General features: G+C 46.1%; 1 protein-coding gene across 5 annotated transcripts; it reads left to right on the plus strand.

The window, feature by feature from the left end:
- Positions 1-71,825: 71,825 nt before the first annotated feature.
- Positions 71,826-106,790, plus strand: LOC141083864 (WD repeat and coiled-coil-containing protein-like). 5 transcript variants are annotated; one of them, XR_012230847.1, is made up of 5 exons: positions 71,826-72,217; positions 72,995-73,046; positions 90,510-92,409; positions 95,120-95,283; positions 99,140-99,221. XR_012230847.1 is itself a non-coding variant. In XM_073568346.1 (5 exons), the coding sequence occupies exons 3-5, from the start codon at positions 90,529-90,531 to the stop codon at positions 104,550-104,552; spliced, it is 2,160 nt and encodes a 719-aa protein (XP_073424447.1). In that variant the 5' UTR covers positions 71,836-72,217; positions 72,995-73,046; positions 90,510-90,528; the 3' UTR covers positions 104,553-106,790. The 5 variants fall into 5 exon arrangements, 4 of the variants coding, with proteins under 4 accessions (XP_073424447.1, XP_073424448.1, XP_073424449.1 ...); XM_073568346.1 differs by lacking the exon at positions 95,120-95,283 and adding an exon at positions 104,389-106,790 and having other exon boundaries at positions 71,836-72,217; positions 99,140-99,254; XM_073568347.1 differs by lacking the exon at positions 95,120-95,283 and adding an exon at positions 104,389-106,790 and having other exon boundaries at positions 71,836-72,217; positions 72,995-73,042; positions 99,140-99,254.
- The last annotated feature ends 37,389 nt before the right edge of the window (positions 106,791-144,179 follow it).

Consider the following 144,179-nt stretch of genomic DNA (forward strand, 5'->3'; position numbering starts at 1 on the left):
GTAGCATCGCTTGGAAAACTGATTGACAGGTTGGTCACACTCGCCAAACATAGTGTTTGACTAGTGTGACTGACTTTTTACTATTGAGGCTGCCTGTGTGGCATCAGTAGTAAAAAGATATAAAATTTAAAATAATAAAAAAAATTAAAAAATCGTGTTTTTCTTACCTTCCAGCGTCCCGCGCAGCGTTCCCAATCATGGCGATGCTCCCGGCAAGTTCCGCTCCCAGGGATGCCTTGCGACAATGACCTTTGATGACGTCGCTGTCTCGCGAGACCATTACGGTATCGTGAGACTGTGACTTCATCAAAGATCATTGTCGCAAGGCATCCCTGGGAACAGGACTTGCCTGGAACATCGCTGAGGCCTGGGGATGCTGCGAGGACTGCCGGAAGGTAAGAAAAACACGATTTTTTATTTAAATTCTTTTTTTACATAGAGATATGGTACCCAGACCCTGGAGGAGAATCTCTTCTCCTCCAGACCGTGGGTACCATCCGCAAATGTTCCGCTTACTTTTCGCATGGTGGGCACAGCCACATGCAAAGTAAGCAGAACAATGCATTCCTATGTGTGCGGATTTTCCCGCGATTCCGCACAAAGAATGAACATGCTGCGTATTTTTCCGTGATGCAATTCCGCCGTGGAAAAATCCGCAGCATTAGCACAGCATGTAAAAACAGTCTCAAAACAATATATAACACAAGACTAATTCATATGAGGCTCACAGTGTGACGAACTGCCCACGGCCGTTCGTCCAAATACGGGGGCGACTAACGGGGGTCCCGCTGCCACCAAAACGTGACGGACAGCGGACCCTGTGTCACCACTATGTCACAGTCCCACCACTGACACGGGTGTATCAGCGGACGGAGGGACGAGACACAATGCCGGCACACGGCTATCACAGGCGCAGTGGGGCTTATCTTAGTTATCCCAACACTGGCACCATGTGACCAAAAATATCCAGCAAGCTAATCTCGCTCTACAATTTGCCGCAGGGGGAGTTTAATTTGGATGCCCCACCACTGCTATCAATCTTCCAAGTACTGCGGGGATTTATGTATATCCCACTTTCTCAGTTCCACTTTGGAACTTGCAGCTCTCCGGCGCCCCCCTTACCCTCAGGTCAGTCAGGGAACTGCACCTAGGATAATTGGTCGCCGGACGGGCTGCCTGTTGTGAATCGGCAAGTAGGCTTCTGCAGTAAGGGAATTATGAATGCTGGTGCCGCAGACCCTTATTCAGCTATATAAGACCCTTCTAGACTGCCAGCAAGCCGCAATAGCCGTACACAACGCGCTGCCACCAGTCACGGTTACTTAATTCACAGTGTTAAATTAAGAGGGTCCGTGGCCAACCCCTTGAATTAGTAGCGATTATCTAACAAAGGCGTATAGTTCGATTCTTAGAGCATAGAGACAGATCTAAATAATTATTTCATTTATTTTCCGAAAGAGGACAGTGATTACAGATAAAAGTTGCTATAAAATTGAGACATAAAATATGTACAGTACAGGTATAAAATAAAAGTGGAGAAAACAAAGAGAGTACATATCTCTAGGGTATTTGGTTCTTATGGTATAGTCTCTCATAGTTTTATTCATTTCAAACAAAGAAGTTTTTCCCGCTCTGAAGAGGAACCAAATGGTGATAGCAGGAAGTATCCTATTGCTAGCTGGAGAGGTGATAACACTTGGGGGAGGGTAGGCACTGCTATAGCTTCAGTGTGCCATGTAACTCAGAAGGGAAGGGGAGATTTCTACCACATTCCAACAGAAAACATCATATTTTGTGGACAAAACCCCATACCTCACAGACATTGTACATCACACCTCCCCCTTAAGAGGGCGCTAAGGAGGCATTACCTCTCGGTAATCGGCCATGCGCACCTCAGCGGGTTCGCCGCGGCGGGACAACCCATCGGCATTGCCGTTTTCACTGCCCTTCCTGTGTTTTACAGTGAAGTCGTACTGTTGAAGGGCAAGGCTCCAGCGGAGCAACCTTCCATTGGTTCCAGACACTGTGTGCAACCAGCTCAGAGGGTTGTGGTCAGTTACCACCGTGAAGGCGCGCCCGTACAGGTAGGGCTGCAAACGTTGCAGTGCCCACACCATGGCCAGACACTCCTTCTCGATGGTCGAGTATGCCACTTCCCTCGGCAAAAGTTTCCGGCTCAGGTACAACACGGGGTGTTCTTGGTCCCCCGAGTCAACCTGGCTAAGCACAGCACCGAGGCCGAACTCGCTGGTGTCGGTCTGTACCAGAAACAGGCGACTGCTGTCGACTGCTCTCAACACTGGAGAGTTGCACAGGGCTGCTTTCAAAGCTTGGAAAGCCGCCTCACAGTCATCTGTCCAGTTGACTGTTTGGGGTAGCCTCTGCTTGGTGAGGTCAGTCAAGGGTTTGGCAAGGGCGCTATAGTCCTGTACGAACCGCCTATAGTACCCTGCAGTGCCCAAGAAGGACTTCACCTGTTTCTTGGTCCTGGGGGTGGGCCAGGACACGATTGCATCCACTTTTTCTGGCTCCGGACTCATGGAACCCCCGCCTACCCGGTGCCCCAGGTAGTGGACCTCGCGCATGCCTATCTGGCACTTCCCCGGCTTGATGGTCAGGCCTGCCTGGTGAAGATGCTTGAGCACCTCCTGGAGGTGCTGAAGGTGTTCCTCCCAGGTGGAACTGAAGACGGCAATATCGTCTAAGTACGCCACCGCGTACTCCTCCAGTCCCCGAAGCAGGTGGTTGACCATTCGCTGGAAAGTGGCAGGGGCATTCTTCATGCCGAAGGGCATGACCGTGGACTCGTACAGTCCAAAGGGGGTGATAAAGGCGGATTTCTCCTGCGCCTCAGGGCTCAGGGGAATCTGCCAGTATCCCCGACTCAAATCCATGATGGATATGTAGTTGGCGTTTGTCAACCGCTCGAGCAGATCCTCGATGCGCGGCATTGGGTGGGCATCAGAGGTTGTGATGGCGTTGAGCCCCCTGTAGTCCACGCAGAACCGGGTGGTTAGATCCTTTTTAGGCACGAGGACTACAGGTGAAGCCCACGCGCTTTTTGACCGTCGAATCACCCCCAGCCTTAACATCTCATCGATCTCTTGGCGCATGACTTGTTGCACCGTTTCAGAGATCCGATAAGGTGTTCACCGTAATGGGGCGTGATTCCCAGTGTCCACCTCATGAACCGCTAACTCCGTCCTCCCAGGATGGTTGGTGAACATGGGCCGGAAGAGTTCCAGGGTGGCCATCAACTGCAACCGCTGGGATATGGTTAGCGAACCACTTATCTCCCTGTCCTCAATGGACCCATCGGCCTTGGCCTGGGCCAGCATGTCCAGGAGAGGATCTTCCTCCCCATCCTCTGGCAGATTGCAGACCAGTAGGACGCAAGCTTCATGTTCGTAGTGCGCCTTCAGCATGTTGACGTGAAAGGCCTTGCGCCTACCCCGAGCATGGTCAAGCGTGACCACGTAGGTGACCGGGTTGAGCTGTTGGTGGACGACATACGGGCCTTCCCAGGCTGCCTGAAGCTTATCCGTTGGTACAGGGACCAGCACCCACACCTTTTGACCCACCTGGTAGGTCCGCTCCCGAGCGTTCTGGTCGTACCAGCGCTTCTGGTCAGCCTGAGCCTGCGTCATGTTGTCATGCACCAATTGCGTCAAGGTCTGCATCTTGTCACAGAAACGCATGACATAATCCACGATGGACACTTCTGTGGGGTTTGGCTCATCTTCCCAGGATTCTCTTATCAACCCAAGGGGTCCCCGGACTCGCCTGCCATACAGGAGCTCGAAGGGGGAGAACCCGGTCGAGGCCTGCGGAACTTCTCTGTAAGCGAACAGCAGGTGTGGGAGGTACAGCTCCCAGTCGCGCCCTTGGGTCTCAACCAGTATGCGGAGCATCTGTTTGAGGGTACCGTTGAAGCGTTCACACAAACCATTAGTCTGTGGGTGATACGGACTCGATACCAGGTGCGTCACCTGCATTCTCTCACAGAGAGCCTCCATTAGGCGAGACATGAATTGGGGCCCTTGATCGGTAAGCATCTCCCTGGGAAATCCTACCCTTGAAAAGATGGTCACCAGTGCGTCAGCCACCTTATCTGCCCTCGTTGAAGACAGAGCTACTGCCTCTGGGTACCAGGTAGCGTAGTCTACCACGGTGAGAATGTATCGCTTTCTGGAGCTGCTGGGGACGGACAGCGGTCCTACAATGTCCACCGCGATTCTCTGGAAAGGCTCCTCTATCACCGGCAAAGGAATAAGGGGAGCCTTAAGAGCAGGCCGCGCCTTACCCACTTTTTGACAGGTGGCACAGGAGCGGCAGTAGTGTGTTACATCTGTCCCCATCTTGGGCCAGTAGAAGTGTTGAGACAGCCGTGCCTTTGTTTTGCTGATCCCCAAGTGTCCAGCGAGTGGAATCTCATGGGCAATCCGCAACAACTCAGTTCTGAACTGATAGGGGATGACCAGCTGTCTTTCCCTCAACCACTCCTTTTTAGGATCTCCGGGTACTGTCTCCCGGTACAACCTTCCTCGTTCCCAGAACACCCTCTCCTTATCAGACTTGGAGGTGGGCGTCTCGGCGAGACCTCTCAATTTCTCCAGGCTGGCATCTGAGTGCAGAGCAGCCTGGAACTCCATGCTGGAGGCTGCCAGAAGTGACGTCAGGGTCCCCTCTTTACTGGGACCCTCTGGAACCGGCTCTGGGTTCACCTCTGGTTCAGTCTCTCCTGTAGCAGCAGAGGGTCCAGAAGACAGTGCGTTACCTGCGATCTGGGCACTCTGACTGCGTGTGACAGCTGCTATGTATGCTGTCTCCCTGGGGATTTCTACAGACCCACCAGCCGGTGCTGTCTTGGGCTCTACCTCCCCATCCACCCCCAACACTTCAGGAGCAGTGCTACTTATGGGCCAGTTACCTTCCTCGGTGGCACTGGTCAGCTGCATGGCATTACCTTCCTCATGGTCCCCATGCACCTCCCCATTTCCTTGAGCACCGTTGCTTACTCCTGCCAGGGGTTCCTCAGCCGTCTCACTCCGCAGAGTGACGGGGCTGAGCACTTCGGTACCTGTGGACACATCTACCGCTTCAAAGAAAGGGTTAACGGGTTCAGTCGGCACAGATACATCAACATCATCATCATCTTTCCTAGGAGAAGAATGGTTATCAGTTTGCTTTGGTACATTCACATCAGCATCAGCATCATACCTGGGGAAAGAATGGTTGTTAGTTGCATCAATACTCATCAAGGCATTAGCAGGTAACACATTCAGTTTCCCCTCATCATCATCATCATCAGGGTTAACGTTACCCTTATTATCAGTTTGGGGAAGGGGGTCAGGGACGTAGTATGCAACCATCCTCCCCAAGTCAGTCCCCAATAAAACATCAGTGGGCAAATTTTCAGACACTCCCACCTCCCTCAACCCGCTCCCGCCACCCCAATCCAGAAAAACTCGTGCCACTGGCAAGGGACAACGGGTGCCTCCAATCCCGGTGACAGTCAGGGTTTTCCCCTCAACAAACTCTTCAGGGGCCGCCAGTCCAGGACGGATGAGGGTTCGTTCAGCCCCGGTGTCCTTGAGGCCTGTAGCAAGACGGGCCCCCACCTGAACAGGTTGAACGTTGTCGTCAGCCCTCCCAACCACACCTCCCACCAAAAGAACAGAGGCGTTGGGCCCGGGGGCCTTGGCTGGGGGGTTCTTCGGCCTATTCGGACAGGTGTAAAAGAAGTGACCAGGCCGCTGGCAGTGGTGACACAGGCGACTGTCAGTAGCCGGCCTGCTGTTGGCAACAGGGACTGGGCCTCCGGAGGGACGGCTAGCTGGGGCACTGGGGTTGGTTGCTGGCTTACCCCCTTTCCAGCTGGTGGCGACTGGCCTCCGCGTCTCGGGCTTCCGCTTGGCCTCGTAGTTGTCAGCGATCTGCGCCGCTTTGTCCGCGTTCGTTGGTTCGCGGTCCAGGATGAACTGTCGGACCTCAGCTGGGCAGAGATGCAGGAACTGGTCTTTGATCATCAGGTCCCGTAGCTGCTCAAAGGTTTCAGCGGACAGTCCATGGATCCACTGGTCAAGGTGGGTCCTGAGTCCTTGCACCACATCACTGTAGCTATCATGTGGGCCACGTTGGAGGTGTCGGAACTTCTTTCGGTATACCTCAGGTGTCAGCCGATATTTGGCGATCAGCGCCTCTTTTATGGCGCGATAGTCATCATCATGCGCTTGCGGAAGAGAAGCAAACGCCTCCAGAGCTTTGCCTTTTAGCCCTGGGGTCAAGTACCTGGCCCATTGGTCTTCGGGCAGTCGGTACTGTCTGCAGGCTTTCTCAAAGGCTCGCAGAAACGTGTCCAAGTCCCCGTCCTTTTCCATCACGGGAAAATGCTCTGTCCGGGGTTTAGGAGTCTGGACGCTGCTGGGCTCACTGATTCGGGCTGTGGGGGCATTCCACCCCCGCTGGAGCATCTCCAGCTCATGGGCCCTCTGAGCTTCTGCATGGCGCTCATGTTCGGCTTGGGCCTCCTGCCGATATTGCTGGATCAGCCTCACCCGCCCATCCCTGTCTTCGGCGGGGAGTTCGTCCAAGGCCATTTGTAGATAGGGGTCCACCCCGTTCTGGTTGAATGTGGGGCCAGCGCTCAGGAGTGGAGCCTCTGCTGCAGCCCCATTGCAACTTGGGCCAACTTCTGCGCTCGCTGGATTCTGGTCGTTGTCCAGCTGCACTAGAGCTGCGATCATTTGAGCTCTGTTTTTGTTCGTGGCGTCAAGGCCTTGGTACGTGCATAACGCAGCAAGAACTTCCTTTGTCTGCCGGTTGTACCAAGGTTCTCCTTTTGCCGCCATGGTTGCCAAATAAAAGATAGAAAAAGAAAAACGAAGAAACGGGAGGGGGATACTTGCAAGTACACACTAATGTCTCAGGACTAGTAACCACTGAGTCTGTTCTCCAAAACCTATGATGCAGGATTCCCGCAGGAACCGTGCAGGTTTTTAGTGAGAGGAATGATTGCTCAAACCAAATCACTAATGCTCTAGGATTATCCCACCGCTCTGCCACCAATATGTGACGAACTGCCCACGGCCGTTCGTCCAAATACGGGGGCGACTATCGGGGGTCCCGCTGCCACCAAAATGTGACGGACAGCGGACCCTGTGTCACCACTATGTCACAGTCCCACCACTGACACGGGTGTATCAGCGGATGGAGGGACGAGACACAATGCCGGCACACGGCTATCACAGGCGCAGTGGGGCTTATCTTAGTTATCCCAACACTGGCACCATGTGACCAAAAATATCCAGCAAGCTAATCTCGCTCTACAATTTGCCGCAGGGGGAGTTTAATTTGGATGCCCCACCACTGCTATCAATCTTCCAAGTACTGCGGGGATTTATGTATATCCCACTTTCTCAGTTCCACTTTGGAACTTGCAGTTCTCCGGCGCCCCCCTTACCCTCAGGTCAGTCAGGGAACTGCACCTAGGATAATTGGTCGCCGGACGGGCTGCCTGTTGTGAACCGGCAATTAGGCTTCTGCAGTAAGGGAATTATGAATGCTGGTGCCGCAGACCCTTATTCAGCTATATAAGACCCTTCTAGACTGCCAGCAAGCCGCAATAGCCGTACACAACGCGCTGCCACCAGTCACGGTTACTTAATTCACAGTGTTAAATTAAGAGGGTCCGTGGCCAACCCCTTGAATTAGTAGCGATTATCTAACAAAGGCGTATAGTTCGATTCTTAGAGCATAGAGACAGATCTAAATAATTATTTCATTTATTTTCCGAAAGAGGACAGTGATTATAGATAAAAGTTGCTATAAAATTGAGACATAAAATATGTACAGTACAGGTATAAAATAAAAGTGGAGAAAACAAAGAGAGTACACTCACAGTTCCATATTGTTCCTTAGGCAGACCATGCGGCTAAGGTGGGTGGAGGCGGAGCTGCACTTCTCCGCTCATCTGGGTCTTTCTAGCACGACGACTTGAGCTGTTCTGCCCTGGTTTTGTCCAGGAAATGCTTTATAGACTTGCTATGTGACATCACGGAGAGATGCATGCTGGGTTAATCCCACCTCTCCCTTTTGGATTTAGAATTACAGTAGAAAACTTATACTAATCATAACTCCGTGGGGGCAGCCCGCACAGACATATATAGGGCATCATTGGTTGTGATTTGTTGAGTACAATAATTCAAGACCAAATATGCAGTAGTTCTGATACACCGTTTAGCTGGAACACATATCTCAGGTTCTGAAAGGATTAGGCTTCGCAAGAACCACGGCAGCGACGCTGTGACCGCCCGGATTACAAAAATGTGATTTTCATATCTCTAGGGTATTTGGTTCTTATGGTATAGTCTCTCATAGTTTTATTCGTTTCAAACAAAGAAGTTTTTCCCGCTCAGAAGAGGAGCCAAATGGTGATAGCAGGAAGTATCCTATTGCTAGCTGGAGAGGTGATAACACTTGGGGGAGGGTAGGCACTGCTATAGCTTCAGTGTGCCATGTAACTCAGAAGGGAAGGGGAGATTTCTACCACATTCCAACAGAAAACATCATATTTTGTGGACAAAACCCCATACCTCACAGACATTGTACATCACACACAGTTTCTCTTGTAACTCTGTTAAAAATTCAAACTTTATCACAAAAATATACAATACACTTAATACCAAAAATATCCTTGCATCTGTCATGCTCGCCATGTCTGTTATGTCTGTTTTGCCTCATGACTCTGGAGCGGTGTGCACGCGCATCTCATGTCTGCTATCCTGCTTGTTCCCTAGAGAAGTGTGCACACTCACCTCATGTCTGCTGAGCTGCAAGATGCCTGCGTTTCTGCTTTGCCTTCTGTGATCTTCTCATCATGTCTAGAATCCCTGATCATGTGTCTTTCCTAGGATCCTGCACTGTCTGGTTCTGCAATCATCTCGTCATGTCTGAAACCTTGATCATGTGATGTTTCCTAAGATCCTGCACTGTCTGGTTCTGCAATCATCTCATCATGTCTGAAACTCTGATCATGTGACCTTTCCTAGGATCCTGCACTGTCTGGTTCTGCAATCATCTCGTCATGTCTGAAACCCCTGATCATGTGACGTTTCCTAAGATCCTGCACTGTCTGGTTCTGTGATCATCTCGTTATGTCTGAAACCCTGATCATGTGACTGCGCTCTGTGATCCTGGAGCATCTGAACTAGGAAGTTCTCCCCTGGTCCTGACCCGGAAGAGGAGGTGCTATGCCCTATATTAGACCGCCCCTTCCTATGCTCAGGGCCTGAGTATTGTGTGGTGTCCCTGCATGGCTGTTTGGTCTGTGGGGTTGCTCCCTCTATTCTGTGCCCTTGCACCCTGCTCTGTCGTGCGTCTCTGCACACGCTCCGTGCTCGTACTCCATCTCTTGTCCCGTGCCTTGTCTTATGTTTGTCCGTTGTGCCATGTTCGTCCTTGTCCTGCTTGGACTTGTAGTCCTTCTGTTATTCTCTGCCTTGCCTGTTTCTGCCATGTCTTGCCTTCGCTATGCTCTGTCTTGTGTTTTCTCCTCTGTTCTCTGTCTCTGCCTGTTATTCCTGCTCTCTCTGCTATGGTGCTCTGTAGTGCTCCCTGGCACACGCACCATTCCTCCTCTCTTTCCGTTTGTGCTCTTTTCCATGTCTAGTCCCAAGGCTTTGCCTTGGCCCGGCTCTGGGCTTCGACCTACGCTCCGCTGCTAGACTCTTTCCTATTGTGCTCTCTTGCACGTTTCTAGTCTAGTCCCAAGGCTCTCTGGGCTTCGGCCTACGCTCCGCTGCTAGCTCTGTTTTGCTCTGTTCCTGTTCCGTGTTTCTGCCTATGCTTCCGTTCCTGGTTCTGTACTCTGCTTAAGCCCTGCCTGGTTTCTTGTCTTGTCTTGCTGCTTCGTATGCTCTCTGCATGCGCCTGGCCTTCCTAGCCTCCTGTTTGTGCCTCAGCCGTGCCCGCCCTAGCCGTGCCCGCCTACTTGTGCCTCAGCTGTGCTCGTCGGTCAGTGACAGCTGTGTCGCCTGCCATGCCTCAGCCGGGTTCGCTGAAGTCTTGCCTGGCTGTCAGTGCCGCAGCCCGATCAGCTAGCCAGTGCCCCAGCCGTGCTCCCTTGCACCTCATGCTGTTTCTGCACTATGCTCTATGTGCTCTCTATAGCATGCGCAGGCCTCGCCTGCCCATAGCATACCTCCCCGTGCTTCTTTAAAAGTGCGCGCAGGCTTTGCCATGTCCCCTGTCGTGCCCTCTTGCACGCACAGGCCCTAACCCTGTCCTGGAACCCTGACCCTGGCGTGCCTCTCTGCAGGCTCAGGACTCTGCCTCGCCTGACCATGGCGTGCCTCTCTGCACGCGCAGGACTCTGCCTCGCCTGACCCTGGCGTGCCTCTCTGCACGTGCAGGACTCTGCCTCGCCTGACCCTGGCGTGCCTCTTTGCACGCGCAGGACTCTGCTTTGTTACCTTGTGCTTTGGTGTGTCTCTACACATGCACTCTGTCTTACCTTGTGCTTTGGCGTGTCTCTACACACGCACCCTGTCTCGTTTTGTGAACCCTGGCGTGTCCCCTACACACGCACCTTGCCTTGCACCTAGCCTTGGACCTTGGCGTGTTCCCTAACACGCACCATGCCTGGATATCTGATGTGCCTCCTTGCCTGAACCCTGGTTTGCATGCCGGATGCCCGGAACCTGCCAATCGCTGCCAGAGATCGTAAGATGGATGACCGCGGCCTGAAGTCCGGAGCCTGATGCCTTGATCATGTCGATCGTTGCCAGCGGTCCGGAGTCCGATGCTATTGTACCTTTACCTGTACCTAGTGTGTGCCAGGTGGCACCCCTATGCTATGGACCTTGGCATGCCCACGCGCGCACCTTGCACGTTTTGCTTGTTTTCATGTTTGCACTGAATGTGATCCTGAAGATCTTAATGAAGATACCTTGCACTTACCTCTTGTCTTGTCTTGTTTCCTGCCTGTCCCTGGTCATCAGACACTCCCGTAGTGTCCCCCTGAGCCGGCCGTCTGGTCCCAGCAGTCATGGTGGCTCACCCCCTTGGTCTTGCCCCTGACACTCCCTGCACAGGGGGTGGGTCCTCACTAGGTCAGCTCGCCCTAGGTGGGTGGGTGCCACGGCCCAGAGGGTCCACTCTTAAAAGGAAAATGGGCTCAGCAGAAGCTGAGTCCGTCACAGCATCATACCAAACAGAAATAAACACCACTGGGAGGTGCCTTCCCCTGCACTGGCTAATCTCTCCCTACCTATCAGCGGAGGTTGGAGCCCTAGGACCTGCGCAATTGGCCCCCCTGACTCAACGACGGCTCACCATGCTACCACTATAGGGCCCTATAGTGGCAGGGATGTGATAACGAGATGAAAGAGGTAGGTGAGAAAGAAAAGAGGTATAAATTCTGATTCTTGGCTTGAATTGTAGATGGTCAATGTTCTTCTTTCTCCTTCAGATGGCTTATATAATAGCTAAATAGCCCTTTTCTTCAAGGAGATATATAATAAACTCTAGTCACTTAACTTATCTAATTAACTCCTGCAGAACTAGTATATGAAAAATTCCCTTTTGTTATGCGGAGCTTAATAGATAATAAAGAGTATATGTATAATATATCGAATTGTCAAGGAATCAATTTTCAATATATCCATACCCGAAATTATTTCAGCCAAAATAAACAGGCAAAAAAAGCAGAAAAGCATATCACAAATCAACAAGTCCATATACGGTTATGGACCTGAAATCCAGAAAACCCAGAGCATAGATTACATAGAACACTGCAAGCCACACAGTATATATACAAATTGCTGCACCCAATCATGCAACTTGTAGCACCGAAAGTTAGATATCTTTATAGTGTGCATATTGCAATGGCCAATACATAGATCAATAAAGCTTCCTATCTGATAAAGATGGCACCCATTCAAATAAATTGTATAACAAATGGCCAAAATACCCCTATGTTAAATGACTGAAATCAGCCCAAATCTGGCCAATAAAACTCCAATTAGAAAACAGTCCCCCATTGGTATGATGCTTGGAGTCAGTGACGCTAGAACCGCCCTTTATAGAAAATGAACAGCTGACACAGCGTGCGTGTCAGCTGATTGCGTACCATGGCACTTTGGCAGGATATGTCCGGGTTCCACATGGATGTCGTCATACAGAGCAAAGTGCACAGGTCCGGACATAGGTTATTATGCGGCCGTGCCCAATCACCAGACCGCGCATGCCCGATGTCGTCACAGGTTCAATACCAGGTGTGCGCAGGACCGGATATGACCCTGCATGCGACTCATGTACACTGCGCATGCCCAGCATTCCCGTGCACTCCAGGACTTCTTAATAGTGGAATCAGACGCTGGACAACATTTTTTGGACAAAAGAAGCTCTGGGACCCCATACCATCTGAGAGAATGTATCGGAAATCCCAGATATTGAGAAGACAGGTTGATGATAATACGATCATAAATCTGACCTTTCATGTATTGACTGAGTGGGAGAAATTTGTCTTGATAAAAGGCTTTTCTTTTGTCCCTACTAGTAAGCTTGATGACTTCTCTTGGATTAAAGATATTAATCTTTTCAGTAGAAATTTGAAATGGAAAAGATTTTTCAAGGTTCATGATCGAGCCCAATTTTTGGCTCTTGGAATTAATACTGATGAATTGTCTGATGTGAGACTATTGGCTGACCTTTATGAGGAGGGCCAGAGGCCAAAAGGACTGAGACCCTTCACGGACCTTAAGCCAAGAAGTACTAAGATGCCTCCTCCGTCAGATAATAATAGTATTGATATTTTTACTAAATTTGTCACAGCTGATTTGAAGGCCCTTGGAGAAAATAGGCAGAAAAGATGTAGTAATCTATCGACTATGGAAAGGAAAGCCTTGGATAACCTTTCAGTGAATAAGGAATTGATTTTTAAGTCTTCCGATAAAGGGGGCAATATAGGCATTTTGAATCATGACATTTATAAGGAAGGGAATGTACAATAAAATACTTCATGATAAATCTACTTATGGTAAGCTGCGGAAGGATCCCACTGATGAATTCAATGGTCAACTTGAACTATTACTCAATGATGCCCTGGTATCAGGCATAATTTCAAAGAATGAAAAAACATTAATGTTTCAAAAAACTCCTACTGTCCCAATTTTTTATGCCCTACCAAAAGTGCACAAGGGGCTGTCCCCTTTGAAGGGACGTCCGATTGTTTCGGGCAATGATTCCATATCTCAAAACTGCGGAATCTATATAGATAGGGTGCTACAACAATTTGTGACAGCTTTACCATCTTATATTAGAGATACTTCAGAACCAGCTCAGGGACACTGTGATGGGCAGCCCTTGTGCGCCTACGTATGCCAATCTGCTCCTGGGCTGGTGGGAAGAGACTGGCATCTTTGGTGATGACAAGACAGCATGGTGGTGCCCCCAGATCATTTTCTGGGGGCGCAACATTGATGATATTTTGATTTTCTGGTCGGGGGATGCCTCCACTTTTAACAAATTTGTTCAACAACTGAATGTCAATGACATAGGCTTTATGTTCACCTCTGAGGTAAATGTGAAATCTTCCTGGATATTAATATTCAGAAGGGAGCGGATGGCTCTTTGGAAACTAAAATATTCAGGGAGCCATCCTCGACCAATAATTTACTTGATTGGGGGAGTAATCACCCCCTTAGCCAACATGAAGGCATCCCTAAGGGACAATGCTTTAGGGTCAAAAGGAACTGCTCCAAGCCATCTGGCTTTTACAAACAAGCGAAGGAGCTGAAAAACAGGTTTCATGATAGGGGTTACCCAGAGAAAGTTTTTTTCAGGAGGCTGAAGCCTGTACCAGAAGTAGTCTTTTGTATCCTAAAGAGAAAGTAATCAATAAAAATATGCGTATTATTGGAAATAATGATGGGAGTTCTCATGAAGTACGAAATATAATCAAAAACATTGGGACATTTTGAAGGCTGACAGCGAAATCTGTGATTTTCTACCAGATACTCCTGCTATCACCTATAGGAGAGGTAGATCCGTTGGTGATCAATTAGTACACAGCTTCTACACTCCACCACCCAAAAAGAACACGTGGTTGGATAGAAGAGCAATGGGCACCTTCAAATGTGGAGGCTCTTCTTTTTGTGGATTCATTACAGTTGGGAAAGGTTTTCCCAGCGCCTCGACGGGTAAACTGTCCACTATATTATGTTGGCAAAACTAAAAGGGAATTGAGGAGACGGATTGGTGATCATCTGGGTGACATTCGCCATGCCAGAGACACCCCAATCTCCAGGCATATTAGGGAGGTACATCAGGGAGATCTGAATTCCTTCTCTTTTTGTGTTATTGAGGTTATTGCACCATCAGTACGTCGAGGTGACAGGAATAAAAAGATCATACAAAAGGAACTAAAATGGATATATGGATTGGATACAGTATTTCCAAAGGGTTTGAATGAACAAATGTAATTCAACTGTTTTTTATAAAGTCTGTTATATTTTTGTCTGACATTACCCCCTTTTTCCCTTTTCTTTTTGGTGCTCTATGATCTCCCTTTTTGGTGGACCTGAGGCTATCTTTTGCTGCCCCATATCTATCGGCCCAAACGGGCCTCGCATGGTTATATTTGTCTCTATTTAGAGCATTATATCTTTTTATCTCCCCAAATATTTGGCAAGAATATTTTGTGAAGGAGTGCAACCAGTGACTCACGGCCCAGTAGGTTCAATCGGGTTCCCAAAGTGTCTATATACATCAATTGTGCTATATGAACATGGATTGGTGAATGAATACATTTATTATGCCACCTAAATGTGATATATCTACTTGGAGAATCTTAATTATCGTTATATTAATTTGGGGATTCTATTTTGATTATTTTTGTTTCCATGGGTACATGCTGTGCTAGACTATGGACACTTCATAATATGGGAACAGATTTGAATGAGTACATTGGCATATATCAACCAATTTTGGTTATGAGAATACTATTAATGATGCGGGTTTCTATGGTAAAAGAGATCTGTAATATATAATGTCCGGTATGTGTGATATATATATGAATTTGCGTTGATGCATTCTCTCTCAGTGCACCATTATTATATGCATACATACATCTAGTATGCGCTTTCTGCACCATTGTTTTATCAATATACTATTACTAGAGTTGAGCGACTTTTGGTTTTTTAGGGTCGCGTTTCGTTTCGTGAAACCCGACTTTTCCAAAAGTCGGGTCGAGCAAGATCGTCCGATTATAGGGAAAAGTCGGGGTCGTCCCGAAACACGAAACCCAATGTAAGTCAATGGGGAATAAAAGTCGGCAGTGAGAGGAGGACAGGAAACACACCAACAGTCCCCATTTGAATGCCAAAAGCATCAATTCTTCTTACTTAAGCTTGTCAACCTTAATTAACTTCATAATACAAGTTACGCACTGAAAAATGGGGGTTATTTGGCTACAGACTGTGGGGGGGAGGGCTGGCTCCAGGTTTTCATGTGCCCTGGGCGAAAGAGCGCCCCTTTAACACATACCACAACTCATCATGTTCCGATACGGCAGAGAAATAGCGGTATAGTACAATGAAAAATACCTCACTTTTTACATCTCATGACGAGGCCCATCTATTTCTCCATACAGAATCATTGGTCCCATATAATGTTTGAAACAGTATATGATGAGCTCCACATAATGCTACAGTATATGTTGGTCCCCATGGATGAAGCTCTACTGTCTTATGGGCCCAAATAATGCTCCAAACATAATGGGCCCCATTTCTAATGCTCTAGTGTATAATGGGCCCTGTAAATGCTGCTCCAGCGTCTGATGTCCACCTTTGGAATGTTCCAGTGTATGGTGGGCCCCATCTATCATTCTCAGACGGTGTTAGGCCCAGTATGGATTGCACGTGATTGCACAAAGGTTAGAAAGGGTACCGTATCCCCAGATAACATGTATGGATAGCGTACACATTCAAAATATATGTCTCAGGAGGCAGGCTCAGACGGTGTTAGGCCCAGTATAGATTGCATGTGATTGCACAAAGGTTAGAAAGGGTACCGTATCCCCAGATAACATGTATGGATAGCGTACACATTCAAAATATATGTCTCAGGAGGCAGGCTCAGACGGTGTTAGGCCCAGTATGGATTGCACGTGATTGCACAAAGGTTAGAAAGGGTACCGTATCCCCGGATAACATGTATGGATAGCGTACACATTCAAAATATATGTCTCAGGAGGCAGGCTCAGACGGTGTTAGGCCCATTATGGATTGCACGTGATTGCACAAAGGTTAGAAAGGGTACCGTATCCCCAGATAACATGTATGGATAGCGTACACATTCAAAATATATGTCTCAGGAGGCAGGCTCAGATGGTGTTAGGCCCAGTATGGATTGCACGTGATTGCACAAAGGTTAGAAAGGGTACCGTATCACCGGATAACATGTATGGATAGCGTACACATTCAAAATATATGTCTCAGGAGGCAGGCTCAGACGGTGTTAGGCCCAGTATGGATTGCACGTGATTGCACAAAGGTTAGAAAGGGTACCGTATCCCCAGATAACATGTATGGATAGCGTACACATTCAAAATATATGTCTCAGGAGGCAGGCTCAGACGGTGTTAGGCCCAGTATGGATTGCACGTAAATGCACAAAGGTTAGAAAGGGTACCGTATCCCCAGATAACATGTATGGATAGCGTACACATTCAAAATATATGTCTCAGGAGGCAGGCTCAGACGGTGTTAGGCCCAGTATAGATTGCACGTGATTGCACAAAGGTTAGAAAGGGTACCGTATCCCCAGATAACATGTATGGATAGCGTACACATTCAAAATATATGTCTCAGGAGGCAGGCTCAGACGGTGTTAGGCCCAGTATGGATTGCACGTGATTGCACAAAGGTTAGAAAGGGTACCGTATCCCCGGATAACATGTATGGATAGCGTACACATTCAAAATATATGTCTCAGGAGGCAGGCTCAGACGGTGTTAGGCCCAGTATGGATTGCACGTGATTGCACAAAGGTTAGAAAGGGTACCGTATCCCCAGATAACATGTATGGATAGCGTACACATTCAAAATATATGTCTCAGGAGGCAGGCTCAGACGGTGTTAGGCCCAGTATGGATTGCACGTGATTGCACAAAGGTTAGAAAGGGTACCGTATCCCCAGATAACATGTATGGATAGCGTACACATTCAAAATATATGTCTCAGGAGGCAGGCTCAGATGGTGTTAGGCCCAGTATGGATTGCACGTGATTGCACAAAGGTTAGAAAGGGTACCGTATCACCGGATAACATGTATGGATAGCGTACACATTCAAAATATATGTCTCAGGAGGCAGGCTCAGACGGTGTTAGGCCCAGTATGGATTGCACGTGATTGCACAAAGGTTAGAAAGGGTACCGTATCCCCAGATAACATGTATGGATAGCATACACATTCAAAATATATGTCTCAGGAGGCAGGCTCAGACGGTGTTAGGCCCAGTATGGATTGCACGTAAATGCACAAAGGTTAGAAAGGGTACCGTATCCCCAGATAACATGTATGGATAGCGTACACATTCAAAATATATGTCTCAGGAGGCAGGCTCAGACGGTGTTAGGCCCAGTATAGATTGCACGTGATTGCACAAAGGTTAGAAAGGGTACCGTATCCCCAGATAACATGTATGGATAGCGTACACATTCAAAATATATATCTCAGGAGGCAGGCTCAGACGGTGTTAGGCCCAGTATGGATTGCACGTGATTGCACAAAGGTTAGAAAGGGTACCGTATCCCCGGATAACATGTATGGATAGCGTACACATTCAAAATATATGTCTCAGGAGGCAGGCTCAGACGGTGTTAGGCCCAGTATGGATTGCACGTGATTGCACAAAGGTTAGAAAGGGTACCGTATCCCCAGATAACATGTATGGATAGCGTACACATTCAAAATATATGTCTCAGGAGGCAGGCTCAGACGGTGTTAGGCCCAGTATGGATTGCACGTGATTGCACAAAGGTTAGAAAGGGTACCGTATCCCCAGATAACATGTATGGATAGCGTACACATTCAAAATATATGTCTCAGGAGGCAGGCTCAGATGGTGTTAGGCCCAGTATGGATTGCACGTGATTGCACAAAGGTTAGAAAGGGTACCGTATCACCGGATAACATGTATGGATAGCGTACACATTCAAAATATATGTCTCAGGAGGCAGGCTCAGACGGTGTTAGGCCCAGTATGGATTGCACGTGATTGCACAAAGGTTAGAAAGGGTACCGTATCCCCAGATAACATGTATGGATAGCGTACACATTCAAAATATATGTCTCAGGAGGCAGGCTCAGATGGTGTTAGGCCCAGTATGGATTGCACGTGATTGCACAAAGGTTAGAAAGGGTACCGTATCACCGGATAACATGTATGGATAGCGTACACATTCAAAATATATGTCTCAGGAGGCAGGCTCAGACGGTGTTAGGCCCAGTATGGATTGCACGTGATTGCACAAAGGTTAGAAAGGGTACCGTATCCCCAGATAACATGTATGGATAGCGTACACATTCAAAATATATGTCTCAGGAGGCAGGCTCAGACGGTGTTAGGCCCAGTATGGATTGCACGTAAATGCACAAAGGTTAGAAAGGGTACCGTATCCCCAGATAACATGTATGGATAGCGTACACATTCAAAATATATGTCTCAGGAGGCAGGCTCAGACGGTGTTAGGCCCAGTATAGATTGCACGTGATTGCACAAAGGTTAGAAAGGGTACCGTATCCCCAGATAACATGTATGGATAGCGTACACATTCAAAATATATATCTCAGGAGGCAGGCTCAGACGGTGTTAGGCCCAGTATGGATTGCACGTGATTGCACAAAGGTTAGAAAGGGTACCGTATCCCCGGATAACATGTATGGATAGCGTACACATTCAAAATATATGTCTCAGGAGGCAGGCTCAGACGGTGTTAGGCCCAGTATGGATTGCACGTGATTGCACAAAGGTTAGAAAGGGTACCGTATCCCCAGATAACATGTATGGATAGCGTACACATTCAAAATATATGTCTCAGGAGGCAGGCTCAGACGGTGTTAGGCCCAGTATGGATTGCACGTGATTGCACAAAGGTTAGAAAGGGTACCGTATCCCCAGATAACATGTATGGATAGCGTACACATTCAAAATATATGTCTCAGGAGGCAGGCTCAGATGGTGTTAGGCCCAGTATGGATTGCACGTGATTGCACAAAGGTTAGAAAGGGTACCGTATCACCGGATAACATGTATGGATAGCGTACACATTCAAAATATATGTCTCAGGAGGCAGGCTCAGACGGTGTTAGGCCCAGTATGGATTGCACGTGATTGCACAAAGGTTAGAAAGGGTACCGTATCCCCAGACAACATGTATGGATAGCGTACACATTCAAAATATATGTCTCAGGAGGCAGGCTCAGACGGTGTTAGGCCCAGTATGGATTGCACGTAAATGCACAAAGGTTAGAAAGGGTACCGTATCCCCAGATAACATGTATGGATAGCGTACACATTCAAAATATATGTCTCAGGAGGCAGGCTCAGACGGTGTTAGGCCCAGTATGGATTGCACGTGATTGCACAAAGGTTAGAAAGGGTACCGTATCCCCAGATAACATGTATGGATAGCGTACACATTCAAAATATATGTCTCAGGAGGCAGGCTCAGACGGTGTTAGGCCCAGTATGGATTGCACGTGATTGCACAAAGGTTAGAAAGGGTACCGTATCCCCAGATAACATGTATGGATAGCGTACACATTCAAAATATATGTCTCAGGAGGCAGGCTCAGACGGTGTTAGGCCCAGTATGGATTGCACGTGATTGCACAAAGGTTAGAAAGGGTACCGTATCCCCGGATAACATGTATGGATAGCGTACACATTCAAAATATATGTCTCAGGAGGCAGACTCAGACGGTGTTAGGCCCAGTATGGATTGCACGTGATTGCACAAAGGTTAGAAAGGGTACCGTATCCCCAGATAACATGTATGGATAGCGTACACATTCAAAATATATGTCTCAGGAGGCAGGCTCAGACGGTGTTAGGCCCAGTATGGATTGCACGTGATTGCACAAAGGTTAGAAAGGGTACCGTATCCCCGGATAACATGTATGGATAGCGTACACATTCAAAATATATGTCTCAGGAGGCAGGCTCAGACGGTGTTAGGCCCAGTATGGATTGCACGTGATTGCAAAAAGGTTAGAAAGGGTACCGTATCTCCGGATAACATGTATGGATAGCGTACACATTCAAAATATATGTCTATACATCAGGAGGCAGGCTCAGATGGTGTCAGGCACAGTATGGATTTGACGGCCCAGATTACACAGCGGAGGAGCAGGGAGAGGTAAAGATTGCAAATGCTGGGGCCCTGCCCAAGCAAGGGGGGCCCACTCATGGGCGTCGGTACTGGCACTGGGCCCCTCATAGTACAGCGGTGTCTCTGACGGCGGGTGTGCACCACCACCGTCAGAGACACTTGATTGCACTATGAGGGACCCTGTGCCAGTGCCCGCGCCCAAGAGTCGACCTACCCACCTGTCCAGGGCAACGGCACTCGCACGGTGTCGTGCGCTAGGTGGTGACCCCGGCCATGGGGGGGGAGGCAGCACAGTTAGGGAGTTTTAGAAAGTGGCATATGTTGATGTTGGACATTCAGCTGATGCACAAGGCGAAATAGGTGAAGTACCAGGAAGAGGTGGACCAAAGCAAGCCATTTTTCTGTCACCCTATGTGTCATCAGGGGAAGGTGGGACAAAATCCTTGGAAACCCATGCGTGGTTCATTTTAATGAAGGTTAGATCATCCACATTTTGGGTTGACAGACGGGTCCTTTTTTCTGTCAGGATTGATCCAGCTGCACTGAAGACTCTTTCCGATAGCACACTTGCAGCTGGGCAAGCGAGCTCCTGTAAGGCATATTGGGCCAATTCAGGCCAGGTGTCCAGTTTAGCGGCCCAATAGTCAAAGGGGAATGACCTGTGTGGGAGAACATCGATATGGGAGGAAAAGTAGTTTGTAACCATAGTTGACAACTGCTGTCTCCTGTCACTTTCCATCGATGCAGTATTACCAGTTGTGTGAGCGGTATTTGAAAAATCAGTCCACAACATTGTCATGAAACCCCTGTCTCCAATGCCACTTCAGCTGTGTGCACCACGAACACCTCTGCCAAGCTGCCCCCGGCCCGTACGGCTCATGTGAGAACCATCACCGCTGCTGTGTGCTGGGAATGCCTCAAGCAACCGATTTACCAGAGTTGCTTGTTTATTAGCCAATATTAGGTCAAGGTTCTCCTGTGGCATGATGTTTTGTAATTTGCCTTTATAGCGTGGATCCAGGATGCTGGCCAACCAGTAGTCGTCATCGTTCATCATTTTGGCAATGCGGGGGTCCTTTTTAGGATCCGCAAGGCATAATCTGACATGTGGGCCAATGTTCCCGGTGTCAGTGATGCACTGCGAGTGCTGGGTGGAGGAGCACTTTCTGGCAAATCCACATCCCTCCAGTCACGCACAAACCCTGTACCAGACCTTGCCACGCCAACATTTTCACTTGCCCCACGAGATGCATCCTCCTCCCCTAAGTAATCATCCCCATCATCATCCTCCTCCTCCTCTTCTTCCTCCACCTCGTCCAGGAGAGGTCCCTGAGCAGACAATGGCTGAATGTCATCAAGGATTCCCTCCTCCTCTTCCTCCTCATCAACATTGGCTGCAGACGCCTGCTCCTTAAGGTGCGTCAAAGTTTGCATGAGCAGACGCATAAGTGGGATGCTCATGCTTAGGATGGCGTCGTCTGCGCTTACCAGCCGTGTGCATTCCTCAAAACACTGAAGGACTTTACAAAGGTCTTTCAGCTTCGACCACTGCACACCTGTCAACTCCATGTCTGCTCTCAAAGTGCCTGGCCGTGTATCCTCCCACAAATGCATTATGGCCTGCCTCTGCTCGCACAGCCGCTCCACCATGTGCAGGGTGGAGTTCCACCTTGTTGCAATGTCGATAATGAGGCGGTGGTTGGGAAGGTGGAGCAATCGCTGCAGCTTCTGCATACGAACGGAGTGTACAGGCGACAGGCGGATGTGCGCGCACAGTCTTCGCACCTTCTGGAGCAGGGCTGTTAATTCCGGATAATTTTTGAGGAAGCACTGCACCACCAGGTTCAAGGTGTGAGCCAAGCAAGGTATGTGGCTGAGTTTTGAAAGGGCTATGGCTGCCACAAAATTACGCCCGTTATCACTAACTACCTTGCCTGCCTCAAGATGTACACTGCCCAGCCATGACTCAGCTTGTCGCTTCAAGTACTCGGCCAGCACCTCGGCGGTGTGTCTGTCGCCCAAACACATCATCTGCAACACAGCCTGCTGACGCTTTCCACTAGCTGCTCGATAGGGGGACACATCGTGTGCAACAGTGGCAGCTGCAGATGGAGTGCTCGTACGACTGCGCTCTGTGGACGAGCTTTCGCTTCTGGTTGAGGAGGAGGAGGAGGAGGGTCGAATGCCTACAGCCAACTGTTTCCTATACCGTGGGCTAGGCAGCACTGTCCCACCACCGCTGTCCCCTGTGGACCCTGCATCCACCACATTAACCCAGTGCGCAGTGATGGACACGTAACAGCCCTGGCCATGCCGACTGGACCATGCATCAGTTGTGAGGTGCACCTTTCCGCTCACTGACTGCTTGAGTGCATGGACAATGCGGTCTTTCACATGATGGTGGAGGGCTGGGATGGCTTTGCGAGAGAAGAAGTGGTGACTGGGTAGGTCATAGCGTGGTACTGCATAGGCCATGAGTTCGCGGAAAGCTGTGCTTTCCACCAACCGAAAGGGCATCATCTCAAACGAGATTAGTTTGGCAATGTGGGCGTTCAAACCCAGTGTACGCGGATGAGAGATTGAGTACTTTCTTGACCTACTCATAGTGTCTGGGAGGGTGAGCTGGACTTGAGAGCTGCATATGGTGGAAGTAGCGGTGGACAGGGCGGACTGAGAGAGGGTTGATGATGGTGATGGAGTTGGTGTTCTTTCTGATGGCCTAGAATCAGTCTTTCGTTGATATAACAGTGGGATTCCCTGACTGCTGTGGTCTTGCAACGACACCTCAACATTTGCTGCTGTGCTAACCGGTGGGCTTACAGTGGGGGAAACAATGTAGCGTTGCTGACTACCTTCGTTGTGATCAGTTGCACATGTGGCACTTGAGGTTTGGTGTTGTGTCCACGCTTGCAAGTGCATGCTGGTTAAATGTCTAAGCATGCAACTGGTATTCAAAGTTTTCAGATTTTTCCCTCGGCTAAAGGTCTTTGCGCACTTCTTACAAATAACCTTGGCCTGATCATGAGGATTTTGTTCAAAAAACTGCCACACTGCACTCTTCCTACTTTGGCAGACATTTTGCGGCCTAGCACGCTGTGATCTTTTGACCCTCTGGACAAGCTGTCCAGCAACTCTTTTGATGTTTGGAACCTGTCTTTGGAGTGCTCCGGGCCTGCCAGATAACAGCTGTTGCGATGTCGATGTCTGCTGTGGATGCTCCTCATCTGAGCTATTGGAAGCAGCACCCTCTTCCCCCAATGGATGCCAATCTGGGTCAACAACTGGGTCATCCATCACCTCCTCTTCTATGTCATGTGCACCTTCCTCTGTGTCACCGTGTATGGTGGTATAGTGTGCGGGAAGGGGCACCTGAGTCTCATCAGGGTCAGAATCTGGCTCTGTACACTGCGAGGACAATGTAGTGCTCTGAGTGAATGTACCAGCAGAATCATCCATCAGCGGCTGTGCATCAGTGCACTCCATGTCAGATTCATCTTGGCCTGGGTAATTCACCATTTCACTTGATAATCCAGGCATGGTATGTGAAAACAGCTCCATGGAGTAATCAGTAGTATGGCCTGCGTCATCCTTCAATCTTGGTTGGGGTGAAGGACACAAGGAAAGGTGTGGTTCATGAACATGAGCCTCCAATGACGACTCAGTGCTTTTACTTTTTACAACTGAAGAAGAGGAGGCAATAGAGCTGGAGGCTGAGTCAGCAATGTAAGACAAAACTTTTTCCTGATGCTCTGGCTTTAAAAGCGGTTTGCCAACTCCTAGAAAACTAAGCGTTCGAGGCCTTATGTAGCCAGACGATGACGCAGGGTCAGCACCTCCTGCATTCGGTCCTATTTTGCTCTTGCCACTACCATCAGATCCACCACCAACACCATCATTACCAGCTGCCAACCCCCGCCCAATTCCACGGCCTCTTCCACCAGCCTTCCTCATTTTTGGTAGAAATGTAGACAAAATCCAACAAACTATATAGTAATGTAAAACAAGGTACAAGGTGTCTATAGGACAGGGGAGATTTTGAATTTCTGCAGACACTTGTGGACACTGGACACTTTTGGATTGTGTGAGGCCCACTGATATCTGAGCGCTATGTGACAGGCTCGATGGCACAGCTGTGACAAAATTGACTAGAGGATAAGGGAGATTTTGAATCTCTGCACACACTTTTGGACACTGGACACTTTTGGATTGTGTGAGGCCCACTGATATCTGAGCGCTATGTGACAGGCTCGATGGCACAGCTGTGACAAAAGTGACTAGAGGATAAGGGAGATGTTGAATCTCTGCACACACTTTTGGACACTGGATGGACACTTTTGGATTGTGTGAGGCCCACCGATATCTGAGAGCTATGTGACAGGCTCGATGGCACAGCTGTGACCAAAGTGACTAGAGGATAAGGGAGATTTTGAATCTCTGCACACACTTTTGGACACTGGACACTTTTGGATTGTGTGAGGCCCAATGAATATCTGAGCGCTATGTGACAGGCTCGATGGCACAGCTGTGACCAAAGTGACTAGAGGATAAGGGAGATTTTGAATCTCTGCACACACTTTTGGACACTGGATGGACACTTTTGGATTGTGTGAGGCCCACTGATATCTGAGCGCTATGTGACAGGTTCGATGGCACAGCTGTGACCAAAGTGACTAGAGGATAAGGGAGATTTTGAATCTCTGCACACACTTTTGGACACTGGATGGACACTTTTGGATTGTGTGAGGCCCACTGATATCTGAGCACTATGTGACAGGCTCGATGGCACAGCTGTGACCAAAGTGACTAGAGGATAAGGGAGATTTTGAATCTCTGCACACACTTTTGGACACTGGATGGACACTTTTGGATTGTGTGAGGCCCACTGATATCTGAGCGCTATGTGACAGGCTCGATGGCACAGCTGTGACCAAAGTGACTAGAGGATAAGGGAGATTTTGAATCTCTGCACACACTTTTGGACACTGGACACTTTTGGATTGTGTGAGGCCCAATGAATATCTGAGCGCTATGTGACAGGCTCGATGGCACAGCTGTGACAAAAGTGACTAGAGGATAAGGGAGATTTTGAATCTCTGCACACACTTTTGGACACTGGATGGACACTTTTGGATTGTGTGAGGCCCACTGATATCTGAGAGCTATGTGACAGGCTCGATGGCACAGCTGTGACCAAAGTGACTAGAGGATAAGGGAGATTTTGAATCTCTGCACACACTTTTGGACACTGGACACTTTTGGATTGTGTGAGGCCCAATGAATATCTGAGCGCTATGTGACAGGCTCGATGGCACAGCTGTGACCAAAGTGACTAGAGGATAAGGGAGATTTTGAATCTCTGCACACACTTTTGGACACTGGATGGACACTTTTGGATTGTGTGAGGCCCACTGATATCTGAGCGCTATGTGACAGGCTCGATGGCACAGCTGTGACCAAAGTGACTAGAGGATAAGGGAGATTTTGAATCTCTGCACACACTTTTGGACACTGGATGGACACTTTTGGATTGTGTGAGGCCCACTGATATCTGAGCGCTATGTGACAGGCTCGATGGCACAGCTGTGACCAAAGTGACTAGAGGATAAGGGAGATTTTGAATCTCTGCACACACTTTTGGACACTGGATGGACACTTTTGGATTGTGTGAGGCCCACTGATATCTGAGCGCTATGTGACAGGCTCGATGGCACAGCTGTGACCAAAGTGACTAGAGGATAAGGGAGATTTTGAATCTCTGCACACACTTTTGGACACTGGACACTTTTGGATTGTGTGAGGCCCAATGAATATCTGAGCGCTATGTGACAGGCTCGATGGCACAGCTGTGACAAAAGTGACTAGAGGATAAGGGAGATTGGATTGCTTTTAAAATAGCAGTTTGCGGAGCAGTGGGTAAACAGCAATGCAGGAATGTCAGGAAGCCTTAGAAGGCAGCCCAACAACCAACACCACTGATACACCACTATATAGCCTCCCCTTGCACTGCACACACAGTGACTGGTGTGTTGTGCAGGCCAAATTGCTAGCAGCAGAAGCAGTTTTTTTGTCTTCTCAGCAGGACAAAAAAAAAATTGGGATTGCTTTTAAAAAAGCAGTTTGCGGAGCAGTGGGTAAACAGCAATGCAGGAATGTCAGGAAGCCTTAGAAGGCAGCCCAACAACCAACACCACTGATACACCACTATATAGCCTCCCCTTGCACTGCACACACAGTGACTGGTGTGTTGTGCAGGCCAAATCGCTAGCAGCAGAAGCAGTTTTTTTGTCTTCTTCCCTGCCTAACGCTCTCCCTACAGAATCAGCAGCAACCTCTCCCTATACTAAGATCGGCAGAAGTAAGATGGCGGTCGGCGTGCACGCCCTTTTATACCCCCTGTGACGCCCACCAAAGCAAGCCAATCACTTGCATGCCCTTCTGAAAGATGGTGGTGACCCGTGCCTATGTCATCACGTTGCCCACAGTGTCCGTGGATCCTGATTGGCTGAAAAAGAGCGCAAAACAAACTTTTGAAACGCGACTTTGGCGCGTAAGTCGCCGACCTCGTGGCCGACCTCATCCTAGGGTCGGGTTTCGTTTCATGAAACCCGACTTTGCCAAAAGTCGGCGACTTTTGAATTTTTTCGACTCGTTTCGCTCAACTCTAACTATTACTATATGCATAAATACATTGAGCATGCGCGGTCTGCTATATTCGAACCTGTGAATTGCAAAATGGGTTGGCATTGTGTATGACGTTATGTGGAGCGTCTGATTCCACTATTAAGAAGTCCTGGAGCACACGGGGATGCTGGGCATGCGCAGTGTACATGATTCGCATGTAGGGTCATATCCGATCCTGCGCACTCCTGGTATTGAACCTGTGACGACATCGGGCATGCGCGGTCTGGTGATTGGGCACGGCCGCATAATAACCTATGTCTGGACCTGCGCACTTTGCTCTGTATGACGACATCCATGTGGAACCCGGACATATCCTGCCAAAGTGCCATGGTACGCAATCAGCTGACGCGCACGCTGTGTCAGCTGTTCATTATCTATAAAGGGCGTGTCAGGATTCGTACCGGGGTCTAGTCTAGGTTCCACAGCAAGTTTCGCTGCCTTACTGGCTGTGCCACACAGCCAGTTGGAATATTCAGTTTCTGATCAACTAGTTCTTTTTCGTCCATCATTCTTCCCCGTTCTGGTGATTGGCTGCTTCACTGTTTCCTGTTCGTATGTCCCGCCTTCTTCCTATTTAGCACTCCTCAGGGCTTTCACTCCTTGCCGGTGATTCTTTTGTGGTACGGATTCCTGCCTTCTCCACTGCGCTGCCCGGTACAACCTCTGACAGCCTCCCGGTCTCTCTTTCGTCTGAGTACCTCTGGACTCTAGCTTTCCGCTTTGTCTTCGCTGAAAGTTTAGTACTGTTTGGTGTGTTAGTTTTGGGTTTCGTGGATTAACCCTTCAGGTTCGTTCTCTCTTTAGTATCACTCTTGTAGTCCTCCTTGCTGCTGCTTGTCTCCCTTAGGTTGTCCAGCAATAATTCCACCCTCGGTTTACCCTCACTGTAGCTCCCTGCACTTACGCCGAGGAAGGGACCGCCGCCCAGTTGTCGCCCACCGGCTAGGGTGGGACCGGCAAGTAGGTAGGGTCAGCGGGGGGGTGGAGCTCAGTGGCACCTTCCTTCCCCGCCGTGTGGTGGAATCATAACAGGGCGGTTCTAGCGTCACTGACTCCAAGCATCATACCAATGGGAGACTGTACCTGACTATCAAATAGGCATCTTATACAACATATAAGCTAAGTACTCCGTTCCATCTTGTTCCTGATGAACCTCTAAAAGAGGGGAAACGCGTCGAGCTGGTTTTCTAATTGGAGTTTTATTGGCCAGATTTGGGCTGATTTCAATCATTTAACATAGGGGTATTTTGGCCATTTGTTATACAATTTATTTGAATGGGTGCCATCTTTATCAGATAGGAAGCTTTATTGATCTACCGTATATACTCGAATATAAGCCGAGATTTTCAGCCCAAAAAATTGGGCTGAAAGTCCCCCTCTCGTCTTATATTCGAGTCATATACAAAGTGGGTCAGAGGGGGAGGGGGGGCGGGGGTGTCAGGTCATACTTACCCGTCCTGACGCTGTGTCTTGAGCCCCCAGCTTCTCCCCGTTCTCTCTCTTCCTGCCTTCAGCGGTCACGTGGTGCCGCTCATTAAAACTCATGAATATGCGCATATTCATGAGTTTTAATGAGCGGTACCACATGACCGCTGAAGGCAGGAAGAGAGAGAACGGGGAGAAGCTGGGGGCTCAAGACACAGCATCAGGATGGGTAAGTATAGCGATACTCACCTGTCCTGCATCCATGGCTGCTTGCTGCTGTCTATCATCGGTCAGTGACTTCAGACAGCGGTGACGTGGTTAGTGCGCGCCGCGCCCCCTGCAGTCTGAACGTCACTGACTGATGACGTGGCAGATAGTGGTGAGCAGCCATGGACGCAGGACACGTGAGTATCTCAGGTGCCAGCAGTGACACCGACACCTGACACCCAGCGACGGAGAGGTGAGTATGTCGTTTTTTTATTTTTACATGCAGCAGCAGCATGGGGGCAGCATATGGGGGAACAATCTATGGAGCTTCTTATGGGGGCAGCATATGGGGGAACAATCTATGGAGCTTCTTATGGGGGCAGCATATGGGGGAACAATCTATGGAGCTTCTTATGGGGGCAGCATATGGGGGAATAATCTGGAGCTTCTTATGGGGACACCATATGGGGGAATAATCTATGGAGCATTTCCCACCGTAGGCTTATACTCGAGTCAATAAGTTCTCCCAGTTTTTTGTGGCAAAATTAGGGGGGTCGGCTTATACTCGGGTCGGCTTATACTCGACTATATACAGTATGTATTGGCCATTGCATTCTGTACACTATAAAGATATCTAACTTTCTGTGCTACAAGTTGCATGATTGGGTGCAGCAATTTGTATATATACTGTGTGGCTTGCAGAGTTCTATGTAATTTATGCACTGGGTTTTCTGGATTTCAGGTCCATAACCGTATATGGACTTGTTGATTTGTGATATGCTTTTCTGCTTTTCTGCTTTTTTGCCTGAAATAATTTCGGGTATGGATATATTGAAAATCGATTCCTTGACAATTCGATATATTATACATATACTCTTTATTATCTATTAAGCTCCGCATAACAAAAGGGAATTTTTCATATACTAGTTCTGCAGGAGTTAATTAGATAAGTTAAGTGACTAGAGTTTATTATATATCTCCTTGAAGAAAAGGGCTAGTTAGCTATTATATATGCCATCTGAAGAAGAAAGAAGAGCACTGACCATCTACAATTCAAGCCAAGAATCAGAATTTATACCTCTCTTCTTTCTCACCTACCTCTTTCATCTCGTTATCACTCCCCTGCCACTAGAGGGCCCTATAGGGGTAGCAGGGTGAGCCGTCATTGAGTGGGGGGGCCAATTGCGCAGGTCCTAGGGGTCCAACCTCCGCTGATAGGTAGGGAGAGATTGGGCAGGGGAAGGCACCTCCCAGTGGTGTTCATTTCTGTTTGGTATGATGGTGTTTGGTATATTTTTGTAATAAAGTTTGAATTTTTAACAGAGTTACAAGGGAAACTGTGAGCCTCATTAGCACAGCATGTGCGGAAAGCCATAGGATTGCATGGGATGCTTTCTTTTGCGTTTTTGCGGCAACGCCGCGAAAACGCAAAAAGACGCTACGTGTGAACTCAGCCTAAAACTGTCTCACTGGCTAACCTCTTCAGCGACCACCGTAAAAAAAAAAGTGACAAACAAACCAATGCTTTTTAATCATACTGCTGAACAAAAAGTGGAATAAAACGCGATCAAAAAGTCAAATTGAAATAAAAATGGTACTGCTGAAAAATGCATCTTGTCCGGCAAAAAACAAGCTGACTTACAGCTCCATCAGTGGAGAATTAAAAAAAAAAACTAACGTTCTCAGAATAAAGCGATGCAAAAATAATAAATTTTTTCTATAAAATAGTATAAAGAATAAAGTTGCCTGACCAATTTTACAACATGGTGGACAACATAAAAAAAAAAAACACAATTCCTGAACTTCTGGTTTTTGTTCATTTTGCCTCCCAAAAATCGAAAATCAAAAACGATCAAAAAGACGTCATGTGTCTGAAAATGGTACCCTTTCGAAAATGCAAAATTTGGAGCTACATAAAACAATATTTTGGTGGGAAAAAGTAAAATTTTCATTTTTTTCCTTCCACATTGCTTTAATTCCTGGGAAGTCCCTAAAGGGCTAATAAACTTCTTGAATGTGGTTTAGAACACTTTGAGGGGTGCGGTTTTTAAAACAGCGTTCCTTTTGGGTATTTTCTGTCATATAGGCCCCTCAATGTCACTTCAAATGTGATGAGGTCCCTAAAAAAATGGGTTTTGTAAATTTTTATGGAGAAAAATGGTCAACTTTTAACCCTTCTAACGTCCTAACCAAAAAAAAGTTATATTTAAAATATGATGCTGCTGATGTGAAATAGACAGGTGAGAAATATTAACTATTTTGTGTCATATAACTATCTGGTATGAGGGTGCAAAAATTGAAAGTTTTAAAATAGCAAAATTTTCAAATTTTTCGTCAAATTTTTTCAAAAAGGGGTATGGCCCTGAGGAGAGGTCGTGGGTGTCTCATTCCGAGGTTCATGCCCCCAGGTTGTGTAGGAGGTTCCATGTCGATTTTCCTGAGAAGCCTTCCCCGGGTGAAAGGGTGTCTCACAGGAAAAAAAAAAATCTCAGAATCACTGGGCTTTGTCGAAGCTTTCCAGATGTATTGCTACGTAAAGTGACAGAGGTCAGAATTGAAAAAAAAAAATTTCCCGGTCAGGAAGGGGAAAACAGGCTGGGCGATGAAGGGGTTAATGAAAAATATTTTGGAAACTGTAAGTCTGCCCTCTTTTTGTAATTTTACAATTCGAAACTGAACCTAAAAAGAGACCCCCTGCTTTATACTGCGGCCCCCCACTATGCATCTCGGGAAACTTTTAGTTTAAAAGATCTATTTTTACGGTGACAATGAAGAGATCTGAAAACGGGAACGGAATTGTCACTGCAGAATGTGACATTTGGTGAGAAACCATCTGTAAATTAGTTTGAGCCAAGCGCGCCCACGACACGAGCTGTACCAGGACGCGTAACACATGTGCATCCAGATCGTTTCATGCAAAGTTGTTTTGTTGTGACAAGCCTGAATTGTGAGCTGGGTTCTGTATTTTCCCCGAAAAAAAAAAAGCTAGACTATGTACCGTGTCCAAAAATAACACGGCTGTTTTTTCCTAACTAGAGCGATGATTAGGAATCCGTTCTCTGTAATGCTCCAACCCATAAAGAAAAAAAATGAAGCAATAAATATATAAAAAAAATCACTAAGAGCAGCCATCACTTTGCTTACCGCGCAGCTCGCACTGTGTTACTGCAGACTGTGCTCTCCTTCTTGCACTAAATGGACATAAGACACGATTTTCATCGTTGTTTGGTCAGTGTCCATTTTGTGTGGTCCTCACTTTTCTAGTAAAAAATCAAATCAAATAAACAAACCAATACATCTCCATGATTAATTATTAACAATAATAGTCCTTCTTAAATATAGAGCTACCATATGGCGGTACATACTAATATTAGGCTACTTTCACACATCAGTTTTTTTCCGACAGGCAGGATCTGGCTATTTTTAGAAAAACCGGAACCGGCGAAATCTGTGGCCGGAACCGTTTTTTCTCATTGACTTGCATTAGCGCCGGATTACGCCCCATGGCGTCCCGTTTCTTCAAGATTTTGCCGGATCTGGCTAAAATTTTGATTCCGGCGTCTGGGAAAAAACGTCTCAAGTAACGTTTATTGTCTACGGTGAAAAACCGGACAGCGCTTCCGGCTTTTTGCTACAATGCAAGTCTATGGGTGCCAGAATGCGCCGGATACGGAAAAAGAAGAATCTGGCCACTGGATCCGGTTTTTCAAGTCTGAGCATGCTCAGATCCAATTGGCCAGCCCCCAGGAAACAGATATAGTGAGGCCCTCATCGATTACCAGCCAGCTAGATGGATCCGGTGGAAAAACGGATCCATGTAATCAGTTTTCCACAATTTACGCCAGATCCGTCACTCCAGCGCGACGCCAGATCCTGCCTGTCGGAAAAAACCTGAAATGTGAAAGTAGCCTTAGTCAGTTTTAGAACTATAACCACAATTCCCCATTCACTTTCATATATTCTTTACACTAATTTTCGTTCACAATTAGCATTTCATATACCTTCTCAATCCCACTACATGCACTTTCTTTCACATTCCCCACTTTCTCACTGCATCCCAATTTTGGTTTGCTAATAAATTTTGTAAATTGTTACTCATTTAGCAGGAACATTCTTATTGAATTCTCCTTCCTTTTTTCACCTTCCCATCACCGTGTTTAATTATTACACTAAACAAAATCTTCAAGGACCTATATCGACTTATATTTTGTCACTAATTTAACAAATTTCTCTTCATCACGGTGTTTAAATTTATAATAGAAAACTTCCAATAACCTGAGATGCTACACTCACATTTTGTCATGAATTTAACATTGTACTCATTTAGTGTCAGCAATTTCCCACCTCTCCTTGCTGCAGTTGTACTCACCTGGTAAAACCTGTATATTGGTAGTTTCAATTACCATAAAACCACAAACATTGACTTGTCAACATTCATTCCGTGAAGGTCTGACAGCTCACAACATGGAGCACATGAGGAAGCCGCCGGCTAGCTAGTTCTCTGAGCCAAGGTCTACACAGGGAGACTAATTTACGTCATGATCTTAGGGGCAAAGCAGGAGTCTGTCTCACGTGACCAGGGGCTCCATGAACCTCCTTTACTCAGCGAAGGAGAGCGGGCGCATGCATCGATGAAACTTGTGATGCCGCCGAAACTCCTCCCACCCTCCCCTGATTGGCCAATAGGGATATTTAAACCTGGACGCCCCCTGTCCTGACACACCACCGAAAGAAGCAGAGCAAAACGCGCATCGGGGCAGAGGGATGCCATCGTATGCCCATCAGTTCAGCCTGACATGTATAAAACATAGACTTATTAAGCTCATTATCCCTTGCTTAAGCCATAGGACCTATAGATGCATGTGCACTGATGGCACCTTTGCATAGGGGTTTGCTTACCTACAGCCTCCCTTTGTTTGCTTATCTAGCTTCCCATTATTTCTGTGAAGGAGAAAATAGCTAATGAAATCAATTTTTAAACCTTACTAGATGGAGGCCTGATGCTATTGGAGCGCCCTCACTCACCAGGGCCATGGGGTACTCGGTACCGGGCCGGTTGATCTTCTCAACGGGGGGTTGTCACGACAGCAGTGACCCGGTCCATGGCCCTGGGGCTCCATTGCAAAGGGGGTTGTTGTTTCAGTGTGCTTAAGGTGGTGAAAGTGTCAGGAACACCGCACTGCACTTGCTCACTGTGCCAGTGCAGGTGTCCTGAGTACAAAGACAGTACTCACAGATACCTGTGGAGCAGGGCAGCAGAAGTGATTTTGCGAGCTTCAGAGTATCAGGACCTGAAGCACATGACTGCTGGGGGCGTGGCCTAAGCTCCACAGATCTAGGAGCTGCAGGGAAACTCCTAGAAAGGTAACTACGGGGCAATGTTACCAAGGGGCATAGACAGAGACAGAAACCAGACGAAGCCAGGGTCAAAGCACCAGATAGCAATACAGTACCACGGGGTTTAGACAGAAAGGATAGTCAGGACGTAGCAATAGGTCAGAAAACCAGAATGGGCAATAGACGGTACAATAGGGACAAACTGTAATGGAGTAACGATAGCCAAGCCAGGAGGTCAGAACCGGAGAAGACAGTAGTACCAAAGTGAGAGACGGAGTACAGAGTGAGGGAACAGGCCGGGTCATACACGGGAAGCAAACAAGCAACGCAGCATACACGCACACCAGGGGTCAGACACACCAGAACAACAGTATAGCTGACAGAGAACCCTGGTAAAGAGTGAGTATAAATACCCCTCCCAGATCCAGAAAGAGGCCACGAACACTTAACCCTGTGAGTGCAGGGCAAGAACCCTGTTCAAACCATGACAGTACCCCCCTCTTAATGGGGGCCCACTGGACCCCCAGGCTTGTCTGGGTATCTGGCGTGGAAAGCCCGCACCAGACGATCGGCATGCACCGAACTGGCCGGAACCCATGACCGATCCTCCAGAGAGTACCCCTTCCAGTGTATCAGATACTGGAGTCTCCGGCGCACCCACCGGGAGTCAACAATGCGCCCTTCTTCATACTCCAGCTGCCCCTCTACCAGCACTGGCGGAGCATTTGATGAGGGATCCTCTCTCACTGTCCCCACAGGCTTTAACAGGGACCTGTGGAAGACATTAGAAATTTTAAAGGAGGTGGGCAGCTGCAGTCGGTAGGCTACTGGGTTAACAACCTCCACAACTTTGTATGGGCCAATAAACTTGGGGCCCAGCTTTATAGAAGGTATCTTAAGCTTGATATTGCGGGTGGATAGCCACACCTTATCCCCTACTGCAAATGCTGGACCTGGCCCCCTCCTCCTGTCAGCAAACCGCTTATAGTTTTCCTGGGCCTTGGAAATATTCCTCTGAACCTCCCTCCAAAGAATTCTAAGACGTTTTGTCACATCCTCAGCACCAGGACAACCTGAATCCATACGGGAAAACTCTCCAAAATGTGGGTTAAAGCCATAGTTGACCTGAAAAGGAGACTTCCCAGTAGACTGACTCACACGACTGTTGAATGCAAACTCTGCCATGGGCAATACCTCACACCAGTCCTCCTGCCTGGAAGAGGCCAAGCATCTCAGAATCTGCTCCAACGATTGGTTCGTGCGCTCCGTCTGTCCATTAGACTCTGGGTGGTAGGCAGAGGAGAAGGACAACGAAATCCCCAGCTTTTTGCAAAAAGCCCTCCAGAACTTGGCTACAAACTGTACCCCTCTGTCTGACACCACATTCATAGGCACTCCATGTAACCTAATTATATGCTGCATAAATAAGCGGGCCAGGGTTTCAGCAGATGGTAACGCGGGGAGAGGTACAAAGTGAGCTTGTTTTGAAAACCTATCCACCACCACCCATATCACTGAGTTGCCCCTGGAAGGAGGAAGATTTGTGATAAAATCCAAGGACAAATGTGTCCATGGTCTATCCGGAATTGGCAAAGGCACCAATTCCCCGGCCGGCCGGACCTGAGAACTTTTAGAACGAGCGCACACCCCACATGCAGTCACAAACTTTTTAATATCTGTTACCATAGAGGGCCACCAGAAATCCCTTGCAATTGCCCCCCGGGTAGCTGCAATCCCAGGATGAGCACTCAACACAGAATCATGAAATTCCTGCATAAGTCCGAGACGGAAACGTTCCGGTACAAACAATTTACCCGGGGGTTTACCACCAGGAGCCCGAGCCTGGGCCTCCAAAATCCCTCTCTGTAACTCAGATGAGATTTCGGCCATCACTACTCCTGGCTGAAGAATGGAGGAGGGAGGTTCTGGAGGGGACACCGAATCAAAGCTTCGGGATAAGGCATCAGCCTTGATGTTTTTAGATCCCGGGCGGAATGTGATGGTAAACTGAAAACGAGAAAAAAAAAGCGCCCACCGAGCCTGTCTGGGGGTCAATCTCTTGGCAGACTCGATATAGGCCAAATTTTTGTGATCAGTGATGACTGTAATGGGATGAACAGACCCCTCCAGGAATTGCCTCCATTCTTCAAAAGCCAACTCTACCGCCAACAACTCTCTATTGCCGACATCGTAATTTCTCTCGGCAGAGGAAAATTTTTTAGAGAAGAAGGCGCAAGGCCTCAAGTTAGTAAGGGTAGGAGGGCCCTGAGACAAAACTGCCCCCACCCCCACTTCCGAGGCGTCAACCTCCACGACAAAAGGTCTTGACGGGTCGGGTTGTACCAATACAGGGGCTGAAGAAAAGCACTTTTTTAATGTCATGAAAGAGTTTTTTGCAGCTACAGACCAATTTTTTACATCAGCTCCCTTGAGAGTGAGGTCCGTTAGAGGCTTTACCACCTGCGAAAAGCCCTTAATAAATTTCCTATAAAAGTTGGCAAAGCCCAAATATTGTTGCAACCCTTTCAAGTCATGAGGTTGCACCCACTCCGTAACAGCCTGGACTTTCTTAGGATCCATGCGGAACCCCTCCCCTGACACAATCAACCCCAGAAAGGATACTTCTTGCATGAAAAATGAGCATTTTTCCAGCTTGGCATACAAATGATTCTCCCTCAGTCTCATGAGAACCATCCGCAAATGGTGCAAGTGAGATTGACTGTCCACCGAGTACACCAGAATGTCATCCAAATAGATAACCACAAAACGACCAATTAAATCAGAGAAAATTACATTAATAAAATTCTGAAAAACAGCAGGAGCGTTGGTGAGACCAAAGGGCATAACCAAGTTTTCGAACAGCCCTTCAGTCGTCAGGAATGCTGTTTTCCATTCATCCCCTTCACGGACTCTTATAAGGTTATATGCCCCACGTAAATCCAATTTAGAGAACCACTTGGCCCCGGTGAGTTGGTTACATAGATCAGGAATTAGGGGGAGAGGGTATGTTTTTTTCACAGTAATTTTGTTTAATTCCCGAAAGTCGAGGCACGGCCGCAAACCACCATCTTTTTTCTTAACAAAAAAGAAGCCCGCTGCCACAGGTGAAACAGAAGGCCTAATATGCCCTTTGCGGAGACTCTCAGTAATGTACTCCTTCATGGCTAGACGTTCGGGCCCGGACAAATTGAACAGGCGAGCCTTGGGTAACTTGGCTCCAGGGACTAGATTAATGGCACAATCAAAGGGTCTATGTGGTGGTAGTGCCTCAGCCTCACTTTCAGAAAATACGTCTTCAAAATCTTTCAGGCACTCCGGAATACCTTCCAGATCGACAGACGACACTGACACAGATTTTACTGGGGTGACAAGAGTTGTCAAGTTACAACATAGACCGTTAGCCATACAACCCCACTGAATGATCTCCCCTGTGACCCAGTCAATAGTAGGATTGTGACGTTGAAGCCAAGGCATACCCAGTATCAGTCCAGCTGGCAGATTATTTATGACAAAACATCTTAATTTTTCCACGTGAGTGGAACCCACTTTCAGAGAAAAGGTATCAGTCATGAAACAAATTCCCTCCTGTGTGATAGGAGAAGAATCAATTGCCACGATTTTAACAGGATCTTTTAACCTGACTGTCCCTATCTTATGAAAAGTCACAACTTTGGCATCGATCAGATTAATAGAAGAACCACAGTCAACAAAGGCGGTAGTCCCAACCGGACCGCCTGTAAGTTCCAGTTCCACCAGAAGCAGAATTTTAGTAAGCGAGTAAAAGGGTACCTGGGAGTCTGGGCAACCTCCTCGATTGTTACCCAGACTCAGTCGTTTTCCTGATGGCTTCACTTAAGAAGGGCAAGAAGGACAGTTCCTTCTCCAATGTCCAGCAGATCCCCAGTAAAAGCACAATTTGTTGTTTCTTCGGTGTCGCCTCTCTTTTTCCTCCAATGATGTGGCACCAACCTCCATGGGCTCAGGACTAGATGCAGAGTCTCTCAGATTGGAGAATAAAGGGGTCTCCTGCAGCATGACCCCTCTTGCCCGCAGCCTACGGTCCATGCGGACAGCCTGGATCATAGCGTCCTCCAAAGAATCCGGTGGAGGATGAAGGGCTAGGGCATCTTTCAAACGTTCGGACAGACCTCTGCAGAACAAACCCCGGAGGGCAGCGTCATCCCAGGAGACCTCCGCTGCCCAGCGTCTGAACTCAGAGCAGAACCATTCAGCAGAGTTCCTTCCCTGTGTCACATTCATCACCATATCCTCTGCCAGACGCACTCTATCAGGCTCATCATAAATGTGCCTCAGAGCCTCAAAGAACAAATTCACAGACATGCGTTCAGGAGCAGAGGAAGAGAGAGAGAAAGCCCATGCCTGTGGAGCCCCCCGAAGTAGGGAAATGACGACCCCCACCCTCTGGAACTCATCCCCGGAAGAGCGGGGCCTCAGAGAAAAAAAAAGCTTGCATCCTTCTCTGAACGACCTGAACTCCTTTTTATCCCCTGAGAAAAGGTCTGGCAATTTGACCGGAGATTCTGGGAATGCCAATGACACATCTCTATCCCCAGCACAAGAATCCCCTGTAGCGGCAGCCCCCTGTACCGTATCCACCAACTGTTGCTGGGTCTGGGTCATCGTGCGCTGTTCCACATTAAGTTTGTGGAACATTTGGGTCAGGTGCTTGACCTGATCAGCCAAAGCTTGTATGGGATCCATGAGGATAACACACTTTTTTTTTTTTTTTTTTTCCCCAGAGGGGGAAAAAAAACTGAAATGGTCAGCTATAATGTCAGGAACACCGCACTGCACTTGCTCACTGTGCCAGTGCAGGTGTCCTGAGTACAAAGACAGTACCCACAGATACCTGTGGAGCAGGGCAGCAGAGGTGACGATGCGTGCTTCAGAGTATCAGGACCTGAAGCACATGACTGCTGGGGGCGTGGCCTAAGCTCCACAGATCTAGGAGCTGCAGGGAAACTCCTAGAAAGGTAACTACGGGGCAATGTTACCAAGGGGCATAGACAGAGACAGAAACCAGACGAAGCCAGGGTCAAAGCACCAGATAGCAATACAGTACCACGGGGTTTAGACAGAAAGGATAGTCAGGACGTAGCAATAGGTCAGAAAACCAGACTGGGCAATAGACGGTACAATAGGGACAAACTGTAATGGAGTAACGATAGCCAAGCCAGGAGGTCAGAACCGGAGAAGACAGTAGTACCAAAGTGAGAGACGGAGTACAGAGTGAGGGAACAGGCCGGGTCATACACGGGAAGCAAACAAGCAACGCAGCATACACGCACACCAGGGGTCAGACACACCAGAACAACAGTATAGCTGACAGAGAACCCTGGTAAAGAGTGAGTATAAATACCCCTCCCAGATCCAGAAAGAGGCCACGAACACTTAACCCTGTGAGTGCAGGGCAAGAACCCTGTTCAAACCATGACAGAAAGTTTATAAGTGATTCGTGACACCACCTGTGGTGTTCGGCAATAGAGATGTAAGCCGACGCTGCACACAGATCCTCTGGTACAGATGGTGTGGTGCAGCAGTGATGTTATAGCCCTCCACAGGCAGGGCTGTAGTCCCAGGGCAGTGTAGGCGAAGTGACACATAGATGGTGTAGTGTCAGGCGCAAGGGATGTAGCAGTGCTGGGCAGGTTGGCTCCAGAATAAGTGGAGGACACCAGGGCATGTAGTTCCAAAGTTTTACTCATAGTCTGTTGCAGGTACAGGTGCCCGCATCCGTGCCGTGTCCTCCGGGTCAGGAGCTCAGCCAACTTCCAGGCAAGATTAAGTACTCCTTTCCAACACTCCGCCAACATATGTGCCTTTTCTGAACATCTCCTCTTAGAGCGCCTAAGAATGAAGTACTCTCAGTACTGAGTTACACTGGAGTGCCTCCTATCAGATGTTCCTATGAACTCTACTTGTACGGCAGACAGATGTAGCATGCTTCGGGGACTCCTTGCTACTAAGTCCCGGTGTTATGCGTCGGATTCCTGGCACTGCACAGCGGGAATCCAGAGACAGACATCCTGCGGTCTCCCATTCTCCTCTGACCGCTCGGACTCCTGCTCAGCAATCTCGGCGAACCAGGCATTCCCCGCAGACTCATTCTGTGAGCCTGGATGTTGCTGCCACCTCTGGTGCAGCAATGATAGCGCAACCTGCTTTGCAGGGAACTGCTCCTGAGGCTAAGTCCTCGTGCCGTGCTACTGGGCATGTCCGCAACTTGTCCTCTCAGTGGAGAGCAGGGGTCACATGTGCAGGTCCTATGTCGGATCTGATTGGTCCTTCCTATAGTACTGGAAGGTCCCGGAAGCGCATGGCTATAAAAAGCCCGCATGGCGGCTCGGCCATGCGCTAGTGTAGCATACTATGCTGTGTGTGTATGGTGATGGATGCATGGACTGGTGACTGACTTATTATGAAACCCCTTCCCTTGGATATTACGAATGGTGACAGTATGCTGGGTTAGTCAGCTCCAGATTGTGGCAAGCTACACGCCACTGAGCCTTCCTCACCTACACTAGCGTCCGTCGGCGCCCGGCTCCTCCGGCACCGTCGCTTAGCGGCTTCAGTTACGGCTGCGCTGCAGTAGCAGCAGCTTTTGGTGTTCGCGGCTGCGACGCCACACGTCGGCTGACCTGTGCAGCTAACAGGTTCAGCCTTCACGTCTATTGTGTATTCAGGCGTCTCTGTGACTCAACAGAGTCCGCTCTCAGGCTCTCGGGTGACGTTAACCCGAGCGCTGTATCGCACTCCTAGCGTATCTGCCATTGTCCAGCAGCGGTCTTGTCACCTACCGCACGGTGGACCCCGGGCGGCGAACGCGCCTCCTATTATTTATATCTGGTGCGTTCCGCCGACCCTAACACCCGGCTCACTTATATGTTGCTGTTGTGCCCCCAAATCTTGTGTGGGAATAAAGTGGTCACTACTTCTATTCCTCCGGTGTCTGCTACAGGACCATTAGTCTCCGTACAACCTCGGGGACCGGACCCCGGCCTTACGCTTAGAACTTGAAAAGGGTTCTCCTCTAATCCTGGTCCTTGTTCTCTTATTCTCCTTACGTTACTTGCTAATCCTTCTTCCCAATGGAGAATCAAGTTTCCTTTCTCTGTCTCCTTCCTGTGCCAGCAGACCCAGATCACTGTGGCCTGCTGCAGCACTTCCTTCTTCCATCCCTCTCCCGGGGATCTTCTCTATCTCACACTCCGTTCATCTACATCCTCACTCATTGACTGAATGAAAGATTGACTGACTGACTCAACTCTTCCCGCTCTTTTGTGTCAACTAAACTCCACCCACTTCCCAGCACCTTTCGTGTTCCAAGCAGGGAGCCACCAAGGGGTGCTATACTATACTCCAAGCAGGAAGCCGCCGAAGGTGCTTTGCTACACTACTTTGTGGTGTGGGGTGCAGGTGTTTGTGCGTGGTCAGGTGTCTCCACCTTACCTGGCTGGTGGGGTACCACACCTCAGGAGGAGGTGCAGTACCTCGGTGGTGACTGATCCCTCAGGGGTGCCACACTATCGTATCTGGAGGGCGGTAATGTAATGATGGGGGCAGGCTTTGCAGCATTGAGAATCTCTCCCCCATGTGTTCACCCACCTATCCACTCGCTCTTTCTCCATGTGCTGACTTCTCCCATCTGTGCTCTCCTCTTTGACCTGTCTACTCCATGTGCTATCCCCCTTGTCTGCTGTCTCTCTCCTTCCTGTGCTGTGTTCTCCCCTCATGTACTGTCCCATTTGAGATGTCTCCCCCCCTGTGCTCTGTCTCTCTCACCCCTGTGTCTGACCATGTACATAACATACTACAGCTCCTGGGCAGGGGAGGAAGCAAAAGACAAATTGACATTACAGCAGGAGATTGCAGAGGATACATTTTGTGAGGTAAAATATTGTTTAAAAACAGTCAGAAAAATATGTTACCTCACAAAATGAATCCTCTGTGATCCACTGCTGTAATGTCAGTATTGTCTTTTGCTTCCTCCCCTGCCCAGGAGATGTGGTATGCTCCGTGCATGGTCAGACACAGACAATTTTTAAAATGAACTTTTGTTCATGGGAAAACCCCTTTAATGTGACCGGCTTCCTCTGCCTGTAGAAACGTCGCACATCTGCCACCGGGATCAGCCGAATGATTCGCTGCGCCTGTGCGGAACTTGCGCAGGCGCTGTGCGACGGTGTTCCGCTGGTGTTACCGCGCAAGAGGCTGCGTGAGTGTGAGTGTGTGAGGTGTGTATGGCGTATAGAGTGTGTGTGTGCGTGGTGCGACGGTGTTCCGCTGGTGGTACCGCGCAATAGGTTGGTACCAGCAGCAGTTTCCATATTGAGACACCCATCACCCACCTTTCTCCATTTGGAATTCTGGGATACGGTGACATCTGGACAGAACAGGAAATTAAAACATTACATGGCAATTTTATAAATAGATAAGCCAGTTCAGATATGGTGTAGCAATATGGCGTCTATTTCCTGGAGCAGCACCCTGGAAGGAGTATTTGGAAAGTCAAAGTAAAGATACACTGAAATACACCAAGAGATCATATATGGAAGTGGAGTTGGCATCGACCTATCATAGACTGAAACTGGCTGCTCAGAAGATTTTGTGACGCCCTTTTCCTGTCTGTTATACCGTTCTTTGTCCCTGAGAATAAATTTCAGTTGTGGGCCAGCCTTTGCTGAGAAAGCAGTATACATCTAACTCTGTGTTCGGTGTCTCTTTATGCACGCACTCGGCTCATATTTATTCGGTCAGGGACAGGCAATCATTTAGATCTCACTTTAAGATATCACCCTCACATTCTAAGCTGATCATTCATCCTGAGTTTGTAACACAGGACTACAGATGCACCTTATTACAGAGACCCATTTAGGCAATATCTACTATTGAATCTTTTTGCTTTTTGGTATTAATCTCAGAACTGATACCTCATGTTTTCTTAAACACTTTGGAATATGTTCCCTTTTTTTCTTTCCTAGCACCTTTTTATTTTTTAATACATTTTATCTATTGCTGTTAAATAAATTACATTTTAATACTGATTTTTGTACTTCACTTTTTTACCTTGAGAACACTCATTTATGGTAAATACTGGGTTTAAAGTTCCATGATTAAATAGTATAAATGGACAGTACCCAGGTGACAGATGGATTGCACCAGATTGCTGTTTTTATCATGGACCCATCGACTTTCATTGACACGTTTAATCAGTGACTCTGATAAAAAAAAGGGAAGTTTCCGGTCAGCAAAAACACATGGACATGTGACCTAGACTATAATGGGTATGTAATCTGTGAAAATCACAGATAAAACGTGCATGAAACACGAATATTTCAATGAGGCCTTAATCATTGAATTGAGGGTAATACAGTCCCATCACCTACAATGTAAGACAGCTGCCTCTCTTCTCCACTGGCAACAGTGTGTAACAACTGCCCCTTTTCTCGCCCCCGATGTATAACATCATGCCCCATTGACCCCGGTGTATAACATCCGGCCCCATCACCCCCCCCGGTGTGTAGCATCCTCTCCATTTCCCTGTTGTATAACAACTGTCCCCTCGCCCCTGGTGGAAGACATCCGGCCCCAACGGTCCCCAGCGTATAACATCTGTCAAATTGTCCCCAATGTATAACATCCTCCGGCCACTCGTCCCCGTGTATAACATCCAGCCCCATTAACCCCAGTGTACAGCATCTCGCCTCATCACCCCTAGATTATAACATCTGGGCTCATCATCCTTGGTGAAGACATCCGGCCTCAACAACCCCAGTATATAACATCTGACTCTATTGCCCCCTGTGTATAACATCCATCCCCATCACCCCCAGTGTATAAGATCTGGCCCCATTTCCCCCGATATATAACATTCGGCGCCTTACATTTGGCCCCCCACCTTGCCATCTGCCTTTACTAACATTTGACACAATGGCTGGTGGTTCAAAGCCCTGTAATAGGAGCCCCCAGGGGAACAAGTCCATCCATGACATTTCTTCCTCCTGAATCTTCCCCATCCCCTGTGAGTGATATTGTTGAGAAGTTGGAGGAACCGCAGCAACTCAGCCATGAAATGGAGACCCCGTAATGTGCCGAGTGCAGAGGAGCAGAGGGCAGATAATTTGCCAATGTTCTCCTGACTCAGCTTCAATAGTTTGAAAAAAGAAACTGGTCCATCAAGTTCAACCAAATATTCTCTATCTCTAGATTATAACCCACAATGCAATTAAATATGACAAAAGCATTCAGCCCTTTTATAAATGCTGTCATATCATCTACCATTACTACTTCTTGTGGTTAGCATCCCACAGTCTGACTGCTCTAACTGTAAAGAACCCTTTCCTATTTAGGTAGCAGAATCGCATTTCCTTCACACGTAATGAATGTTCCCTGATCCTTTGCAAGGTCTTCTGCAGGAATAAGTCATGTTCCAGTCCTATGTATTGACCACATACTGTATGTATTTATTCATATTGTGGTAGATCGGCTCACTCGGCTGCACACGGAGGTAGACACGGGTACACTGCGGCTTTAAGAACTTCCTTTTGTTTATTGCAGGCAGCATAAACCAAGGTGTGGTAAAGAAAATACAGCCCTCTGGGCAAATAGGGAAAGAAAAACAAAATGGTGGCAGAACAGACACAGTTCCTCAGTGATCGGGGTTCCTCCCGCTCACAGCTGTCAGAACACATACTGTTCAGTTTCTCAAGTCCATGCCTCCAGGAAAACACACTGACTACTGAAAGTTCTTTCCTTCAGCCATTTAACCCCAGACCATGCGACTCCTCAACCACGTGACTGATCACATGACTGTGACCTCACCAAGGTCCTGTCAGCCGGGCTGTGGAGTCGGAGTCGTGGAGTCGGTGCTCATTTTGATGGAGTCGGAGTTGGTATAAAATGGACCGACTCCTAAAATATATAATAAATTGGGTACAGTAATTCAATGCAGGATGTGCTGAATATTTTTTCATAGGAATTTGGGAAAGTTATGAAATGTCCTTTAAATGACTGTTCTATTCCTGATCTAAGGCTACATTCACACACAGCGTATTTGCTGCGTTTTTTGAGGATACGTTTTTCAGCTGCAAAAGCAGATCAGCTTTTTAAAAAACTGCATCACCTGAAAGGCTTTTGAGCTCGTAGATAATGTTTTCAATAGCAAAAGCAGATTAGAAAAACGCCGCACAAACTGACATGCTCATTCAGCCCAAAAACGGATCCTCAGGAAACAATGTGCCTGAATGTCATATCTTGAAACCCATTAACTGTGCTGGGATGCCCAGAGTCACTGCATTTTACTGCAAAAAACGGATCCGCAATAACGCTGTGTGTGAATCATGGCCGTAGCCAGCGAGGGGCAGGGGGGGCGCGCACCTATCAAAACTCGTATGCTGGAGTGCTCCCGTCCTGCACCGACTCCAGGCTGCAGGGGGCAATCTCCTCTGTCCTGTCTTCTGCCGTCTTCACTAGAGGAGGGGTGCCTGCCAATGCACAGGATCTGATTCCTGGGCCCCGAGCTGGAGAAAGTGAGAAAGTTGTGCACACGCTGCAGCTGGCAATAAAAGATAGTCTGCACGAGGGACATGCTGGAAATCTGATTGGAAAAGTGAGGAAATTGGTTATTGCCGCCAGAACTCCTAAAATTGATTCCATCTTGAAGCGACGTGCTGGGAAAGGGGCAATTGTCGATCAAGCCACTCTGTGGGGCAGCACTTATTTAATGATTGAGCGATTGCTTGAACTAAAACCGTTTCTTATAGATATGGCGAACCCTCAGGTAACCCTAAATGAAGGTCAATGGACACAGGTGGCTGAATTGAAGGAATTGCTTAATCACCCATTTACCATGACTAAAAAATTACAAGCTGAGGATTTAACTCCTGGCATTTTCATAAGGGAGTGGAAGAACTTGCTATTTTGCCTGTCCCAAAGAGGAGGTTTAATCGCAGATGGCATTTCAGCTTCAATGAAATGGAGAGAGACACAGCTATTGGAAAATAAAATGTTTCTGGCAGCTGTTTATGTGGACCCAAGTCATCGTACACTGCTTGATGATCAACAGCTTACTAAAGGAAAAGAAGCTCTGACTGAGGTAGCAGTTAGGATGAGTGGCCTACAGGAGGACTGCCAGCCGCAAGAGGACTTGGATCCTGACAGTGCTACTGCTGCCATATCTTCATCCTCATCAGATGAGGAGTTTGACTTTGGCAAGTATTTGGATGACATGGAGCAGGCAAAGCGTTGCCGCAAGGAAAAAAATTTCACTCCGTCTCCTATAGCAAGCAGATTGACCATATTTCAGCAAAATGTTTCACTTGCTCTCAAAGAAATAGAAAAATTCAACCGTTCATCAAAACTGACTGTGCATGAGGCAATTCCTTTATACCCGGAAATTGTTAGAGATGTTCCCATTTGGTTACGGCTTTGCCTCCAACCCAAGTTAGTGTAGAGAGGTTGTTCTCTGGCCTTAAAATTATAAGGTCAGATTTGAGGTCATCTATGAAGGAGGATCTGATGGAGGCAATCCTATTTCTTAGAACAAATTCATAGATTGCACAAATGTTATTTAGTATGTTTTTGTTGAAAACTGTTTTTTTGCCACTTACATAGTTTATTACATAGTGTTTATATATATATCTATATATAAGAGGCATTGTGATTACTCGCTAATCCCGCCCCCTGCACAGTAGCTCCGCCCCCACCCCATTACCACACACAAACCCACCCCCCACCCCATTACCACACACAATCCCGCCCCCCCACATTACCACACACAATCCCGCCCCCCACCACATTACCACACACAATCCGGCCCCCCCACCACATCACCATACACAATCCGGCCCCCCACCACATCACCACACATAATCCCGCCCCCTCACATCATCACACAAAATCCCGCCCCCACCACATCACCACACATAATCCCGCCTCCCCACCACATCACCACACATAATCCCGCCCCCCCACCACATCACCACATATAATCCCGCCCCCCCACCACACATAGTCCCGCCCTCCACCACATCACCACACATAATCCCGCCCCCCACCACATCACCACACATAATCCCGGCCCCCCACCACATCACTACACATAATCACGCCCCCCCACCACATCACTACACATAATCACGCCCCCCACCACATCACCACACATAATCCTGCCCCCCCACATCACCACACATAATCCCGCCCCCCACCACATCAACACACATAATCCCACCCCCCACATTACCACACATAATCCCGGCCCCCCACATCACTACACATAATCACACCCCCCCACCACATCACTACACATAATCACGCCCCCCCACCACATCACTACACATAATCACGCCCCCCCACCACATCACCACACATAATCCCGCCCCCCACCACATCAATACACATAATCACGCCCCCCCACCACATCACCACACATAATCCCGCCCCGCCACCACATCACCACAAATAATCCCGCCCCCCACCACATCACCACACATAATCCTGCCCCCCACCACATCACCACACATAATCCTGCCCCCCACCACATCACACATAATCCCGCCCCCCACCACATTACCACACATAATCCCGCCCCACCACCACATTACCACACATAATCCCGCCCCCCCACCTCATCACCACACATAATCGCGCCCCCCCACCTCATCACCACACATAATCCCGCCCCCCACCACATCACCACACATAATCCCGCCCCCCACTACATCACCACACATAATCCCGCACCCCCACCACATCACACATAATCCCGCCCCCCACCACATTACCACACATAATCCCGCCCCACCACCACATTACCACACATAATCCCGCCCCCCCACCTCATCACCACACATAATCGCGCCCCCCCACCTCATCACCACACATAATCCCGCCCCCCACCACATCACCACACATAATCCCGCCCCCCACCACATCACCACACATAATCCCGCACCCCCACCACATCACCACATAATCCCGCCCCCCACGACATTACCACACATAATCCCGCCCCCCACGACATTACCACACATAATCCTGCCCCCCACCACATCACCACACATAATCCCGCACCACATTACCACACACAATTCCGCCCCCCACGACATTACCACACATAATCCCGCCGCCCCACCACACCACCACACATAATCCTGCCCCCTACCACATCACCACACATAATCCCGCCCCCTCACGACATTACCACACATAATCCTGCCGCCCCACCACATCACCACACATAATCCCACCCCCTCACCACATTACCACACATAATCCCTCCCCCCACCATATCACCACACATAATCCCGCCCCCCACCTCATCACCACACATAATCCCGCACCCCCACCACATCACCACACATAATCCTGCCCCCCCACCACATCACCACACATAATCCTGCCCCCTCACGACATTACCACACATAATCCCGCCGCCCCACCACATCACCACGCATAATCCCGCCCTCTCACCACATTACCACACATAATCCTGCCGCCCCACCACATCACCACACATAATCCCACCCCCTCACCACATTACCACACATAATCCCGCCCCCCACCTCATCACCACACATAATCCCGCACCCCCACCACATCACCACACATAATCCTGCCCCCCACCACATCACCACACATAATCCTGCCTCCTCACGACATTACCACACATAATCCTGCCGCCCCACCACATCACCACACATAATCCCGCCCGCACCACATTACCACACACAACCCCTCCCCCCACGACATTACCACACATAATCCCGCCACCCCACCACATCACCACACATAATCCCGCCCCCTCACCACATTACCACACATAATTCCTCCCCACCACCACATCACCACACATAATCCTCCCACCACATTACGGCACATAATGCCGCCTCCCACCACATTACCACACACAATTCCACCCCCCACCACATTACCATACATAATCTGGCCCCCCACGACATCACCACACATAATCCCGCCCCCCCACCACATCACCACACATAATCCCACCCCCACCACATCACCACACATAATCCAACCCCCCACCACATATAATCCCGCCCCCCCACCACATTACCACACACAATCACGCCCCCCCACAAAGCGCACATCTTACTGAATCCAGGTGTTTTTGATTTTACACTGTGAATAAAATGTATCATTAGTATTATTCAGATTTTTAATGATTATTATTGTTATTAACTTCATTTTAATTTAATTTACCACCTGCGTAAGCGCTATTGAATGTTGTCATTATTTACTTTAGTTTAATCACCAGCAGCGTTAATTAGATAGCAATGAGGGTGCCGAGCGTTAGCTGGCTGGAAACAGCTAGTATATATATATATATATATACACACACGCACACAATATATATATGTAATCAATATTACATAGTGTATTACATATATACAATTTATTACAGTATTTTGTGTTCTAAAGTTGTATTCCAATAAATAGATATTATGTTCTATCTAAATATCTTGATTACTGTATCATAAAAATGATTAAATGTCTGATGTTCACATTGTACTACAATACATTTTTCACTTAAATATAAGCAATATATGTCGTAGTCAGAGTTGTGGAGTCAGAGTCGGTGTAAGGGAAATTGAGGAGTTGGAGTCGCAGGTTTGGCTTACCGACTCCACAGCCCTGCCTGTTAGAACACAGTGATGCCGGTCTGTAGGTGGAGATATGGGGGCACTCTCCCACCTACTCTATGAATGCCCCCCCTAAAAACAAGCCCATGACATACATTAACTTATCCCTCGCAATACTTACTGTGCTGGAGGAAATACAACTCTGGATTTTATATCACTGACGTTATTAGGTACACTAAAACATAGCTCTCTATTACATTACCAGTGACTCTCACAATATAAATGAGATATCCTTTAAAGCATCCTTTTTCTAGGCTACAAACGACCAATTTTCAAACCTATATATGACGGGCCTCAAGCCCGTGTACTTATCGACTTGCTGCCTTTGAAATGATTATAACTTCTCAATATCTGTTTTAAAATGTGGATCCCAAAACTGGATTTCATATTCTAGAAGTACGAGTATATTTATATAACTTTTTTATACACCCTACAATCTTGTTTGCTTTTGCAGCTGTTTCCTGACAATGAGTACTGCTGCTCAGCTTACTTGTAACCAGAATACGCACGTCCTTCTGCTCTGTAGTCCCAAGAATATTTCCATTTGATGTCTATGTAGCAATACGATTAGGCTAGGGTCACATTGCTTCATCTGCGCTAGCGGTGATGGAGCCTCAGACGCTGCAGACCGCGTCCGAGGATCTGTCACTGAATGACGGCACATCGTTAGCGCATGCCGATTATGGCATGTGTTGGCGATGCGCCCGATAATGGGGGGTAATGGCAGCGTTAACGGACTGCCATAACACAGTGTAACCCCAGCCTTACTCTACATTTATCAACATTAAACCTCATCTGCCATGTGTTTGCCCATTCAGACATCTTATCCAGATCATTTTGTAAAATTATGCTGTCAAGTTGTTTATATTATCCAAGAAAGTTTTTTGTCATCAGAAAAGACTGACACGTTACTCTCAATCACATCAACAAAGTCACTAATAAAGAGATTAAAAAGAATTGTTTTTAACACAAATCACTGTGGTCGCCACTCCTCCCAGTAAAGATCCTTGTGGTCCCCACTGCTTCTGATGGGCGGTAAAATCATCACCACCGGTCAAACAGCCGCGGTTCTCACGCTGTCAAATGACAGCGTGAACGTGTAGCTGTGATCGGAGGTATAAAGTTTACCTCCGGACACTGGCATCGGCTGATGGGACTACTGCTCCCATCAGCCGATGCCTGCTACCACTAATAACAGTGAGAGCAGGTGCGGTGGATGGGAGTATTCATAGGCCGCTGTAAATAAATAATTATAAAAAAACTACGTGGGTTCCCCTGTATTTTTGATCACCAGCCAGGACAAACTCAAAGCTGGAGATGCAACCCTCAGCTGTCAGCTTCAGCAAGGCTGATAATCAAGAATAGAAGGGTCCCTACACCGTATTTTTTAATTATTTGAATAAGTTTAAAAAATGAAGTGGGTCCCCCCCCATTTTTGACAACCAGCCAAGTTAAAGCCGACGGACTATAAGACGCACTTTATTCCCAAAATTTTTTTGGGGAAAATGGGGGTGTGTCTTATAGTCGGAATATACTTACAAATACTGTGGCAGCAGCAGTAGTCGGGCGATTCTGCGGCAGTCCCGGTCCGACGCTGCCGGGTGATGATCACACTCCCCTCCAAGGCTGGTGTGGCTGCTGCAGCAGGTGCAGTGGTGGTGCTCTGTGGTGTGGGGGGCTCTGCCGGCATTTTGTGAATGCCTGGAGGCCCCGCACATCTATTGATGCTGTGCAGTGGCATCTGGGAAAATGGCCCCGCATGCTCAGATTGAGATCTCAGCAATGAGATCTCGTCTCCCAAGATCTCAGGACGAGATCTCGTTGAAGAGATCTCAATCTGCTGCAATGCAGTCGCCTCCATGAAAATGGCCGCCGGGGCGGCGCAAGCTCAGATTGAGATCTCGGCAACGAGATCTCAATCTGAGCATGCTCCGCACCCGGTGGTCATTTTCCTGGAGGTCACCGCATCTCAGCAATGGATATGCGGGGCCTCTGGGCTTTCACAAGATGCCGGCGGAGCCCCCCGCACCACAGAGCACCATTGCCGAACTTGCCGCACCAGCCTGGGATGGGATTTCCCAGAGGCCACAGCACCTGCCGCACCAGCCTGGGATGGGAGTCATATCGCCGGACCACTGAACACCCCCTGTGACCCAGCTTCACCAGCGCTGCTGATCCCCCTGGGTAAGCTGAATTCGGACTGTAAGATGGACACTCATTAGACACATTGGTCAGACCTCATCTGGAATATTGTGTCCAGTTTTGGGCACCACATTTTAAAAAAGACATCAACAAACTGGAGCAAGTTCAGAGAAGAGCGACCAGAATGGTGACTGGTCTGCAAACCCTGTCTTATGAGGAAAGGTTGCAGGATTTGGGAATGTTTAGTTTGCAAAAGAGAAGACTGAGAGGAGACTTAATAGCTGTCTACAAATATCTAAAGGGCTGTCACATTGTAGAAGGATCAACTTTATTCTCATTTGCACAAGGAAAGACTAGAAGCAATGGGATGAAACTGAATGGGAGGAGACACAGATTAGATATTAGAAAAAACTTTTTGACAGTTAGAGTGATCAATGAGTGGAACAGGCTGCCACGAGAAGTGGTGAGTTCTCCTTCAATGGAAGTCTTCAAACTCAGAGGCTGGACAGACATCTGACTGGGATGATTTAGCGAATCCTGCTTTGAGCAGGGGGTTGGACCAGATGGCGCAGGAGGTCCCTTCCAACTCTACGATTCTATGATTCTATGATTAATTTTTTTTCCCCCTATTTTCCTTCTGAAAATTTGGGGTGCGTCTTATGGTTCGGTGCATCTTATAGTCCGAAAAATACAGTACATTTTCGTCATAGGTCAAAAAGGGATATATGAGGCCAACTCAGGGGCTATGCCAAACTTCATACCAGGCAGACACTGCTGTGTCATATAGCTAAAGGCAGATCAATAGGAGAACTGTGATTTCTCTAGACACTGCTATACTGTTGTACTGCAGTATATACAGCAGTGTAAGCGATCAAATTATAGCAGGTTCAAGTCCCCTATGATAACTAAAAAAATAGAAATTTGAATTGCTTCTATTTGGTTCCAAAAAGTCTGGTTTATCGAAATATAAAATTATTGAAACATTATGTTAAATGCAGAAAAGAAGAAAAAATTGAAAAAACAAAACTGTGGTTTCAAAACACCAATCAAAATCAAAACAACTGATCAAAATCAAAACAACTGATCAAAACACCTTACGTATCCAAAAATGGTATCATTAAAAACATCGGCTCAGCCCACGAAATAGAAGCTCTGATACAGCACTATGGGATGAAAAGTAAAAAAGTTACAGGTCTCAGAAAATGACTATTTTTTTTACAAATTTTAGAATCGCTTGCCTAATGACCAGTTGGCTCCATAGTTAACCCCAGGGCTACAAGGTGTTCACTGCTCTTCCTTGAGACCATGTTGGAGACTATGATGCCATCAAACAGGCCCTGATAAGGAAATAATAGATGACCTCTTATGTGTACAGCAAAAAGCTCCAACGTGGACCTCACGACAGCTATGGTGAAGTGGTGGATGGACGGGTACCACCTTCAAGGTGTTGAATGACCTGAGGTGCGACAGTTCGTGATGGACAAGGAACCAAAGGAGTCAGCCAAGACCACACAGATTTTGTTAAATATGAGGCCAACCAGCCATCGTGAGCTCGAAAGGGGGTCGCTTCATCTTGCAGTACCCGGCCTGCATCTAACGCCCGCCTGTACTTTACCTGGAGCCTTACTGAACATATTAGCACTGCCTGTCCAGATAGGCAGAAGAAAAATCCCACTTCCAAGGCCCATTGGCCAAATTCATCAGTTTTTCTAGTGAGAACGGTGGTTGGGAGGGCCTGTGACAACTTGAAGTCAGTTATAGTGGGACTTGATGGGTATGATGTCGCTTAGGCTGGTTTCACATTAGCGCTTTTTAAGCGCACGCACGGCCGGGGGTAGCTCCGCCCCCGAGCCGGCTCTCTGCCCGGCGTGCCCGCCCCTTGCTTGTAGCGCCGCCTCCTAGCGGACAGCGGCGCCTGCGATCGGCGCACCCTATCTTTAGCATAGGGTGCGCAGATCGTGCGCAGGCCGTGCGCTAGTTGCGCTTTGACCTGCGCTGCGCACTTTTGACGGTGCGCCGTGCGCGCCAAAATCAAACTTTTCGGATTTTGGCGCACACGGCGCACTGTCAAAAGTGCGCAGCGCAGGTCAAAGCGCAACTAGCGCACGTCCTGCGCACGATCTGCGCACCCTATGCTAAAGATAGGGTGCGCCGATCGCAGGCGCCGCTGTCCGCTAGGAGGCGGCGCTACAAGCAAGGGGCGGGCACGCCGGGCAGAGAGCCGGCTCGGGGGCGGAGCTACCCCCGGCCGTGCGTGCGCTTAAAAAGCGCTAATGTGAAACCAGCCTTACCTGGATGACAATGCTGTCTTCTGTCCCACCTGGGAGGAACACCTAAGAAAGCTGCTCAGTGCATCCAGGCATTTATTTGACTATAAATTTATGAAAATGTCACAGAGGTTCAGTACCTCGGTCACCGTGTGGGTGGCAGAATCCTGGAGCCAGAGCCAGGAAAGGTATATGCTATCGCCTCCTGGCCTATCCTCAAGTCCATCGAAGCAGGTAATACCCTTCTTGGGTACCGAAGGGTAGTATAGAGCGGTAGTCATGGTCGAGGGGCCTGTTTGTTGGGCTCTCCATGCATTTGTTGTGACTGTTACACAGCCGTGACACAGGCAGCTGCGGCTCCGAACAGCTGATTATCGAGAGCGCTCCAGGTATCTGGGTTACCGATGCAGCTATTCGGTAAGCGCTATAGCTATTCGGATAAGCATTTATCCGAAGCAATTCGATCAACCCTAATCATAACAATCACAAAAATGCAATAAAAACACACTTTGTACAAACGATGTCTTAAGAGGGAGAGACATACGGCAGCCCCCTTACACTTGCCTGAGGGAACTTTTTAAAGTTCCTATGTCAGTAGAGTACAAGGTTGTTGGAAAAGATAATTCCTGTTATTCACCTCTCATAGTTCCATCACCGAGTGCTCTGTCCTCTGTCTGCAGTCATGGGTCTCTTTCTGCTCCTCAGGTTGCAAAGGCAACCCGATGTACTCCTGTCACATCAATTTCCAGTGCCATTTAGCCTGACTCAGGTGGTGAGACCTAAGAATTCAGGTAGTTAGTGTCCGCCACTACTACTGACCAGCATCCTTCAGTGCTCCAGTTATTTCCAACTTTGCTCTGCTGCCTCATTGAGGCACCCAACGAATCGAGCTCTGATATTCTGCCACAATGAGCTGCATAAGAAATCCAGCTGTACTATTCCACCAGCGTGAGCTACCCAACCAAACCAGCTCTGCTATACCATCACACCGCGTAACCAAAAAAACAGGTTGCCCAGCTTCTACAAGTCTCCAACTCCACCATGTCCTCACTCTGAGTCTTGTACACCGCCTGCTCTTTCAGGATTCATCTCGTCGTGAAACACAGAGCAATTCTACAGGTGAGATAAAGTGATTTAGACTTTTTTTGGAACCAATTTTTATGCAATAGGGAAGAACTCTGCTTTCTTACCAGGTTACTAATTGGTGTGAGAATCATTAATAGTTAGTACTGAAGTTCTTTTGTGAGCTTCATAGTAGGTATTTACCATGGAGGTCGGCAACCTTGCAGACCGTGGGGTGTAGTCTTTTTTCCTAAAAAGAGGTCGAAAGGTTTTGAACACCGACGTGCAATACTGGCGAAACCCCTGTATCCACAGCGAGTGTGACCTCCGGGATCATTTTGCTTACAGTACCGGCCATAATGTAGGTCAATATTTGTTCAATTTAGCATTCTGAGCTTCTGAAAAAATGGAGCACACAGTATCTGACAAATGTGTCGTGTTTTAGACACTTTTTGTGCCTATGAGGAAGGGAGGCCACTACTGAACTTACAGTATGTATCACAGTTTTCTGTGCGGAGGTCCCCATGATGCTCAAGTTTTATTAAGGGCCAGTACCACGCTCATGTCAACTCCAGACATATAGAGTGCCTTGAAAAACTATTCATAACCTGTGAACTTTTTCACTTTTTTTGATGTTGCACCACAAACTTAAATGTATTTTATGTGATACCAACGCAACGTAGAAAGTATCGGTGGCATGTAAAGGAAATGATACAGGGTTTTAAAATTATAAATTTGAAAACTGTGACGTGCATTTGTATTCAGCCCCCCATGAGTTAATACTTTGTAGGACCCTTTTTGCTCCAGTTACTGTTGCAGTCTTTTGGGGTCTGTCTCTACCGGCTTTGCACATCTAGAGGTGATATTTTTGCCCCTTCTTCTTTGCACACTCGCTCAGTGAGATTGGATGGAGACATCTGTGATCAGCAATTTTCACATCTTGTCACAGATTCTTAATGGGATTTCGGTCTGGACTGTGACTGAGCCGCTCACACACATGAATATGCTGTGATCTAAACCATTTATTGTAGTTCTGGCAGAATGTTTAGGGTCGTTGTTCTGGGGGAAAGTGAACCTACGCCCCAGTAGCTAGTCTTGTGCAGCCTCTAACAGGTTTTCCTCCAGGAACACCCTGTATTTAGGTCCATCCATCTTCCCACAAACTCTGACCAGATTCCCTGTCTCAGCTGTAGAAAAGCCTCCTCACATCATGTTGCTGCCACCACTATGTTTGATGATGGGGGTTGTGTTTTTAGGGTGATGTGCAGTATTAGTCTTCCGTCACACATAGCGTTTTGAATTTAGCCCAAAAAGTTCTACTTTGGCATCATCTGACCAGAGCACCTTCTTCCAGATGCTCGCTGTGTCCATACATAGCTTTTTGCAAACTTCAAATGGGACTTTTCATGGCTCGTTTTCCAAAATGGCTTTCTTCTTGCCACTCTCTCATAAAGGCCAGATCTGTTGAGTAAATGACTAAGGCTAGCTTCAGACTAGCGCATTTTACACGCAGCGCACAGCGCCGCTAAGCCCTGCCCCCTGCCCGCCCCATTCGGTCATTTCATCCTACTATCGCACACGGCTGCATGCGATCTGCGCACCCTATCTTTAGCATAGGGTGCGCAGACCGTGCGCTGGCCGCACGCTAGTAGGATTTTTGCGTGCGCAGCGCACTTTTGAAGGTGCGCCGAGCACACCAAAATGCAACATGGTGCGTTCGGCGCACACCCGTGCACCTTCAAAAGTGCGCAGCGAACGCAAAATCCTACTAGCGCACGGTCTGTGCACCCTATGCTAAAGATAGGGTGCGCAGATCGCATGCAGCCGTGTGCGATAGTAGGAAATGACCGGATGGGGCTGGCAGGCTTAGCGGTGCCGTGTGCTGCATGTAAAATGCGCTAGTCTGAAGCTAGCCTAATAGTTGTCCTGTGGGCAGATTCTCCAACCTGAGCTGTGGATCTGTTCAGCTCCTCCAGAGTGACCATGGGCTTCTCGGCTGTTTCTCTAATTAGTGCTCTCCTTGCTTTGCATGTCATTTTAGATGAACGGCCATGTATTGGAAGGTTTGCAGTTGTGTCATATTCCTTCTAGATTTGGATGATGGATTAAACAGTGTTTCTGTCATGATCTGCTGACTTCACGGGATCAGATAGTTTAGAGGTTAATCTGGACAGCCTCACTCTGAGATTCTGGGAGGCTTTTTATAGCCTCATTGTGGGCTCACTCCTTGTCGGTTATACTCAGACCCTTGGCCGAGTGTGTGACCCTAGTGTGCTTTGTGACTGTGATACTTTGTGCTTGCTTGGTTTTGATCCGGTTCTGTCCCTGTTACGAGTTCTGCCTGTTCCTTTTGTACTGCTCTACTATCCCCGTGTATGACTCTTTTGCCTTGGACCTGACTACTCTCTGACTGCCTCCCTTGTACTGCGTTGCTATCTCTGTGTATAATTCATTGCTTACGCTTTGACTATTCTCTGCTTGTCCCTCTGGTACCGCGCCGCCCTCTCCGTGTATGAACCCCATTTGTCTGACCTGAGTTTCCCTAGCCTTTACTCCAGGATTCCTGTAATAGAACCCTACAGCCCTCTCCTGCAGCAGGACGCTAAGCCACGCCCCTGTGGTCACATGATCATAGGTCCTTGTACTGCTAACTACTTTCACTGTCGCAGGTCCTGTTGTCTGAACTTTCCCTGCAGTATCGGACCCCGGGTCCTCCCGTAGTCTGGGTGAGTTTCCCTGTTCAGCCGTGGCAGTCCGCCGGCGCTGACAGGATCCTGATAGTTTCATGAGATTATCAGAGCTTAGGCAGTTTTCTTTTATAACCTAATCCTGCTTCACTCTTCTCCACAACTTTATCCCTGACCTGTCTGGTGTGTTCCTTGGTTTCCATGATGCTGTTTGATCACTACTAATGTTGTCACACAAACCTCTGATGTCTTCACAGAACAGCTGTAGTTATACAGAGAATAAATTATACACAGGTGGACTCAATTTACTAATTGTGTGACTTTTGTAGGCAATTGGTCACTCCGGATTTCATTTAGACGTACCTGATTACTGGGGGATGAATAGAAAAGCATGTCTCAATTTTCAAATTTATATTTTTTTAATTAATTAGAAAATGTGTATAATTTCTTTCACACTTCACAAATACTTGACACTATGTGTTGTTATATCACATAAAATCCATTTAAGTTTGTGGGTGTTGCGCATGGCAGTCCCATAGATGATCAATTGTGTGCATGTGCGGCCATTGGTCCATTGAATTTTCAGGGTCAGCAGTGGTCCCAGTAATGGAACCCTGAAAGGTCAGCAAGTTATCAGCTATACTGGGAATAAAGTTCCTGAAATGTGTACTGTCTGTTATTTTTGCCTATTTTGAGGATATCGGAGGTTGTTGTGGTACAAAAAAAGGGCTAGACTGTATTAGTGTCATGTCCTTTTGGATACTATTGAGACCCCTTTCAGATATGTCACGTATCTTCTGATTGCCAGGGGTCCACTGTACATCCCCAAAAAGGTTGATTTTGCTGGTGATGGCAATGCCAAATCGGAAATTTATAAATGTAGTACTCAATGGACACCATTGAGACGGATGGCTGTATATGTATTACATAGTCCAGCCACAGATTACTGTGTCAGCTCATCATCAGGGCAGTGTGAAAAGTAGGCTGGTTGACTGATTTATTTTAATAGCCAAGCCCACCCCCTTCTCGCAAAGACCAAAAAGCTTAGCGATTGAAACAGTCAGCCTGCCTCCTTCACACACAGCGGTGGTCATGGGGCGACAAAGGAAACTCCAATGTTTAGCACCAGACCCAAAATGGACCTACCGAGCCCGGAATAAGTGGGGCTACCTGCTGATCAGGGTAGCGTGCCGAATTAAAGTACCGTACATTAGAAACTGGTAGAACTTATTATTTTAGAGCATTTTTGCACACATTAAAGTGTCAAACTTGTCCTTGTGCCTCAAAGCCGAGGATAAAAGTAGAACGCCGGATTTCTGAATTTTTTTTTTGATGTTGGAGGTTTGAGCCTTGTCTGAATAGGAACGTCCATAAAACGTGACATTTCGAGGGTTTGACTTCTAAAAGGCGATGTTTTAATGCTTCAATTAACACTTGAAAACAGCAAATTAAGCTCAGCGGGCGGCATTGCACAGAAGGCAGGAATAAATGATTCCAAGGGAGCATATGACTGCAGCAAGCGGGAACGCGGGGCTCGTCCTACTCCTTAACGATGAATTAGAACCTCCAGTGAAATCATGTTTAATAATTGTAGCACTTTACTGAGAAAGTCACCGTGACACGAGGCAGGAGCCGCTGTTAGATGGGGTTATTCCATCTCGTACTGGGGCTTTCTCCCTTTGTCTTCAAGGAGTATTTCTTATGGCACATCGTTAGCAGAAGCCATAACGCGGGGGCGGCCGGTCTACTGGACTGATCAGCGAGTGGTAATGTTATGGGGACACTGGATGTCACTGGGAGGCTGTCAGTGCTATAGGAACACTGTGGCTGGCACTTTTATGGGGGACATTGGCTGTTAGTATTTGGGGGCACTATGTTTGTCACTTCCATGAGTTCTCTGGCGAGCACGATTATGGGGGGCTATAGTATTTATGGTTATGTGGAGACTCGCTGTCACTGTTATGAGGTTATTGCGGTTGCCAGTATTATGGAGGTAATGTGGCTGTCACTATTATAGGGGTACAGCGGTTTTCACTATTATGGGGGCACTGTAGCTGTCACTGCAATTGCGGTATGTGGCTGTTTTGAAGAGACTGGATGGCACTGTTATGGTAGGTACTGTGGCTGTAACTATTATGGGGGTACAGTGATGGTTACTCTTATGGGGGTACAGTGATGGTCACTCTTATGGGGGTACAGTGATGGTCACTCTTATGGGGGTACAGTGATGGTCACTCTTATTGGGGTATAGTGACGTTCACTATTATGGGGGTACTGTGGCTGTCACTATTATGGGGGTACTGAGGCTGTCCATTATGGAGGTATTCAGGCTATTATGGGGCACAGTGGCAGGCACCATTATGGGGATTCTGTAGCTGTTACTATTATGGGGCTACTGTGTCGATCACTATTATGGGCGTACTGAGGCGATCACTATTATGAGGGTACTGTGGTTGTTACTATTATGGGGGGTACTGTCACTATCATGGGGTACAGTGATTGTCAATAATATGGGGCACAGTGGTGATAATTTTTATGGGCTTACAGTGGCTGTCAATATTATGGGGGCACAGTGATGATCACTATTATGGGGGCACAGTGATAGTAATTATTATGGGGCACAGTGACAGTCATTACTATGGAGGTACTGAGGCTTTCTATTAAGGGGCATAGTGTCGGTTACCCTTATGGTGGTTCTGTAGTCACTAATATGGGGGGACAGTGACAGTCATTATTATGGGACTACTGTTGCGATCACTAATATACTAGTATTTATGGTTATTTATATACTAGTACTTATGGTTATGTTTTTTTTTGATGTTGTATTTTTTTTGTATGTTTGTTTGATGTTGATAAATACTAGTAAATAAAAACCAGGGGAAGAGTCCTGAGGAGAGAACTTGCATATTCCCAGTGCCTTCTGGGACAAGTGAAGAGTCTCCGCGAGCTCAACGATCACTGGATTTTGGCCGTTGCAGCTGAAAAGAGGAAATCGGTAAACCGCGCGCCGAATCTTGGCTCATTTTTTATTGCTTTGAAATCTCTTTGACAATAACAATATGGAAGAGGCCAGGAGCCATTTGGTGAGCTGCATTTCTTGCTACATGTTCACAGACTTACCAGTGGAAAAGCCAAACTTCACATGCCACAAATGCAAGCTTGTGTCCCTGTTGGAGGAAAAGTTGCAAAATCTCGAAGAGAGGTTAGCTACGTTGAAGATCATTAAGGAAGGTGAAGAGTTCTTGGACAGAGCAGAATTATCTCTTCATGTTACAGAAAGAGAAGAAATTCGAAGTGCACCTGAAGAAACAGAGGAATGGAGACATGTGACCCAGAGAAGCAGGAGGATCAGGAGGCAGTCAGCACCCATACTGCTCAGAAACCAGTACCAGGCTCTCACGCAGGAAAACGATGAAGAAATACATCAGGATAAGGCCGGGGTCACACTAACCGACGCAAAATGCTGTCAGTATTTTACATGCGTAATACGGATGAATGGCCCCTAAACAGTGCTCCGTATGTCATCCGTAATCAAGGTGTGGTCGCGTATTTTGCGCATATCAGCATCCGTATGTAATCCGTATGTAATCCGTATGGTGAGATTTTCTCGCAGGCTTGCAAAATGGACATATAATGGAGCCCTATGACAGGGTTTCTAACAAACGAAAGAATAGATATAGACACATAGAAGGTATATATATATATGTGTGTATTCTATGTGTATATATCTATTCTTTCGTTTCTTTATTAAACCTGTCAGTGTGAGTTTACTGTATCGCGCACTGAATTGCCGGCTTTGGTAAAAGACACCTGGTGCGTATTTCTCGCAAGTCACATGTCTGGTCCGTGTGTAATCCGTATTTTTTGCGCACCCATAGACTTGCATTGGTGTACTACGGGCGTAGTACGCTGACAGTCGCAGCATGCTGCGAGTGGCACGGAGCGTAGAATACGGATGAGAAATATACGGCTGGTGCGAGGGACCCCATAGAGAATCATTGGTCCGTGTCTAATGCGTGCTTTTAGCGCCTCTCACTCGGCCGTATTCCTCGCCAGTGTGACCCTGACCTAAGACTTTACCCACAAACAGCAACCTTGTACGCCCTCAGAGTCGTCCTGGATGGAGAAGGAGAGTGGTGGTCATGGGGGATTCCCTGTTGAGAGGAACAGAGGCCGCTATCTGCAGACCGGATATAACTTCAAGAGAAATGTGCTGTCTTCCAGGTGCAAAAATTAAAGATGTGACTGACAGGATATCAGGACTCTTCAGACCTACAGATGACTACCCATTCCTGCTACTACATGTGGGGACAAATGACACAGCAAGAAATGACCTGGAAACCATCTGCAGAGACTTTGAAAACTTAGATAAGAAAGTGAAAGAACTGGGAGCGCAGGTGGTCTTCTCTTCCATCCTCCCAGTGGATGGCCATGGAACAAGGAGGTGGAATAAGATTCTGCAGGTGAACAACTGGCTACGTCGATGGTGCCGTCAGCAAAGGTTTGGATTTCTGCATCACGGAGTGAATTATACGATGGACTACTTGCTAGAGATGGGGTGCACCTTACAAAGACTGGAAAACATGTATTTGGAAGTCGCCTTGATACACTTGTAAGGAGAGCTTTAAACTAGAACAACATGGGAAGGGAAGCAAAAGACCAGAAAAAGCCATACACCTGACAAATGCTATTGAGAACTCTGCTATTAGAAGTGGAAAGGAAGAACAAAGACGAAAGAATCTAATTAATATCAATATTGGAGAAAGAGAAACCAATCACAAACTAAAATGTTTCTATACTAATGCACAAAGCATGGGCAACAAACAAGGAGAATTGGAACTACTAACACAGGAAAAGAAATATGATGTCATTGGAATCACTGAAACTTGGTGGGACAATACACATGATTGGAATACAAGACTAGAAGGATACAACTTATTTGCAAGAAACAGACTTGATAAACGAGGAGGGGGTGTCGCATTGTATGTTAGAAACACGTATATCTGCACAGAGATTGAAGCTTCAGAGACTGGGAGTTCTGTGGAAACTGTTTGGGTAAGAATACAAGGACAGAACAATGGAAAGGACACCATTGTAGGCATTTACTACAGGCCGCCTGTGCAAGCTGAAGATATGGATGAACTCTTTATGCATCAAATGGCCAAGTTCTCCAAAAAATATGACATAGTTGTCATGGGAGATTTCAACTATCCAGACATTTGTTGGGAATCTCTCTCAGGCAAAACTAACAGGTCAAGGAAATTCTTATCCTCTCTTGCTGACAACTTTATCTTCCAAAAGGTAAGGGAGAAAACAAGGGGAACTGCTACCTTGGATCTAATCCTTATAAACAGGGAGGAAATGGTTGAGGAGGTAAAAGTGGCTGGGACCCTAGGAGGTAGCGACCATGCTATTTTTGTTAGGGACGGCGGAACACACCAAATATAAATAATAGGAAGTGCGTTCGCTGCCCGGGGTCCACCGTACGGTAGATGTAAGGACCGCTGCTGGGTAGTGGCAGACTCGCTAGGTGGCGGAGTACTGCGCTCGGGTTAACGTCACCCGAGGTGATTAGGACAGACTCTGTTAAAGACACAGAGACAACCTAATGAAAATAAAGCGTAGACGCTGGGCCTGTTAACTTTCACAGGGCCAGCCGGCATGTGGCGTCGCAGCCGCGAACGCCAATAGGTGCTGCTGACTGCCACGCGGCTGTAACTACAGCCGCTAAACGACAGTGTCGGGGAACCGGACACTGACGGACGATAGTATAAGGTGCGGTGAGCACAGTGGCGCATAGCTTGCCACTACCTGGCGCTAACACAAACACTCTGTCCACATTCGTAATATTAGAGGGTAGGGGTTTCAAATGAGTCAGTCACCAGACACATGCATCCGTCACTATTCATACATAGCAGGTATAGTCTACACTAGCGCATGGCCGAGCCACCATGCGGACTTTTTATAGCCATGCGCTTCCGGGACCTTCCAGTTCTCTGAGAAGGGCCAATCAGATCCAAAGCAGGACCTGAGCATGTGACCCCCGATCTCCACTGAGAGATCGTCTTGCGGGCATGCCCAGTAGCACGGCGAGAGGACTTAGCCTCTGGAGTGGTTCCCTGCAAAGCAGGTTGAGCTACCATTGCTGGACCAGAGGTGGCAGCAACATCAAGACCCAGGAAGCGAGTCTGAGCAGGGCGCCTGGATCGCCGAGATTGCTGTGCAGGTCCCTGAGCGGTCGGAGAGGAATGGGAGATCGCTGGATGTACGGCTCTGGATTCCTGTTGTGCAGTCTCAGAAATCCGACGCCTAACAATTTAAGAATTTTGGAAAACTAGAGGAGGAAGACCTGTGAAGACTCAGGGTATGTGCACACGGTGCGGATTTTGCTGTGGTTCCGCAGCATTTCTGCACCTGCGGGTCCGCAGCAGATTCTGCTGTGTTGTACAGTACCTTTATTTCCTATGGAAATTAAAAAACGCTGTGCACATGCTGCGTTTTTTTCCGCGCGGTTTGGCTGCGGTTTACAATCCGCAGCATGTCAATTGTTTGGTGCAGAAACACTGCAGTTTTACACCTCATCCATTATGAGGTGTAAAACCGCAGGCAAAATCGCAGGACTTTTGTCCTGCGGATTTACCTGCGGTTTTCTCTACAAAATCCGCACACCCAAAAAACTACGTGTGCACATAGCCTCAGACGTCAAGGTTAGATTTCAGAAAGGCAGATTTTAAGGGATTCAGAAAGAGAATTGGAGGGATCCAATGGCTGGATATCCTTAAAGACAAAAATGTCCAGGAAGGATGGGAAATCTTGAAAAATGAAATTCTCACAGCACAATTGTTAACAATTCTGAAAGAGGGAAGAATAGGAAGCATTTAAGGAAACCAGGATGGATGAACACAGAACTTAAGCACATGCTAAAAAGGAAGAAAGAAATGTTTATAAAATGGAAAGAGGGAGGCATATCTAAAGAAGAATATAATGCTGTCTGCAGAACCCGCAGGGCACAAATCAGATTAGTAAAGCTGACAATGAATTGAGGCTTGCAAGAGATGTCAAAAGCAATAATAAAGGATTTTGGGGATATGTCAAAAGTAAAAGTCAAAGATGCTATAGGATTTTTACAGGATGAAAATGATGAAATGGTAAGACAAGATGTTGAGAAGGCCGAACTTTTAAATTCCTATTTTGCATCTGTTTTCTCTCAGAAAGGAAATGTAACATCAACTGTTCTTCACTGTCCTATTAAGGGAATAGAAGAATTCAAGATATCTATAAACAGAAAGATAGTGAGGAAACACTTAGCTAACCTAAATGAATTCAAGTCTCCAGGTCCAGATGAATTACACCCCAGAGTTCTGAAGGAGATAGCAGAAGAAATTTTTGAACCCCTCTCCATAATCTTTGAAAATTCTTGGAGAGCAGGAGAAGTCCCAGAAGACTGGAGAAGAGCAAATGTTGTTCCTATCTTCAAAAAGGGGAAGAAGGTGGACCCAGGCAACTATATGCTGGTGAGTCTGACTTCTATACCAGGAAAGATCTTTGAACAAATTATTAAACAACATGTATGTCAGTACCTGGATAAGAATGAAGTGATTAAACAGAGTCAGCATGGGTTTGTAGCTAATAAGTCATGTCAGACTAACTTAATTTCCTTCTATGATGGAATCACTGATTGGGTGGATCAAGGAAATGCTGTAGATATAGTATATCTTGACTTCAGCAAAGCATTTGACAAAGTATCTCATACAATCCTTACTGAAAAAATGACTAAGTGTGGAATGGACAAGGCAACTGTTAGGTGGATTCATAACTGGCTTAGTGATCGGACCCAGAGAGTGGTCGTAAATGGCTGCACATCCAGTTGGAAGAATGTCTCAAGTGGGGTACCACAGGGCTCTGTCCTGGGCCCTGTATTGTTCAACATCTTTATCAATGATTTAAATGAAGGAATTGAGGGTAAACTGATTAAATTTGCAGATGACACAAAGCTAGGAGGGATAGCTAATACTAGAGAAGAGAGAGAAAGGATTCAAAAAGATATAAATAAACTGGAGCAGTGGGCAGCAACTATCAGAATGGTTTTTAACAGGGAAAAATGCAAAGTACTACATCTGTGCAATAAAAAATGAAAAAAGCATATACAGAATGGGAGGAATAGGGCTAAGCAACAGCACATGTGAAAAAGACTTGGGTATACTAATAAATCACAGACTGAATATGAGTCAACAGTGTGATGCAGCAGCAAAAAAGGCAACTGCAATTCTAGGATGTATTAACAGAAGCATACAGTCTAGATCACGTGAAGTCATTATTTCCCTCTACTCCTCTTTGGTCAGACCTCATCTGGAATACTGTGTCCAGTTTTGGGCGCCACATTTTAAAAAAAAGGATGGAATCTCCAGCGCTGGACTTCAGTTAAAAATACATCATTTATTGTAAATTCTTAAAATCGAACAGAAAAAAGTATGGATAAGGACATACAGGCAGATGGGGTCTCTGGTGGTCTCCAACCAACGCGTTTCGACCTAGAGGGTCTATGGAGTAAGACCCTCTAGGTCGAAACGCGTTGGTTGGAGACCACCAGAGACCCCATCTGCCTGTATGTCCTTATCCATACTTTTTTCTGTTCGATTTTAAGAATTTACAATAAATGATGTATTTTTAACTGAAGTCCAGCGCTGGAGATTCCATCCTTTATTTTGCTTCAGTCAACACCCCTGATCAAGGTGACTCCGTGCGCAGGAGGATTATGGATCGCAACCGAGACTGGTGAGCTGACCTCCCTTCATTTTCCCTATCCTTCTATAATTACATTTTAAAAAAGACATCAACAAACTGGAGCAAGTTCAGAAAAGAGCGACCAGAATGGTGACCGGTCTGCAAACCCTGTCTTATGAGGAAAGGTTGCAGGATTTGGGAATGTTTAGCTTGCAGATGAGAAGACTGAGAGGAGACTTAATAGCTGTCTACAAATATCTAAAGGGCTGTCACATTGTAGAAGGATCATCTTTATTCTCATTTGCACAAGGAAAGACTAGAAGCAATGGGATGAAATTGAATGGGAGGAGACACAGATTAGGCTGGTTTCACATTAGCGCTTTTGTGCGCACCCATGCGCATGCGCACCTATGTTTAACATGACGTGCGCATGGTCTTGCGCACACGTGCGTTTTCGTGCGCATGGGTTTTTTTGTCTTTCGCGCCAGACGCAACATGTTGCATTTTTTGGTCCGCCCTGTCTTGTGAATAAAACGCATGTGCACGCTTGCGCACGGAATGCGCAAAAACAACACATTGAAGTCTATGTGAACGCATGCGTGCGCATGGTCTTGCGCACGCTTGCGTTTTTTTGCGCATGTGCTTTTGAGGTAAACAAGTCTAGAATGTTCTCTAGACAATGGAAAAATTGTCACACCTAAAAACGCATGTGCATAAAAAACGCAAACGCATGCAAAAACGCATGTAAAACGCAAGCAACGCTGCGTTTTTTTTACGCATCAGAGTGTGCATGACGCTAAAAAAATGAGCGTTTGTTTTGCGGTTTTCTTTGCGTTTTTTATGCGCCGGATGCGCTGCGCAAAAAAACGCTAATGTGAAACTAGCTTTAGACATTAGAAAAAACTTTTTGACAGTTAAAGTGATCAATGAGTGGAACAGACTGCCACGAGAAGTGGTGAGTTCTCCTTCAATAGAAGTCTTCAAACAGAGGCTGGACAGACATTATTATTATTATTATTATGGGGGCACGGTGTGGGTCATTATTATGGGGGCACTCTGTTGGTCACTATTATGAGGGTACGGTGTGGGTCACTATTATGGGGGCACGGTGTCGGTCACTGTTATGGGGGCACAGTGTCGGTCATTATTATGGGGGTTCGGTGTCGGTCATTATTATGGGGGCACGGTGTCGGTCACTATTATGGGGGCACAGTGTCGGTCATTATTATGAGGGTGCGGTGTCGGTCATTATTATGGGGGCACGGTGTCGGTCACTATTATGGGGGCACAGTGTTGGTCACTATTATGGGGGCACACTGTCGGTCATTATTATGGGGTACAGTGTCGGTCACTATTTTGGGGGCACAGTGTGGGTCATTATTATGGGGGCACTCTGTTGGTCACTATTATGAGGGTACGGTGTGGGTCACTATTATGGGGGCACGGTGTCGGTCACTATTATGGGGGCACAGTGTTGGTCACTATTATGGGGGCATGGTGTCAGTTATTATTATGGGGGCACGGTGTCAGTCACTATTATGGGGGCACAGTGTCGGTCACTATTATGGGGGCGCGGTGTCAGTCACTATTATGGGGGCACGGTGTCGGTCACTATTATGGGGGTGCGGTGTCGGTCACTATTATGGGGGCGCGGTGTCGGTCACTATTATGGGGGCGCGGTGTCGGTCACTATTATGGGGGCGTGGTGTCGGTCACTATTATGGGGGCGCGGTGTCGGTCACTATTATGGGGGTGAGGTGTCGGTCACTATTATGGGGGCGCGGTGTCGGTCACTATTATGGGGGCACGGTGTCGGTCACTATTATAGGGGCACGGTGTCGGTCAGTATTATAGGGGCACGGTGTCGGTCATTATTATGGGGGCGCGGTGTCAGTCACAATTATGGGGGCACGGTGTCGGTCACTACTATGGGGGCACAGTGTGGGTCATTATTATGGGGGCGCGGTGTCAGTCACTATTATGGGGGCGCGGTGTCAGTCACTATTATTGGGGGAACGGTGTCAGTTATTATTATGGGGACACGGTGACGGTCACTATTATGGGGGCACGGTGTCAGTTATTATTATGGGGGCGCGATGTCAGTCACTATTATGGGGGCGCGGTGTGGGTCACTATTATGGGGGCACGGTGTTGGTCACTATTATGTGGGCACGGTGTGGGTCACTATTATGCGGGTGCGGTGTCGGTCACTATTATGGGGGCGCGGTGTGAGTCACTATTATGGGGGCACGGTGTCGGTCACCATTATGGGGGCATGGTGTCGGTCACTATTATAGGGGCACGGTGTCAGTCACTATTATAGGGGCGCAGTGTTGGTCACTAGTATAGGGGCACGGTGTCGGTCATTATTATGGGGGCACGGTGTCGGTCACTATTATAGGGGCACGGTGTCGGTCACTATTATAGGGGCACGGTGTCTGTCACTAGTATAGGGGCACGGTGTCAGTCATTATTATAGGGGCACGGTGTCAGTCACTAGTATAGGGGCACGGTGTCAGTCACTATTATAGAGGCACACGGTGTCGGTCACTATTATGGGGACACACGTGTCGGTCACTATTATGGGGGCACGGTGTCTGTCACTAGTATAGGGGCACGGTGTGTCACTAGAATAGGGGCACGGTGTCTGTCACTAGTATAGGGGCACGGTGTCGGTCACTGTTATAGGGGCACGGTGTCGGTCACTGTTATAGGGGCACGGTATCGGTCACTATTATGGGGACACACGGTGTCGGTCACTATTATGGGGGCACGGTGTCGGTCACTATTATGGGGACACACGGTGTCGGTCACTATTATGGGGGCACGGTGTCGGGCACTATTATGGGGGCACGGTGTCGGTCACTATTATGGGGGCACGGTGTCGGTCACTATTATGGGGGCACGGTGTCGGTCACTATTATGGGGACACACGGTGTCGGTCACTATTATGGGGGCACGGTGTCGGTCACTATTATGGGGACACACGGTGTCGGTCACTATTATGGGGGCACGGTGTCGGTCACTATTATGGGGACACACGGTGTCGGTCACTATTATGGGGGCACGGTGTCGGTCACTATTATAGGGGCACGGTGTCGGTCACTATTATGGGGACACACGGTGTCAGTCACTATTATGGGGGCACGGTGTCGGTCACTATTATGGGGACACACGGTGTCGGTCACTATTATGGGGGCACGGTGTCGGTCACTATTATGGGGACACACGGTGTCGGTCACTATTATAGGGGCACGGTGTCGGTCACTATTATGGGGGCACGGTGTCGGTCACTATTATGGGGGTACGGTGTCTGTCACTAGTATAGGGGCACGGTGTCGGTCACTATTATAGGGGCACGGTGTCGGTCACTATTATAGGGGCACGGTGTCAGTCACTATTATAGGGGCACGGTGTCAGTCACTATTATAGGGGCACGGTGTCTGTCACTAGTATAGGGGCACGGTGTCAGTCACTATTATAGGGGCACATGGTGTCGGTCACTATTATGGGGGCACGGTGTCGGTCACTATTATGGGGGCACGGTGTCGGTTACTATTATGGGGGCACGGTGTCGGTCACTATTATGGGGGCACGGTGTCGGTCACTATTATGGGGGCACGGTGTCGGTCACTATTATAGGGGCACGGTGTCGGTCACTATTATGGGGACACACGGTGTCGGTCACTATTATGGGGCACGGTGTCGGTCACTATTATGGGGACACACGGTGTCGGTCACTATTATGGGGGAACGGTGTCGGTCGACGGTCACTATTATGGGGACACACGGTGTCGGTCACTATTATGGGGGCACGGTGTCGGTCACTATTATGGGGGCAAGGTGTCGGTCACTATTATGGGGGCACGGTGTCTGTCACTAGTATAGGGGCACGGTGTCGGTCACTATTATAGGGGCACGGTGTCGGTCACTATTATGGGGGCACGGTGTCGGTCACTATTATGGGGGCACGGTGTCGGTCACTATTATGGGGGCACGGTGTCGGTCACTATTATGGGGGCACGGTGTCGGTCACTATTATGGGGGCACGGTGTCGGTCACTATTATGGGGGCACGGTGTCTGTCACTAGTATAGGGGCACGGTGTCGGTCACTATTATAGGGGCACGGTGTCAGTCACTATTATAGGGGCACGGTGTCAGTCACTATTATAGGGGCACGGTGTCTGTCACTAGTATAGGGGCACGGTGTCAGTCACTATTATAGGGGCACATGGTGTCGGTCACTATTATGGGGGCACGGTGTCGGTCACTATTATGGGGGCACGGTGTCGGTCACTATTATGGGGGCACGTGTCGGTCACTATTATGGGGGCACGGTGTCGGTCACTATTATGGGGGCACGGTGTCGGTCACTTTTATAGGGGCACGGTGTCGGTCACTATTATGGGGACACACGGTGTCGGTCACTATTATGGGGACACACGGTGTCGGTCACTATTATGGGGGCACGGTGTCGGTCACTATTATGGGGACACACGGTGTCGGTCACTATTATGGGGGCACGGTGTCGGTCACTATTATGGGGGCAAGGTGTCGGTCACTATTATGGGGGCACGGTGTCTGTCACTAGTATAGGGGCACGGTGTCGGTCACTATTATAGGGGAACGGTGTCGGTCACTATTATGGGGGCACGGTGTCGGTCACTATTATGGGGGCACGGTGTCGGTCACTATTATGGGGGCACGGTGTCGGTCACTATTATGGGGGCACGGTGTCGGTCACTATTATGGGGGCACGGTGTCGGTCACTATTATGGGGACACACGGTGTCGGTCACTATTATGGGGGCACGGTGTCGGTCACTATTATGGGGGCAAGGTGTCGGTCACTATTATGGGGGCACGGTGTCTGTCACTAGTATAGGGGCACGGTGTCGGTCACTATTATGGGGGCACGGTGTCGGTCACTATTATGGGGGCACGGTGTCGGTCACTATTATGGGGGCACGGTGTCGGTCACTATTATGGGGGCACGGTGTCGGTCACTATTATGGGGGCACGGTGTCGGTCACTATTATGGGGGCACGGTGTCGGTCACTATTATGGGGGCACGGTGTCGGTCACTATTATGGGGGCACGGTGTCGGTCACTATTATGGGGGCACGGTGTCGGTCACTATTATGGGGACACACGGTGTCTGTCACTAGTATATGGGCACGGTGTCGGTCACTATTATAGGGGCACGGTGTCGGTCACTATTATGGGGGCACGGTGTCGGTCACCATTATGAGGGTATGCATAAATCCAGAACATGAGACCATTTCCTCCATCTGAGCCCTGCTTCCCCCGGAGCCTCCGGCATTATTTCTGGCGCTGACCTCCCACTTGCAGCAGGTACGGCCGCACTCCCGACTCTGCGACTTCCCCTCCCCCGACATCGAGCTCGGCCGCTGTTTGTTAATCTCACATCGGGTCGCAATAAAGTTGAGTGAAGACGTCGCCCGTTGCTAGGACGCAGGGTTGAGGACGCCTCTGTACGGAAGATGAGTGGGCGACGGTCCAAGCAGCCAATCAGGAAGCTCCTAGGGCCTGGTGACGTCACTGCCCGGGAAGCAGTTGTACGGACGGTGGAGGTGTCCGGAGAGCAGGTGAGGTGGGCGCTGGGGGCTTCACTCGCCTGTAGTGGCTGCTGTGTAGGGAGGGGGCGTTCTGCGGGGGTGACATTAGCACTACAACACTCAGCATGCCTCCCAGCGGTCTGGCTAGATGGCGACAACCCCTCTGCTTCTGTGTGGGGACCTGTGGTCTGTGTACAGGAGGGTCCCTGACCTTCCATCACTGCTCCCGGCCTCCAGAGGATGTGCTGATGTCACACTGACAGCTGTGGACCCCAGGGGCCGGTGCGACCCCCTTCTTGTAGACCCTTAGGCAATTGGCTCCATCCCTGTTCGCTACCCCCCCTTCTTGTTAGCAAAGCCACCAGGCCTGGTGGTCCCCCATTGATTGCAGACCCCCCTGGGGCATGTGATCCCCCATTATGCGGATTCCCCTCTGGTTTGCAGGTCCCGGGGCAGCCGATTCCCTCCCTTCATGTTTGCTGATCCCCCTATTTGTAGATGCCCCCCCAGTTCAGCCAGTCTTTGCTCCTGTTTGCAGACCCCTTGGAGGCAGCTGGTCCCCCCCTATGAACAGGACATTTTCCACTTTTTCTCCAGGTTTTCCCCAGTGGGGGTAGCTGGTAAGTTTGTCCTAGATGCCTGTAAGAATGTTACGTCGCAGCAGCCGTGGGCCCCCGGTGCCAGCATTGTTCTCCTCATCTCCCCTCCCCGAGAGGACAATCCACAGATGGCTTAAAGAGCTTAGTGTCTCCTCCTAGAGCAGACTAATCGCCGGCCGTAATGACCGACCTGTGTCTCTATCCGCAGGAGCCGGCAGACAACAGCGCTCTCCGACACCGGCCACAGTCCTAAGTGGTAGGTAAGTGGTGCCCTGTGCACAGGGGCGGTCTGCTGTGATAGTAGTGGGGTAGATCCCCGGCTATGTGCTGCGTGAGGGGCAGCAGCCTGTGCCTGAGAAGGTAGCAGAGGAATGAACGCTGTCAGCACTTGCAGCAGCACAATTAACTCCTTACATGCTACAGTGATTGGTGACTGCTACATATAAGGAGCTTGACTGAGGGAGATTGCTCCCTCTGTCACTCCGTCGCCTCCCCGCAGTGCGATCACTGGGAGCTGATGGTTCTTACGGCAACTCTAGGCCTAACAGTGGCCTCTGGGTCAGCCTAGGATATTGTGCAGGAGGCCTGGTCTATTAGGCGGTATACGACTGCCAGGATGGATAATGTGCTGCTCTGTACAAGTAGTGTAGACAATGCTGGAGTCGGCTTCTTATTCAGCAATTTCTTTTTTTTTTTCTGTTTTTTACAGGTTTATCGACAAAAATACAAAAATTACAATAATAAAATACAAAGTAGCGAGGGGCCTCGAGGTGAATACACTTAAAAGCGCCCACCAAAATGTTAAACCGGGCACTGATGGGTGTTAGTGAAAGGGTTAAATAGCTTTGGGCCACTGATTTCTCGCCACCATTCCATAGACAGTGATGGGCCTGTGATAAAACACTCCGGGATCGCCTTTGCTGGGGTCAAAGGTCACGTGCGTTCAGCATGAAACTCAGGCGCACAGCCGGGGTCCGGGTTTTGGCAAGACTAATAGTTGCACCGTGTCTTCCCCCTTTTTCTCTATCTGATAGAGTAAATCATTCTCCAGAACCATGTAAGGATATGCCAGCCTAGAGCCAGGTGCTATGGGTACAACATTTATCACTTTTACATTTGTCCTAGCCTCAGAAGGGGTAGGATCCTTTATTTGCTCGCTTTGGAAGTCATCTTTCTGAACTTCTAAATCCGGCAAACAGGGAGGTGGACGGCTGTCGGCCTCCTCCTCTTCCCCGGTCTCCTCCGTATCACCCGCCATGACTGAAAACGGGAATTGCAGGTCATTTCCAGCAGATTCTTCCCCCGAGTCTTCCAGGGAGACCTCTTCCAGGGGTTCGGGACCCACACGCGCCCTGGGAGAAGAATCATGTACATTATTACCCTGGGGTATCAACTGATTCTCCCACAATTGCCAGAAGTGGGGAAAATCCCGGCCCAAGATAACATCATGCAATAACGCCAGGACGAGTCCCACTTTATGTTGCACAGACCCATAGGAAGTAGTAATGCATATGATCGTGGTGAGGTACGAACAGGTGTCTCCATGCACACACGTTACAGAAAATTTGTCTGATGGTCCAGTTGGGGCTGACACCAGACTGGCCTTCACCAGAGTCACCACACTTCCCGAGTCTAACAATGCCACCACATTTTTTCCATCAACAGTTAAATTACACAAGTGTTTTTCCACATCCTTCTGACCAGCATTCACACTCACTACCCGTGCAACCATAGACATGCGGTTTTTAGAGTCTGTGACGTCGCACTGCATGGGTTCAGTAGTGACCGGACATTTCGGAGCGATGTGGCCCATCTCTTGGCAGCGGAAACACCTAACGGGCCCCTTGCTTAGACCATAGTTCGTTACTCTCGGTCTCGCCGTGCGGGCAGTCCCGTTTTCCTCCCCCACTGTCTTAGGGATTTTTCCATCTCCCCTACTCCCTGGAACAGTCTTACCGGTTCCACGTGGAGATGATGAAGAACGAGGTGGGGTAGCGTCGTCTCGGAGTCCTTCCGCCACGGAGTAACGTTCAACCAGATCCACCAGTTGATCTGCCGTCGTAGGATTTCCATGGCTTACCCACTTCCTCCGGGCTGGTGGTAGAGCTCTCAGGTACAGTCATGGCCAAAAGTATTGACACCCCTGCAATTCTGTCAGATAATATTCAGTTTCTTCCTGAAAATGATTGCAAACACAAATTCTTTGGTATTATTATCTTCATTTAATTTGTCTTAAATGAAAAAACACAAAAGAGAATGACGCAAAAAGCAAAACATTGATCATTTCACACAAAACTCCAAAAATGGGCCGGACAAAAGTATTGGCACCCTCAGCCTAATACTTGGTTGCACAACCTTTAGCCAAAATAACTGCGACCAACCGCTTCCGGTAACCATCAATGAGTTTCTTACAATGCTCTGCTGGAATTTTAGACCATTCTTCTTTGGCAAACTACTCCAGGTCCCTGATATTTGAAGGGTGCCTTCTCCAAACTGCCATTTTTAGATCTCTTCTATGGGATTCAGGTCTGGACTCATTGCTGGCCACCTTAGAAGTCTCCAGTGCTTTCTCTCAAACCATTTTCTAGTGCTTTTTGAAGTGTGTTTTGGGTTATTGTCCTGCTGGAAGACCCATGACCTCTGAGGTAGACCCAGCTTTCTCACACTGGGCCCTAAATTATGCTGCAAAATTTGTTGGTAGTCTTCTGACTTCATAATGCCATGCACACGGTCAAGCAGTCCAGTGCCAGAGGCAACAAAGCAACCCCAAAACATCAGGGAACCTCCGCCATGTTTGACTGTAGGGACCGTGTACTTTTCTTTGAATGCCTCTTTTTTTCTCCTGTAAACTCTATGTTGATGCCTTTGCCCAAAAAGCTCTACTTTTGTCTCATCTGACCAAAGAACATTCTTCCAAAATGTTTTGGGCTTTTTCAGGTAAGTTTTGGCAAACTCCAGCCTGGCTTTTTTATGTCTCGGGGTAAGAAGTGGAGTCTTCCTGGGTCTCCTACCATACAGTCCCTCTTCATTCAGATGCCGACGGATAGTATGAGTTGACACTGTTGTACCCTCGGACTGCAGGGCAGCTTGAACTTGTTTGGATGTTAGTGGAGGTTCTTTATCCAACATCCGCACAATCTTGCGTTGAAATCTCATGTCAATTTTTCTTTTCCGTCCACATCTAGGGAGGTTAGCCACAGTGCCATGGGCTTTAAACTTCTTGATGACACTGCGCACGGTAGACACAGGAACATTCAGGTCTTTGGAGATGGACTTGTAGCCTTGAGATTGCTCATGCTTCCTCACAATTTGGTTTCTCAAGTCCTCAGACAGCTCTTTGGTCTTCTTTCTTTTCTCCATGCTCAATGTGGTACACACAAGGACACAGGACAGAGGTTGAGTCAGCTTTAATCCATGTCAGCTGGCTGAAAGTGTGATTTAGTTATTGCCAACACCTGTTAGGTGCCACATTTAAGTTACAGGTGCTGTTAATTACACAAATTAGAGAAGCATCACATGATTTTTCGCACAGTGCCAATACTTTTGTCCACCCTCTTTTTTATGTTTGGTGTGGAATTATATCCAATTTGACTTTAAGACAATTCTTTTTGTGTTTTTTCATTTAAGACAAATTAAATGAAGATAATAATACCAAAGAATTTGTGTTTGCAATCATTTTCAGGAAGAAACTGAGTATTATCTGACAGAATTGCAGGGGTGTCAATACTTTTGGCCATGACTGTATTTGTCCATGACGACTCTCTGGATTATCTCTGGCGCTGTCAGCACCTCGGGTTGTAGCCACTTCTTCGTCACGTGGATCAGGTCGAACATCTTTGACCGCGGTGGTTTATCCGGCTGATAAGTCCATTGATGCACTCTCTGTGCACGGACAGCGGTCGTCACTCCCAGCCGGGCCAAGATCTCGGCTTTCAGTTTGTCAAAGTCCTGCGCAGCTTCAGGCTCTAAGTCATAATAAGCCTTTTGGGCTTCACCGGAAAGAAACGGGGCAATCAGGCCGGCCCATCGTGCCTTCGGCCATTTTTCTCGCACCGCCGTCCGTTCAAACGTGGTCAGGTATGCCTCGACGTCATCTTCGGTCGTCATCTTCTGCCAGTACCGACTCACGTGAATCACTCTCGACTCGGCTTCCAGGTTAACCTCAGGTAAGCTTGCCAGGCGCTGTGCCACCTGCTGGAGAAGCGAACGATCGGTAGCTGTCATGTCCACCATCAACTCCATCAGCTGGACCATCATCACCCGATTAGCTTCTTGCTGGACGGCGGTGGACTGTACTAGCGCCTTCACCACGTCCTCCATGCTCATGCTTCCCACGTGATGCCCGCATTCTCCACCACAATGTGATAAAACACTCCGGGATCGCCTTTGCTGGGGTCAAAGGTCACATGCGTTCAGCATGAAACTCAGGCGCACAGCCGGGGTCCGGGTATAACTGACACTGGGTCAGGTTTATTAATGGTGAAAGCAATGCATAAAGAAATAAAACATAAAACAAATCCTTGCCTGTCCGGCACTAACTAAGCAAGGTACGACCTAACTACCAACTGGCGGGCTTCTCCCATCCAGCCAAACCACAGTTACAGTGGGCACTGCTTCCACTCCCGTGTGTCTCTCACACAGACAGGCTCTCTGTGTCCCCAGGCTGAGACACTCACACAACCACCTGGCATCCTTTTATATCCGCCTCCCATTACTCAATAGTAACCAGGTGAGATACTGACCAGACTAGGCCACATAGGAAAGGTATCTGGGCGAGATATACCTGCCCTCATCCACTACTCCCACATGATTCTCACAGCCGCATCAAATTCACGTCACTCCAGCCCGGTGAGAATTGCCTCTTTGCCCAATTTGCTGCCCAGGACACATTTGGGCTGGGCTGGAGTCACCTGAATTTGATGCGGGGGGCCGTCACTATTGCTGGTGTGAGATCAGTGGCCCAAAGTCCTTTATCCCTTTCAATGACACCCTTCGGTGCCCACCTTGATGCCCATTTCTCTTGCTGGTTCTATGACTTGTAGCTGCTTTTTAAGTGTATTCACATCAGGGCTCCTCGCTGCATTTAATTTTATTCTATTTTTTTTTTTTATTTTTGTTGTTACGCCTGTAAAAAAATACAGAAAAAAAGAACCTGCCGAATAAGAAATCCACTCCAGCCTCGTGTAGTGTAGGGTATTATCTGTACGATCAAAGGATCACGTAGTGGGGCCAGTAAATATTGTGTGTGTGTCTATATAATATATAATTATTTTTTGCAGACAAAAAAAATCCAATTTTTCAGGAAGTCAATTTAATCCAATAAAAACAAGCGCCTCAAATTAGATCAACGCCTTCACGACATGCGCCGTATATGCACTGCGCTCCCACAAAGCGAAATATACGTGCGGTGCCGCAGTGACCGGGTTAAGATCGCTGCTGTTTCTGACAGCGGGCTGTCCCTGCACGTCACACCCCCCCACGTCGACGAACGCTGTGATTGGCTGATCAATTCTGACCAGCCAATCACAGCAATGTCACAATACAGTTGTAAAAAAAATAAATAAAAACACGTGTGACATTTGTCTCGGACAGCACCGATCACCGAAGTCACAATGGATGGGGTGACCGCGACATCACCTAGGCTGAGTAACCCTTTTTGGCACTGATTGGCACTGACCAATCAGCATCAAAAGAGTTATCCTAAAATAGCGATCACTGCTCTGCCCGCCATCTTTACCTGCGAGCTGGCGTGCAGAGTGGTTTTATTTCCCCTTTGTTACCCGAAAGAGAGAAATTCATTGGTGGCCAGTGCGGTCCTCCTGCGATCTGTGCTGTGTAGCCGATCTGTGATTGCAGCAGTTCCCCAATCCCTGTTCCAGCCCTAACCATTGTATTTCTGCACACTTCTTTGTGCTTTTTCCGTGTGTGCGGCGTCCTGCTCAGAGCATTCGTGCTATTTCCGTGGTCACAACGCTCTGATCAGCAGAAGTGCAACAGGGAACTTTTGCATTTTTTAGATATTGTTAGAGTAGCAAAAAAAAAAAAAAAATAATAGTAATTATTGCTGTGTAGCTTTATAGGTAGGGAGGTAGCGCATTAGTGGAGCGTGCATCAATGTGTTAGTGACATCAATTTTTCTTTTACACAAAAAAAATTGTTAGCGCCGAGTAACTTTATAGGTAGGGCATTATACAAACCTTTCTTCTCTACTCATTTTTCTTTTCTTTGTTTCTTCTAAAAAAAATTTTTTTTTTTTTTTTTTTTTTTTTTACGGTACTTTTTTCTCCTTCACTTTTTTTTTTTCTCCTCTACTTTTTATTTTTCTCCTCTACTTTTTATTTTTCTCCTCTACTTTTTATTTTTCTCCTCTACTTTTTATTTTTCTCCTCCTACTTTTTATTTTTCTCCTCCTACTTTTTATTTTTCTCCTCCTACTTTTTATTTTTCTCCTCCTACTTTTTATTTTTCTCCTCCTACTTTTTTTTATACGAACACCACCTACACACACATCTCCAGTGTTTTGAAGAATAAAATAAAAATTTCCCATTTGTCAAGAAGACGCCATGCACCAGGAGGCATACGCTTTCGTTGCCTCTGACAGGAGACAGGCAGTGAGGAAGATCCTACATTCTTCTATTTCTCCTCCTCATCTAACAGGGCTGTGGAGTCGGAAAGCCAAACCTCTGACTCCTCAATTTCCATGACACCGACTCCACCAAAATGGGCTCCGACTCCACAGCCGTGTCATGTAGTAAGGAAGGACCTCCAGCAAGGCGCCCTCTTCAACCCCTACAGCAATCCATCACATAAGGACTCCAGCCCCCGAAAATTATCGGCCCGTTATTCCAGATTTCATGGGTTGCTCATGAATCCAGTTTGATGTCACAGGACTCACTGAAATTGACTTTTTCAAATTCTTTTTCAGCGAGGAAATAATTAGTTTTATGGCGGCCCAGACAAATTTGTAGGCCCGTCAGTTTTTCACCCAAAATCCCACGTCATCATACGCCAGACGGACGCCTGTAAATGCAGCACAGATGATGACATTTTGGGGCATACGTCAGAAAACTTTAAGGTGACCCCTGGTAGAGGTAATATGTCCCAAAAGGCATTAATAAATATGCATGAACCCAAACACCAAAAATGTCGGGAGTGAAGTCATCATTATAAAGTTTAAAAAATGTTAAGCTTTATTAGGTATAAGTTCTAAAATTCTGTAAAACCCAAGATAGACACAAAAACACATCCATAGGTGGGTGAGTAACTAAAGGAGCCTCAAGGTAAAATTTCAAATAAAATGGTAAAGGGATATATACAATCTGAGATTATAAATAAGTTGCTACTGATAACACACTCATCTGGCATAAACAGATACGGGTGTATACCTAGAGAATGTATCCCACAGTTAGAAACCATGACATTAGTAATCCTATAAATAGTATTGTTAGTCACTAACTCACTCACCAAGGACCCGACGCGCATTTCGCAAATTCTTTGTCTGGGGTAGTTGGTGGGGAGGTCAATCACCGATTTAAACTATAATCGACCAAATCAGACACACACAATTAAAATAATAACAGGTGAGGCATATAAAGGACGGCACAGCATGTATATTTACTCCCGATATTCTTACCAAGCATGGTATGTACGCCAACGCATGCGCAATGACGGCACAATCTAAAGCAACGTGTGCGCCATACTTGTGACCACCACACCGTATGGTGGTCACCTGATTAGAGTGTCAGACGGATTTCGTGCCTGGGGAGTTTCGTACATGTGTGGTCGATGAGTCGTCTGGCTCGATCAGGTGATGAGGCATCATCATCATGACGCGTCTGGGGCATTCTGCGCATGCGTGCACGCAATTAAGTAAAGCACACAAGGGACCACACGTACAGCATCTAGTCAGGTGATTCTCACATAACAGTGGCATGAAAAAAGACAAAGATTTGTTTCAGGGGTTCTGATTTGCCTCTAGCAATCTTACGAGCAGCTCTCTCTGAAATTTTGCTTGGTCTTCTAGACCTTCTCTTGACCTCCACTGTTCCAGGTAACTGCCATTTTTTAATTACATTTCGAATCGAGGAAACAGCAACTTGAAAATGCTTTGCTATCTACTTATAGCCTTCTCCTGCTTTGTGGGCTTCCACCATTTTCATTTTCAGGCTATGTGCCCAGGATCAGGAAGCTGCAGTGTTTTGGACGTAGCGTATTTTCATTGAGTCCAAAACGCTGCTTTGTATTGAACACAGGTAAATCCGCATGTGTTCACTGAACCGTGAAGATTTATTGCATCCAATACATTCTATTGTGAAAATTATGGAAATTGTGGAAATTTCTGTTGCAGAGACTAGCATGTCCACAAGAGAAATTGACACGCTGCAGATCTGAAAGACGCACCACATGTCAGTGTCCGCGGGTGATCTGCAGAGGCACATAGACGCACAGTGGACATGGGATTTCTAGAAATCCCATCCACTATGCTGGAACCTCTGGCGGCTGCGTATTTGATGCTACATAAATACGCAGCGTGAAACTGGCTGCAAATCCTGAACAGGGGAACGTACCCTTAGACTGCTAGGCAGCTGCTTAGAACCCATGGCTGCTATTTCTTGACACAAGATTGGAGGGGTTGGGTTTTTATAAAGCTGGGAAATTTGCATCGCCTGGCCTTTTCTAAAGATGGTGAATAAGCCATAACCCTAACAGGCCAATTAAGGGCTGAACCCTTGGTCAACACACATCTCCAAAGGGGCCCAAACTTTTGCATCTGCCCATTTTCCTTTTTGCCATTTTTAAAGTGTAAAAAATGCCTTTTTTTGCCTAAAATACAAGGGAAATGTGTCATCTGTACTGTATTTTTCAGACTATAAAATGCACCTAGGTTTTAGAGGAGGAAATTAGGAAAAAAAATGGAAGCAAAAAGTGTTGTCAATTCTATACTTAATATCACCTATCCTGGTATATATGGCCCCCATCATCCCTATCCTGGTAGGAATGGCCCCATCCCTGTCCTGGTATGATTGGCCCCATCCCTGTCCTGTTATGCATTGTCCCATCATCCTCCTTATCCTGGTATACATGGCCCCAGAAAAAAAAAAAAAAAAAAAAATTACACTTACCTTCCCAGCGCTCCCTCGCAGCGTCCTTCTCCGCTGCCAGCAGTTGCGTTATGCTTGTAAGCAGCGCATGGAAGGGACTTCATGCTCTGCCTGCAAGCCAAAGGGCAGCTGCCAGAATATTCAGTGCTCTGCACGCCGGGACTGTGCGCGCAAAGCCGTGAGAATTCATTGCTGCTACCGGCAGTCACGTGTGCCGCTACTTAGGAGAAATGAATATTCCTGAAATGGGGTGAATATTCATTTCTCTTAACCCCTTCACTACCAAGGGTGGTTTGCACGTTAACTCCCGGGCCAATTTTTACAATTCTGACCACTGTCCCTTTATGAGGTAATAACTCTGGAACGCTTCCATGGATCCCGGTGATTCTGACATTGTTTTCTCGTGACATATTGTACTTCATGTTAGTGGTAAAATTGCATTCAAATAACTTGCGTTTGTTTGTGAAAAAAACGGAAATTTGGCGAAAATTTTGAAAATTTCGCAATTTTTATGCCCTTAAATCACAGAGATACGGCACACACAAAAAACTTAATACATAACATTTCCCACATGTTTACTTTACATCAGCACAATTTTGGAACCAAAATTTTTTTTTTGTTAGGAAGTTATAAGGGTTAAAAATTGACCAGCGATTTCTCATTTTTGCAACACCATTTTATTTTTAGGGACCACTTCACATTTGAAGCCACTTTGAGGGGTCTATATGATAGAAAATACCCAAAAGTGACACCATTCTAAAAACTGCACCCCTTAAGATGCTTAAAACCACATTCAAGAAGTTTATTAACCCTTTAGGTGCGTCACAGGAATTTTTTGAATATTAAAAAAAAAATGAACATTTAACTTTTTTTCACAAAAAAAATACTTCAGGTTCAATTTTCTTTATTTTACCAAGGGTAACAGGAGAAATTGGACTGCAAAAGTTATTGTGCAATTTGTCCTGAGTACGCTGATACCTGATATGTGGGGGGGAACCACTGTTTCGGCGCATGGCAGACCTCAGTAGGGAAGGAGCGCCGTTTGACTTTTTCAATGCAAAACTGGCTGGAATTCAGATCGGACGCCATGTCGCGTTTGGAGAGCCCCTGATGTACCTAAACAGTGGAAACCCCCCAAGTGACCCCATTTTGGAAACTAGACCCCCAAAGGAACTTATCTAGATATGTGGTGAGAACTTTGAACCCACAAGGGCTTCACAGAAGTTTATAACGTACAGCGGTACAATTAAAAAAAATCATATTTTTTCCACAAAAATGATCTTTTCACCCCCAATTTTTATTTTTCCAAGGGTAACCGGACCCTAAAAGTTATTGTGCAATTTGTCCTGAGTATGCTGATACCCCATATGTGGGGTAAATGACTATTTGGGCGCATAGCAGAGCTCGGAAGGGAAGCAGCGCCATTTGACGTTTTTGGCTAGATTTGAGATCGGACACCATGTCGCGATTGGAAAACCCCTGATGTACCAAAACAGTGGAAACCCCCCACAAATGACACCATTTTGGAATCTAGACCCCCCAAGGAACTTATCTAGATATGTGGTGAGAACTTTGAACCCCCCCAGGGCTTCACAGAAGTTTATAATATACAGCAGTACAATTAAAAAATCATATTTTTTCCACAAAAATGATCTTTTCACCCTCAATTCTTATTTTTCCAAAAGTAACAGGACCCTAAAAGATATTGTGCAATTTATCCTGAGTACGCTGATACCCCACATGTGGGTGTAAACCACTATTTGGGCGCATGGCAGAGCTTGGAAGGGAAGCAGCGCCATTTGACGTTTTTGGCTGGAATTGAGATTGGACACCATGTCGCGTTAGGAAAGCCCCTGATGTACCAAAACAGTAGAAACCCCCCACAAATGACACCATTTTGGAAACTAGACCCCCCAAGGAACTTATCTAGATGTGTGGTGAGCACTTTGAACCCCCCAGTGCTTCACTGAAGTTTATAACGTCCGGGCGTGAAAATAAAAAAATCGTATTTTTTCCACAAACGTCATCTTTTAGTCCCCAATTTTTTTATTTTCCCAAGGGTAACAGGAGAAATTGGACCCCAAAAGTTGTTGTCCAATTTGTCCTGAGTACGCTGATACCTCATATGTGGGAGAAAACTACTGTATGGGCACACGTCGGGGCTCGGAAGGGAAGTAGTGACGTTTTGGAATGCAGACTTTGATGGATTGGTCTGCGGGTGTCATGTGCGTTTGGAGAGCCCCTGATGTACCTAAACTATTGAAACTCCCCACAAGTGACCCCATTTTGGAAACTAGACCCCCCACGGAGCTTATCTAGATGTGTGGAGAGCACTTTGAACCCCCAAGTGCTTCACAGAAGTTTATAACGCCTGGGCGTGAAAATAAAAAAAACATTTTTTTCCTCAAAATTATATTTTTGCCCCCAATTTTTTATTTTCCTAAGGGTAACAGGAGAAATTGGACCCCAAAAGTTGTTTTGTAATTTGTCCTGAGTAGGCTGATACCCTACATGTGGGGGTAAAACACTGTTTGGGCGCATGGCAGAGCTTGGAAGGGAAGGAGCACCATTTGACTTTTTCAACGCAGAATTGGCTGGAATTGAGATCAGACGCCATGTTGCCTTTGGAGAGCACCTGATGTGCCCAAACAGTGGAAACCCCCCAATTATAACTCCAACCCAAACCCCAACACACCCCTAACCCTAATCTGAGCCCTAGCCCTAACCCTAGCCTAACCCTAGCGGGAAAATGGAAATAAATACATTTTCTTTTAGTGTTATTATTTTTCCCTAACTAAGGGGGTGATAACGGGGGGTTTGATTTACTATTTATGGCGGTTTTTATGTTTGGCGGCTGTCGCACCTTAAAAGACGCTTTTTATTGTAAAAATAGTTTTTGCATCACCACATATTGAGAGCTATAATTTTTCCGTATTTTGACCCACTGAGTCATGTGAGGTCTTATTTTTTGCGGGACGAGTTGACGTTTTTATCGGTATCATTTTCGGGCACGTGACATTTTTTGATCGCTTTTTATTTCGATTTTTGGGACGCAGAATGAACAAAAACCAGCGTTTCATGAATTTCTTTTGGGGGGTGCGTTTACACCATTCCGCATGCGGTAAAATTGATAAAGCGGTTTTATTCTTCGGGTCAGTACGGTTACAGCGATACCTCATGTATGTGTTTTTTTTATGTTTTGTCGGTTTCTTGCAATGAAAACAATTTTATGTAAAAAATAATTATTTTTGTATCGCTTTATTCTGCGAGCTATAACTTTTTTATTTTTTTGCGGATGATGCTGTATGGCGGATCGTTTTTTGCGGGACAAGATGACGTTTTCAGCGGTACCATGGATATTTATATGCGTCTTTTTGATCGCGCGTTATTGCACTTTTTGTTCGGTGGTATGATAATAAATCATTATTTTTTGCTTCGTTTTTTATTTTTATTTTTTAAGGGGTTCGCTAAAGGGGTTAACTAATGGGACAGTTTTATAGGGCAGGTCATTACGGACGCGGCGATACCAAATATGTGCACTTTTATTGTTTTTGGTTTTTTTTATTTTGAAAAAATGGATTTATTGGGGAATATTTTTTTTTTTTACTAATTTATTTAGCGATTATTATTTTTAACACTTTTATTTTTTTTTTTTTTTTTTACTTTATTACCTTGTCCCAGGTGGGACATCACTGTCCTGTGACAGATCGCTGATCTGTCACATCACAGATCACTGTGACAGATCAGCGATCTGTCACAGGCACTTCTGCAGACTTCCTCATGCCTGCGCTTTGCAGGCAGTGAGGAAGTCAGCTCCCTGCAGGACCCCGTCGCCATCTTGGATCCGGGGGCCTGTAGGGAAAGAGCCCTCCGCAGCAGCGCTGCACATTGCACTGCCATGGGGGGCTCAGGGAAGCACGGAGGGAGCCCCCTCCCTGCCGATGCTTCCCTTTAACCCCCGGTACACCGCGATCGGGTTTGATCGCCGTGTGCAAGGGGTTAACGTGTCGGGGGCGGTCCGTGACCGCCCCTGACACATTGTGCCGGGTGTCAGCTATGATAATTAGCTGACACCCGGCCGCGATCAGCGGCGCTCACCACGTGATCGCTGGGACGTAATATTCCGTCCATGGTAGTTAGGTTCAGGGTCACATGGACGGAATATTACGTCCTTTGTAGGTAAGGGGTTAAAGGGAAGGTGCCGCAATTTTATATAATTTGCAAAAAAAGAGTAAGTAACAAAACATGTTGTTTCAGCAAATGTTGCACTAACCAGGATTTATTGTTTGTTTGTAATAATGTTTTAATGTAGCCACTGGGTGCTGCCATCTTGATTTGCAGATCTGTGGAGGACTCATACAGTCTGCAAATATGGCCGTTCCTGGACATAGGAGACTGCGGTCGGCTCCCGACCGCACATTGCAGCCTCAGTAGCAGAGAACTGGGCACGCCCCTGTGGGCTGCACCATTCACTGCTGTAGGTGTGGCTGGGCGCCATTTTACTGTAGCCCAGTGCTACAGTCTGAGGAGGACGGTGACACAACCCATAGTCTAGTGTATAATTGGGGGGGCTGGAAGTTTCACCAGTGTGGGCATATCTCTCTAATACTGTCTCCTGTGATACTGCCTGCTGAGCCGTGTATCTAATCCTATCCTGTGTGATACTGACTGCTGAGCCTTGTATCTAATCCTATCCTGTGTGATACTGACTGCTGAACCGTGTATCTAATCCTCTCTTGTGTGATACTGACTGCTGAGCCGTGTATCTAATCCTCTCCTGTGTGATACTGACTGCTGAGCCGTGTATCTAATCCTCTCCTGTGTGATACTGACTGCTGAGCCGTGTATCTAATCCTCTCCTGTGTGATACTGACTGCTGAACCGTGTATCTAATCCTCTCCTGTGTGATACTGACTGCTGAGCCGTGTATCTAATCCTCTCCTGTGTGATACTGACTGCTGAGCGTGTATCTAATCCTCTCCTGTGTGATACTGACTGCTGAGCGTGTATCTAATCCTCTCCTGTGATACTGTCTGCTGAACCGTGTATCTAATCCTCACTTGTGTGATACTGACTGCTGAACCGTGTATCTAATCCTCTCCTGTGTGATACTGTCTGCTGAACCGTGTATCTAATCCTCACTTGTGTGATACTGACTGCTGAGCCGTGTATCTAATCCTCTCTTGTGTGATACTGACTGCTGAACCGTGTATCTAATCCTCTCCTGTGTGATACTGTCTGCTGAGCCGTGTATCTAATCCTCTCCTGTGTGATACTGACTGCTGAACCGTGTATCTAATCCTCTCCTGTGTGATACTGTCTGCTGAGCCGTGTATCTAATCCTCTCCTGTGTGATACTGACTGCTGAGCTGTGTATCTAATCCTCACTTGTGTGATACTGACTGCTGAACCGTGTATCTAATCCTCTCCTGTGTGATACTGTCTGCTGAGCCGTGTATCTAATCCTCTCCTGTGTGATACTGACTGCTGAACCGTGTATCTAATCCTCTCCTGTGTGATACTGTCTGCTGAGCCGTGTATCTAATCCTCTCCTGTGTGATACTGTCTGCTGAGCCGTGTATCTAATCCTCTCCTGTGTGATACTGTCTGCTGAGCCGTGTATCTAATCCTCTCCTGTGTGATACTGTCTGCTGAGCCGTGTATCTAATCCTCTCCTGTGTGATACTGTCTGCTGAGCCGTGTATCTAATCCTATCCTGTGTGATACTGTCTGCTGAGCCGTGTATCTAATCCTATCCTGTGTGATACTGTCTGCTGAGCCGTGTATCTAATCCTATCCGGTGTGATACTGCTCTCCTGAAATACTCTGTGCTGCTGTCACCCTGCTGGTTTTATGTGTGATCTACATGGTGGTATTGTGTATGATCTATATGGCGGCATTGTGTGTGAAGTATATGGCGGTATTATTTGTGATCTGCTAAAAGGGGACCCATTCTAGGGTGGTTCTGGCTGAGCACCTGCACACGGGTCAGGGGTAATAGGTGCAGTCAGGGGAGGGCTGGTGAGGCAGCTGAAGAGAGGGGTCTCATTTTTATCGTTACTGTATGGCTCCATTCCCCCCCAGCCTGCTTCCCAGCGTCACCCCGGACTGCGCCTGTCGCCTCGCTTTCACACATCGCCAGGACAGGATCTGAGGAGGGGAAATGGGGTCTTTGCCTGCAAAGTCTGGATCAGAATAGGCCATCAATCAGCAGAAATGTTTCCTGGATTTCTGTGCTGCTGTCTCCCTGCTCCTCACCCATGTATCTCCCTCTGTGCCCCACATAGACCAGCGCACTGCTCTCCTGAAATAATGTGTGCTGCTGTCACTCTGCTCCCTCTACCATATATCTCCCTCTGTGCCCCCCATAGACCAGCGCACTGCTCTCCTGAAATACTCTGTGCCCCCCCATAGACAAGCACACTGCAATCCTGAAATACTCTGTCCTGCTGTCACCCTGCTCCTCCCCCATACATCTCCCTCTGTGCCCCCCATAGACCAGCGCACTGCTCTCCTGAAATACTGTGTGCTGCTGTCACTCTGCTCCCTCTACCATATATCTGTGTGCCCCCCCCATAGACCAGCACACTGCTCTCCTGAAATACTCTGTGCTGCTGTCACCCTGCTCCCAGAATCCTTGCCTGCCATGCTCAGTGACCAAAGACCCCATTCCTCTCCTCAGATCCTGTCCTGGCGATGTGTGAAAGCGAGGCGACAGGGGCCTGATATATGGGGGAAGGAGCAGGGTGACAGCATTACAGAGTATTTCAGGAGAGCAGTGTGCTGGTCTATGGGGGGGCGCCCTGTTCGGTGCCAGGGATTGTACATAGAGCGCTGTGTTTTATACACATGGATGGACCGTCTGCTTGTCTGCTCCACAGAAATCCAGGAAACATTTCTGCTGATTGATGACCTGTTCTGATCCAGACTTTACATGAAAAGACAGTCAGTAACTTTGCAAGCCCCATCAAAATGGCTGCTCACTGTGTTCCTAGATGTCATCCTCTCTTTTCCCTTAGCAAACACCCAGTAGGGGAGGAGAGTAGTGACATCACACCCATGTCAGCAGATTCCGCCCATACAGTGTCCAATTTAGGGCATGATCATATATCAAAATCAAACATCATGGACACTGTACGCCCATAATTACTGCAGGACAGTAATGTGAGCTAGTTGTAGTGGAAATGCCAAACTTTTTAAAATTATTTTTCATATTTTACAAAATTAAAAACAAATGATAATATTTTTTAAGAAAACGTAAACATTAATTCTTTACATTTTTTTTCAATTGCTGAAAAATTTTTTGGGGGATGGCACCTTCCCTTTAAGTATCAGCACACGTGACCACAGGCAGCAGCAGGAAGGCTCCGACTGACACTGTGCTGGCTAGAGAGCAATGAATACACACGCCTTTGCACGCACACAATCCTAGCGTGCAGAGCATTGAGTATACCTGCAGCGGGACCAATCATACCAGAATGCCATTAGAGTAAATGAATATTCATTATTCATTGGGTGCAGTGAATATTCATTTCTCTTTAGCGGCAGGCACAGGAGTTAGCTGCAGCAGCCGGCTCCTGCATCTGTGACTCATTGCTCTGCCGAAACCGCTCCCCCCACAGCCAGAGCCGGTACACCCAGACTATAAGACGCACCCGACATTTTCCTCCACATTTTTTGGAGGAAAAAAATGTGTCTGAAAATCCGGTAACTTTAGGGCTTTTAGAGATCATTTAATCTTCAACTTGCTTAATTGTTCACAATAACAGTAATTCTGACCAGGGCCAGGGGTGCCCAGACTTTTACATGCCAGTGTACACACAGCTTTGCTACATGCACAGATACATACAGCTCTGCTACATGCAAACATAGACAAACACCCCCACACCCTATACATTACCACATGCTGTAGTTCTGAATGGGACCTATAGGGAAGCTACAGCTCAAGCCCCTTTCAAGTCATGTGATCAGTCGTGGAGTTACAACCATGCAGAAGGTCCTGCAGCCTCCATTCAGTCCCGGAGGCTCCCTCTCCCGCTCTGCACCGGTCACATAGATCTGTGTCGGACAGGAGGAGTGACGGCAGCTCTCTGATGAGGAGGGACGCGGTGTCTGCGTTCTCCTACATCCCAGGAACCTGTCTCCAGACTATAAGATGCACACACTTTTTAATGAGTTTTTCTTGCTAAGAAATGTCTTATAGTCTGAAAAATACAGTGTTTTATTTTTTGTGCGTTGGCAAAAATGGGGTTTTAATATTATTGTTTATTATATTATTTAAAATTAGTGTTATCATTTTTAGCAAAACTTAATATTTTCAAAAGCGTTTCTTTTTATTTAGTTTTGACATTTTTTGCACTAAGACCGCTCCATATATGCGCTGTACAAGTACGTTAGATGTCAGGAAGGGCCTGCATATTGTAGTCTCTCACCGCTAATGCGTCATCCGCTGTTATCTACTGCATAGTGACGCCACGTCACAAGACCGTGACCGTGATGTCTTGGCTCATATGACTGTCATTCAGCTGAGCTGCATATCACAAATTATCTACGATTTATTACATGCGTCAAATACATCATGTTCTAACCAGGATATTCTGTGTCTCTTATTTGTGTCTGCAGATGTTTTGCGTGAAAAGCAATGGAGTTAGGAAAGGGTAAACTCCTGAGAAGCGGCCTCAATGCCTTGTACCAGGCCATACATCCGGTGCACGGCTTAGCCTGGACAGATGGCAAACAAGTCATTCTGACCGCCTTGCACCTTCACAATGAAGACCCCAAGTTTGGCAGCTCCGTGGTGATCGGACAATTTGAACATGTCCACGGCCTCTACTGGGGTGCGGCTCATGCCAGTGACATCCCCGCTCTCCTGGCCGTCCAACACAAGAAACATGTGACCGTCTGGCAGCTGTATTACAATAATTCAGAGAAGAACAAGTTGGTTGTTTCTCAGACCTGTGAAGTCGGGGACCCCCTGCCTGTTCTCCCGCAGGGCTGCGTGTGGCACCCAAGCAGAGACATCTTGGTTATTTTAACCAAACGGGACGTTTCTCTCTTGTATTCTGTGCGCTCGGAAAACGCTAGCGTTAAGGCGGACATCAAAAGCACGGGGGTTGTTCATTGCGCTTGCTGGACTAAAGATGGAAGCCGTTTGGTGGTCGCCATCAGTAGCGCTCTCTACTCTTACATTTGGGACGGCAAGCACAAAATGTTAAATCCCTGCACTTTTTGCCCCATATTTGATGTCGGAGGGTACATTTGCGCTATCGAATCTACGGTTGACTCTCAGGTGGCTGTTGCTACAGAGCTTCCTTTAGATAGGTTATGTGCATTAAATTCTGGCATTGCATTCGACATGCCCGCAACCTCCGAAACGACTCCCTCCGCCCAACCTGCCCTGCTGCTCATGGACGAAGAGTTCTCCTTAGACGTGGGGCGAAAATCAACCGATTCTGGAACTTCCCTATCCACAGATTCGCCGGTTACTTCACCCGGTACTGTGGACCTAACCCATATCTTGATCAACCACTCGAAATCTGACCTGAGTCCACTTCTTAACTTGAAACCTAAGGACTATATAACGGGAAGCGGACAAGATTCTTCACATCTGATCCTTGTAAATTTCGAGAAAAAAGTGACATCCACAAGGAAGGTCAGCATCCCTGGGATTCTGGTCCCGGACATCTTGGCATTTGATCCTGGTGCGCATATCGTAGCAGTTGCTTCAAACACGTGTAGCCATGTTCTAGTTTACTCACTGACATCTACTAACATGCCAAACATCCAGCAAATCCAACTAGAGAAGAATGAGCGGCCTAAAGGTTTGTACTTCCTGACTGATAAGATGCTCTTAGTGCTGGTGGGGAGGCAGAAGACGTGCGACCCGGCTTTCCTTCCATCTTCCAGCTCCGATAAGTATATCATCCGTCTGATGGTGAAGGAGGTTATGTTTGACGACGACTCTGAGATCCCGAGCGCACACTCGAGCTTTGACTCCTCCGCTTTATTACACCGTAGGAAGAAGTATGTGGACTCTTTATACAAAGATGAGCCGTCTCCCGCTTGCCGCGAGCTTTTAATCCCGGGAAGTTCCTCCGGACGTCAGTCTTTAAGTAAAAAGCAGCTCATAGAAGAGATTCGTGGTTACAACTGTGATCAAAGCCCGTCGTCCAGCGCCAGCGACTTCGATGATAAAAAGACCTCGATCACTTTGCACAACTTAGACACCGAGCCAAAAAATCGGTCTGTACTGCTAGGTCTAGAGACACATCGGAAGCCTTCCAGCAGACCGGCATCTCCAAAACTGCAATCCCAAGTGTGCAAGAACCTAACTAAGAACGCCACCACAGTCCCTGACCATGATATTCTACATGTGTCCCGAAATCTGGAGCGACTTTGCTGCAACATGTCTAATCTCCAGCAGCGCCTATCAGATCTGACGGACCTGGCGCAGAACGGAAGGAAGTCCTATCTGTCCTACCCATCCTTTAGAGAGGCTCCGTTTGTTACCATCATATGCCAGGTATTTCCCTTGTTTTACTCATGGGTTCTATTGCTAAAAATGTAGTTCCATCCAAAACTTAAAAATGATTGACATTGTCCCCCACCCTTCCGCAATCTCAATCATGATGTGCCGAAGGGTTGGCATGGCAGCTGATGGCTATGCGTGCACTGAGGCCCGCGGCTCACCCGCAGAGACGGACATGTGGCACATCTTTCCAGACCCCAGCATGTCAATTTATGTAGTGGAGACCCTCAGTCTCTGCTGCGTAAATTCCCCATACACTGCATTATCTTCCTAGTCACATGTGTATTAAGTGCGGGAACGCAGCTCACTACACATGTGCGCTAATTTACATAATGGTAAATCTTGTGCACAGCCTGAAGTACATGACACAGGAATTGGAGGAAAGCACAGAGAGAGGTCCTCTCCTTTTTAATAAATAAATAATAATTAAAAAAAAATGGCATGGGTCCCCCTATGTTTTTTAACCAGCCAGCGTAAAGCAGACTACTGGCACTGGTATTTCAGGCAGGTAAGGATCCAATATCCATGAATCTTATCATCCTGATAATACCAGAACCCAGCAGTCTGCTTACCTTGGATGTTAGCAAACATAGTGGGATCCCCTCCAAAACAAATAGTGTTGGGTCCCCCTATTTTTGTTAACCAGCCAAAGAAAAAGCAGACAGCTGTAGCCTGGTATTCTCAGGCTGGTGAGGCCCATGGATTTTGGCCCCCACCAGCCTAAAAATAGCGTCCTGCAGCCACCCCACAATTGTCTCACCCAAAGATGCACGTTACCTGGCTCTTCCCACTGCCCTGTAGCAGTGGCAAGTTGGGTAATATTTGTGGGGTTTATGTCACCTTTGTATTGTCCTGTGACATCAAGCCCACGGCTTAGTAATGGAGAAGTGTCTATAAGAGATCTATCCATTACTAATCCTATAGTTGTATTGTAAATAAAGACATAGCCAGAATAAAGTCTTTTATTAAACTTAATTAAACTATACTTACTGCATTGCCTAATTCCACCGAAGCCTGCATTTTCCTGTAAGAGAAGTAAAATAAAAAATCAACAGTATACCTTACCTGTCCGCCAAGAAGATATACTTCCTGTCCCACCACGAGTCCAGCTCTGCTACATCTCAATGCCTTTGGCTGAACGGTGGCATTATGCCACCATCCAGCCTGACATCCAGACATAGCGGAGCTTGTATATGACCACCGGAAATAACTTGGTCTCCGGTGATTACCTTCACTGCAGTCCAGTGACCGGAGATAACCCCATCCCCAGCGGTCACGTGCACGGCAGTTCTCGCGGTCAGCTCAGTCATTGCGAGAACTGCTGTGGACGCAAACTTCCAGCTGCGTTCACATGCATAGAAGCTGTGTTCCTGCACTTAATACGCATGTGACTAGAAAGATAATGCGGTTTTACCTCATCTAATGATAGTCCATGGAAAATTTACGCTCCTGTGACTGAGCGTCTCTGCAACATAAATAGAAATGCTGCGGTCTGGAAAGATGCAGGGCTGCGACTGGCATCTCTAAAGGCAGAGTGGAGATGACATTTCTTGAAATCCCATCCACTATGCTGTAATATCTGGACGCTGAGGGTTTGACGCTGCGAATGGACGCAGCGTCCATCCTGCAGCGTTTACTGACCGTGGGACCATACCCTTAGTTGCCTAGCTGCCCCCCAGCTCCTTCTCCTGTGGTTGGGTTCTTGGTCCTCTTTCCTTGTGGATGCACATGCTCTGTAGCTTCCCTGCCCATGATGTCAGTGATCCGGAAGTGAAGCGGAGAAATGGCGCATGTGCAGTAGATGTAACAAGCGAGACGTTTCCCTCTCTACCTGCGAGAGTGCGTGTTTTTGAGAAACGCCCATCTTGACATCTAAATACTTGAATATTTTAGGCTGAGTGAGCCTTTTCACTGACTGGCACCATTTTATGCCCTCTCCCTCTAAATCCCCCCCCCATGTGGCCCCGTCATGGCAATATCTGAGGGACTAAAGAGCAAAAATCGGAGTTAACTTTTGTTTCTGGCCTTTGCGACAGGGGGTCAGTTGGATGTTGTTGACACAACCGCTTGGCGCCTTTTCACAGATTTGTAGCCATGTTGGCCCCCTGGCTCCTCACATTTGTCTAGACGAGCTGTACCCATTTCCTTTTTATATCCGTATAAGGCCACGTTCACACCTTCAGTATTTGGTGAGCGGTTTACATCAGTAATTTGGCTGATTTTGACTTACAAATGCTGATGTGAAATACTGAACGTGTGAACATGGCCTAAAAGTGAGAGCGCCCTTCTAGCCACAAATTGGGAATCCCAGTAATCTCCAATTCCAGCTCTTCTGTCCCCAGTATCCTAAAAGTAAAAGTTTTAGGATAAATGTTTTTTAGGAAGGCAGGGAAGGTAATGGCTGATTCCCAGGAGGCTGCGGCTTCGGCTTCCTGCAAGGATTACTGACTAACAAGATTACCGGAGACTGCTCCATTATCTCTGCAATTACCAAGATGCTAGCATTTAAAGGGCACTCATTAAAGGGAACGTTTTGGTAAAAATTATCATTGTTTTGTAAACTTTTTTTTTTTTTTATGGATTTTTGGCGATTTTTCTATTTTTTTTCGGTTTCTTTACATATATTAAAATTATCCAGAAATGTTGTAGTTTTTTTTCTCTGAATACTGAGCCTTATAATAATTACCCTTTCTGTTCTGTATAGAAGAATTTTCAGCACTTTATCATCACAAAGAAGACTACAATGACTGATAGCACCTCTATATACAGTAGATAACACGGGATCCACCATTCACAATAGGTGATGTCACAGCTCACCTCCTCCTCCTGTACAATGACTGATAATTCAGGATTCACCATTCTCAATAGGTAATGTCACAGCTCACCTCCTCCTCCTTTACAATGACTGATAACACCTCTATATACAGTAGATAACGCAGGACCCACCATTCACAGTAAGAGATGTCACAGCTCACCTCCTCCTCCTGAACAATGACTGATAACACCTCTATATACAGTAGATAACACAGGATCCACCATTCACAATAAGTGATGTCACAGCTCTCCTCCTCCTCCTCCTCCCGTACAATGACTGATAATTCAGGATTCACCATTCTCAATAGGCGGTGTCACAGCTCACCTCCTCCTCCTGTACAATGACTGATAACACCTCTACATACAGTAGATAACACCGGATCCACCATTCACAGTAGGTGTTGTCACAGCTCACCTCCTCCCTCTACTGTACAATGACTGATAACACCTCTTTATACAGTAGATAACACAAGATCCACCATTCACAATAGATGATGCCACAGCTCACCTCCTCCTGTACTATGACCTCTGCACAGGTCACAGAGCATACCCCCACACTCTCCCATAGAATTCAGTCACTTCCAGACTATTGCTTTATATGGCTCCTATGATTGCTGTAAATCTCTGAATGCTTTGAAACAGTATCTCGGGCAAGATGGCTTCCCCCATAATTATGCACAGAAAATAGGCAAAAAATCTAAATTCAGAATAAAAGCGATAAAAAGAATATTTATTGCTGCAAAAAATGTAAATTAAGCATTCCTTTAAAGTTATCAGTTTATAGAGGTGCGAGACCAGCAAATGTCACGTAAAGGGTAAAGTTGCCTTCTTGGGCATTTGTATTTCTATAAACAAGTTGAAATCTGCTCATCAGATCCAGGTAATTGGCTAATGTTGGTGGGCACAGTGCGCGGACAAAGACCATGGGCCGGATCCCAGCCAGGAACAAATGTGTACTGTGAAACAATCGTGATGAAAAACACGTTATTTAAACCTTAATTTATCGATTAGATCTTTACAATTAGAAAAAAAGGGAGGATTAACATAGAAACTGCGCGTTTAGAGCCCTTAATCGTAGCACTGTAGCTGTGTCAGTAATAGGTATGTGGATGAATGACGTACATAGTTACTACCCACAATGCAACCCATTTTTTTTAACCAATCCCTGTCTATGAATATCTCAAAATCATAAAGTAAAAGATAAGAAAGTGTGTACGATCAGATTTCCCTAATCCAATCCTTACATTTAACTTTAATAAGAATATAATAGATCTGTTTTGTAATTTAGACCCCGCATCTGCATACGTAAGATCCAACAGGCTTGACTGGTTAGCCAAAAACTAGACAAATCCCCTCCCCGAGGAGGACAGAACTCCAACTTCCTGCTACAGGTCCTTCAGAGATCGGGGTAGAGATTTGCAGCCTGTGCTTCCTCAGGCTCAGCCGGCAGATCTGCAGTTAGCGCTGATTGGTGATGTCATGGTGGGTGTGGCCTGGGATTCTCTGCAAGCTTACAGTAACTGGGGATGTGCACAGGGAGTGAGAACTCAGACATGGCAGCCTCCACACAAAACCAGTAACTTGTGGCTTAGACTAAAAGGGGATTGCTCTGGGCATTCCAGAGAGTGCCTGATTACATTTACATAATGGCTTTAATACATAACAGGACTCGCTGCTCCCCTGCAGTATACCCCGATCCTTTGTGGTGCCAGTGTCAGCACCTGTAACATTATTGACTGCAGGAGAGGAGCGCATACTGAAGTGAGAGGAATGTTGGGAAGGAAAGACTGCATATGCAGCAATTTATCCATCTTGAGACTGTGTAGGAGTCTCAAGATGGTTCTTTGTAGGTGCAGTAGACTGGTAATAAAGAAATTGACTCTGTGACAAATACAGCTCGTCCTCATCCCCCCAAGGTATTTTTGGAGGTTTTTGCAGCTGGAGATATGAGAAATAAAGTAATAATCATGGAGACATGGACTTCTGTGGCCTTCAATGTGAAGACTGCAGTCAACCGCTCCATGACTTAAAATGCCTAATATTCAGCAATTGACCATACGTCCAACTAACAAGAGGGAGTTGTAGAGTCAGTATAACCAGATATACAGCCACTTCATAGACTGAAAAGGGGGCGGTGAGAACTGTGCAGTCAGCCAGCCCCCTTCACACAGCGCCGGTTACTCACCGATACAAGAAGCGTTGCATTCAGAGACCCTGCACGTTTTTAGCTGCAACTTCCCAAATGCTGATTTCCAGACCCCAGCGAAGTACCGGCAGATATTGGATAAAGTTCTCTATCCTAGAAAATGCACTTTACAACCTTTTTTTCTTTTTGCCCGGGTATCGGCCCTAATATTCTTTCCAATAATCGGGTTGGATTGGCCGATTCCGGGGATTGTTCTCCGTTGTCGTCCTTTTCATATAATATCTAAACCTTTTTCCCTTCCTTTTGCCGCGAGCAGCTCTGTCCCCGCTGAGCACATACATTAGGCAGAAGTCATCCAATTATCGCTCTACAACGACCAGCAACTTTGGAAGACCTGGCGGTAACAAAGCCGTCCCCACCATCGCAGGAAAGAAGGCGCAGTGCCATCTGGCCGAGTATTGATTTAGCCCTGCAGTAATTGGATTTGGCAGCTCAGGCTATTATGTCCGGCTGATAATGGTTCAGTTGCTGCTTGATGACGAGTCAGAGAAATAGAGCGGGGGGTGCACTGTAGGGTGCAGCGTTCTGGCCACGCAACACATTTTGATATTTCCTTTCCTTTTTTCCTAGAAACGTCTTCTATTCGAATACCTAACCTTAGCTGTATAGTTGTGCTTTGTAAAGGAAACTTGTCATCACAAAATGAGCTATTGTTTAAATCAGGTTTTAAGTTAAATGCTTTTTTTTAACTTTTGATTAAAAAAAAGTTTTGTTTTTGTTTATTTACATATTACTTTGTTAAATTAAAAAAAAAAACAGTCTTGGAATCTTTACTGTGGCCAATAGCCACAGGATCCACCATTCACAATAGGTGATGTCACAGCTCACCTCCTCCTCCTGTATAATGACTGATAACACCTCTATATACAGTACATGACACATGATCCACCATTCACAATAGGTGATGTCACAGCTCACCTCCTCCTCCTGTACAATGACTGATAACACCTCTATATACAGTACATAACACAGGATTCACCATTCACAATAGGTGAAGTCACAGCTCACCTCCTGTACAATGACTGATAACACCTCTATATACAGTACATGACACCTGATCCAACATTCACAATAGGCGATGTCACAGCTCACCTCCTCCTGTACAATGACTGATAACACCTCTATATACAGCATATAACACAGGATTCACCATTTACAATAGGTGATGCCACAGCTCACCTCCTTCTCCTCCTGTACAATTTACTGATAACTCGGGATCCACCATTCACAATAGGTGATGTCACAGCTCACATCCTCCTCCTGTACAATGAATGATAACACCTATATACAGCAGATAACACAGGATCCACCATTTACAATAGGTGATGTCACAGCTCCCCTCCTGTACAATGACTGAGAACACCTCTATATACAGTACATGACACATGATTCATCATTCACAATAGGTGATGTCACAGCTTACCACCTCCTCCTGTACAATGACTGATAACACCTCTGTATACAGTAGATAACACGGGATTCACCATTTACAATAGGTGGTGTCACAGCTTACCTCCTCCTCCCCAGTGATTTCTGCACAAATTGCTGAATGTGAAGTCTTCAGGGTTCTGTGATGTATATAGCATGAGATAATAGGTTAATCGGAGATTTGCATTGCTGTTTGCCCTGTTTCTTTGCTCTTCATCACATTAGTTTACATCCAAGTCTTAATATTATCTATAAATTCTCCCCTTATGTCTCTAGCGGAATCACTCTGACATTTTACCCATGAAAAAGTCTGTTTTGCTGTGTGATAACAAGCTGCGCCTCGGCACCATCCAGGAGCTGTTCTGTCTGTCACTGGTGGAAATGCTGCTGGGTGAGTTAAGATCTAGCCCTGTCCGTTATCAGTAGCGGGATCTTGGACATCCCTGGCCATTTTTCAGTGTTTTCTTATCATTTTAAAATAGTGCTCTTCAGTCTTTTTTTTTTTTTTTCCTCCTCCTGACTTGTGGGGCCAAATGTGTATGTCATTCTTATTTGTTTTATATTTTGGGGCTGAAGTGAATGTAAAAAAAATAAATAAAAATACGCTAAGTGTCTTTCACATTTTTTCTTTAATTCCTAAGGACCACTAAAATATGTTCCCCATTTTGTAACAATTATTTTTTACATGTGAAAAAAAAAAACTGTTGATCGAAGTGCAATATCTGGGTGCACATTCACACTGTCCATTAACAAGACAAAGCGGGAATTAAAAGCAATGAGCAGATACCCAGTATGTAAATTACACAGGATACTTGGTTGATGCTATTTTGATCAAGACAGTGTAAAATCCATCCCACCACCACAAGGTGACCAAGTCAGGACAGTCACTAAAGGTCCCGTTACATTTAGCAATGCACCAGTGATCCCGACAACGATACGACCCGGTCAGGATCGCTGGTACATCGCTAAATGGTCGCTAGTGAGCTGCCAAACAGGCAGCTTCACCAGCGATGCAGCAGCGGTCGGGGGTAGCTACTTACCTGTCAGACGGCAGCTCTGGTGACGACTTCCTCCCACGTCCATGCGTCGCTCGTCGGCGCCAGCAGGAAGCTGACGACGAGAAATGGACCAGGACAATCTTGCGCGATCAACGATAGCTGGGGGGGGGCAGTCGGAGGTGAGTGTCACATGTAGTGATATCGCTAGGTGTAAAAGGCCCCTAACTCTAGTGTTAGTTACAGGTACTATTACTTTTTATTTACTTAATGCAGGGTATTTGCTCATTGTTTGTATCCTAGGTTTTAATTATTTTTTTCTTATAAATTAGATACTTGTTTTTCTTTTCTTTTACTCAACAAGGTCGGTGCTAGATCAGCGATTGTTACTGGCAGCAGCTGTATCTTTGTATTTTTATTGCTTTGTTCTTTTTTTTTTTTTTTTTACTTTATTTCACACATTGTTTCCCCCAGAAGGTCATATAAGATCTTTGGAGGACATTATAACATTTAAATATATATATTCTGTAAAAGGGTTGTCCACGACTCTGACAACCCCTTCTCATCCCCCATGTTTGCACCCGTTAAAATAAAAGTGCCTATACTCGCCTCCCATTCCGGCACCATTCCATTCCATTCCGTGTCGGTACGTGAGAGCTACGGCGGCCGCTAACCTCCTCTTGATTACTTATACAGTGGGGAAAAAAAGTATTTAGTCAGTCAGCAATAGTGCAAGTTCCACCACTTAAAAGATGAGAGGCGTCTGTAATTTACATCATAGGTAGACCTCAACTATGGGAGACAAACTGAGAAAAAAAAATCCAGAAAATCACATTGTCTGTTTTTTTTTCATTTTATTTGCATATTATGGTGGAAAATAAGTATTTGGTCAGAAACAAGCAATCAAGATTTCTGGCTCTCACAGACCTGTAACTTCTTCTTTAAGAGTCTCCTCTTTCCTCCACTCATTACCTGTAGTAATGGCACCTGTTTAAACTTGTTATCAGTATAAAAAGACACCTGTGCACACCCTCAAACAGTCTGACTCCAAACTCCACTATGGTGAAGACCAAAGAGCTGTCAAAGGACACCAGAAACAAAATTGTAGCCCTGCACCAGGCTGGGAAGACTGAATCTGCAATAGGCAACCAGCTTGGAGTGAAGAAATCAACTGTGGGAGCAATAATTAGAAAATGGAAGACATACAAGACCACTGATAATCTCCCTCGATCTGGTGCTCCACGCAAAATCCCACCCCGTGGGGTCAGAATGATCACAAGAACGGTGAGCAAAAATCCCAGAACCACGCGGGGGGACCTAGTGAATGAACTGCAGAGAGTTGGGACCAATGTAACAAGGCCTACCATAAGTAACACACTACGCCTCCATGGACTCAGATCCTGCAGTGCCAGACGTGTCCCACTGCTTAAGCCTGTACATGTCCGGGCCCGTCTGAAGTTTGCTAGAGCATTTGGATGATCCAGAGGAGTTTTGGGAGAATGTCCTATGGTCTGATGAAACCAAACTGGAACTGTTTGGTAGAAACACAACTTGTCGTGTTTGGAGGAAAAAGAATACTGAGTTGCATCCATCAAACACCATACCTACTGTAAAGCATGGTGGTGGAAACATCATGCTTTGGGGCTGTTTCTCTGCAAAGGGGCCAGGAAGACTGATCCGGGTACATGAAAGAATGAATGGGGCCATGTATCGTGAGATTTTGAGTGCAAACCTCCTTCCATCAGCAAGGGCATTGAATATGAAACGTGGCTGGGTCTTTCAACATGACAATGATCCAAAGCACACCGCCAGGGCCACGAAGGAGTGGCTTCGTAAGAAGCATTTCAAGGTCCTGGAGTGGCCTAGCCAGTCTCCAGATCTCAACCCTATAGAAAACCTTTGGAGGGAGTTGAAAGTCCGTGTTGCCAAGCGAAAAGCCAAAAACATCACTGCTCTAGAGGAGATCTGCATGGAGGAATGGGCCAACATACCAACAACAGTGTGTGGCAACCTTGTGAAGACTTACAGAAAACGTTTGACCTCTGTCATTGCCAACAAAGGATATATCACAAAGTATTGAGATGAAATTTTGTTTCTGACCAAATACTTATTTTCCACCATAATATGCAAATAAAATGAAAAAAAACAGACAATGTGATTTTCTGGATTTTTTTTTCTCAGTTTGTCTCCCATAGTTGAGGTCTACCTATGATGTAAATTACAGACGCCTCTCATCTTTTTAAGTGGTGGAACTTGCACTATTGCTGACTGACTAAATACTTTTTTTCCCCACTGTATGTCTGAAGATGACAACACTGACACGGATGCTGATTGGGCACAGGTCCCACGTGAGCTCAGGGATTGCGAGTGCCGAGACCACTGGAATTGGATCTTTATTTTAATGGAGGTAAACATGGGTAATGGAAAAGGGTTGTCCTACTAGTGGATAACCCCCTTTAATTTCTGATTTCCACTGTAAATGGTGCCGGCATATTAGCCCCAGTTACAGGGAAAATTCAGCCTCCTGCCTGCACTGCAAAACTGATCTGAGTCTCCTAAGACCTATTAAATCAGAAGAAAAAACAACTGTATACGCAAAAAAAATGTCCTGCATAAAATCCTCCTAATAAAAATTTATTTAAAATTATTATTTTAGTGTTTTTTTATGCACTTAGTATTTAGAAAATATATAATTAATAGAATTGTTGAAAATAGTATATATACAGATGAAATTAGAGCACATAATATTGTACAGAAACCCAGATAGAGATAGAGAGAGATATATATATATATATATATATATATATATATATATATATATATATATATATATATATATATATCTCAATATACCATGCTAGCAAAGGAAAACCGCTCAAATATTAATACCAAAAAAAACCCCATAAATAATATATTAGATATATGTTAACACAACAGGGAAACCACACAATCAATATTCCAAAAGAAATCGTGCTAAATATGCAATGTGTGATATAATAAATATAAACAAGTGAAATAATCCACTAAAATTGGTCTACAAAAAAGTGCTGATGTGCTTAAAACATGTTGCAAAAATTGCTACAGTTATTATATTAAATCAATCCCATTACATTGAAGTTCTTAAAAAGTGCTGCTGTGCTATGAAAAAAAAGTGCAGTAGTGCTGGTACTATATTGAGTCAGTCCCAATGTATGGCTCTTTAAGAAATATAATACAGAGCGCTGCAGCGCAATATGTGTAATGAAAGTGCCGCAGTGCTTGGGAAAACAGATGAAAGCAGGTATATGATAAAATAAACAAACTCAAGGGCTTGTCATACCTAGAGATAGATGTGCTCAGGTCCCTACGCGCGTTTCGGCGCTAGCCTTCTTGACATGCCCCCCGGAAGACAATTTTAGTGGATTATTTCACTTGTTTATATTTATTATATCACACATTGCATATGTTGCACGATTTCTTTTGGAATTAATATTTATTGTGTGGTTTCCTTGTTGTGTTAAATAATATATATATATATATTAGATATATGTTATGTGTTTTCTTGGCATTAATATTTGAGCAGTTTTCATTTGCTAGCGTGGTATAGTGATATTTTATATAGATAGGGATATATATATATATTTGGATCTCTCTCTGTACAATATTATGTGCTCTAATTTCAGCTGTATATATACTATTTTTAACAATTCTATTATATGGTATTTTCTAAATAAAATGTATTTAATATTATTTTAGTCTCTTTTTGCACTTATTATTAGGAGGATTCTCCTAAGGCCTAGCAGCTCTTGCTTGCTTCTGGCACCCGGTGTTCACATGATCACTAGGGCAGAGGAGGGAGCGCTGGTAATGCTTACTAACATGTTTATGTAGTAACTGTACAGCAATGTGCATTCAGCGATCAGGAAGGCAGAGATGTAATAAACCATCTCTGCCTTTTCCTTGGGGAATCTGGCTGTGTCTGACAGCGGCCGTCCGCTCCTAGAGCTGCACGATCCTAACATTTTAGAACATTATTGCAGACCGCCCAGACATTTAAAGTCAGTGGATGATCTGGAAGCTGATAAAGAAATCGTGTCTAGATGGCCATGTAATCTGTGAAGACTGGCATCCTCCATGCTCATAGCGGCCTTCATGTGACTTACTCAAGGGCTGTTCCTTTTTCCCACCACTTCAGCATGTGCAGGGACAGATGCTTCTACTCCCTGTACCTGTGCAGGCACTAGACGCAGTTACTGTTCAGCGTCTGCGCCACCACGGTGACAGAATCATTAATTGATGCACTGCTGCTGCCATCTTGGGTCCTATGGACATGGAGGATGATAATACTTTTTCAGACCTGGGCTAGAGGTATAAGGATGGAGACTGTTCAAAATCCAAGTCCAGAAACCTTCATAAGCATTAGATGGCTGACCAATCCTTCCTTAATCGTCCGGCGGGATCTTGCATATCTTGTAGTCCTCAGAAGCGCAGCATATTGTATCTGGCTCTCCATTATAATCCTAACTCTGTTTCCCTGCCTCTTCTTTTCAGGCTCCTCGTGTTGGATTACTCTGACCGCCGATAACGAAGGCTTCATCCCTTTAACATTTTCAGCCAATCAGGAACTATTTATCAGAGACGCCAAGTGGCCACCTGTATCCCCGATAAGCTCGGCTAGCTTCCGTCCAGCAGAGCCTCCCAGTAGCATAACATAATGTGCAGCAGAGCCATTTCGCTCATCGGCTTTACCGTATGCACTGGGGTTGAGGCTTCATCACCCCCTTTTTTTTTCCATAACGTTCATTTCCAATCAGACTGTTGTAAGTAATCCTTACCGCTCTCCGGTGCTGTCAGGACACTATCCTGGTATTTTGTGCAATACATGCCCTAAATCTGGGGCTCCCATCACCCATACGAGGGCGCCCAGCATCAGGTCCATAAGGTTGGAGGAAGCATGGGCGTTCAGGAGAAGACGCTGGCATGGGAGCAGGGACTTCTGTATTCTCATAGTGAATTGTGTCTCTGGTGATTGTACCGGCGCCTGTCAGTATTTGCAGTATTTATTGCTAGGTGTCGAAGTCCTGGTTGACATGCATGAGGAATGTATATTTTGTTAATGCATGTTCCGGCTCTGATCGTACCTATAGTGTGTGCGTGGCATATTAGATACCATGGGGGACGGTCTGTCTTACGGCTCGATGTATAAAGCGGAGGCCGCCATCGTGTAGGCGCAGCCGGCGCTATATGGAATGGTGTGATGACAGTTGTGCATTTTATTTGCATTGATGTAGATATTCAACAGCTAAAATTTTTATTATTTTTTTTTTTAGATCTGATAAATGAGATGGGAAATGACATGATGTGGCTGCTGCCAGGCGGCTGACAGTAGTCACAAGGCACTGGCCAAACTCCATGGCCCTAGTAACCAGCATTTTTCGCAAACTAGATTTTTGTATAAATATCTTGGTCACCTTTGCATATTGGATTGCAGAAGGCGGATCTCGTCTTTTAGGCAGTGATCCAATACATAGAAGGCTGCTCATTTATAAAGACCTCCACGAACCGCCAGTTTTTAGCAGAAATTAAAGAAGCCTTCATCCAATCCAAAATTTTTATCCTCTTAATATTAATATATTATCATATTATATAGCACTCTTTACTTACAATTGCTCATTTTGCCTTTCTACCCAGATAGTTATTCTCTTTTCTTTGCTCTATGTAGAAACAGGAAGTCTCTTTTTCCTGATTTATCATCCCCCTCTTCAATTCCTTCTCCCACCTGCCAGGGACTTTTGCAGTGATGACGCATGCAGAAAAAATTGACCTCCTGTTTCTACATAGAGCTTAGAAGGATTCAGCTCATCAGTTTTTAATCTCGTGATGTCGTAGACCGAATGGAAAAGAAAAGAATTATCTGGGTAGAAAGGCAAAATGAGCAATTGTAAGTGCACAGTGCTATGTAATATGAGGATTGCAATATATTAAGAGGATAAACATTTTGATGGGAGGAGGGCTTCTCTAAAAGGGGTCATTTAAAAAAAAAAAAAAATATAGACTCCATGGGTTTTCCCCTCAAAGTTCAGTGGCAGAGAAGTAACCAGCTGATGCCCTTTTTTTTCCATATTTTTATTGGTAATTATCGCTAATTAAAGGGAGAACAGAAAAATGAAAAAGAGAAGGTTGGAAAAGAATGGTAGGAAGTGGGGGAATAAAGTGAAAGGGATGTATAGAAAAAATTGTAACATTTGCGCTATTTTATTTATTTTTTTTTACCTTTCTGATTTATTTTCTTTGTGCTGTTCTAATATTATATCCTAATGAATAAGGAGAAAAGAGAAAAAAAATTCCCTTTAGGTAAAAAAAAAAAAAAAAAATGTCCATATTCTTTCGGCTGAAAATCCATTAGAGTAATGTAAGGGAATGCGGTCGTAGCTGACCTGGTCGTCTAACCGACATTTACAACATTACATCAATAAACCACCCATCTGCCCTAAAACGGCAAGAAAAAAATGTATGTTTATTAATGTCGGCCTGATCTCCTCCTGGCATCGCTTCTTCCACCCCAGCTCCCGCTAGGCATGGTTTTAGGACGAGGTCCTTTACGCTTAGATTAGTAGGGTGCAGTGTCCTGTATCTGGTTAGGCCACAAAATTGCTGCTTTTCCTACAGGTAGACTTCGGGGAATGTCCAGAAATGTGACTCCTAGCATAGTACACAAGGTTATAGGACTGCCGTGCATTAGAGGGGTTGTCTCCGACACATTTGGAGACTTCCAACTATTGTCCATAACAACTAAACGAAAAGCAGTGAAAGAATTCTAATATCGCATGGTAAAGTGCAAAATAGGTTTTATTGAAGGGTGAAAAAAGCAGAACATGGCTAAAAAGTGACATTGGCAAGAAACGACAGGCCGGGTGACAATGGCTGCTCCAAATAAATAATCATGAAAAATACATCATCATTGTAAAGTGCCTCATTATCTAGACATAGGTAGTGTTCACCCATGGACGTGACCATGTAATAAAGAGAAAAGTCCCTAACAAAATAATGTCAAACCGAAGCGTAAAAACAGTAATCTGGGGAACACTTACACAATGAAGGAGCAGCAAAAGGGACCACGGCCGTACCCCAACGCGCGTTTTGGCAATTGTGCCTTCCTCAGGGGGCATGTGTTAATGCTGGTATGGGCCCATTATATAGGGGAAGTGGAAATAAAAGCACCAATCACGCCCAGGACCACTAGACACACCCACCCATCCCAGCGTGGCAGTCACCGCTGGCGCTGGCAAATCACGGGGGGGAAATGAAAATGAAAGCACCAATCACGCCCGGGAGCACTAGACACACCCACCCATCCCAGCATGGCAAACACCGCTGACGCTGACAAATCACGGGGCCCCGCGTAGTCAAACGTCAGACGGTGGGCGGGAGGGAGGAGGGGAAATGTCACGTGGTCCGTGACGCAATCAGCGCATGTGCAATGCAAGCGGAAGTGACCGCGGCCATTTTTGAAAGGGGTGCGCTGTAAGGGCAATAATGGAATCGGCGCCTGCACAAAGCATAGAGAAATGTGCAAGCAGCCATTTCAGTGCTGGGGAATGAGAGGGGCAGAGACAGGGTAAATGCCATCCAATACAAATAAATGGAATTATAGAGAAAAAAAGAATTAAAAAAATGGACAATGGATAATAAATGCAGACCAACAAAAGAACAATAACATGAACAAGATGGACAATGAATAATTAATATACATATCAGTATATAATCCATATAGATAAATAGCTAATATATATAAAAATAGGGATAAGAAATGTCCATATATCAATATTGGATCCTAGCTCCACATAGAACAAATATACATAAAAGAGAAATGTGCCAACATAAGAAAAAAAGAACATATATAAGAGACATATTTGATGGCCCAAGTATAGAGCCAGAAAAAAGAAGTAGTCCAATGAAAATATCCAGTAAATAAAGGTGGGGTGTATAGAAAGGGTCCTTAAGCGCCGCATCCCCATATCAAAAGAGCTGGAGTATTCATTCACATGAAGGGCCGAAGAACAGCAAAAACACGAAGTCACTATAATGAAAATAAAAAACAAATTAAAAACATGCTAAAACCACAGACCAATATCACATAACTGGATTAAAGGAAAGGAGCAAAAGAAAGGCTCTCATTGAGGCCATGTGGATGAACAGTCTTAAGTTGCCAGATCCACCTGGTTTCAAGCTGGCTGAGTCTTTTTGATAGACCCCCGCCTCGAATATCGATTTTAAGCGCATCGATGCCTTTAACCTTCAATGAGGTAGCATCACAATCATGGTGATCTAAAAAATGACGTGGTATAGTTCTAAGGGTGGCAGGGTCCTCGTGTGTGCGTGCCGCTTGAATCCCCAGCACATGCTCCCTCACTCTTACCTTAAGCTGACGTGTTGTAAGGCCAATATAGATCAGGCCACAAGGACAGGTAGCATGGTATATGACATATCTAGTGGTACAGGTTATTCTCTGACGAATGTCATACATATTGGTCCCACTAGAGTCACAGAAAGAATTACCGCGTATTATGTTGGGACATGCCACACAGCCACCACACGGGACACAGCCACCCCCAGAAACAAAATTATCCAAAAAAGTCAATGGTTTACGGGCAATATAATGACTGGAAACCAAATAATCTCTAAGATTCTTAGAGCGCCTGAAGGACATGGATGGTCTTTGTGATAAAAACTGGTTGATTACTGGGTCAACCCGAAGAATCGGCCAAGCTCTCTGTAATGCCATACGTACCTGGTTAGACCTAGAACTAAATGTGGTAACAAACCTAATAGTCCCGTCTGTTTTTTGATGCTGGACAGACTCTGGACGATATAGAAGGTCATGACGGGAAGCATACTTAGCCCTATTAAAGGCCCGCTTAATGGACCTGTGGCTATAGCCACGTACCAGAAACCGTTGACGCAAGATTTCGGCTTGCCGAAAGAAGTCATCGTCCGTGGAGCAGATCCTACGAAGCCGCAGGAACTGCCCCACGGGGACGGCACGGATGATATGCTTGGGGTGACTAGAACTGGCATGTAACAAAGAGTTAGTGGCGGTTACCTTCCTGAAAATGTCCGTCTGCAGGACCCCAGCATGGTCCCTCTTAATAGTGACATCTAAAAAGTCCAGAGATTCCCCACTATAGGAGAACGTTAGATGAATATTCAGATCGTTGCCATTCAAGAGAGTAATGAGTTGTTCAAGGTCGACGGGTGTGCCATGCCAGACGAAGAAAATGTCATCAATGTACCGTGTCCAAAAGGGGACACGGCACATTGAGAGACCCTCGTCTGACATAGAGGTCCCTCTCCCACAGCCCCAGGAACAGACCCGCATAGGAGGGTGCATAGGCCGCACCCATCGCGGTCCCCTGGAGCTGCAGGTAGAAGGACCCCTTAAACACAAAGAAATTGTGTGTGAGGGTGAACTCAAGTAGTCTCAGCAGGAGGTCCCTTATGCCTAAACATAGGCTGGAAGTACTTAAAAAGTATTTGACAGCCCTAAGGCCATCAATATGTTTGATGTTAGTATACAGGGACTCCACATCTGCCGAGACCAAAAGAGTATCACCCCCAAGGCACAGCCCGTCGACCCTGCGCAACAAATCACCTGTGTCCCGAAGAAAAGAGGGAAGACTGGTGACAAGGGGTTGTAGGTGGAAATCGATCCATTTATTAATATTTTCCAAGAAGTTCCCCCGTCCCGAGACAATGGGCCGTCCGGGTGGCACAGAGGAGCTCTTGTGTATTTTGGGGAGAAGATATAGGGTAGAGACTTTGGGTTCAGGGACAATTAGTGCATTATATAGCTCTTTGGTGATAATGCCGTCCTGTGTGGCATCTTTGAGAATGGTCTCCAGCATAGCGGAGTATGCAGAGAGAGGGTTATACGTTAATTTTTTATAGCAGACAGTGTTGTTAAGTTGTCTAAATGCCTCCTCATACATATCTACCGGCCACAGGACGACATTACCACCCTTGTCAGCTGGTTTAATAAGAACCCCAGGTATATTTTGAAGTGATCTCAGCCTACATCTCTCCTCATGAGAAATGTTGTCATTGGTGACAAACCGAGGGATATTATAGAACTCCTCTGTGACCACCCGTACGAACATGTCAATGGTGGCACAAGAGGATAATGGGGGGAACTTCTTGGATTTTGGTCGAATAGACGGGGGAATCTTACCTCCATCGTTCTCATTTCCAGATGCCAACTCCTCCAGTATGGTTAACGCCGCCTGTTCCTCCTCTGTGGGAAACAGGGATTGCATGTTATTGGAATGAAAATATCTCTTAAATAGCAATGATCGCGCAAATATGTGGAGATCCTTTATGGTATCAAATAGATCGAATCCAGAAGCTGGAGAGAAAGAGAGTCCCCTACTGAGGAGCCGCAGATCGGCCGCAGAAAGCAAAACGCCACTAAGGTTAATCACCTTGTTGTCATGTCCGGAGGAGACCAGATTCCGCTTATAGGGATGGAACGTGTGGTCCCGTAATCTCGCCATCTCATTGTTGGAAGCAGATACTCAAGAGGTAGAGGATAAATCGGACCGCCCACTCATGGAGGAAATGGATAAAGCAGATGAAGCCTTACGTGAGGAAGGCTGAATGACACTCTGTCTCCATAAGTAAACCCTCTTGGATGAATAGTCTTTAGAATCCCTGTTAAATTTGGAAACTTGGGAATCCTGAATCTTTTTAACAAGGGAGTCCATAGTCTTATCTAAATCTGTCTCAAATTTGAGCATTTTATCAGATGGACATAAGATACGGAATTCATTTAAAGACGTATCAATTGTGGTATCAAGACTGTTAATCACTGATGTATTATGTTCAATAAGTAACCTCATCAGAGATACCGAACATGCATTACATGTTTCCTCCCATTTGGTGATGAGATTCTCATCATCTATGGGGAAGGACGGAATAATTTTGACCCTCAGGCCTCTGGGGATCATTTTATTGGTTACATATTTGTCCAAAAAAATCCTATTCCACCAAAGTTTAGACCTCTTGAGGAGCATGTTTTTAATCACAGAAAATTTGTCCTCCAATCCTAAATCCGGAGTCTGTAATGAATCAGCCGTGTTGCCGCTGAACACCCGATCCATTTGGGACAGCCAGGTTTGTTCTCTCGCTCGAAAATCCATGTTGCTGACCAAGAAACCTGTGCATAACACAGTAAGAATAAATCGTAAAAGCGAAAGACAGCAAAATGTGCTGGAGTGGTTTATCAAAATCATAATGATCTAGATGTGCTGGTAATCACAACCAAGATTCCAGCACATAAATGGACAGTGCAGAACACACTGCATATTAAATATAACAACTAAACGAAAAGCAGTGAAAGAATTCTAATATCGCATGGTAAAGTGCAAAATAGGTTTTATTGAAGGGTGAAAAAAGCAGAACATGGCTAAAAAGTGACATTGGCAAGAAACGACAGGCCGGGTGACAATGGCTGCTCCAAATAAATAATCATGAAAAATATATCATCATTGTAAAGTGCCTCATTATCTAGACATAGGTAGTGTTCACCCATGGACGTGACCATGTAATAAAGGGAAAAGTCCCTAACAAAATAATGTCAAACCGAAGCGTAAAAACAGTAATCTGGGGAACACTTACACAATGAAGGAGCAGCAAAAGGGACCACGGCCGTACCCCAACGCGCGGTTCGGCAATTGTGCCTTCCTCAGGGGGCATGTGTTAATGCTGGTATGGGCCCATTATATAGGGGAAGTGGAAATAAAAGCACCAATCACGCCCAGGACCACTAGATGTGGGTGTGTCTAGTGGTCCTGGGCGTGATTGGTGCTTTTATTTCCACTTCCCCTATATAATGGGCCCATACCAGCATTAACACATGCCCCCTGAGGAAGGCACAATTGCCGAAACGTGCGTTGGGGTACGGCCGTGGTCCCTTTTGCTGCTCCTTCATTGTGTAATTGTTCCCCAGATTACTGTTTTTACTCTTCGGTTTGACATTATTTTGTTAGGGACTTTTCCCTTTATTACATGGTCACGTCCATGGGTGAACACTACCTATGTCTAGATCATGAGGCACTTTACAATGATGATGTATTTTTCATGATTATTTATTTGGAGCAGCCATTGTCACCCGGCCTGTCGTTTCTTGCCAATGTCACTTTTTAGCCATGTTCTGCTTTTTTCACCCTTCAATAAAACCTATTTTGCACTTTACCATGCGATATTAGAATTCTTTCACTGCTTTTCGTTTAGTTGTTATATTTAATATGCAGTGTGTTCTGCACTGTCCATTTATGTGCTGGAATCTTGGTTGTGATTACCAGCACATCTAGATCATTATGATTTTGATAAACCACTCCAGCACATTTTGCTGTCTTTCGCTTTTACAACTATTGTCCATGTAGGAGAATAGCTCGAAAGATCATTTCTCGCACTGGAGGACTTGGCATGTACATTACATGGCCTGTTATTGTCACTTGTCATGCCTCATTTCACCAACGGTGGTGCTGCATGGGAATTATACACTTGCTGCATGGTTTCCCAGTAGCAAGCAGATGATTGGGGGTCGGCAGCCTTCTACCTAGTGATCAGCTTTTAGGTTGAGGGTGTTGTCAAAACTTGACAAGGTTGTTTTATAATAGATTGTTGGAAACCTGAATGTAATTTCTGATTTAAGTGGCCCTGGTACCTTCATCTCCGTTATTGGAGGCTGTAACGCTTGCCATTTAGATCCACCAGCAAAGGAGTATGAGGGTCAGAAGACACTTGCATGCTGGGTTTTATGTCAAGAAGAACCAACAGGATGGATTTATTTTGTAAAGTATTCTCCCCACTCCTGAGATCTGCTATGTCAGAAGGGTCTGGAAGTTTCTCATGTCTCCCTCTCCTTTATGTTAAAGTGTATCTAGCAGCAGGTTTTTGCTATGTAATCTGACCCCAGTATGATGTAGGGACAGAGACCCTGATTCCAGCGATGTATCAATTAGTTTACTGGGTGCAGCAGTTGTGATAGAAAAACAATTTTCTCTGGTGCAGTGCACGGAATGCTGAGCTGTGTTTAACTCCTCCCACATCACTTATTGGCCACTTTCTGTCAATGTACATTATACACAGCTGCCAATCAGTGGTGGGGGTATGGTTGGACTCGAACGCATGAAACGCCTAGTCCTGTAGTCTGATGGAAAAAACTTGATTGTATTGGAACATCAAAACACAGCCTAGTAAGCAACACATTGCTGGAATCGGGGTCTCCGTCCGTACAGTATGGTGCTCTCAGATTACTTGGCAAAATCCTGCTCACTGATTCCCTTCAAACAAGCAAATTCGGGATTTTGGCTTTTTTTTTTTTTCTTCCTGCGAAAAAGTCTTATGACCGACAGTTACTGGATGTAAATAAGCTTGGGGTGGTGGAGTTTTAGTGGCAATACTTCATAGGAAAAATGTGCAAAAAAGCGCTCAACAGGAAGAAAGGACTCTAACATCTAGAAGTGGCTACCCTGTAAGTCAGGGATCCTTTAGAGAGCTTTGCAACATGACTAAGGCTAGAAGCCAGCTACTGACAGATATCCTGGGGTACCTGCCCCTGGGTTTGGAGGGGGAAATCTGCCTCTTCTTAGGAAGAATATTTAAGTATGGCCATGCTCCACAGGAAAAACTTGCAAATTAGCTCCCTCCTGGAAGGAAATGACTTGTTTGTGCCTCCTAGTGTTGGACATTGACTTACAGAGAAGATACCACTACGAGGTCGCACTAGCGAGATAGATGTCTTTTTTTTCCAGGAGAAACCTATTTTGCCGGATGTAAAGAACTAACTTTTTATCCTCGTCATGGTCCTTCAGCTGCAGAGGTTTTATGACGAGCGCTCACCGCCAGGACTGGGATTATGAAATTGATTGTAATGCTGGATACGGAAACATAGATTTACCAGCCAGTCTGACAGATGATCATTTTTGCTAATAATCATAAACAGAGCCGGACTCATATCAACAAGTGAGGACTTGGTGCACCAAAACTGCCGATGATCTTCTTGCATCTACAGTAACATGTCGAAGACTTGGTGCACCAAAACTGCCGATGGTCTTCTCTCACCTACAGTAATATGTCGAAGACTCGGGGCATCAAAACTGCCGATGGGCTTCTCGCACATACAGTAATATATCAAGGACTCTGTCCACCAAAAGTTCTGATGGGCTTCTCACATCTACAGTAGCATGTCGAAGACTCGGTGCACCAAAACTGGGCTTCTCACATCTACAGTAATATGTCGAAGACTCGGTGCACCAAAACTGCCGATGGGCTTCTCGCACATACAGTAATATATCAAGGACTCTGTCCACCAAAACTTCTGATGGGCTTCTCGCATCTACAGTAACATGACGAAGACTTGGTGCACCAAAACTGGGCTTCTCACATCTACAGTAATATGTCGAAGACTCGGTGCACCAAAACTTCCGATCGGCTTCTCACATCTTCAGTAATATGTCGAAGACTCGGTGCACCAAAACTTCTGATGGGCTTCTCACATCTACAGTAGCATGTCGAAGACTCGGTGCACCAAAACTTCTGATGGGCTTCTCACATCTACAGTAATATGTCGAAGACTCGGTGCACCAAAACTTCTGATGGGCTTCGCACATCTACAGTAACATGTCGAAGACTTGGTGCACTTAAACTGCCAATGGTCTTCTCACATCTTCAGTAATATGTCGAAGACTTGGTGCACCAAAACTTCCAATGGGCTTCTCACATCTACAGTAACATGTCGAAGACTTGGTGCACTTAAACTGCCAATGGTCTTCTCACATCTTCAGTAATATGTCGAAGACTTGGTGCACCAAAACGTCCGATGGGCTTCTCACATCTACAGTAACATGTCGAAGACTTGGTGCACTTAAACTGCCAATGGTCTTCTCACATCTTCAGTAATATGTCGAAGACTTGGTGCACCAAAACTTCTGATGGGCTTCTCACATCTACAGTAACATGTCGAAGACTTGGTGCACTTAAACTGCCAATGGTCTTCTCACATCTTCAGTAATATGTCGAAGACTTGGTGCACCAAAACGTCCGATGGGCTTCTCACATCTACAGTAACATGTCGAAGACTTGGTGCACTTAAACTGCCAATGGTCTTCTCACATCTTCAGTAATATGTCGAAGACTTGGTGCACCAAAACGTCCGATGGGCTTCTCACATCTACAGTAACATGTCGAAGACTTGGTGCACTTAAACTGCCAATGGTCTTCTCACATCTTCAGTAATATGTCGAAGACTTGGTGCACCAAAACTTCTGATGGGCTTCTCACATCTACTGTAACATGTCGAAGACTTGGTGCACTTAAACTGCCAATGGTCTTCTCACATCTTCAGTAATATGTCGAAGACTTGGTGCACCAAAACGTCCGATGGGCTTCTCACATCTACAGTAACATGTCGAAGACTTGGTGCACTTAAACTGCCAATGGTCTTCTCACATCTTCAGTAATATGTCGAAGACTTGGTGCACCAAAACTTCTGATGGGCTTCTCACATCTACAGTAACATGTCGAAGACTTGGTGCACTTAAACTGCCAATGGTCTTCTCACATCTTCAGTAATATGTCGAAGACTTGGTGCACCAAAACGTCCGATGGGCTTCTCACATCTACAGTAACATGTCGAAGACTTGGTGCACGTAAACTGCCAATGGTCTTCTCACATCTTCAGTAATATGTCGAAGACTTGGTGCACCAAAACGTCCGATGGGCTTCTCACATCTACAGTAACATGTCGAAGACTTGGTGCACTTAAACTGCCAATGGTCTTCTCACATCTTCAGTAATATGTCGAAGACTTGGTGCACCAAAACTTCTGATGGGCTTCTCACATCTACAGTAACATGTCGAAGACTTGGTGCACTTAAACTGCCAATGGTCTTCTCACATCTTCAGTAATATGTCGAAGACTTGGTGCACCAAAACGTCCGATGGGCTTCTCACATCTACAGTAACATGTCGAAGACTTGGTGCACTTAAACTGCCAATGGTCTTCTCACATCTACAATAATATGTCTACTTCTGGTTGTTAAGGTTTATTATTAGGAGAAAATTGAAGAAAATCTGCATTGCCCGTCTATTCTACTGTGTCCAGCGGAAGAACCCAAATGTAAACTTTTTTATTCTTGGGTTGGAAACTGTGTATAAGAATGTCAGTGAATGTAGCAGTCGTGTGACGCTCTTACAATTGTGTATTTCTTGTCTTCCATTGTAACATATCTCTTCACCCCTGAACTTGTCCAAGAAATAAATACCCTATAATGGGGCAAATATTAATGCCATATTGTCATTATTACTTTTGAGACAGCGCAATAACCCCTGCAAAAGAAAGTAAAACTTGGCACCGTGTTATTTTTCTAACAGTGATATATACCTTAATGGAGATGCAGATACTTTTCCTTTTTCAATCATAGGATATGGACACTTTCGCAGTCTTTTTTTTTTTTTGTGTTAAATGCATGTAGAATGTCAATTACAAAAAGAGTTGGGACACAAACCAGAATGAAATGATTTGTAAATCTCTTTATAGGATGCATATCAGAAAGTGAACGTTGGACATTTTTCCATTGGATTTGGAAAAATTAACTCCTTAAGAAATTGATAGCAACGACACATCTAAAAAACATTGGAGGAGGTCATGTCCACCATTGTGTAGCATTTCTTCTTTGCACAATCTGTTAATGTCTGAAAGTGAGGAGACAATTGTTGGGTTTTTGGGAGGGGAACGTTGTCCCGTTCTTGTCTGATGTCGGTTTCTCGCTGCTCCACAGTCTGGCAACATTGCCGTATTTTTCATTTAATAATGTGCCAAATGTTTTGGTGAAAGGTCTAGACTGCAGGTGACCAGTTCATCCCCAGAACTTTCCTTCTGTGAAGCCATGGTCCTGTGATGGATGTAGTATGTGATTTAGCATTGTCTTGCTGAACTATGCAAGGTCTTCTCTGAAACAGATGTTGTCTGGATGGAGCATATGTTGTTCTAAAACCTCTATATAATGCTCAGCTTTGATCGCGCTTTTCATGTGTGAGCTGTCCATGCCATAGGCACTAATGCAGCCCCAACCATCAGAGATGTAGGAAAAGTGTGCTGATAACACGTTGGATGGTCCCTCTCCTCGATAACTAGTTTGGATGGTCCCTCTCCTCGATAACAAGCTGGATGGTCCCGCTCCTCGATAAGCTGGATGGTCCCTCTTCTTGATAACTAGTTTGGATGGTCCCTCTCCTCGATAACAAGCTGGATGGTCCCGCTCCTCGATAGCAAGCTGGATGGTCCCGCTCCTCGATAGCAAGCTGTATGGTCCCTCTCTTTGATAACAAGCTGGATGGTCCCTCCCCTTAATGACAAGCTGGATAATCCCGCTACTCGATAACAAGCTGGAAGGTCTCTGCCCTCGATAACAAGCTGGATGGTCCCTTTCTTCCTGAGGCCGCAAGACAAGGCATCTGATTTTTTTTTTTTTTTTTCCATAAAAAAATTAGCATTTTGATTCATCTGACGTTAAAACCATTTTGCCTCAGTCCATTAAAAATGAACTTTGACCCAGAGAAGACGACAGCATTTTTGGGTTCTGATATATGGCTTCTTCTTTGCATGAAAGCGCTGTCACTTGCATTTGTGCGTTACACAACGAATTGTGTTCATGTCAAACAATTTCTGGAAGTATCCCTGAGCCCATGCAGTGATTTGCATTACCGAATTCTGCCTACTTTGATGCAGTGGCACCTGAGGTCCCTAAATTACTAACATCCAATATTTACACTCGGCTTGTCCCTTGTGCACATGGGTTTCTCTAGAATCTCTGAATCTTTTGATAATCTGTGCTGTAGATGGTGGGATATCCAATGTATTTGCAATTTTACTCTGAGGAACATTTTTCTGAAATTATTTCACAATTTTTATATGCAGCTGTTCACGGAGTGGTGACCTCCGACCATCTTTGCTTCTAAGAGACTCTGCCTCTCTAATATGCTCTATTTATATTGTCATGTGTCTTAGTTGAAAATCAACCCTCCAGTGTTTTTTCTTTAATACCAGGCAATTATGTTTTCAGCCTCCTGTAAACCCTGTCCCACCTTTTCTGAGCTGTCACTGCCACCAATTTCTAAATGAGTTACCGTAATTTTTTTCAAATGAAATGGGGAAAAATATTCAACGATCAACTTCTGATCTGTGTTCTATGTTCTTTGTGAATAAAACATAGCTTTATAAGAGATTTCCAAATTATTATCTCCTTGTTTTCGTTGCTTTTTACACAGCATTCCAACATTTCGGGAATTGGAGTATTTTGGGCTAAAAAATATATATGGTACTTTGCAGTTGGTATTTCATTAAACAATTTTGCATCGTTTGGCTTTTACACGCTGCACTTTGGTAACTGCAGAATGAGTTAACCTAGAATCCATCAGTGAGCTTACTCTGATTTTAGAGTTTGTAACTTATCTGGCAATTTCTGAGCACCTCTCTGCTGGTGTACGACCACATCAAAGTTCAGCTTAACCTCAATGCGGTTTGTGGTCATAAATCAGCACAGAGGATTAATTAAAAAAAAAAAAAAAAAAAACAAGTTACAAACTGCCTGTCAAAACAAGCTTACTGGTTTCACATTAGCGCCTTTTACATGCAGCGCACGGCGCCGCTAAGCCCCGCCCCATCCGGTCATCGCCTCCTACTATCGCACACGGCTGCACGCGATTTGCGCACCCTATCATTAGCATAGAGTGCGCTAGCCGTGCGCTAGTAGGATTTCGGCGTGCGCTGCGCACTTTTGAAGTATGATGCTTTTTGGCGCGCTCGGCGCACCTTCAAAAGTGCGCAGCGCACGCCAAAATCCTACTAGCGCACGGCCAGCGCACCCTATGCTAAAGATAGGGTGCGCAGATCGCGTGCAGCCGTGTGCGATAGTAGGAGGCGATGACCGGATGGGGCGGGCAGGGGGCGGGGCTTAGCGGTGCCGTGCGCTGCATGTAAAATGCGCTAATGTGAAACCAGCCTAACCGATAAACAGTTTACTCATTCTCCAATACGCAATTTGCAGGAAATCAAAGAGCCCGTAAAAGTTAAAACTTTTAATAGAACTCATTTGCAAAACATTTGTTTTTTTCCAAAACTACAATTTAAAAATTAAAAAAAAAAAAAAAAAAAAAAACTGTTGCCAAAAGTCTATATAGTTTGTCTCTCTGGTCTAGGATGGATATGGCAAAGAAATTGGGTCATACAATGACAGAAGAAGAATCCTTACACAGCAGCTAAAACCGATAAGGAAGTCACCGCCATGTTAAGGCCCCGTCTCACATAGCGAGATCGCTGATGTGTCACTGATTTTGCGATCTCGCTACATGTCACATGCAGCAGCGACCGGCCCCCCTGCTGGATATCGCTGATCACGCTCGAATGTCCTGGGCCATTTTTTCATCAGCGGCGTCCCGCTGGCCAGCGTGCATCACTGTGTTTGACGCCGACGAGCGACCTCGTTGGCGACGCAGAACTCGGGGACGCAGGCGTGAGTCGTCAGAATAGCTTCTGTGTGACAACGCACCAGCGATCCTTACCAGGTTGCATCATTGTCGGGGTCGCTGGTGCGTCGCTGAAGAGATCTGCCTGTTTGGCAGCTTACTAGCGACCATGTAGGGATGCACCAGCAATCCTTACCAGGTCGTATCGTTGGTGCGTCGCTATGTGAAACGTGGCCCATGGCCTTGAAATATTCTCTTGTCTAATCCTATTGTTAACACTAGGCCTATGGGACCAGGAAGAGGATCAGCCAATAGCTCCACCCACATGACTCCTTACAGGTGCTTTAAGCAAGCGACACCATTGGATCACCAGTCTCCACAATGCCGTGTCCCCAGTATTTCTCCCGAGAAGAGGGCAGCCTTTCCACAATGCAGAAAACAGGAACACAACCTTAGATTAATGTTTGATTCCTTTATCAATAAAAGGAGGACGAGCGTGGATGATATCACATTCTCTGCTCTTCGTACAAAGAAATCAGCAGTCTCTTCTCTCCTTTTTGTACAATTGGATTTGAGTCAGGAGACAGGCGAGATCCCATTAGTGCGCTATCTTAAGAGTGGAAAGGGGCTTGTTAGGAAGTATATAACGGGATCAATAACTACATGGTGATGTGGAGGGCCTGGGGAAAGTGACCGGTTCACTAATGTCCCTCCCGTACGGCCTCCGGACAGACATCAGTTTCTCTTTCCGATTATGTTTACACTGAGATTCTGTAGATTTTGGAGCAGATTCTGAGGGTCTGTGCACTCCATGTCTTTTTCAGGTGGAATCTGCCTGGAACCCTCCTGAAAAAGCGCTGCACTAATTGAACATAATGCACAGCAATGTAATAAACGACTATCGTGCACATGTTTTTTTTTTTTTACAGGATTCGGACACTGAAGCAGTTAAAAGACATTGCACGATCATTTTAGGGTGGTTCCCGCCAGGAAGCCGCTGCTTAGTTATAGCTGAAGGCCATGTTCAGACATTCAGTATTTGGTCAGTATATTATATCAGCATTTGTAAGCTAAAACCAGGAGTGGAACAATCAGAGGGAACGTAGAATAGAAACTCCTCACCGCTTCTGTATTTATCACCCACTCCTGATTTTGGCTTACAAATACTGATGTGAAATACTATCCAAATACTGAATGTGAACCAGAGTGTGCAAAACTAAAGTGACATAATACAAAAATGATCTAAGAAGGGACCTAAACAGGAGCAAGAGACAAGGAGACAGATCCCAACAAATAGGTGAAAAAACGATTGAGCTGTGTTTCATGCAGCTTCTTCTGGGGCCTCCTACTGGGCACAATAAGATTTTATTTGGTTCTCATTCCCAAGCTTGGTTTCCACAATGTGACACTTGAGTCCATTTTCAAACTGGAGTGAAAAAGTCCCACCAGTAATATTTATTCTGCTGCCCATGCTACTGCTACATGCTACACACACACATGAATTGTAGACAGTCTGTCTAGGACTTGCAGCAAGCAAATAGTTAAAAACAGAGTTGTATGTTAATAGCAAACAGATGGTCCTTGGCAAAGATGAAGGCAGCAGTGATGGCAAACAATACTTGCTTGTAGTGAAAACTCGCACTGTTGTTGCTGGGTTTGTAGTGTGAAAAATATCAGAGAAGAGGTTTTTTTATGATTACAATAGATGAAGGCTTAATCGTCAGATCTGAGCCCGAACAAAATTGCAGAAAGTAGAGAAACAACCAAGAGTTTTATTAAGAGATGATTGCCAGCAGAGAGAGAGAACTGGATGGTGGCAAACTCCAAAGCACATGGTAACTGAACAAAAAACATGTTAGACTCACCAGGTGAGGTGGCTCATCTAATCCCAAGGTCCAGGTGGGCACATGGGCCAGGGGCGTCGGTGCAGCAAGTTTGTCAGTAGAGGGACTAAAAACTAGGAGGGGGATGATGTCAGGCAAGTGGAGAATGTCAGGAAACTTCAGGCAAGCAGAGAATGTCAGAAAGCCGCAGGCAAGCAGGTGTAGTGCAGGATACTGGAGACAGGCAGATGACTTCAGGAAACCAAAGGCAAGCGATGGACATCAGGAAACCACAGGCAAGCGATGGACATCAGGAAACCACAGGCAAGCGATGGACATCAGGAAACTAATTGCAGTATTTAACATTCTGGGGTAATGGGAAAGTCAGCAACTAAGGAAGTTGCACACACCTGTAGTGCAGTGGTAGCACCCTATGCAATGATGAGGCAGTGACCCAGCAAAGTTCAAAGCAAAAGCTTCTCTTTAATGTTCAACTCCGCAAAACACAGCACACGATATCCTCCGGATCGCAGCCGGGCACATATCGTCTGGATTACAGTCACAAAACATGCCAGTCCCCTGACCTGTTGCCGTGGGCGACTGCACCACCGTGTTAATGTTCTACTCACAGCGTTACGCAATATCCTCCGGATCACAGCCTGGAACCATATCCCCCAGTTTAACCCCTTTCTGACATTGGACGTACTATCCCGTCCACGTGACCCGGGCCCGTATGTCCGTGGATGGGATAGTACGTCATCGCGATCAGCTGCGCTCACGGGGGGAGCACAGCTGATCGCGGCTGTGTGTCAGCTGATTATCACACCTGACATCCGGAACTTTGTGCCAGGAGCGGTCACGGACCTATCTAAATTTCTTGGACAAATGAAACAACGCTTTGGTTTTCTTTCTCCTCACCCTGGAGCAGCTCTAATCTTTTATACTTTCTTTTAGGTGGGCTACAATTCTCTGGATTTTTGTGACTTATAGAAACAAATCACAGGTCCTTCAGCAATTAGTTCACAGTGTAGACTGTCCCGTTACTCTCTACACAGCTCATTACTGTGTTCAGAAGAACCTGAGATGATGTCATGGCCTTATCTCTCCCTCCCAAAATCATGTGACCTCCTCACATGGCATGATCCACCCCCTGACCCCTTCACCAGCAACCCTGACTACAAATAAAGTAACTTGAGACACAAACACTGCTGAGTACATGATAAAAAAAGCAGGGGCCTAAACCCCCCCCCCCCCTGTTCCTTACAGATGTGTTTTTTATAGAAAAAAAAACTTTGTTGTACCAAAATGCCTATCAAAAAAATTATATGAACGACTGGATATTACCAACAACGACATACTTGAGGATTGCCTAGGGTTTCAAAATTCTGACTAAAGTAATTTTGCAGATAATGGCAAAAAAGTAAGCTAAAAGGCCCCGATCCGCATTCTAGGGTTAAGCAAGCTAGCTTCTTCACTCTGTCACTCGTGCACTTGCTGTTGCCTGTGTAAGTCTGATCACTCTGTGCTCTGCGCCTGACCCAGGCTGGTTTTATTCCCTTCCTGGACTTAGACTATTTCCTTGTGACCTGACTTCTCTTTTGCCTGCTCCCTGTAAACTGTATTGCCTTACTGGTTTTCCTGATCTCCGCTCGTGAATTGGATTTCATCTCTGACTACCCCTTGTTGTACTGCGCCATTTCCTGGACCTGACCTCGGATCATTTGACCTCCCTTTACTTCTCCAATAAGTAGTATTACATTACTATCTGTTATAGTCGTCTTTCTCTCCATTTTTGGGACTTATTATTACTATAGTGATTCGCGTCACATGGTTTTTTTTTTTCATTTTGCCTCCCAAAAATCACAATAGAAAGCAATCAAAATATGCTGCGTGCCCTCCAAATGGTAGCAATAAAAACGTTAACTCCTCCTGCAAAAAAACAAGCACTCACAGGATTCTGTCAGCAGAAATGTAGAAAAATTCTAGCTCTCAAACTATGGCGATGCAAAACCTAGTTTTTGCAATAAAAAGCGTCTTTTAGTGTGTGACAGCAGTCAAACATAATAATCCGATATAAATCTGGTATTGCTGTAATCGCTCCGACCCGAAGAATGAAGTAGTCTAATCAGTACTTATACAGCATGGGGAATGGCAAAAAAAATGAATAAAACCAATTCTTCACCTGCTGTTGATTTGTTCATTCTGATTTCCAAAGATCGCAGTAAGGCGCACATTTATCCTGCACTATGTGCTGAGCGCTTACTCCAGGGTTTCCATGTAAATCTTTGAGATTCGTGATTCAGACGGATGTCCCGGTGTAAGATTCCCTATAATGAGGCAGATGGGGGCACTGTGGACAACATCTGGCTGCCTATGATCTGGCGGTGTCCGTCTTTTTAATAGTGCATCAAAGCGTAGTCGACCACAGTTTTATGGACTTCTGACATGAACGACAATGCTGACAGAAGCCAGACGGAGTCCAGAGCGGTGGAGCGGGGTTACAGGAGGCAGGGTAGCTGCTGCAGGAAGCCGTCGGTGACAGCAAACCATTTTCCTGAATCAAACTGCTAGGAAATCAATGGATTCCGCTGCTGCCTTGGACATTGTCTTGAAGCCCAGGGCCACCAGCCTTGCACTGCCATGACACCCCCCCTCCCAGCCAAGGGCTTATGCATTGTTATATATACAGTAAGTACACACAGGTGCAATAAATACCCCTATATAAGCCATAAACTTACAGTATACAGGAAGTACATATGTGTACATTAAGTGGTCATGGATCCTACTGGTACACTTGATGGGTGTCCTTATATAGTGCTGAGCAGGATCTACTAGTATGGGCGTCACTTAAATTGAAAAATGAAATTGGATCACAATTGCTGTATATATTTCAGAAGGACAACAAAATCCTGACACTTTTTTCAGCACCGTATGGCGGTGTTATCCAGTCATTGCTGAGTGGTGTTATCAAGTTGCTGCTTGGTGGTATTAGTCAATCACTATATGATGGTCTTATTCAATCTCTTTATGCTGATGTTATCCTGTCATGGCATGGTGGTTTTATCCCATTATGGTATGATGGCATTATCCAGTCACTATATGGCGGTGTTATTCAATCACTGTATGATGGTCTTATCCACTCTTTGTATGGTGGTGTTATCCTGTCACGGTATGGTGGTGACATCCATTCACTCTATGTTGGTGCAAGGGCTTAGACAAGGTATTTTGGTGCCCTAGGCAGATGAGGATTGTGGTTCCTTCACCTACACACACCGCAGTGCCCTCCCTCTCTTCCTCTTCAATTACAGATGCCTTCTACTACTGCTGCCTGCATTCTTATGGTCTCCTACCAGTTTGTGGACTGACATTGGCAGCCCTTCAGCAAAACAATGGAGACAAAGGTTTCTCATGGCTCTGAGACAAAATTAGTATAGAGAATAGATCATGTGTCAGCGCTGCTGCCTATTGCTAGGGATAAGTGTACCCAGGGGCTGGTTTTCAAATTTTAACCATGTGGGCAAGCTAAAGCAGTGGTCCATGATTAGGAGACTATACTTATTGGCTATAATTCATTAACCCCTTCACGATATGCGCAGTACATGTATGTCGCATGTCGGATATCCCCCTTTGATGTGTGCCCCGGTGCTGAGGCCACATCTTTTCCGGCACATGTCAGCTGATTTCAAAGTCTTATATGTGCCCCTAACAGCTGCGGCTGGAATCGCGATCCACCCACAGCTGTTAACCTGTTAAATGCCGCTGTCAATCTCTGACAGCGGAATTTAACATGATCGCGCCGGAAGCGCTTCATTAATCCTGCCTATCGACGCACGTGTCACACGACCGCGGGTCGCCGATGAGTTGGCATGACAACCTGGGGTCTGCAAGAGACCCCTGTGGTTGTCACAGCCAGATATCTATGAGCGCCGCTCAGTGAGCATTTCTGCTTCACAGAGCAGGGCTGATTGCAGCTTCTAGTCTCCCATGGAGACTATTGAAGCAAGTGTTAAAAAAAAAAAAAAAAAAAAAAAAATTTCAAAAATGTATATAAAAAAAATATAAAAGTTTTAATCACCCCTCCACTCAAAATAAAACAATTAAACTAAAAAATACACATATTTGGCATCAATATCTAAAAATAATTAATCCAATCCGTAAACGACGCAATGAGAAAAAAAGTCAAAACGACAGAATTACGGGGTTTTTTGGTCGCCGCAACATTGCATTAAAATGCAATCATGGCTAATCAAAACATTGTATCTACACCAACGTGGTATCAATAAAAACGCCAGCTCGACGCGCAAAAAATAAGCCCTCACCCTGCCCCAGATCTTGAAAAATGGAGACGCCTCAGTTTTTTTTTTAAAGAAACTGGATTTTTTTTCACTACTACTTAAATAAAAAAAGACCCCAGACATGTTTGGTGTCTATGAACTCGTAATGACCTGGAGAATCATAATGGCAGGTCAGGTTTAGCATTTGGTGAATAGGATAAAATAAATTGTGAAATTGCATTTTTTTCTTCAGTTTCAACACACTTGAAATGTTTTTCCTGTTTCCAGTACATTAGATGGTAAAACAAATGGTGTTGTTCAAAATTACAACTTGTTCCGCAAAAAAACAAGCCCTCACATGGCCACATTGATGCAAAAACAAAAAAGTTATGGCTCAGGGAAGAAGAGGAGCAAAACACAGAAATACAAAAACAGAAAATGGCCCTGGGGTGAAGGGGTTAAAGGCGTGGTCTGAAACTAAATTTTGTCTTACTCCTAAATCTCTAGCTATTCAATGTCATAATCTGATCTTTTTTTTATATATACTTTGATTTCAAATTTCCTATCCTTCTCTCACTTCGCTATCTGCTTTATTTTTTTTTCTACTACTTCCTCTTTGATGATACTTTGAGAATCCCAGCACATATTGGGATACTGAAATGAAGCGTCACCAGTGACCGATTAGAGGCTGGGCTAATCACTAGTCCACTGAGCTTGTGTCGGTTGTCAATTCTGGGGAATGCTCAGTATATTCTTGTCCCTCTCAGTGTACACTGACAGTGCACTCTGTCACCAGCTCTGATTAGAAGTGATGAGCCAGCAACAGAGCGCACTGTCATTACACAGTGTAAGTAAAGAGTATGCAGAGACCAGTGCCGCTCCCGCAAGTGACATCAGGATTAGAGATTCGCAGGCCTCCTGTCTAGTTACCAGATACCACTGCTGCAAATTCTGAGTTTGTGCACATAACCTAACACACTGGTTAGAAATTTCTGCACCCAAAAAAACAAATTTTTTTTATGCGGTTTTTCCCCACTCTTTGGAATACATGAAATGCTGAAAGAATGGACATGCTGCAGATATGAAACTGCTTTAAAACTGCAATTAAAAAATAAGCAGCGTGTGCATGAGATTTCAGAGCTCTCATTCACTTTGCTGGCGTTAGGAATCCCTTCAGGTTTTGTGACAATCTGCAACGTGTGCACAGACACACACAGGATAACATATGACTGGCATCAAATACACAGTCATACAGTATACACATTGTTGTATGTATATACAGGTATATGACAGTGTGTATACTGTATTACAGCTGATGTCTGTATTGTTCTCTGTACTATAGTGGTATTCTATGTGCACAGACATACAATGATATATACTGGACTGATCAATCCTGCACCTGGCCCATCAAAAAGTTAATTTATTTCAGTTCTTCCATACAAAAAGTGAAACTGATATATTCTATAGTCATTACACACAGAGTGATCTATTTCACGTGTTTATTTCTGTTAGGCTACTTTCACACTTGCTTTTTTTTGCAGCGCGTTTTTCACGCAAAAAAAGCGTGGAAAAAACGCATACAAATGCGTTTTTTTCAAGCATTTTTATGCGCATGCATGAAAAAGTCGCAGCGTTTTTATGCGTTTGTATGCGTTTTTAGTGCGTTTTTACAGCGTTTGCGTTTTTTTCCAACATTATTTGGCCTCACCAAAAAAATCAAGATAGGGTTAGGATTAACACTAACCCAAACCATGACTTTACTAACCCTAACCCCTAACTAACCCTAACCCCTAACCCTAAACCCTAACTAACCCTAACCCTTAACCAAACCCTACTAACCCTAACCCTAACCCTTAACCAAACCATACTAGCCCTAACCTTAACCCTAGACCTCCTTAACTAACGCTAACCCTAACCCCTAATTCCCATTGTCTAACCAATGGTCAACAAAAAACGCATGCGCAAAAAAACGCATACATGCGCATGCCAATGCGTACGTATGCACACCCATAGACTTACAATGGGTGTCTTGCTGTAAAAAAACGCATTGCGCGCGCATGCTTTTTTTGAGGCAAGTCGGACGCCCAAAAAATGCAACAGGATGCATTTTGTGTGCCCGAGCGCACACCACAAAAAAAGCATGCACATAAAAACGCATACAAACGCATGTGTATGCGCACATAAGCGCATCCCATGCAAAATATAGGAAAAAAACGCATGCATTTTTTAGCGCTAAAATACAGCGCAAAAAAAACGCAAGTGTGAAACCAGCCTTAATGTTGAGGATTAAGGCTTACAGCCAATGAAAACCCAAGAGTCATTATCTCAGTAAATTGGAATACTTTATAACACCAGCTTGAAAAATGACTTTAAAATCTGAAATGTTGGCCTACTGAAATGTATGTTCAGTAAATGCACTCAGTACTTGGTTGGGGCTCCTTTACCATCAATTACTGCATCAATGCAGTGTGGCATGGAGGCGATCAGCCTGTGGCACTGCTGAGGGGTTATGGAAGCCCAGGTTGCTTTGATAGCAGCCTTAAGATCGTCTGCATTGTTGGGTCTGGTGTCTCTCATCTTCCTCTTGACAATACTCTATAGATTCTCTATGGGGTTAAGGTCAGGCGATTTTGCTGGCCAATCAAGCACAGTGATATCATTGTTTGTAAACCAGGTATTGGTACTTTTAGCTGTGTGGACAGGAGCCAAGTCCTGCTGGAAAATGAAATTTACATCCCCAAAAAGCTTGTCGGCAGAGGGAAGCATGAAGTGCTCTAAAATTTCCTGGCAGACGGCTGCGTTGACTTTGGTCTTAATACAACACAGTGGACCTACACCAGCAGATGACATGGCTCCCCAAACCATCACTGATTGTGGAAACTTCACACTAGACCTCAAGCAGCTTGGATTGTGGCCTCTCTACTCTTCCTCCAGACTCTGGACCTTGATTTCCAAATGAAATGCAAAATTTACTTTCATCTGAAAACAACACCTTGGACCACTGAGCAACAGTCCAGTTCTTTTTCTCCTTGGCCCAGTAAGTCGCTTCTGGCGTTGTCTATTGGTCATGAGTGGCTTCACACAAGAAATGTGACACTTGTAGCCCATGTCCTTGATACATCTGTGTGTGGTGGCTCTTGAAGGAATGACTCCAGCAGCAGTCCACTCCTTGTGAATCTCCCCCAAATTTTTGACTGGCCTTTTCTGAACAATCCTTTCAAGGCTGCAGTTATCCCGGTTGCTTGTACACCTTTTTCTACCACACTTTTTCCTTCCACTCAACTTTCCATTAATCTGCTTGGATACCGCACTCTGTGAACAGCCAGCTTCTTTAGCAATGACCTTTTGTGGCTTCCCCTCCTTGTGGAGTGTGTCAGTGACTGCCTTCTGGACATCTGTCAAGTCAGCAGTCTTCCCCATGATTGTGGAGCCTACTGAAACAGACTAAGGGACCTTTTAGGAAGCCTTTGCAGGTGTTTTTGTTAATGATTCTAATTTACTGAGATAATGACTTTTGGGTTTTCATTGGCTGTAAGCCATAATCATCAACAATAACACAAATAAACACATGAAATACATCACTCTGTAATGACTGTATATAATATAGGAGTTTCACTTTTAGTATTGAAAAACTGAAATAAATTAACTTTTTTATTCTAATTTAGTAAGAAGCACTTGTACATATTATATACAGTACTAGATGTACAGGGCCGTATATATAACATGTGATGTCCTGTATCCAGTATTGTGTTTCTGTTCACTCTGTGTTATATGGACGGAGATTTATTGCAGCAGACTGAACTTTCCTGCGGATCTGGTGACGCTGGAGCTGATGACCTGGCACGGACAGAGCAGCCCTGAAAGTTCAGACTCCTGCAATAAATCTCACTGAAAATCAGCAGAGCGGCTGCAAACACAATAAAGGACTCGGCCCTGGACTTATCAGGAGGTGAGCAACGTCATGCCACCTCCTCACTGCACAGAGAGCAGACACTTGTAACCACTGAGCCTCCTGTCTGATCTACCAACAAGCTCCTCTCCGGCAGGAAGAAGGTGCAGCCTGTTCCCTCTACCTAATCATAAGTGGGCCCCTGTGCAAGAACACTAAATGGGCCCTTTACCATCCAATAGTTCATCATAATGCACATTCCCACCTGCTTTGGAGGTAGAAGTGGGCCCCTTACCTTTTAGGACCCTGTGCAGCTGCACAGGTTGCCCCAATGTTATTACTAGCCCCGAGCTGAATGTAATGAAGTAGCCATTGTGTAATGGAGCATCACCACCACTTACATAGGACATAACATTGGGTAAAGTTGTCTTGTTGTGGTTAATTTGTTAAAGCTTTAGCAAACTTATAGACGGAAGTCCCTTTAAGTGATAATATCAGCTCCACTCATATTGGAATTCTTGTAATTCATGTTTTTTTCCCCTTTTTGTTAGGATCTGTGTGAGGATTGGTTGGTCCCATCCTTTTGGGTGGGTGTATATATGGCATTCTTTACAGGTGTCTCAGTAGTGACTAAGTACAGAGTAGAAGACTATGGAGGGGATGCGGTTGGCGTTGTTGCTGTGTTTGGTCGGCCAAGTACTGCCCAGACCGGTAAGTCATGATCCACTCGCTTTAGTTTCTTGTACATTTCCCTATGACTTTGGGGTGCTAGGACTTATACAATGTTTGTACATACCATATTGTAATACATGGATCTATGCCAAGATCATTTTCAGGAATATCTTCAACTTTATTCTAAGACCTAATGGTCCCTTTTTTTCATCTTCTGACAGATAATTGAGCCTCATATTCTAGGTAAGTTCTCCGTATTTTTTGAGTATTAATGTTAGCATATAGTATTATCCCTAACAGATGTCATAGAGATGAAATTATGTGTACCCTTCCCTAATAAAATTCTATTGAGCCCACCTCTTTGTGATATTGTAAATGAGGAGACTTTTAGACGATACATCGTGATCTCCAGGATCACTGTGAAGGAAAATGGGACCCTAAGTAACAGGCAACATAGGGTGGCCTTATCATAATTTCTTTGCACTCCCAGGATGGCGGCCACCAATCGATGGCACTAGAGTTCCTGTCCGCTTCCTCTGTGAAGAGGATACATGCATATTGAAATTTTTAGGGGAACATTTCATGGCCTACAAGTCTCCCTACACCAATTTGGCACTCCTTACCCCTTAGACCTCCTGTTAGAGGCCTCTCACCTGGCCAACTAATTCCCCTGCTTTGCAATGATAAAGGACAAACATGGGAAAAAACATTTCTAGCTTCTTATCCGAAGTATTATGGCAAAGCACTTTAAAGGGTCGATATTAACTTTTAGGATTGGTACCTACAACGTGTGGCAAAAATAGTTCCTGTCCTCTTCCTCTTCGAAGAGGATATTTACATATACCTAAGGTAATGGCATTATTAATGATCTATTCCTTGGTGGTCTAGGCCAGTAAGGGCCTTAGTTTTACATTTTCTTTGACAATCCTTAGGGATCGGGCTCCTTAACACTTTATGCTAGTTTACCCAGCTTGCCATCCCTGGATGACACAACTCTAATATGTGCCAATGACCTGTTCAGCTCTTCAAAATGTGACCACTGAATATGACCAACTCAGCTTTGATTCTTAATATGTGTCCAATTCAGATGTGGTACATCTCTGTACATCAAGAAATATCCTACAAATATAATCCAACAAATCTGTATTGGCTCATCACATCCTGTATTCATAGCTATGGTGCCTTGTCCTCATGTATTTTATCTCTACAGATGACAAGACTGCTGGCATGGGCCCCACTGTTTTTGAAGTCATCCAGGATGCAAACAAAGGTAAAGATGTGAAAATGACTTCCAAAAGTTGACTTTCTGTCCTTGTTGTCTGTTGAGTTCCTTAAATATGTAACAAGTCCTTGGTGGACTGATAGACTACATTGAGGATAATTTATTGCACAGTATTAAAGCAGGATTCTAATCAAATCATCCTTTTTCAGAGACCCCACAAATTGAGGGGGACTGTGGCTGATCTTGGATTTCCCCTGCAGCACCTACTGAAGGTGAAATGTAGTATCATCCAATAGTGCATCAAATGCATGGACAGAATGGCTCTGAAAGAGTGACATAATCTTTGCAAATTCAAGGGTCTTATATCCAGCACCAGGAGTATGGTTAAAATCCAAAAACGTTATATAATACATAGTTTAAAAATATTATTGTCAGCAGCACCAAGGCCAACGGGTTTAGAACAGTGCTACTCTTAGCCATGGCTGTAGCGCTATGGCTGGCGCCTCTGCATGGTGTTCACTTCCCCCTCCTGGCAGGGACACCGGTATCCTCACCGCCTTTAGCGCAGCGTGATTTCCCGACACGCTCCCGCCTCCTGCTGGCGTGCGTGCCACCTGGAATTTGACCACACTCTCTTACTGTTAAAGAGGAAGCACAAACATATTGCTAAATGCCCTCAGCCTGTTGCTGAGAGGCATTTAGCATATTGTGTACAGCTGCTGGATGGCTCTCAGCCAATTGCTGGGAGTCATCCTGAATAAAAAAGTCTCCCTATCCCTTAGGGAGTCGCCAAGCAGCAAGTTTAGTCATTAGCTAGTGTGGTGTTATACCAGTGCAATTGTGAGGTTCCCTGGCGCCAATTCCTCCAGTGTTCACAACCCAAATCCCTGCTCCCGGTGCGGCCAGTGTCCTCAATCCAAATTCCTGATCCCGATGTGGCTAGTGTCCTGAACCTGAATCGATGGTCCCAGTGCAGTCAGTGTCCTGAACCCGAATTCCTGGTCCCAGAGCGGCCAGTGTCCAGAACCCGAATCCCTGGTCTCAATGCGGCTGGTGTCCTAAACCTGAATCCCTGGTCCCAATGCGGCTGGTGTCCTACACCCGAATCACTTTTCCCCTTGCAGCCAGTGTCCTTTACCCTAATCACTGCTCCTAGTGCAGCCAGAGCCTGAATTTTGTTCCCTGGTCCCAGTGCGGCCAGTATCTGAATGTTGTACGTTGGTCCATGTGCAGCCAGTCCCTGATTCAGTATCCTAGACCGGTGTGTCTGAATATAACCCTTGTCTGTGTTAGCGAACCTGACCCCTGGGGTTATCAGATGCAATACCGGGATCTGCCCAGGAGTGGTACCTGGCCGCTACCTGGAGTCCTGTCTGCCTCAACCATTAGGAGCTCCAGTGACCACCAGGTAGCCACTTAGCTACGCCCCTTCCTAGGCAGGCCTGGTTCTGTGGCACAGTGGGCCCGCAAATCCACTTATGCCATTGATGGGCATAACAATGGCTACTGCATATGTGATGCAAACAATATTTTTATTCAATAGGAAACCAATCAGAATGCAAAGATGAGTCACATGGTAACTAGTGATGAGCGAATTTTTTCGGAAAATGATCGCCAAACATAAATTCGGCACGAATATGGCACATTTGGATTCGTGATCGGAAACACAAGCAAAGTTTTATAAAATCGGTAACATTCGGTAAAAGTGCGTGAAAATATTTGCGTTGCCAGAAAAGTATTTTCAGCACTTTAGCAACGATAATGGTTGTGTATCATGAGCGTTTGGCATGTGTTTGATGAGAGGAGGGAGTTTAAAGAGCTCAGAGGCGTGGCATTCTTGTAAACAGTCATTTTTTCCCCTAACTTTATCTGTGCACATTGCGGCTAGCCAATCAGGGCGCAGGAAACACCCACAATGTCCTGACACAACGGCTTGTGTCATTGGCTGCTGAAATCACATGTCCCTCTCCATATAAATAGCGGACATCTTGTTTTAGTGACATTTTGACACTGTAACAGTGCAGAGAGGCTGCTCCTGATGCTGCCACTGTTAACAGCAAGTTTTTAGCTAGTTAGTTAGGTGATTGTATATCAGTCAGATAGTGTAGCTCCAGTGTGGCTGTTACATTGACCTTCCAGCACTTTTTTTTGGCCATTACTGAGGTCCACTGACAGAGCCACCAGGGCACCACTCCTTCAAGTGAGTTGTGCACTGCTTCTATTGTCCTCCATGCACGAGTATAGCATTCTAATTAATATTTTTTTCACTAGCTAAATGTGAAACAGCCTGCTGTACTCCACCTTGTCATTTAGTGCTGTGGTGATATAAAACTATCTGCAGCCTTAGGCACATTAAAAGAATATTTAGATTTTTTATGTTGCTAAATGTGAAACAGCCTGCTGTTTCCTACATTGTCATTTTGTGGCGGGGATATGAACCTGTCTGCAGACCTAAGGCACATTACATTTTTTTATAATTTTTCAGTTGCAAAAAGTTAGACAACCTGCCGTATCACACTTTGTCATTTAGTTGGGTTGAAATTAAGCTGTAGAGGCCTGATCCTGACGCCTAGTGTCATACAGTATTGGACCTGACTTAGTTTGCAGCATCTAGTGCGTTATAGAGGCCTGATCCAGAGGCCACAAAAAAATTCTTCTGTTCATAGTGTCTACAGAAGGGGAACTGACTTTCAAATTGTTTGTAGCATAACTTTTGTCATACAGGCCTGATCCACACTCAAACAATTCGTTTTTTCTGTGACTAACACGATACAGCACGCTGTTGTGAGTTCATTTTCCCCTTCACCATTGAGGTCTGATGAACTCCCTATTCTGGTGAAGGAAGGTAGTGAGGCTGATTACAAAGCACCTGAGCAGAATGAGGATGACTGGGTGACTGGGATTGCGGACTGGATATAAGGCAGCCGACACCCTTCTGCCTTGCGGGTGATTACTCTGAGGGATTCTTGGAGACCAGTCTGATTCCTGCTCCTCAAAAGCTAAGTTTTCTGCTCTACTTTTTGCATTTGTGTTTTGGTTTTGTTTTGCCTTGTTTTTCTGGATTTCTGCCTTTCCCTGCTGGGTGAGCTGAATTCCTTTTTGCTCTGTCTTCAGATAATACCGGAGTACTGATATAGTCTTTTTGAAGCCTAGCGTCTTCAGGGCTTTTTTCCCTATCAGTCTGTTGGCTCTTGTTTTTGAGAGGGTTTTGGCGGATTGCAGACAGCAGCTTTTCTATTCTGTCCTATTTAGTTAGCTTGGGCCCCATCATTTGCTCAGCCTATCTTTCTATCAGTGTGAGTGTTTTTTCACCTTGCTTCACTGTCATTATATGTTGGGGGCTGCCTGTTGCTTTGGGGTCTGCTCTGGGGCAGATTAGATTTCCCTTTCTGTCTTTAGGCTATGTAGTTCTCCGGCTGTGATCGAGGGGTCTAGGGCACCGTAGGAACCCCCCACGGCTACTGCTAGTTGTTGTTAGGTTCAGGGGTCTGCAATCCGATAGCTGCCAACTTCTCTGGTTTTCTGGACTTAGGTAGTATTTCTGTTTTTGCCTCCTACGGTGACTCATTCATAACAGAATCACCCGCCATACCGCAGATCCTAGGGTACTCAATAGCAGGAAAGAATTGTAAAAAAAAAAAAAGTGTGTATATTTTTTCCTCTATATCTCTGAGGCCGTAGGGGGAATTTCTTTTTCTCTCAATGGAGATAAAGCAATTGTCTGATCGTGTGGAGCAGCTCGCTGCGGAAGTGCGGGGAATTTCCGCCTACCTTGCTCATTCACATGCTGCTGAACCAAAGATTCCTACACCTGATGTATTTTTTGGGGATCGGTCTAAATTTTTGAATTTCAAAAATAATTGTAAATTATTTTTTGCCTTGAAGCCTAACTCAGGGAGCTCCGCGCAGCAAGTTAAAATTGTCATCTCTTTGCTGCGTGGCGATCCCCAGGATTGGGCGTTTTCTTTGAAACCAGATGATCCTATTCTGACTAATGTGAACGCATTTTTTCAAGCCTTGGGGTTGTTGTATGACGAACCTAATGCTATTGATCAGGCTGAAAAGACCCTGTTGGCATTGAGCCAGGGTCGAGATTCTGCAGAATTGTACTGTCAAAAATTCCGAAAGTGGGCGGTCCTTACTACCTGGAATGATAATGCCTTGGCAGCTCTTTCGGAAGGGTTTGTCAGAAGCCGTAAAAGATACTATGGTGGGATTTCCTGTTCCCTCTGGTCTTGACGATTCTATGTCATTAGCCATTCAGGTTGATCGGCGTTTACGTGAACGCAGGACTGCACGAGAGGTGTTGCCACCTGTTGAACAAGTGTCTGAACCTATGCAATGTGATAGAGTTTTGTCCAGGGAGCAACGTCAGGAGTTCAGAAGGCGTAATAAGCTGTGTTTTTTTTGTGGAGATGCCGCGCATATTATTTCTGTCTGTCCTAAACGAGAGAAACGTTTTGCACACACGTTTTCTGTGGGTGGTGTTCAACCAAAGTTTCTTCTGGCAATTACTCTGATCTGCTCCCTGTCCACATTTTCCGCCAAGGCTTTTGTGGATTCGGGAGCAGCACTGAATCGAATGGACTTGGATTTTGCTAAACGTTGTGGATTTCCGATGACACCTCTGCGGACACCTATCCCTTTGAGGGGGATTGATGCTACTCCTTTGGCGAAAAATAAACCTGAGTTTTGGACCCAGGTGGTAATGCGGGTTGCCCCAGACCATCAAGAAAATTGCAGATTTTTGGTGTTGCATAATTTGCATGATACCATTGTTCTGGGGTTTCTCTGGTTGCAAATTCATAATCCAGTTTTGGATTGGAAATCTGTGTCTGTGGTGAGTTGGGGTTGTCGGTGTGCCCTTAGTGAGGCTCCGGTTTTTTCAACCTCTCCTCAGTCACATGATGTTCCTGACTAGTTGGTGGACTTTTATGATGTATTTAGTGAGAATGAGTCTGCGTTTTTGCCTCCTCATAGGAGTTATGACTGTGCAATTGAACTGAGCCCGGGGTGTAAATTTCCTAAGGGTCAGCTCTTCAATTTATCTGTACCCGAGCACGAGGCTATGCGATCCTATATTAAGGAGGCGTTGGAGAAGGGTCATATTAGACCATCCTCTTCACCCTTAGGTGTCGGTTTTTTTTTCGTGGCCAAAAAGGATGGTTCATTAAGGCCTTGTATTGATTATCGTGCCCTCAACAAAATTACTATTAAATATCAGTATCCGTTACCCCTGATTTCGGATCTATTCTCCAGAGTTAAAGGTGCTTGCTGGTTTACCAAGCTTGACCTCAGGGGCGCGTATAATCTTATCTGCATTAAGCATGGGGATGAATGGAAGATGGCGTTTAATACTCCGGAGGGACATTTTGGGTACCTGGTGATGCCTTTTGGGCTCACTAATGCCCCTTCTGTCTTCCAGTGCTTCATGAACGACATTTTACGAGACTTTGTGGATAAATTTTTGATTATCTATCTGGATGATATTTTGATCTTCTCCAAGGATTGGGATTCTCATGTGGAACATGTTTGGACTGTGTTCCGGATTTTGAGGGAGAATTCCCTGTATGTCAAGGGATCAAAATGCCTTTTTGGGGTACAGAGGATTTCATTTTTGGGATTTATTTTGTCTCCGTCAACTATTGAAATGGACCCGGCCAAGGTACAGGCCATTTATGATTGGGTTCAGCTCACTTCTTTGAAGGCCCTCCAGAAGTTTTTGGGTTTTGCTAATTTTTATCGGAAATTTATAGCAAAATTTTCTAGTATTGCCAAGCCATTGACTGATCTGACTAAAAAGGGTGCTGATGTGTTGAATTGGTCTCCGGAGGCTGTTTCTTCCTTTCAGGAGCTGAAGCGAAGATTCACTTCTGCCCCGGTTTTGCGGCAACCTGATGTCTCACTCCCGTTCCAGGTAGAGGTGGACGCTTCTGAGATTGGAGCAGGAGCTGTTTTGTCCCAAAAGGATCCTGTAACATCTAAAATGAATCCCTGTGCTTTCTTTTCCCGAAAGTTCTCTCCATCTGAACGTAACTAAGATGTGGGGAATCGGGAACTGTTAGCCATGAAATGGGCATTTGAGGAGTGGAGACATTGGTTGGAGGGAGCTAAACACCAAGTCGTGGTCCTCACTGACCACAAGAATTTGATTTACCTGGAGTCGGCCAAATGCTTGAACCCTAGACAGGCTAGGTGGGCCTTGTTTTTTACACGTTTTGATTTTGTGGTCTCTTTTCTTCCTGGCACTAAGAATGTCAAGGCAGACGCCCTCTCTAGGAGCTTCTTTGCTGATTCTCCTGTGGTGACCAAGCCTGCTACCATCTTAGGCGAAGGGGTAGTTCTTTCTGCCATCTCGCCCGATTTGAGACGTGCTCTGGAAGAGTTTCAGGAGGACAAACCTGAGCGTTGTCCCTGTGGAAAGTTGTATGTTCCTGACCAGTGGAAGAAGAGAGTGATGTCTGAAGTTCATTGCTCTGCATTGGCTGGTCATCCAGGTATTTTTGGTACTAGAGATCTGGTGAGTCAGTCTTTTTGGTGGCCCGCCTTGTCCCGTGATGTCAGGAATTTTGTGCATACCTGTGGGACTTGCTCCCGGTCTAAACCTTGTTCTCGCTCTAGTGGGTTGTTGATGCCTTTGCCGGTCCCCAGGAGGCCATGGACCCATATTTCAATGGATTTCATCTCTGATATGCCTGTCTCTCAGAGAATGACTGTTATTTGGGTGATTTGTGATAGGTTCTCTAAGATGGTTCATCTTGTACCACTCCCTAAGTTGCCATCTTCCTCTGAGTTGGTGCCCCTGTTTTTGCAACAGGTGGTTCGCTTGCACGGGATTCCTGAGAACATTGTATCTGACAGGAGTTCAGTTTGTGTCTAGATTTTGGAGGACTTTCTGTTCCAAGCTGGGAATTCAGTTGTCCTTCTCCTCTGCTTTTCACCCTCAGACCAATGGGCAGACAGAGAGAACAAACCAGACCTTGGAGTCATATTTGAGATGTTTTATTTCCGCTGATCAGGATGATTGGGTTTCATTTTTGCCCTTGGCCGAATTTGCTTTAAATAATAGAGTTAGTTCTGCCACTTTGATGTCACCTTTTTTTTGTAACTTTGGGTTTCATCCTCGATTTTCTTCAGGGCAGGTGGAGCCTTCTGCCTGCCCAGGTGTTGACACTGTGGTGGAGAGAATGCACCAGATATGGGACCAAGTGATGGATAAGTTATCTCTCTCCCAGGAAAAGGCCCAGCGGTTTTCCAACCGACATAGGACCGTTGGTCCCCAGTTTAAGGTTGGTGATATGGTTTGGTTATCATCAAAAAATATCACTATGAAGGTGGCTTCTCCTAAGTTTAAGCCTAGATTTATTGGACCTTACAAGATTTTGGAGATTATTAATCCGGTCTCTTTTCGTTTGGCTCTTCCTGTCACATTTAAAATTCATAATGTGTTTCATAAGTCCTTGTTGAAGAGGTTTGTTGAACCAGTTGTTCCTGGGGTGGCACCTCCGGACCCTGTATTAGTTGAAGGTAACATGGAATATGAGGTAGAGAAGATACTGGATTCCCGTCTGGCTAGACGGAGACTCCAGTATTTGGTTAAGTGGAAGGGTTATGGTCAGGAGGATAATTCCTGGGTCTCTGCCTCTGATATTCATGCCAAAAGATTGGTGCGTGCCTTTCATCGGGCTCATCCTGATCGCCCTGGTGGCGTGGATGAGGGTTCGGTGACCCCTCCTCAAGGGGGAGGTACTGTTGTGAGTTCATTTTCCCCTTCACCATTGATGTCTGATGAACTCCCTCTTCCGGTAAAGGAAGGTAGTGAGGCTGATTACAAAGCACCTGAGCAGAATGATGATGACTGGGTGACTGGGATTGCTGACTGGATATAAGGCAGCCAACACCCTTCTGCCTTGCGGGTGATTACTCTGAGGGATTCTTGGAGACCAGTCTGATTCCTGCTCCTCAAAAGCTAAGTTTTCTGCTCTACTTTTTGCATTTGTGTTTTGGTTTTGTTTTGCCTTGTTTTTCTGGATTTTTGCCTTTCCCTGCTGGGTGAGCTGAATTCCTTTTTGCTCTGTCTTCAGATAATACCGGAGTACTGATATAGTCTTTTTGAAGCCTAGCGTCTTCAGGGCTTTTTTCCCTATCAGTCTGTTGGCTCTTGTTTTTGAGAGGGTTTTGGCGGATTGCAGACAGCAGCTTTTCTATTCTGTCCTATTTAGTTAGCTTGGATTCCATCATTTGCTCAGCCTATCTTTCTATCTGTGTGTGTTTTTTCATCTTGCGTCACCGTCATTATATGTTGGGGGCTGCCTATTGCTTTGGGGTCTGCTCTGGGGCAGTTTAGATTTCCCTTTCTGTCTTTACGCTATGTAGTTCACCGGCTGTGATCGAGGGGTCTAGGGCACCGTAGGAACCCCCCACGGCTACTGCTAGTTGTTGTTGTTAGGTTCAGGGGTCTGCAATCCGATAGCTGCCAACTTCTCTGGTTTTCTGGACTTAGCTAGTATTTCTGTTTTTGCCTCCTACGGTGACTCATTCATAACAGCACGCCATATTTCAAATTGTAATTTACTGTCGCTGAAATTCAGCTGTCTGCAGAGGTGGTGCTATTCTGTCCCCGGGGCCTGTGGCTGCAAATATGACTCTGTGAGATGCTGGATCTCTTCACCTTACTTACAATTGGCGACGGTCGCAGATAGCTTAATTCAGCTGCAGGCACACATATTATGAAGAATCCAGAAGAGACTTTGATTTCTTTAAGAATTCTTGTTGAATGAATACAAACAACAGCAGGTTAAAAAGACTTTCTTCAGACAGGCTGAAAGCACATGTGCCTCTAATGAAGCCAAGATGGAGACTGAGACACAGGAAGAAGAAAGAAGTGACATCACACCAGAAGAGGGAGAGAGGGAGACAGAAGGAACAAACTTCATGGAAAGGGAGGATTTCAGCTATGCAAAACACAGGAACACATAGCAACAATAAAACAATATGAAAGACTGCAATACAGCATGTAAAATGCACAGGACAGTCTGTAAAATGTCTCATTCATGAGGGATAACAGGTGCAGAGCTTAAAATCTAGTTTTTTGTTGCTAATACTGTGCTCCTACCACACTATCTGAGCAACATGACTGGGAAAAAGCAAGGCCATGGTGGAAGGGGAATTAGGCTTAGTGTTCAAGGTGTACGTGGGGTAGGTGGTAATGTTTGTGAAAGCACTAGTGAAGCAACGTCACGTCCTTTGCAAAGACAATTGACAACTTATGTTACTGGACACCACTACCTTTCTTTGGCAGACGCATAGCGGTACACATTGTCGATGATGCCCAGAAAGAGCATGTACTCGAGTGGATGGCAAGCGCAGCTTCAAGTGGCCTCTCCTCCTCTTCCTCCACCTCAACATCACACCCAGTACAGTCCACTGAGGTGGCAACCACATTCCCCTTGCTACCCCCCACGTCCCAACTATCCAACCGATCAACTGACTGTACGGAACCACAGATGGGTGAGTCTGGAGAGCTGGTCACACATTCTATGCCATGTTCATTAGAAGTGTACTGAAAAGCTTTTCAGAGTCAAGAAGAGGAAATCTGCACCGATGTCCAAATTTTTTTTAGCTTGGATTCGGGGCAGGACGAAGTACGGTCTGAACAGCATTCTGACCCTCATCATCAGATGTTAACCCCTGGGGGGGGAAGTTATCCTGATGAGACTCAGATATCTGAGGCTCACGCGGACTGTACTGTGCTGTCAGGGAAAGAAGAGGAGGAGGGTGACTCCAAGGGTGAGGAATGTGATAACACAGAGGTTGCTGATGATGGGCTGTGCGTGCGCTATGCCAGCATGTTGCAGACAACATCACGTGTTCCTTGACAAAATCTCTGCCAGGGTGGCCAAGGCCGTTACATCTCGCTGACTGGGCACTGGGATGACTCTGGTGGCTGTGGGGACAGGCACTGTTCCACAAGTCTTGGAATCCCTAAGGCTTGCAGGACAAACATCTACATTTAACACTTCCTCCACTGCATCTGCCTCCTCTATCTCCTCTAGGGCCTCCACCTGCGCCCTCAACCTCTGCCATAAGGAGACATGCATTCCAACAGTGAAGAGAGAATCCACACCACCTCAGTACTGCGCAGCCAGTGCTCACCGCAGTCAGACAGTATTAAAATTGATATTCCTTGGAGATCGTAGTCATGCAGCTGAAGAGTTGTGAACAGCTCTTCAGGATGTGTTTGATCAATGGCTGTCTCCGTTAAACCTCCATCCAGGGAAGAATGTGTCCTCCCCTGTCTGTTGTTTGTGGTTGGTGGGAGGGGATGGAGGAAACGAGCCTCATTATTACCCAGCCATCAACACAGCATGGGCTTGGACCTCATAGTACAGCCCGACGTATGAGTGCCTTCTCGCTGCACTATCTGCAACATGATCCCCGTATAGTTATGATTAGGAATAATGCTGACAACTGGGTTGCAATTCTGTTAGATCCACGTTATAAAACCAAATTTTACCAGGTGATTTCTGTGCTAGAAAGGGACCCGTGAATGCTGGAGTATTGAAACTTACTTTTACACAACCTCAAGAGAGCTTTTCCCCAAGACAGCGGTGAAGCACACAGTTCGCATGTCAGCTTTATACATCCAACCTCCGGCATGTCAATTCGTCAACGCCAAAACATTAGCAGCAACAGCAGCAGTGGTGGAAGTGGAAGAAGCAATTTCGTGAGTCCTTTGACACTTTTTTTAGACCAACTCGTGCACCAGAACAAGAGTCCAAGTCTTACACGTGGTGAACGAATGGAGAGGATGGTGCAGGAGTATCTAGAACTGAATATAAATACTATCAAGGAGGGTTTGGACCCTTTCACATTTTGGTCTTCCAAAATGGATGAGTGGCCTGAGCTCGCCTCACACACCTTGGAGGTTTTATTGCGCCCGGCAGCCAGCGTTCTCTCAGAACGTGTCTTCAGCGCTGTTGGTGGTGTCCTGACCGATGAGCACAGCTGTCTGTCCCCTGAAAGTGTAGACCGTCTAACTTTCATCAAGATGAACAAATCATGGATCTCCAAGGACTTTTGCACGCCAATCGCAGACTGTACAGACTAGGTGATATTGCATTTTATAGTGTGATGCTTTAATGTCAACTAACTGCACTCTGTGATATCTTTAGTGTGGCTTCTGTGCCTGCTGCTGCTGATGTTAACACAGATTTGTGGAAATGTGAACAGTCATGCTTGGTCTACATCTGCTGGGTTAGCTGTAATGGAAGGCGCCGGTCCCACTTATACTATTTCTATTTTCGTGACAGTTATTCCACTTTGATAGTGTCAGGCCGCCATTTTTTTTAAATGTGAACACTCATGGTTGGGTGTCCATCTGTTGGATTGGGTGTAGTGGAAGACCTGTCGGTCGCTATTATGCTATCTATACTGTGGTGAAATTGTTGCCACTTTTGTGGTGTCTGCCAGTAATTTTTGGAAATATGAACACTGCTGGTTGGGTGTCCATCTGTTGGATCGGGTGTAAAGGAAGATGTGTAGGTCCCAATTATATTATTTCTATTCTCGTGACAGTTATTCCACTTCGGTGGTGTCAGGCCATCATGTTTTAAAATATGAAAACCCCAGGTTGGTTATCCATCTGCTGGATTGGTTGTAGTGGAAGACCTATCGGTCCCTATTATACTATTTCTACTGTGGTGAAATTGATGCCACTTTTGTGTTGTCTGCCAGTAATTTTTGGAAATATGAACACTCCTGGTTGGATGTCCATCTGCTGTATTGGATGTAGTGGAAGACCTGTAGGTCCCTATTATACTATTTGTACTCTTGTGAAATTGATGCCACTTCTGTGGTGTAAGGCCCTGATTTGTTTAAATGTGAACACTCCTGGTTGGGTGTCCATCTGCTGGATTGAGTTTAGTGGAAGACCTAACGATCCCTATTATACTATTTGTACTGTGGTGAAATTGATGCCACTTTGGTGGTGTCTGCCAGTAATTTTTGGAAATGTGAACACTACTAGTTGGGTGTCCATCTGCTGTACTGCGTGTAGTGGAAGACTTGTCGGTTCCTATTATACTATTTCTGCTCTCGTGAAATTAATGCCACTTCTGTGGTGTAACATAGTAATATAGTTAGCAAGGCCGAAAAAAAGACATTTGTCCATCCAGTTCAGCCTATATTCCGTCAGAATAAATCCCCAGATCTACGTACTTCTAAAGAACCTAATAACTGTAAGATACAATATTGTTATGCTCCAGGAAGACATCCAAGCTTCTCTTGAACCCCTCAACTGAGATCGCCATCACACCTCCTCAGGCAAGGAATTCCAGATTCTCACTGCCCTACTAGTAAAGAATCCTCTTCTATGTTGGTGGAAAAACCTTCTCTCCCCCAGATGTAGAGAATGCCCTCTTGTGACCGTCACATTCCTTGGTATAAACAGAACCTCAGAGAGATATTTGTACTGTCCCCTTATATACTTATACATGGTTATTAGATCGCCCCTTAGTCATCTTTTTTCTAGACTAAATAATCCTAATTTTGCTAATCGCTCTGGGTATTGTAGTTCCCCCATCCCCTTTATTCATTTTGTTGTCCTACTTTGTACTCGCTCTAGTTCTATTATATCATTCCTGAGCACCGGTGCCCAAAACTGTACACAGTACTCCATATGCGGTCTAACCAGGGATTTGTACAGTGGCAGTATAATGCTCTCATCATGTGTATCCAGACCTCTTTTAATGCACCCCATGATCTAAATTTTTCTGACAATGGTAGTCTACAAAACTGATATGTGTGACTCAGCATGAAAGCAGGTAGTGGTGTTGCATGTGTTATCAGGGCTCCCAGCAAAGGGATCCTACGTCGATCCGTCACCCACCCTTAACTGAACTGAGATTCCCAGAACACTGCCAGACGTATATTCA

Source organism: Dendrobates tinctorius, unplaced genomic scaffold (genome assembly GCF_039654945.1).
Source record: "Dendrobates tinctorius isolate UK_male_01 unplaced genomic scaffold, ASM3965494v1 ptg000021l, whole genome shotgun sequence".
NCBI lineage: Eukaryota > Metazoa > Chordata > Amphibia > Anura > Dendrobatidae > Dendrobates > Dendrobates tinctorius.

Coding starts and splice junctions, on each gene's coding strand:
- LOC141083864 (XM_073568346.1), top strand. CDS start 90,529: ATGGAGTTAGGAAAGGGTAAACTCCTGAGAAGCGGCCTCAATGCCTTG. Junction 92,410..99,139: donor TTGTTACCATCATATGCCAG/GTATTTCCCTTG, acceptor TTATGTCTCTAG/CGGAATCACTCTGACATTTT. Junction 99,255..104,388: donor ACTGGTGGAAATGCTGCTGG/GTGAGTTAAGAT, acceptor TCTTCTTTTCAG/GCTCCTCGTGTTGGATTACT.